Raw genomic sequence first — 144179 nt, forward strand, 5'->3', positions numbered from 1 at the left:
AGAATGATAAACTCAAGCAAGAACAAATCCCTTCTAATTTATTTCAGAGCCCCACAAACTATGGGATGGTGGAAAAAGTTGTTTTGAAAACCCTTTTACTGGGGCCGGCGCCATGGCTCACTTGGCTAATCCTCCGCCTGCAGCGCTGGCATCCCATATGGGTGCTGGGTTCTAGCCCCGATTGCTCCTCTTGGATTCCATCTCTCTGCTGTGGCCCAACTGCTCGGGCCCCTGCACCCCATGGGAGACCAGGAAGAAGCACCTGGCTCCTGGCTTCAGATTGGTGCAGTGCCAGCCATAGCAGCCATTTGGGGAGTGAACCAACGGAAGGAAGACCTTTCTCTCTGTCTCTCTTTCTCACTGTCTCTAACTCTACCTGTAAAAAAGAAAAGAAAAGAAAACCCTTTTACTAAGTGTCCAAACTTACTTTTTTTACTAAACAATCGGAGTCTAAGCATTAATTTCTGTTTACATGAGTCTCTATTAGCTTTGAGTCAAGCACAGTCCTCTGCATCTCAGCCCCATCATTGCACTGTGAGTTTTATGTTGATACCAATGGTTTACTTGTTTCCTAGAGCTAAGTAATAAGTCAGCAACAATTAGGTGATTTACAACACAGAAATTTATTTTGACATGATTCTGGAAGGTAGAAATCCAAAAATCAAGGAGTTGGAGGGGCCATGCTCTGTTTGAAAGCTTCTGGGAGGAACCCTTTCTTTCCTCTTCTAGCATTTGAAAGTTATCAGCAATCCATGCCACTTCTTGGTTTGTACATGCATACTCAAATTTCTGCTTCTATTTTCATGGCGACTACTACCCTGTTTAACTATCTCTCCTTGTCTAGATTTCCTTCTTTTTGTAAGAACATCAATCGTAATTTGGGGGGGGGGGGTTGTCCTAATCTAGTATGGCCTCATCTAATTTGATTGCAAAGCAATACCATCAATTTCCATGATGTCAAACTATAATTTATATATTAAAGAGTCTTTAATCTCCAATTATATCTGTCTTGGAAGCATCAGGGACCCATTTCAAATGATATACTGCGTCCTTTTACTTGGATGTCTTATTGTTGTAGCAAAGACAGTGTTGCAAGAGTGTCTCCTTGTTTCTACCAACAAACTAAGGTGTCTTTAAGTCATGCTAAGATCTCACCTGCTGTTTAAATCAGAAATCTTATACAAAGCTTTGTCATTTCTACATTTTAAATTCTACCTACTTTTTAAAAATATTTATTTGAGATATACAGATTTCACGTCTTTCATATATACAGATTCAGGAACATAGTGTTACTTCCCTCCCTACCTTCCTTCCCAACCATGCTCCCACACTTCTTCCTCCTCCCTCTCCTCTTCCAACTCTTAATGTTTACAATGTTCTATTTTCAGTTTACTTCATGCTCATAGGATTAACCCTACACTAAGTAAAGAGTTCAACAGATATTATGAAGAAAAAAAATACTGTTCCTCAACAGTCAAAACAAGGGCTGTAAACAACCATCAGATTTCAAAATGTCAATTTCACTCTTATACATTACCTTTTTTTGTACTAAGCACCTTACAGCATGTAATTCATGGTGCTAGACACTGGGTCAATCATATGGAGAAATAATAGGCATTTTTCTGTTCCTAATGGACCTCACATTTTATTATTGGAATCACAAATCTGAATCCCATAATCAAGCAAGAAGATAAAATGCTGTAAGTGTGATGTGTATCACGAATGAAGAGGCATAGCACTGAATAATAAAATGTAACGTGGGAGTGTCAGGGAAAGATACCCTGAGAAAATAAAGAGAGGGTGAGGTATAAAGTAAAGGTAAAGATTTACCAGGTAACAAAGATGAGTGGAAGAAAAGGCCATATATGGCAAGGGAAGCAGTAGTGGCCTGTCAGACAGCAGAGTGGTGTGTGATGAGTTTGGCAAGATACATAGAAGTCAGACTCAGAGGAACCTGATACATAGTCTTCAATGAATTTTATTTTGCTTCTAGAAGATAGAGACATTTTGAAGCATTTTAAGCATGGATGTGGCATGATTATATTCATACTTCAAATGATTAGCTCACTTGTGGTGAGGAGACAGGTTATAGCAGGGCCAAAGTTGGTCAGATAAGAGGCTGGATCAGGTGTCCTAAGGGAAAATGTTAACTTGAACCTGAAAGAATTCAGTGGGTGATGGAGCAAAAGCTGACACACTTAATAGTTATTTAGGAAACAAAATTGGCAAGATCTGTGGATACTGATGGCTCAGATAGGGATGGGGAGGTAGGAGAAGAAGCTGCAGGAAGAATCTGAGCTTTATGGTTTGCTTCATTGGGCACATAATGGACAGACTTCTTAAATTCTCAAAGTCAGTTTCCATCATGATCTCTCACTTATGCCTCTACTGCAGCTTTCTCACTGGTCTTTAAATCTTCTCATGGCATCCTAACCATTTCTTCCTCCCACAGTGCTCTATATGCCTATCTAAACCAAAAATACAACTGTTATGCTTCCACCCTCCAGGAAAAAGCCTCATTTTTCTTCTTACCTTCAGAGGAAATTCCGACTTTCCCAATCTTTTTGAAATGAATGTATTTCTTGCTTTATTTAAGTGTGATTTCAAGTAATAATTATGTTAAACTATTTTAAGTGTTATGAATGCTCCATGACTTTTATTGATCATTGAACATGTTATTCCATCAAATGAGAACACACTGTCACACTTTATCATGCCTTTATTGGCTTATTCTTATCCATTCTCAAAGGGTCAGTCTAGACTTCACAACTCTAAGAAACCTTCCCTGAAAGCACCTCCTCAAATTATGAATATGGTGCCCTATTCTTCATGACCTCCCAGTACCCTAAACTAATTTAGATTGCAATGTTTCCTATTCTTTAATATTTCCCTTTTGTAACATTTCATAATTTTTGTGATTATTTCTTTCTTATATATGGCATTCTGAAGTATAAACCATTTCAGCATGGGATCCATATCATGTTCATTGTGTCTCAAGAATCTACTGTCCTAAGCAAACAACACACTCTTTGGAAAAAAAAAAAAGGAATTCATGAATAAATGAATGAATAAAAGTTTAAATTGCATGATAAGGAATTTGAATGTAGCTTTCACACCCCAGTGCCTAATAGCACTAAACCAGGGGAATTCCTTTTCTTATTTTTATTTTTTTTTTAAGATTTATTTATTTATTTGAAAGTCAGAGTTACAGAGAGAGAGAGAGAGAGAGAGAGAGAGAGAGAGGTCCTCCATCTGTTGGTTCACTCCCCAACTGGCTACAATGGCTGGAGCTGCGCTGATCCAAAACCAGGAGCCAGAAGCTTCTTCAAAATCTCCCAAGTGGATCCGGGGGCCAAGGACATGGGTCATCTTCCACTGCTATCCCAGGTGATAGCAGAGAGCTGGATTGGAAGAGGAACAGTGGGGGCCGGCACTGTGCCTCACTTGGTTAATCCTCCATCTGCGGTGCTGGCATCCCTTATGGGCACCAGGTTCTAGTCCCGGTTGCTTCTCTTCCAGTCCAGCTCTCTGCTGTGGCCTGGGAAGGCAGTGGAGGATGGCTCAAGTGCTTGGGCCCCTGCACCTGCATGGGAGACCAGGAAGAGGCACATGTCTCCTGGCTTCAGATCGGCGCAGCACTGGCTATAGCAGCCATTTTGGGGGTGAACCAATGGAAGGAAGACCTTTATCTCTGTTTCTCTCTCTTTCACTGTCTAACTCTATCTGTCAAAAAAAAAAAAAAAAAGAAGTGGAGCAGCTGGGACTCGAACTGGTGCCCATATGGGATGCCAGCACTGCAGGCGGCAGCTTTACCCACTATACCACAGCACCAGCCCCAGAATTCCTTTTTTTAAAGATTTATTTTATTTATTAGAAAGTTTGAATTACACAGATAATGGTGAAGCATAGAGAGATGGAGGAGGGGAAGAGGGAGAGAGAGATCTCCCATCTGCTGCTTCATTCACCAAGTGGCCACAATGGCCAGGACTGAGCCAGGTGGAAGCCAGGAGTTAGGAGCTTCATCCAGGTTGCCCACATGGATGGCAGGGGCTGCAGCGCTTGGGCCATCCTTCATTGCTTTCTCATGGCAGTAACAGGGAGCTGGATGGGAAGTAGAGTAGCTAGTAACAGGTGCTGAAATGGATGCTTAAATTGAGATGGCAGCTTAATTCACTGTGCCACAATACAGGCCCTTGAACTTTTTTTTTAATAGCCTATATTACATCAACTTATTGACTACTTTCCCAAAGAATTTTTTTGTATTTTTCAATAGGCTGCATAATATAATGCTTCTTTTTGTGAATATATTGTTTTAGAAAGGAGATTTGTATTTCTTAATAAGATATACATAATTGTAATATGTATTATAAAAACTCATAAATAACGAATATTTCATCTATTAAAAGATATTACTGTATACACATCGTATGCACCATTACAGGTACCTTGCATGTATTAATTAGTGTAATTATCAAAACAAATCTATATAGGAGATAGTAGGACCAATTTTGTAAACAATACAAACAAAACATAGAAAATGATGTTAAATGAGTTGTCCAGGGTCATACACCAAGTAAGGGCCAGAGTCAGTATTTGAATTCAGGCACGCTGTCTCTTCAGTCTTGTCCCCCATCCTGCTTACTTCTGAGTATTTCATATCAGGGAATAACTAGACAATATTTTAAAGCAATGTTAGGCTCAGAAAATGGCACAGAAAAACTGCAGAGGATCAGATAACATCAGTGCATTCTTTCTCCAAGTTATACTTTGCATTTCCCTCTGTGATTCCATGTACCCCAAATATTTCCATAGCTTCTAAATATAACTAGAGTACAAGAACAAATATGCATTTTCTACAGGATCTAGTACAAGAATAAATGAGTAAAACTCATAGAGATAATGAAAGGCAGAGAAATATAAAAAGAAATTAAAAGGATATTTGGACCACATCCAGATTCCTTTATACTGCAGGCATCAGTGAATGTAGTGAGGATCTGTGTGACTCTGGCCTTTATTTGAAAAAGCACTTGATGGAGACTCATTTATGCTATTTGATAGGGTGATTATCATTTGCTGTATTTGTCAAGGCCTATGCTTGAGAGCTATTTTTTAGGCCATATAAAATGAGTAGAAGGAGTGGTTTGATGTCTTCTTTCTTTGGACTATAATTACCTGTTCACAATTATGGATGTCAATTATATGCAATTATTACATAGCAGTAATAGGTTTTGCAGTAAGAGGCCCTGACTAGTGCTAATCACTATTCCTATTACTTAGCTTGTCTGAAAATATTAGAAGGGTTAAAAAGGACTGTTTTCTACTTTCCTCCTCTATTTTTCTCTAAGGGAAATAAGCTTAATTTCACATTGTCTAGATAGGTGTATATTTTATTATATGATCTACAAGTAATTAAAAACACATAATAGCACAATTTTCAAGAATGGTTGATAAAAGTGTATTTATCTTGATTGATCACTTCTTTACCAAGCCCAATAGTCATTACAACATTAATATATATTTGTTATATATATAATTATATTATATATTTGTTATACATATATAATTTATATTAGATATTTGTTACATATATAATTTACAATATATTTGTTACATGTATATATAATTTGTTATAGTTAAGATCTGTATAGAAAAAAAAAAACAGGAAGAGAACAGGGTGACCATTCTTTTGGTGGATGGGGTAACCAATTTTAAAAGGGTAGTCAAGAGAGCCATCTGGATAAAGTCTTAATGGAGAGAGGCATGAACATGAATTTATGGGGAAATTAGCTCCCCCAGTAACAGAAAAAAAGCAAGCAGTATTTCTGTATTAATGCATCAAGTGTGTGGTATGTCTGTGTAGAAAGAGCAAGGAAAGAACAACAGGTGAAGAATTCATGTACACTTAGATAGAAGTACGGTATGAGATGGTATGGCATTGGAGGGTTTTGACCAATACAGTTACCTCATCCAATATATTGCAGCAAGTTCACTCTAGATTCTGTATTGGGAAATAGGCAAGGGAGAAAAAGGAGTATCTGCTGGGAAGCTAGAACACTAATACAGGCAAAAGATCATAGGACTTACACTTGGGTTGCTGAGAGATTGTTAGATTCTGGAATTAGTTTATAGGAAAAGCTAATAAGATTGAATGCGAATTGTAAAAGCAAAACCAAATCAAGAAAAACTTAAGTTTTGATTTGAATCTTGGCATTTGCTACAAACAGATTGGGAAGAATGGAAGATGGGTAGTGAATTGGGGGTTATGTATGTGTATAGAGAGTAGATTGGGAGTTTGCTTTTGAATGTGCTATATATAAAATAATTTTTAGGCATGCAAGTGGAAATACCAAGTTTTGTATACAACTATGGACTTTGGAAAGGAAATCTGGCCTTGCAATATAAATATGGTTGTTATTATCATACAGATGGTATTTAAGACCATGAAACAGGAACTAGAGGCCCAAGGGAGGGAGAATATAGAACTGCACTGTCCAGAGTGGTAAGCACTATCACATGTTTCTATTGAGCCCTGAAAATATAACTAATGCAAATTAAGCTGTGCTACTAACAGTAAGTATACAATGGAGGTAATGTGCAAAACATATAAATCATTTTACTAATACTTCTATATTCCTAATGTTGAGCTGATATGTAAGTGCATTAGATTAAATATACTATTAAAATTACTTTTGGGCCAGTGCCTTGGCCCACTGGCTCACTGGCTCACTTGGTTAATCCTCCGCCTGTGATGCTGGAATCCCATATGGGCACTGGGTTCTAGTCCTGGCTGCCCCTCTTCCAGTCCAGCTCTCTGCTATGGCCCGGGAAGGCAGTGAAGGATGGCCCAGGTGCTTGGGCTCCTGCACCCGCCTGGGAGACTAGGAGAAAGCACCTGGCTCCTGGCTTCGGATCGGTGTAGCTCTGGCCATAATGGCCATTTGGGGGGTGAACCAACGGATGGAATACCTTTCTCTCTGTTTCTCTCTCTCACTGTCTAATTCAATCTGTCAAATAAAAGATAAATTAAAAAATTACTTTCATTTGCTTCTTTCTACTTTTTAAGGTATCTATTAGAAAATTTAAAATTTAATGCATGTGCTCATATTTTTGGCTCATGTTTCAATTGGGTGGTGATGATATAGAGAAAAAAAGGCCAAATGTAGGGCCCTGGGGAATTCTTAGATTAAGATATTCAAAAGGTATGGAATACTAAAATTAGGTTGAAACAAAGAATCTAATGATGCATGAAAGATAGGAGATGGCCACACTCAGAAAAATCAACTAATAAAAAGATCAAGAAGGAACAAGTAATTCCCCGTGGCCAAATTTTAGTTAGCTGTGGTAGCTCAAATAAAGTTAGGTTTGAGGATTGGTAGTTACATTAGCCAAATCAAGATTATTTTTATTTTGGCAAGAGTAATTTCCCAATTATTCAAGAGACTAGAGGGTGAAAGCCTACAGAGTTAAAGAATGAGACTAGAGGAAATTAACATAGAAAACCCCTTTGAAGCACATCACCATAAAGGAGAGCAAAGAAATGATATGAGTCTTGGGGACAGCAAAGTGAGATTGCGATGTCCTGGCAAGCAGGGAGAAATAGTGGCATAGTTTTAAGTGGTATGGACACTCCAGAATGTTGGATATTCATGTTCAGGATGGACAATGGTTTTGGTGATTTCCTGGTCACTCTACAGGAGCTGAAATCTATAAAACATGAAGATTAATATGGTCTTCTAACTTGCTCATCAAACAAATAAAATCTACAGATGATTGGGACAAAGCAGTTGCATAGAGAAGTATTGTTACTTGTGAATAAACTCAGTATACAGGTGAGAGTTTGAGGGTATCCCTTTAAAAATATGCATGGATAAGATATGGAAGGGAGGCAGGTAAGTAGTCAATAAAATTCTTTAAATAATAAATAATACAAATAGGGGCCGGTGCTGTGGTGCAGTGGGTTAAAGCCCCAGCTGAGGCGCCGGCATCCCATATGGACATTGGTTCAAGTCCCAGCTGCTCCACTTCCAATCCAGCTCACTGCTAATGCACCTAGGAAAACTGAGTAGGATGGCCCAATTGCTCCTGCACCCACGTGGGAGGCCTGGAAGAAGCTCCTTGCTCCTGGCTTTGGATTGGCTCAGTTCTGGCCATTGCAGTCATTTGGGGAGTGAACCAGTGGATGGAAGACCTCTCTCTCTCTCTCTGTCTTTCAAATAAATGAAAATAATATATATATATGTATATATATATATTCTTGGAGGAATCACAATGTGTTCCATATATTATTTATTTTATTTGATCAAGAGATGACCTCAAAGGGTTTCATTTCAGCAATGTTGGATGATACTCTTGCTTTATTTTCATGAGCACATTTTGAAGGTTTTTTTTTAACTGTTGATAGGCATTATATGAAATAATTTATAATGAACATCTTTTGACATTGAACCAACATGAAAACCAAAGTTGCTTAATGTTTGCAACAAATCAATGAGTTCAGGTTTTGCTTCTGCCATTCTTATTAAACAACTAAGAAACAACATCACTGAGTCCCAGTGTTTGCTTTTAAGAGGAGTATTTGTAATGCATATTTTCCATTACTTAATTATGTAATTTTAAATTCACCATTTAAAAAGATCCATTCTTATAGTCAAATACTATAATGACAACACTGTTGAGCATCTCTTATTGATTAGACATGGTTTTTACCAAACCCTACAACATAGATATTACATTTATTCAGTAAGGAAGCTGATGTTATATTTTTACAAATCCATTCTGTTAACAACATGGCAGAAGCAGAAATAACTCTGATTCAGTTCCAAATCTCACATTCTTCTAATCCCCATTCCCCCTAATAAGCAGATGAAATAATAGAGCTATTTTAGGATAACTTTCCTTGATCATCTAACTCTGGTTTCTCCTAGTCCACATCATAGTAAATCTCAAGATTTATTTACTATGTTGGAAGGAAAGTCAGCTCTGGACCCACTCATGTGGTTGTTGATTTGATAGGATTCAGACTATTCTTGGGTTCTTGGATAGAGGAGTAAATTTTTCGTGGGCTGTTTGCCAGAAGCCACCTTAGTTCTTGGACTCATATGCCTTTCTTAAAGCATTTCGTAACATGGTAGCTTTCCTCATCAGAATGAGCAAATTCATGAGGGAGAGTTAGCAAGAAGCAAGCTACATTGTAACCTGATATTGGGTGTAACCTTCCATGTCTTTGGCTGTATTCCTTTTGTTGGAAACAAGTTATTAGGTTCAGTTCACACTCAAAGGGGAAGATTGTGTAATGGCAAGGATGTTGGGAATCAGTCATCATTTAGAAACATTTCAGAAACGTCCTACCACAAGGTGTGTACAAAACATAGTTATATTAGAGGAAATGTTATTAAACCTGTTGGATGGCAACAAGTGTTGAAAAGAAGCAAGGGGTATGTGAATTGTGGCTGAAGGTTATACTGTAGTTATGATGTTATTTTATGTATGTATGTAGGTGTAGAGGAAGCTATGATTAAAACATAATGGAAGAGGAAAAAGACATTCCTTGAAGCTGGAACAATATAGGAAAACATGCTATTACTAAAGCAGAGAGACAAGTGGGAGATGAAATTATAGAAAAAGTTGACCTTAAATTTTGGAGGAGCTGAGAGTCCAGCTGAATAATTGATGAAAAAATAATGATACAGTTCTCAGAAGAAAATTGTATGTAAATATAATATTTATTACTTTTCTTAAATTTTATCCAGAAAATTTTTATCCATTTTATACGAGGCAGTCTCTGAAGAAACAAACAAAAAGGAGCATATTGAGCAGTTCCAATATCACTAATTTATTAGGGAAAAGGAGCAGGTAATGAAGATATGATACTTTTGAACTAAGAAAGAAAAAAAATGACAATATATTATGTGGCCATATTAATAAATATGCTAAAATTTCTTAGAAATAAAATAATATATTTGGGGTCGGCACTGTGGTGCACTGGGTTAACACCCTGGCCTGAAGCACCGGCATCCCATATGGGCGCCGGTTCAAGACCCTGCTGCTCTGCTTCCTGTCCAGCTCTCTGTTATGGCAGTAGAAGGTGCCCAAGTCCTTGGGCCCCTGCACCCACATGGGAGACCTGGAAGAAGCTCCTGGCTCCTGGCTCCTGGCTTCGGATCGGTGCAGCTCCAGCCGTTGCGGCCATCTGGGGAGTGAACCATCACATGGAAGGCCTCTCTCTCTCTCTCTCTCTCTCTGCCTCTCCTCTCTCTGTGTAACTCTGACTTTCAAATAAATAAATAAATCTTTTTAAAAAAAGAAATAAAATAAAAAATTTAATATTTATGAAAAAGATATTCTTTCTTTGATTATTTGTAAATCACTTTTGCGTTTAAGACATGCCTGGAGAAATAAAACCAGAAACCAGGCTACACAATGGTATCTGGAAGAAATTAAAGTAGGCAATATCCATCTACAACAGAAATTAGATATTAAAATGCTGAGAAGTCCCATCGGTTCTATTAGGATATTATAAACTTTAAATTAATTAATGGCATTACAGTTCTTAACTTAATTAATAAAATTTATGCCAGGACATGCTTCTCTGTTATTACTCTGACAGTCGGTTGATTTATGTAGGCCAAAGAATATTTCAAATTACCTTAAACTCAGGGTCATTCTCCATATTTCATTCTTAGCTTTTTGTTCTTCCTCCTGTAACTCCCTTTGGACACCCTGACAAGGCTGTTAAGGACAAGAAGTATAGGAAGTGATAAAGGTATGTTTTGACTTCTTTCTCTGCTCTTTTAAGAAACATGGCTATGACTATGATCATTGGTCCGGACTTTCGAAGTCAGATCTTACCCTTCTGTCATTCCTTAATAATGGCAGGTTTAGAGAACCATACTTTGGTACTTCTCTAAGCTCGTCACCATGACAAAATGCCATATTAATTCTGTTGTTTTTTATTTGAGCTTTAGCCTGATGATGACTTCATTTAATTCACTAAGAATGTCAGGGCCCTTTGGCTGAACTATCGCCAATAAAACATATGTTTATCGAGTTCTTATGTTAGGAATACAGGAATGAATATAACATATTTATAAGAGATGAGCACTCTCTTCAAGGAATAAAAACCTTTGGAAAGTCATAAGAAGATAAAAATAATTGTGAAGGAAATAAAATTATAATATTATCAATATAAAATATAGGGAAGCCCAGAAAAAGGAGAAAGAATACCAATTTAGAAATCCAGAAATATTTAATTTAGTGGGTGGCACCCGAGATAGCCCAAGAGTGCTAAGCTGGATTTTTGAGATGTACAGAGAAAGCAAGATAAATGAGAGAAAACATAATCATAGAACTTGGGTTTTTGTTACTTTAGTAAAATTTACGTAGGGAATACTTGAAGATGAGATTGGAAAGGTGAAGTGCAAGTGGAAGTAATTGATCTTGGCTGTGTTGTCACTCAAAATGAAACAAAATATTTACAAATCTCCGGCTCAGAAAGTGGCTGGCTGGTTACCAGCTCAGTTGCTCTTCCTCCTGCACGTAGAGCGTCACTACATTTACCAGGATCCCTTGCAGTTACGTGTGGCCAGGTGACTGAGAGCTGATGACAATGTGGGGTGTCTTCAGACCTAGTCGACATAAGACAAAAGGTGCGATTTTCTATGTTACTTCCTCTCTGGACATATTTAGAGTACTCGTATTACCTTATTTCAAGACCTACTAGAAAGATGCAGTAATCAAAATATTGTGTTAATAGTTAAAATACAGAATCATGAATCAGTGGAACAGAATAATACAAAAGTAGACTTATTCAAATAATAAGTTGACATTTGATAAAGATGCAAAGGTAATTCAATAGAGAAAAATAGTCTTTTCCATAAATTATGTTGGAATAACTGGACAACCAAATTTTTAAAAAATGAAACTCAACACCTATCTACTATTACAAAAGTTAAGTCAAAATGGATGGCAATTCTAAATGTAAAATATGAAACCTGAAATTTTAGAATAAATCATAGTTGAGAATTTTTATTTTCTTAGATTATTCAGAGCTCTTAGGTAAGACACCAGAAACATACTACTGGGGCTCAAATAATGATTTCCCAAAATGAGGATCACAGAGGCGAAATGTCACTCTGACATTCTCCTGTACTCCCATCTCTTGCACCTTCTTGCTTCCCACCAAAGAAAGCAATGGAAATTAGAATTTCTCTTCCTCAAAGCAAATCATAGAAATCAGAATTATTTTTGTACAAAGCAAGCTTTAAAGACTAGGAAAATTATTCACTTGCCTTTCTGTCTTGAAGTTGGTCATGAAGACATCCTATAATCTGCCTTTCCTGACTGTAGATAATAAGACACCACACTCCACTCCAATCTCAGATCCTTCCATATACCTGGGAGGAAGAAATGCTACATGGAAAGGTTAAGAAAAATCTAAGCAGACAGTCCTTTTGGGTTTCCTCATACCTATCAGCATTAGATCACAATCATTTTATCTTACCAAATTCCTACATGGCTGTACATACTTCATCCAACTGAAACAAACAAAAAAATGGAAAGTTAACTCTAGATTTGGGGTTTCTCAACCTGAAGTCTTGTGTGTCACATAAAATTACTAGTACATAAATGTATTGTATTTTTTTCATATTTACCTGTCTCTTGGTGTAGGGAAATCAACCATAACCCTTTATATGGTGGACTGGAAAGGATCTAGCCACTTTTCTGCCACTATGATACAAAAAAGAATAACTGACAAATCAGGTCTTGTAAAATTGTGTTTGTTCTGTGAGAGAACTCTTAGAAGAATATAAGCAACCACTGAGCTGGAAAAAATGGTTGCAAGTCACATTTCTGGAAAGGGATATGTATCTTTAACACTAAAATTCTAAAAACCAAAAAAAAAGAATCCAGTATGAAAAATGAACAAAAATCTGAACATTGTGCTAAGATTTTGATGACACACAAGCACATAAAAATGTGCTCAATGCAAATAATTATTAGATAAATTCAACTCCAAGCTACATGAAAACTGTGTGCATACTTATTAGCATTGCTTAAAATAACTGGCAATAACAAATGCTGGGGAGGACATGGAGAAGCTACAATTCAGGGATGGTAAGAATATAAACAGAACAATGGCTTTGGGAAACAATTTGGTAATTTCTTGCAAACAAACTAATTTAAACATGTGCTTCCTATGAGCCACCAATTCATCACCCAGGTACTTTTCCCTAGAGTCATAAAAACCTATCATCAAACAAAACCTGTCTCTGAGTGTATAGCAGCTTTACTCATAATTATCAAGAAGTAGAATGAAATCATGTATATTTAAATTGTAGGATTGGGGGTAGATGTTGTGGCACAAAGGGTTAAGCCACCACTTAGGCCACCCACCTCCCATATCAGAGTGCAGGTTTGAGTCCTCAGTACTCCACTCTTCCCAGCTTCCTGTTCATGCTCCGTAGAGGCAGCAGATGATGGCTCAAGTACACGAATTCCTAACATCCACATCTGAGACCTGAATGGAGTTCCTGGTTTTTGGCTTCATCCTGGCTTTGCGTCCACTGTTGTGCATTCCGGGAGTCAACCAGCAGACTGGAGGTCTATCTCTTTCTGCCTCTCCCACTCTGTCTGTTTTAAATAAGCATTTAGAAAAATAATTTGTAGAATGGTTAGCAAATTATAGTGTGTAAATATTGTAAAATTTTACTCAGCCATACTTTTATAGACCTTGTCTATATTTCTGCTGAACAATGGTTTTTCTATTTGTTGAACTATTTAATGGAGCATTGAGCTTGTGATTACAAAGTAAATTAAAAATATGTTATCACAAAAGTTAAAAAAGAAAAAAAGGAAGGAAGGAGGAGGAGGGGAAGGAATTATTATATTCTCAGATTTGCATCTATGAACTACACGAAATCTTTTCTCTTTTATTAGTGAAAAAGGATGATATGAACATATTTCAAATACATTTTGCTAAAAGAAAGAACTTAAACTCCCAAATGTTAAATAATATATGATTCTATTTCAATAACATTCAAGGAAATGTAAAGCTATAGTGATGAGAATATATTGGTGTTTTACAGAGTCGTGGGACAATCTTTTGTCAGCTGATAGCTGAATCACTCCCCAGTGTCTGCAATAGCCAGGATTGAGCCAGGTTGAAGCCATGAGCCAGAAACTTTATCTGAGTCTCCAACTTTGGATGCAGATACCCAAGTATTTGAGCCATCATCTGCTGCCTCCTAGGGTATGCGTCAGCAGGAGCTGCACTGTAGTAGAGGCAGCACTGGGTCTCCCATCCCGGGATTCTGGTATGGGACGTGGTCATCCCGTGTGGTGGCTTAACCTGATGATCCGCAAATACCCAACCCAGATCATTTTTAAATTATAAAAACCTTTATTTCTCCTCATAAAACATTTATTGTTTACTGTTCTCTCTGTAGTAGTCAGCTCAAGCTATTTAAATTAAGTATAGCCTGGATGGATTAAATAGCAGGAATGTATTTCTTACTGTCTGGAGGCCCTGAAGTCCAAAATCAGGCACCAGTGGTAATGGTGCTCTTTTTCTGACATGTAAATGGCTGCTTTCTCTCTGTGTGAGCGCTTGTCTTTCCTCAGTGTGTGCATGGAGAGAGAAAAAGGGGGTGGTGGTGGGGAGAGAAACAGAGCTTGTGACCCTTACTCTTCTTTTAAGGGCACTTATCCCATTTTAAGGACACCACCCCCAGGATATCATGCCTACCTAATTATCTCCCAAACACCATCACTCAGCGAAGCAGAGCTTCTGCAGATGAGTTTTGGGGAAACACAAATATTTATCCATAATACCTCTTATGAGTTACTATGATCTCTGACTTCAAATACCCCCAGAAATAGTTCCAACATTTGTGACAAAATTTTGAGACAAAACAGGGATAGTATTGTGCAGAGAGGGTTTAATCACTGCTTGTGATGCTGGCACCCCATATCAGAGTGCTGGTTTGGATCTTAGTTTTACTACTTCTGATCCAGCTTCCTGTTAATGCAACTGAGAAGGCAGCAGAAAATGACCAAGTGCTTAAGCCCTTGCCACCCACGTGGGAGACCTGGATAGAGTTCTGACTCTTGGCTTTGGCCTAGCCTATCTCTGGTTGTTTCAAACATTTGGGGAGTGAATCAGTAGATGGAAGATCTCTGTCTCCATCTCTATCTCTGTGTCACTCTGCCTTTTCAATAAATAAATGAATGTATCATCTTTTAGGAAAAAGGAGACCAAAAAAAGAAACCAAAAAATAGCAGGAAAATGGCATTAACTTATAATATAACACCTCTGAGCTCTGTCATCACAGGTAAGAAAATTACATTAATTGATGTTAATTCCCTATGTGTAAAATAGACATAATAATATCTATACTGAAAATTTGCTCTGGGAATAAAATGTCAAATATCACCATTTTTATTTAACACGGTATTGGAAATCCCAGTCAGAGAAATTAGACAAAATAATCAGAGAAATAGATGACGTCCAAATTGGAAAACAGGAAATTGTCATAGACTCTACCAAAACGGTGTTAGAACTAATATACAAATTCAGCAAAACTTCAGAGTGTAAAGTCTGTAGACAAATGTTAGCAGCATTGTTGTACACCAACACTGAATCATCAGAAAAATAAATGAGAAAAAGACTCACATTTCCAATAATTACGTAAAAAATCTAGGAGTAGATCTAACCAAAGAGGTGAAAGATCTCTATAAAGAAAACTATAAATCACTGATGAAAAAAATTGAAGAGGACCCCAAAGTGGGAGTATACCTTATTTTCATGCACTCGGAGAATAAATATCATCAAATGTGCAACTACACAAAGTAATTTACAGATTTAACACATTCCTTGTCAAAACACCAATAATATTTTTTCAGAGAAGTGAGGAAAAAATAAAAAAAAAATTTTGTGGAACCACAAAAGATCCCAAATAGCCAGAACAAGTTTGAGCAAAAGTATAAAACAGGAGGCATTTCAATAATTGACTTTAAAACATATGATAAAGCTACAGTAATTAAAGCAGCATGATATTGGCAATAGCAATTTCTCTGTAATAATGGAACAGAACAGAGACCCTGTAAGTAACTGCACACATCTGTAGCCAATTGAGCTTTGACAGAGTTGTTAAGAATATCCACTGGAAAAAGTATAATCTTTTCAGTAAATGGGACTGGGAAAATTGATGTAGCAATCACACAGCTGGGTATACTTCCAAGGAAACTGAAATTAGTTTTCTAAATAAGCCAAGTACAGGTTGACAAAGTAACACATGATCTCACTCAAATGGGGAGTCTGAACAAGAAGGAAATATCATGGAAAATAAGAGTATAATGGTGTTTATGAGAAGATATGGAGGGAAAGTGAAGGGAAGGTTGATTAATGGGTGATAGGTTATAACTACATAAAACAAGAAGTTCAGGGTTCTGTTGCACAAAATAATGACTATATATATGAATGCACTGTAAAATGAACAAATGATGTTAGGATTTTGGATGTTTTCACCATTGAGTGTTTGAAGAAATGCATATATTTTGATCAGAGTCGGTGAACTCAAAAGGCTTCCATAGCCTTGGCAACTCATGACAAGAGCCTAGGGTGATTACTGAGGCCATAAACAAGAGTGTCAATTTGTTAAGTCAACAACAGGAGTCACTGTGCACTTACTCCTCATGTAGGATCTCTGTCCTTAGTGTGCTGTACATTCTGATTTAATGCTATAACTAGTACTCAAACAGTATTTTTCACTTTGTGTTTCTATGTGGGTGCAAACTGTTGAAATATTTACTTAATATATGCTAAACTGATCTTCTGTATATAAAGAGAATCGAAAATGAATCTTGATGTGAATGGAAGGGGAGAGGGAGAGGGAGATGGGAGGGTTGCGGGTGGGAGGGAAGTTATGGGGGGGGGAGCCATTGTAATCCATAAGCTGTACTTTGGAAATTTATATTCATTAAATAAAAGTTAAAAAAAGAAATGCATATATTTAACTTTATTGAACATTATACAATGTATACATGAACTGAAACATCATATAGTACTGAGTAGATATGTATATGCTACATTTTTGAAAAACTATAAATATTACATTCTTCTAAACTTTACAAAATTACTTAGGGAAACATTTTTAAAAGAATATTTGATTGGGCCTGCGCCGCGGCTCACTAGGCTAATCCTCCACCTGCAGCACCGGCACCCCGGGTTCTAATCCCGGTCAGGGCGCCGGATTCTGTCCCGGTTGCCCCTCTTCCAGGGCAGCTCTCTGTTGTGGCCCGGGAGTGCAGTGGAGGATGGCCCAGCTCTTTGGGCCCTGCACCCGCATGGGAGACCAGGAGGAAGCACCTGGCTCCTGGCTTCAGATTGGCGACGCGTGCTGGCTGCAATGTGCCGGCAGTGGTAGCCACTTGGGGGGTGAACCAATGGAAAGGAAGACCTTTCTCTCTGTCTCTCTCTCTCTCACTGTCTAACACTGCTTGTCAAAAATAAAAATTTTAAAAAAAGAATATTTGGAGTCAGGACTGAGGCATAGTGGGTAAAGCTGCTGTCTGTGACACCAGCATCCCTTATAGGCACCTGTTTATATTCTCCCTGCTCCATGTCCAATCCAGTTCCCTGCTTATGCATCTGATAAAGCAGTAGAAGGTAACTTAAATATTTGGGCCTCCTATGCCCACACGGGAAACCTGGGTGAAGCTTCTGACTCCTACCTTTGGCCTGGCCCAGCCCTGGCTGTTGCAGCCATTTAGGGAATGAAAACAAAGGCTGGAATATTTCTCTCTGTCTGTCTGTCTGTCTGTCTCTCTCTCTATGTGTATCTCCTCCTCTGTAACTTTGCTTTCAAATAAATAAATAGACCTTTTTGAAAAGAATATTTGTATATGTTTTTCTTTTTAATTATTAAAGCATTTCAAACATCTCTTTCATCCCAATGGTGAGAGATGTTTGCCAACAGGTAAAAAATTGATATCAGGAATGTTTATATTCATTTCCTAAGGGCAGTAACTTTTTCTTTGTGTATCAACCACAAGACAGGGAGTGTGGAATGTTGCATCCTTGATAATAATAGTGTTACTCTTACTTTAATATATGATTGTAGCTGGACTTTTACCAATACATTTGCTCGAGCATTGTGGCTAGTTATGTTTTTTAACAGTTTGGTTATAATGTATGTAGCACCAAATGTTATTATTCAAATGATATTCTGTTGAATTTATAAATACTAAACTAAACAAAGTAACAAGATCTAAGAGAACTAAGATCTAAGCTTTGTTAGTAGATGGCTCTGTGGTTCACATTTGTCTTTCTCTTCCTAAGATGACTTCTATGCCTTTTACATCTATTTCCTGGAAAAGCACTTTAGTATCTTTTTCCATGCATAATTCAGTGAGGTCAGTTCTGACATTTAAAAAATCTTACAGTAGTTGCTAAAAAAAGTTTTCAAGAAAGAATATTGCAAGATATAGGAAAACCACAGTCATCACTTACTATTAGAAATTTTTCATGTTTCACATTTCACTCGAGCACAAGATATACAAATGACCTGGAATTCATGTGTTTTCCAGTTTCTGAATTTGCAGCTCTCATTCATAAATTCATAGATGTTGTTTCACTCTATAGAAGCATTGACATTGAAGTTTTGAACAAAAATAATTATTTTAAAACTTGTCCTGCAAATCTGACTTCATAGAATAACAGAGAGGTGAGGAGGGCAGGGCAGGGAAGAATGAGAGGTAAAAGGAGAGGACAGAGGAAAAGAAAAGAAATCTAAATTAAAACTAACATTCAACTCTAAGCTGAGCTTCGATTTAACCTACTAACATCTTGATTGAAACTAAAATGCCCATCACAAATACGAATGTCTTTTGTTGCCAACAATTTACAGCATTTTATGGCCTATTTCATTGCATCATAAATGTCATAATGACCAAATGTTCCATGAAATGTCATAAAATGACATGAGTTACAGTGATCATCTAGGTCTACGTCTGGAAAACAGAGTTTCTGGCTCATACTCAGGTAACACTGAGCTTTTTTGTGTTTCAAAATCTGTGTGTACTGTGACACTGAGTTAATTAATTTTATGTTATTGTCCAAATGTACTATGGTTCTCTCTTAAAAAAGTAATTCATTAGCTTGGAGACTGCACACTTAACTGAATTAAATATCTCCCAATCATATTGCTGTTATTCCCCTAAATTTTAACTATTTAAAATTCTTAAAATTTCCCTTAACAATGCTCTCCAGTAGGATAATGGTTTACAACTAATGTTTCATTTTCAATACTAGGGCTTATGCTGTTCCTGGACATATTATTGTATATGAGGTTTTATTACACTGTTTAAATTCAGTAATGAACGCCATCATATTTGGCCACCCCACTACCCTATTATCTCGTGCATGCCAAAATGTAATTTGATAGTTTCCTAAATGAGAATAAGGAAAAAGGGAAAGGATCATTGTTTTGTAGTTCATACTATGTTGCTGTCTATCCTTGCATACCAAATCTTGTTCACAAGTTGGTTTTACTACTTATCTTTGAACTAGTGGGAAACTTAGCTAGCTAGCTAAGGAATGGATTTTAAAAACATTCATTTTCAATTTATATGAACATTTTTAAACATTTTGCTTTTCTTCTTGATTTAATCAAAAGAATGAAGCAGCTCTTTAATGCTACACACTTACACTTTTACTCAGCAAGTATTTATTGAGCCCCAACTGAACAGGAGTATAATGTCTTAGGGGAAGACGTAAACATGGCAATCGATGGCAATTTCTCCACCACACTTTTCCAGAACCTCAGAGAATTACCTGTATTGGTAAGTCCAGTTCTAATGTTTTGCTTGGGTAAGCTAGGGAATTTCTACAGAATAGCATTTCCCAAATTCACAGAGGAATGAAAATTTAAATATTAGAATCAAAGATTTCCATCCTGAAAACTATTCCTAATCCTCTCTATTTCTTGGTCAATTTCCCCTACTCTTTACCATCAAAAAATTCCAAGAAAATTCAACAATCCTTCCTTTCCAACTGGAGTGCATCCCTATAGACAATCAAAATAATTATTAACATGAATGCTTTGCCATTCTTGGTTTTCCAGGATCACTGGGTATATTTTTGCATACAGAGGAGAGTCAACCATAACTGAATAGAAATATACATCTTGTGCCTCTGTATCTATGTTCTTCTCACTCCTACCTCTGCCTCTCTACAACAAAACATTTGTCATTCATTTTGTTCAACACTTAGTGAATTATTTTCCATTTGGTTTTTCACCAATTCTTAGCCTGACACATAATGGACATTTGATGAATTAAATGGCACATTCTCCAAACTAAGCTATAGATATTTAAATAATAACAGAAATGTGATCCCTTCTATTTGGCATAATACTCTTATCTTTATGAATCATTTTTTCCTGAAATTACTGTTTGTTCTTGATGAGGTTGAGGGCGTGCTACCTTGAAACATGACATCTTAGCTTCTGAGACTATGGTAAAATTTCAAAGATTTGTCTAGCCTTCTGTCACTGTTCTCTCCTAAAGTAAGCCATAAAAGAATTCTGACTTTCCTTTAAAGTAGGTTACAAAGCCCACATTTTAGAGAGCTCCTACTTATACCTGGAGGAAAGGAATGAAGATGTAGAATCTGAACAAGCAGGCTTTGCTAAGTTTTCCCATTTATTACCACTAGATCATATCTTTTATCCTCCATTCATAGTTCTGCCCCAAAACACAATTTTCTCTGTTTCTTTGGATTTCATTTTTAAAGGCTCCCACGGCACATAAAATTTCAAGTCAGTAAATTTATGGAACTGGCGTTGTGACACAGTGAATTATGTTGCTGCTGTGTTGCCGGCATCCCATATGGAAGGGCCGGTTCCTGGCTCAGTTCTATCACTTTGATTCAGCTTCTTGCTAGCGTGCTTAGGAAGGTGACTGATAGTGGCCTGAGTGCTTGAGTCATTGCCAACCCTGTGAGAGATCAGGATGGAGTTTCCAGCTACTAGGGTTGGCCTGGCCCAGACCTGGCTGCCGTGGTCATCTAAGAAGCTGAACCAGAGGGCTTAGGGTACTTCATTTCTGTCTGCCCTGCCTTCTCTCTCTTCCCCCTTCCACAAACAGAAAATAAAAATAATCAGTTAAAAAAATAAATTTGTAGACTTCTCTTATTAATATTTTTCCTTTTTATTTTTAAAGGGATCTCAGTCATGAACTATATGATGAGTAGGGAAAGGATAATTTTACTCCCTTACACTGTTACATAGGAAAAATTGAAAACTTTTAAAAAGTTTTGTTAGGACTAGACAAAAAAAGTCCCAAAATAATAGAAATTGTCATATTGAAGGCTTATGTAGTTTTATAATGAATTTTAAGACAAATGTGGGTGCTGAGCTTATTATAATGCCCCAAGAGAAAATTCTAAAGCCCAACTCAGCAACAATAGTCAGAGTTTATATTAGGCACTTTATATATTCCGGGGGGAAAATTACTATAGTGCTTGGGGCACTTTATAATGTGGAAAAATACAGTGAAAAACTTGTCAACCCAATGTTTCAAAAATATCAAGTCTATATATGAATAATTCCCTTGATTCCAATCACAGTTAAATGGATCTAATCACCAAAGGAAAAAAAAATTTGAAGAAAAATATCTATTTAAAGATTTTGTAAAAATCTGCCTAAAATCTGTCTGTCACTTCAATGCAATTGTAATTTCCTTCTGAAGATTAATTTTTTTAAAGCTAAGTATATCATGGAAATTCCTACATTCAGGAAACCTATGCAAGCCTGAACTTTGGAATTTCAGTATTTTTTTAATTAGTAGATTCAATTGCAAGAAACCAAACAAAATAGAAACCAAAAACTTACAGAAATATTTGAGTGCTTGGAAAACATATCGAACAATGATAAATGATATATTTGGTCTTGCATTGACCAAGCCAATGAGGAATATTTACACTATAGAGGGAATAATACATGACTTACAGTTTCTAGTCAATCATGCTTTCTCTATGCTTTGTAAGGTTTTTATGTATCTTTTAACATTTCCATTTAAAAGATCTCTTGATGTTATCAATGTATACTGATGTGGTTTTGATAATTTTTAAAAAGAAAACTCAAATATACTTATAGAATGTTTTACTTGTGAATGACATTATGCTAAGCATATTAAAAGCTATAAGAATGAATGAAAGATTGTATATTCTATGAAGCAGTTTAAGTAGTCTATAAGGAGAAATGAGCTGTGTACATTTAATAAAAGAAAAATGCATAGTCGGATATGGTAGAGGAATGTTTAGAATATTAAATACTTTACTCATGTTTTATTTTCAAGAGTATGCTAAATATTTCGATTGTTAATAGCAGAGGGAAAACAATTAAGGGTTCATCTCTGAAACATGAATAACAAATATATGTGCATTCATTACAGTCTCACTCTTTTTTTATTCTTTTGTTTTTAAAAGATCAGAACAAGGGTAGAGATTTTCAGGCCTTTGAAAACATTTCACAGGTTTGTATATGCAGAATTTGTTTGTCTTTGCTATCTTAATGTTTCCTCTAGAACCTGTCATTTCTCAAAAAAACCAAATTAACATTTTAATGTTTAATGTATGGCTGTACCCTGTGATATTCAAGACTTGCAAAAACAAAACAAGAGTCAAATAGAAAAGGTTTCAGAAAAGTGCAAAATTTGAACTTCAAAACACTGTTGTGTATATGGTAGATTATAATGTTTTGTTATATCTTTAGCATAATGATAATGTTATGTTCTATCAGTCATTATTAGTTTCATCAAGTTAGTGATTTTGTCACCTTGCTATGATGATTCAACTTGAGGTGACCAGGGGTTGAATGCTTATATGGTACAACGGGATGACTTGCTATTTTAATTGAGGCAAGGCTTCTCTACTGTCTGAAATACACAAGATAATTATTTTGCATGGTAGAATAATAAACGCAACAAATTAGCTGGCATAGAAACAAAAAATTTCCATAAGAGTTAAATAAATATCATCCAGCTAACAATGGTATTATAAGAAAAATCTTTTTGTATGTTGATTCTGTCTTAAAGCAGATGGATCATTGATTGCTTTGGAGAAAATGTACATGGAGTTTAGAGAATTGTTCTGTTAAAATAAAATAAAATTAAATGAAAGAAAAATAGACCAGAACTGAGAATCTCCCAAAGGCAGTTGGGCCACATAAGCAAATGTTAATTTTGCTTCATTTGAGAATGTAAGAAAAACTAAACTAGGGCTGTTTCCTGTAAATATCTCTGCCTGATAATCAAAAACAAAACTTAAGTTGCCTCCCCAAAAATAGTAAGAACTAGCATTAATTGGTCCTATTTGAAGATCCCATTGTAAAAATTAATCATTATAAAGGTGAGACAATTTCTCCATTTTCAATAGATACATCAGCCTGTAGTAGCACATGTCTGAGTTTCTAACCATTTTATTTGATGCCTCTCAGATGACTCTTGGTATAATTTTATTTTATTTTCATTTTTGAAAGTTTGAGAAATATTTTCCTTTCATTGTTAGTGCTTAATCAGATCCAGAAATTCTCAACCTGTATCCCCATACATTCATGGATTATTTGCTACTTGGCAAAGTTGTGCTAAGTATTGAATGTGCAGAGATGTAGACCAGTCCCTAACCTGAAGGAATTTACAACAGCAGGCACACTTTATTAAGAGGGATTATCATGATAGGTACAAGGATCTGGGGATTTCGCAATACTATGAAGGGATTGGATTCAACTTCACATACAACAAGGAAAAGTGAGAATTTAATTCAAGGAGGAGAGGATGGGTCAGTGGATAGAAAGTTGCTAAGGTAAACTATTAGGGGCCAGGGGAAGCTATCACCAAAATTGACACAAGATGCTTGAAAAGGCAGACCAAAGTGATCAGATATGCTTGGGGTATAATAAAGGGTGAGGAACTTGATCAGATATTGAAACTGATATTCATACAGAAGTATTGTTGCTAAATTAACCTGGCAGAATTCTTGCCAAGACTGGGCTGTTAGGGCCTCAGTGGGTTCAGAAGAGCCTTGCTAATGTTTGGTCAAGGAGAGACTATTTACCAGAGAAACACAACTAAAATGCAACATAGAAGCTAAATCCACAGACTCTTCAAGGAAGCAAAACTCTTTTTCTATTTCAAAATTTTCAGACCTTCCAACTATTTATATGAGATTAAGACATGCTGATACCAACATAACAAAAATAGTGCCAAAAAAGCAGACCTGTTTTTCAAATAAACATAGATATCACTCAAAGTGTTAGCAAATATAACCCATAACCCAGTGCTATCCTTAAAAAGAGAAAAAGGAAACCTCATTAAATAGTTTCATGACTTCAAAGATTAATGTCAGATAATCTAACATGAGTGTGATAGTTTACCATATTAACAGGTTAAGGAAGAGATAAAATGGTTTCATCAAATTGATAGAGACCCAATGTCATTTTAATATCCATTATTTAAATATTTTGTAAATGGAGAATGATACATTCCAAACTTATCAAAAACGATTTAAAATAATTCATTTGTTGATGCATAAGAGATCTCTTATTGCAATCAGGAACAAAACATGCTTACCTACTTTCACAATTCTTCAATGTTCTTTAGATAATATGACTGAAGTTAAATAAACAAGGTTGATAAATTAACATCTCCCAAAGTTATTCTTACTTAAATCTATATTTTGGGGGTAGATATTGTAACACAGTAAATTAAGCTCCCTCTTGCAATGTCTGCATCCCAAATCACAGTGTCTAGAATCAAGTTCTCCCACTGCTTCTGACCCAGGTTCATGCTAATACACACCTTGGGTGGCAGCAAGTGATGACTCAAGTAAGCACTTGCATCATTGCCACCCATGTAGGTGGGTAACCTGGACAGCATTTCTGGCTCATGATTTTTTTTATCCACCCTTGGCTGTTGTAGGCATTTGGAAGTGAACTAGCTGATGGAAGAAATCTCTTTCTCTCTCACTTTTACTTTCTTGCTCTGCCCTGGAAATAAATAAAATTAAGTAAGTAAACTTTTAAAACTATTATTTGAATAATCTACTTTTCCTTTAATAATCCATTGTATTTATTAATCCTTGGATCTTTGGATGGATTCATGGTCACAAATGATCAGATTGAACTATTTCTAAAAAATCATCAAATTTGGAATGCATTTTGCTATAAAAAAGGTTTGCAACACATGTAGACTTAACAATATGCTCCTGAATGAACAGTGGGTCATAGAAGAAATCAAAAAGGAAATAAAAAATTCCTCAAAATCAATGAAAATGACAACACAACATATCAAAACATGGGATGCAGAAAAACTAATGTTAAGAGGAAAGCACATAGCAATTAGTACCAACATTAAGCAATTGAAAATGTGTCAAATAAACCACTCAATAATCATCTCCAGGACCCAGAAAAAGAAAAACAAAATTAACCCAAAATTAGTAGGGAAAAAAGAAATAATAAAATTAGAGAAGAAAAAAGAAAAATTGAAATTTTAAAAACCAATGAAATGAAGAGCTGATTTTTTGAAAATATAATTAAAATTGATAAACCATTAGTCCACCCAACTCAAGACAGAGAAAACACCGAAATTAATAAAATCAGAGACAAAAAATCAGATGTAACAATGAATATCACAAAAATAAAAAGAATTATCAGGAATTACTACAAACAACTATATGCCAACAAACTGGAAAATGCTGAAGAAACTGATAGATTTTTGAACACATACAATTTACCAAAATTGAGGCATGGAGACATAAAAAGCCTAATAGACCAATAACCAGGATGAAGACTGAATCAGTAATAAAGACCCTACCAACAAAAGAAGTCTGTATGGCTTCAATACTGAATTCCACCAAACTTTTAAAGAAGAACTAAAACCTAATTCCTTTTAACTAATATGGTTAAAGCAATATATAGGGAAGGAATCCTCCAAAACTCCTTCTATTAGGCCAGCATCATCTTAATTCCAAAACCAGAAAAAGATACAAGAAAGAGAACTACAGACCAATATACATGATGAACATAGATGCAAAAAATCCCCAAGAAAATACTAGCTAATCAAATCCAATAGCACATCAAAAAGTTCATATGCCCAGACAAAGTGGAATTTTTCCCTTGGATATGGGGATTGCTCAGCATATGCAAATCAATAAACATGATACATCACATTAGCAAAATGAAGAATAAACACCACATGATTATCTCAGTAGATGAATATGAAGCATTTGATAAAATACAGCATCCTTTCATGGTAAAAACTTTAAGCAAATTGGTTATAGAAGTTACATACCTCAACATGATGAAGGCAATATATGACAAATCCATAGCCAACATCATAAACTGGAAGTATTTCCACTAAGTTCTGGAACCAGGAAAGGATCCCTACTGTAATCATTACTATTCAATATAGCTTTGACAAGAGACATTAATCAAGAAAAAAGAAATCAAAGGGATACAAATATGAAAAGAAGAAAAGTAAAATTATCCCTGTTTGCAGATGACATGATTCTATACATAGGGAAACTAAAAGAGTCCACTAAGAGATTATTGCAACTCATAAGAAATCTTCTCTGATCAAGGAAAATATGACTCTAAAGTTCATATAGAAACACAAGAGACCCCAAATAGCTAAAGCAATCTGAAACAATAAAAACCAAGCTGGAGGCATCACAATACCAGATTTCAAGACATATTGCAAGCAACTATAATCCAAAAACCCTGGTACTGGCAGAAAAATAGGCATGTGGATCAATTAGAATAGATTAGAGACCTTAGAAATTAACTCACTTTTCAACAACCAACTAACCTTTGACAAAAGAGCTAAAATCACTCCCTGGAGAAAGGAGTCTTTTCACCAAATGGTGCTGGGGAAATTGGATCTCTACATGCACAAGTACAAAATAAGACCTCTACCTAGTATTGTATACAAAAATCAATTCAAAGATGTAAACCAACAAATCACTAGAAGAAAACTAGAGTAAACACTACAAGACATTGACCTAGCCAAAGGCATTTTAGATGAGTCCTTAGAAGCATAGACAATAAAAGCAAACACAGACAAATGCAATTATGTCAATGTAAGATACTTCTGCACAGCAAAGGAAACACTCAACAACAGAATGGGAAAAAAATATTTGCAAACTTTGCAATTGATAAAGTTTTTTTATGCTAAATTAAAACTTTATTGAATAAAGAACACTCTCCAGAACACATGATCTGATGGACCAGGACTGCATTGCATGCAATGAAGCTGAACATGACAGTAGTTTATCATGAAATATCAAACAAATTAGTATTTTTATTGTACAAAACTGTTCATGTAGCTGATGTGCAATAAAAGTATGATTCTCAACATTTTCACCAACTATCTATGATGACTTTAAAAAAGCCATTTGTAGAAACTGTAGATACCTTTAGCATATAGTTCAAATAAACTAGTTGCATGCATACTACTACTGAAACATCTTTCAACCCCCCTTGCATTCCAAATAAAATCTTAGTGCAAACATCAAAGTTGCTGGTCACTCCATAGACTGCCAAACTCATATAGTAGGCTACAAGTTCTGAATTAATGTGATTTTAGTAGGAAAAACCAAGAATACCAGTTACTGCAAAATTCATTTAAGAATACTTAATAGTTCACTCTAAGCATTTCTTCTAAGTCTGTCCCAATAATGACTTAAGCCTGTGTACAGTACTAAAATTATATCATTCAAGCGTCAATAATTACATTTCAGGAAAAGGAGTTCATTCATTTCAGTAATAGCATCACTGCTATATTCTAAAAATAGAGAAAAGAAAAAGAACCATAATTAACAAAAACCAGTAACCATAATAGGATATACGGGGGAAAACACCATAAAGTATTAATAAGCAGAATGTAAGGACATCAAGAAATTCAGCAATAACAAAACAAACAATCCATTTAAGAAATGTCCTAAGGACACAAACAGGTATTTTTTGAAGGATGAAATACAATGGCCAATAGACACATGAAAAGATGCTTAGAATCACTAACCATCAGGGAAATGCAAATCGAATCCACACTGTAGTTTCACCTCACCCCAGCTAGAATGGCTATCCAAAAATCAAAAATAACAAATGCTTCAAAGAATATGGGAAAAAAAAGGCACTCTAATCCACTGCGGATCAGAGTGTAAACTAGTACACCCATTATGGGAGACAGTATGGAGATTCCTTAGGAATCTGAAAATAGATCTATTTGAGCCAGCCATCCCATTCCTGGGAATTCACTCAAAGGAAAGGAAATCAGCATATGAAAGAGTTTTCTGGTCCTCCATGCCTATAGTAACTCAATTCTTATTACCAAAGATATGAAATCAACCCAGATGTCCATCAGCTGATGACATATATATATATATATATATCAGTACATATATATATATATATATCAGTACATACATAGTATTTTTTTTTTTTTAGATTTTTTTTTGACAGGCAGAGTGGTCAGTGAGAGAGAAAGACAGAGAGAAAGGTCTTCCTTTGTAGTTGGTTCACCCTCCAATGGCCGCCTCAGCCAGCACGCTGCAGCTGGCGCATTGCGCTGATCTGAAGGCAGGAGCCAGGTGCTTCTCCTGGTCTCCCATGGGGTGCAGGGCCCAAGCACTTGGGCCATCCTCCACTGCACTCCCAGGCCATAGCAGAGAGCTGGCCTGGAAGGGGGGCAACTGGGACAGAATCCGGCACCCCGACCAGGACTAGAACCCATCATACTACTCAGCCATAAAAATGAATGAAATTCTGTATTTGGCAACAAAATGATGCAATTGGAGACCATATGTGCAGTGAAATAAGCCAGCCCCCCCAAAAGACAAATATCATGTTTTCTCTGATAAGTAGTAACTAATATTTAGAGTACAAAAAAGTAACATTCATGAGTGAAATTGACATGTTGAAATTTATTTTTATAGCCCTTGTTTGTAGATTTTATTTATTGTTTATAGCCTTTGTCTATACTCCTGAGGAACAATAGTCTTTCTACTTTCTATTGGTTGAATTCTGTTTAATAGTAGATTAAGTGTGTGATTATAAAGTAAATTAAAAACTTGGTAACACAAAAATTAAAAGAAAAATAAGAAAGGAAGGAGGAGGGAAAGTGGAGGTGGGTAAAGGGTAGGAAGTATTATCATGTTCTTAAGCCTGTATACATAAAATACATGAAATCTGTTGACATAAATAAAGAAATAAAATTTTAAAAAGACAGCAATTGTAATGTATAGACATTTTTGGTCCTAACTTGGAAAATTTATTTTTGAAAATCAAACAATCATAGTTATATTAACAGTCTCTTAATGTTTCTTGTTTTTAAGAATTAGTGTTAGTGCTGGCGCTGTGGCACATTGGGTTAAAGCCCTGGCCTGAAGCTCCAGCAATCCCAGATGGGTGCCGGTTTTAGTCCCAGTTGCTCCTCTTCTAATCCAGCTCTCTGCTGTGGCCTAGGATAGCAGTGGAGGATGGCCCAAGTCCCTGGGCCCGTCACCCGTGTGGGTGACACAGAGGAAGATCCTGGCTCCTGGCTCCTGGATCCTGGCTCTGGCACAGCTCTGGCCATTGCAGCCATCTGGAGAGTGAGCCAGCAGATGGTTCTCTGTCTCTACCTCTCTCTGTAACTCTGTCTATCAAATAAATAAAATAAATCTTATAAAAGAAAAGAATTAGTGTTAAAATTTTTTAATGTGATAATGATATTGTAGTTGTTTATTTTTTATTTTTTTGCTTAGAGACACTGCATATGAATGAAATTATATTTTGTCAGAGATTTGCTTCGAAATAACATCAGGGATTGGGAAAGTGGAAAGAAGTAAAATTGAGCAACATTGATCACAATTGATAATTGTTGAAGTTGGGTGAAAAAAGAAAATAATGCTGGCAGATTGGCATTTTAATACTAGGGGATTCAGTTGAGAAAAAAAAGAAGTAAGATATATTCTATGTCATAAAAAACAGAAGTACCATGAAAGTGAATTAAAGTACTTGTGGTACCAATTATAAATATAAATTATATGAAAAATGTATATAATGGAAAGCTTTCAATAATCTTCGATACTTCTTTTTTATATTATTTATTCTTTTTGACAGGCAGAGTTAGGCAGTGAGAGAGTGAGAGACAGAGAGAAAGGTCTTCCTTTTTCTGTTGGTTCACCCCCCAAGTGGCTGCTATGGCTGGCGTGTTGTGGCCTGCGGACTGCACTGATCCGAATCCAGGAGCCAGGTGCTTCCTCCTGGTCTCCCATGCAAATGCAGGGCCCAAGCACTTGGGCCATCCTCCACTGCACTCCTGGGCCACAGCAGAGAGCTGGACTGGAAGAGGAGCAACCAGGACAGAATCCGGCGCCCCAACTGGGACTGGAACCCGGGGTGCCGGAGCAGCAGGCAGAGGGTTAGCCTAGTGAGCAGCGGCGCCAGCCTTTGATACTTCTTGAAGCAAATAGTATGAAGTCCTAGGTCCTCACATGAACATTAAAAAGCAACAGTACTTTTTTCCTCAAATGCTATTTTACCTCAACAGTGTATTTTTTGTTAACTGAAAAATACACTAATTCTTTTTAAATAGTCTGCATTTCATGGTTTACAATTAAAAAAAAGCCAATGAATTTACATAATAAAATGAAAATTGGAGGACAGAAGACAAAAAATTATGTGGGGACAAGTTGAAATGAGGTTATTTTCTAAAATAATGAACTGAGACACAGCGAGGGCAAGAGGGGAGCAGAAATTTGATTCTTTTGCTGGGCACTACGTCATGTTGGTTGAAACCCAGAAAAGGTGTGGAGAGCTTTAGGGTGTGCATGGAGATGGACAATAGTCATTTGAGATTACTGGACATTAACTGCACTGGAGACTTGCTGCAAAGTTTTGATAACTACATAAATAAATGGAGTAACAGCATCTCTCAGCTTCATAGGATCAGCATTCTGTTGCTAAATTTAGTGTTGTCTTAACCAGTTTTAGACTACTGTGTCAGCAAATGTTAGAACTCAATACTAATCGATTATTTTGGACTAAAAGCTAAAACCTCTAAAAACATATTCAACATACCACTTTTGAATATGTAGTATTGATATTTGGCAATACATACATAATTTCAGTTGTTGTGGAATGATATCATACCAGCAAGCAAAGATAAAAATCTATGGCTGAAAATTGTGAAAATTGCTATGAAGGAAAAGGACATAAGGACATTGACTCACAGGAAGGATGGTTTTTATAGGAGGTGATCATACAAGGTCTTGTTCAAAATTTAAACTGCCATTGCAGGGTCACTAGTAATTATCTATATGGAGAAAGAGGTTTTTCATACACACAGAATGTATAATGATTTAATTAATAATAATAATAAACCCTAACGAAGGAGGGACTTGTGTTCTAAGACAGTTAAAAATTCAAAGTTTGCTGGAGGGTATTTGAGCATGAACTGAGGTTGGATAAATCATGAAGTTTTTACAACATTCTGAAGATAATGAGGAGGTTAACACTAGTAACATTACAGCCATGGAAAATAAATAAATTTTTTCTTTTGACAGATCAAATAAGTGTATTGTAAGTTGAGAATAGGATTCTAAGTTCTGAGTTCAAGAAATGGGGCAAGAAAACCACAAGAGCTTAAAAGTGAAGTAGCCCATGTGCAAGGAAGCTAAAATAACAGATCTGACTTTGCAAATGATAGAAACACAGCAAAGGGGTTGTATAGGTATGTGAATTAGAAAAAAGACACAATTGGATACTGGTGTTCAAATGACTGCTGTGGAAACCTGTGTTTCACCGCCTCTTGCTCTACTTGTTGGTATAGGTGAGTTTATTTTCTGTATGGAGTGACACAGCAAATAGCACACCACAGGTCATATTTCTCCATAAAATTTGTATTTATTTATCTGGTATACAAAAAAACGGATACAGTAGAGAGAGCAAGAAACAGAGAAAAGAGAGAGAGTGATCCCATCTTCTGGTTCACTCCTCAAATGCCCTCAACAACCAGAGATTGAGGATAAGCTAGAAGCTGAGAAGTTAATCCAGTACTCTCACATGGGTGGATGGAACACCACTATTTGAGTCATCATTTCTGTCTCCCAGAGTCAGGAGCTAGAGCTGGAGATCAAACTCAATTACTGTAATGTAGGATGTGGTATCTTAACTGGTTTCTTAACCACTAGGCCAGATGCTCACTCCTCCAAGGACGTATTCTGCCAGTGAAGGAATCCCACTAAGATGCAGTTTTTTCTTCAGTAATTCTCATAATAAAAGCCTCCTCTAATACTAATCACCTATCCTTCCTTGAAGCAATCAGTAAATTTCTTTCAAGTTGACTTGGGCCAAGCTGTTCTGAATCAACATGTCTGAAGTTGCAGAGATGTTCACTAAAGCATAATTAGGATTACATTATTGGATGTTCTAGAAATGGATGGTAAGTAGGTAACAAAGAAGCTTGGGGTTACAGAGACAAGGGGGATGTGCAGAATCTGATATGGGTCAGAAGAACTTGAAAATCAGAAGATGGATTCCAATGGGATTTCTAAAATCTAGTCCAAGAATAGAGTAAAACACATATTCCATATTTCTCCCAAGACCTACTAATTCAGATGTTCTAGCAGTGTTCTTCACTATGCATTTTAAAATAAGAAAATACTGATTGATTGTTTAGCACTCTAAAGTTTGAAAACCACTGGAAAACAGTATCATTATGAAGAAAAAAAATGTAGACCATAAAATGGACATCTATAACATAATGCTGAAATTAAGGGAAAAAAAAAAAAACTATTGCCACTTTCAGTAGTCTATGTGTATGTGGAAGAAAACAATCCAAAATAGATTCAAGATCAATTAAGTCTGCTTGGGGATTTTGTTTTAACCCCTAGTATCACAGATTTTTTCCACATGGTAACAGCTTACAGCAGAAAATTGAAACTTGAAAATTCCATCTTCAAGTTTACAAGTTTGAAAACCTGAAAATATTCATGAGTATCTTTGAACATGGATCAGTGGCAAAAATTTTGCTGTGACTTTTGAATGCTTTACAATACTTACATAGATGTTAACTGTTTAGTGTTCCCTCAATGTCAAGTGGGTTTACAAATACAAGATGTTTGCTTGCAAAAACAGCTCAACTTGTGTTGAGATTTAGCCACCAGATGTCAGTAAGACTTGCAAAACAATAGGGTTTTACAAAGTCCAGTATCCTTGTTCATTCAGTTTCGGGAAGTGAATAGGTAAACTATTTGGTTATATCTTTTCTGTTGTTGACCCTGCAGGAAAAAGGTATAGTTAATTGATAAATTCATTGAGCACAGAAACCAAATTTGAATGTTTTTATGTTTCTTTTCCTCTGTGGCAAGGTCTTGCTTCACTATACTTACAGAATATGGGCTGGTTTTTATTTTCAACTGTGGGCCTCAAGATTCATAGAGAATGAGACAGATTATCCAACACAGAAGGGAAAGGGTATTCTCTAAGGTAGGTGATTTATGGGCAGGATACCTTTGTAATATCATGTAAACTAAAGTCAATTAACAAAAAGGAGTAGGAAAGATCATCACTCATGGACAATTTATAACATTACAAAAAAGCAGCATGCTTAGGTGATTGTGAAACACACAAACATTTTTTTGTTGTTGTTACTGGTCATCCAAGTCTGTGCATTGGTAATCTTATTTACCATCATCATCAACATCATTGCTATTATTTATTTATTTCCCCTTTGCTATTACTTTATAAGACTTGAACATTTACTCCTGCATCAAGCACCCAAATGCCTGAGTTCATTTTACCTGTTTCGTAAGAAAATTGAATTAAAGAAGCCGGCGCCGTGGCTCACTAGGCTAATCCTCCGCCGTGCGGTGCCGGCACACTGGGTTCTAGTACCGGTCGGGGTGCCGGATTCTGTCCTAGTTGCCCCCTTCCAGGCCAGCTCTCTGCTGTGGCCAGGGATTGCAGTGGAGGATGGCCCAAGTACTTGGGCCCTGTACCCACATGGGAGACCAGGGTAAGCACCTGGCTCCTTCCATCAGATCAGCGCGGTGCGCCGGCCAGCGGTGACCATTGGAGGGTGAACCATCGGCAAAGGAAGACCTTTCTCTCTGTCTCTCTCTCTCACTGTCCACTCTGCCTGTCAAAAAAAAATTGAATTAAAATTTGAAATTCTCACAAAAGAACTTTTTTGTGTTCATGTAAATCTTAGGCCTCTCTAAATTCCTTCCAAGGCAGCTATTTCAAGTGTGTACTGTACCAGTCTAGCTAGTCAAAGTCTGAACAAGGTCACAGAGTTTGTTGAGTCAGATGGCATTTCTTGTGTAGAACTCAAAATTCTACATCATCTTTGAATTGTATCCAATTGAGCAAGATCCCAGCTGTCCTAGTATCTGTTGAAAACATAAGACTGACCTACTTTAAATTGGTTCTCTACATTATTATGGAGAGCTTTTAGTTTTTCAAGACTGCAAGAAGAATGCAAGTTTATTTTAGAAAATTTGAAAAATACCAAGATTAAACAGAAACAGCAACTACTAATATTTTGACCTACAATTCTCAAGATTTTGTTTTGCTATTTTTCCTGTTTCACTGTTCATAGTGTTGGGAAAAAAAAGCAATGGGTGATTTTGAACCAGAAATTACCCATTTCTGAATAAACTGAAAGACTTTGTAGAGATGCTCTTACCACAGTAATAAAGGGTGAGCAACAGTAGCAGATTGCATTGTTCCTGTGCTTTGGCAAGGTTACGTCCCTTAGAGCTATTGCCAGAAAGAAAATACCAACATTTGTCGTTTTTTTCTCCTTCAAATACAACATGTTTCCAGAAATTGAAGTAGGAAAGAATTATTGCATAAAGAGAGGGAGGAAGGTTAAAACGGCTCTGAGTGCCTCAAGAACCAGTGCTAGTATTATAAGGGAGTGACTTATTTCCTTCTGACCACAAAGATGCCTGTGTCTGTGGTGGGGGTGGTGAATGATTGTAATCCTGGAGAGCGAACAGAAATGCATCGCAGGGTTGCTTTATGTGCACCTGCTCTTTTGCCTCAAGGCTTCATCAGAACTTTGGTTAGTCAACATTGTATTGGTATTTGCCAGATTAAAAACAATGTTCCAATTTCCAGTTTTGTTCAGTCTTTCCATATCACTTTTTGCTTAGAGTTCTCTTTCAATGGGAATGTGAGGAGGGGTCAACCAGACTTCTTAACTGCTCTTTAACTTGGAAAGCTATCATTATTGTCATTATGCATGTTCCTATTCTGAGTCATTAGTGGTTATTTAACTACCCAGATATTTTTCAGTGTTAGTCAGTGAGATGTATTTCCACTGCCTGAAACAATGCCTAGGATTGAATAGGTATTGAGAAAGTATGAAGAGTGTCAATAAGTTAATTTTCTAAGAGATAGCAATCTATGGCTAGGTATTAATTACACAAAACTAACCTAATTTTCATTTAGTCATATTTCATTAATTTAGTAGAGACATCTGATCAATGTGGTGCAAGTCAAAAATGCTAAAATGCATATGTGAGAAGCCGGGTATAAATGTTAGACAGAAATATGATAAAATAATGTTGACCATTTAGATTTTATGCAATATAAGACAGCTTCATTTTGGTCAATGAGTAATGAAAGAACTGGTGGAGTTCAATGTTTGGGATGAGTGGGTATGTGGAACCTCAGTTAGCTAAAAGTGATATCAAGAAGGAAACCACATTTTGATAATGTATAGGAGGGAAATTGGATCACAAACTGAACTTTGGCTATGCTCAAACTGTGAAGTTGGAACACGACCTGGGAATCTCACCAAATTTATCACTTTTGATGGTTTTCAGATTGCTTGGGCAGCCAGGATGCCCTTTTAAACTCTCCATCTGACTGACTGTCGGCATCCTTTCCTACAGAGCACAGGACTCTGCCGCAGTGATCCCTTCATTCATCATGCTCAGATGTGTCTATTTCAATGTGTTTTTCTGAAATGATAGCAGAAAACCATGTGGAGACTGCAGCTGGTACCAAATGCAGTAGCTCACCTCATGGTACAAGACCATCTCCAAGAGAACATTATTCAGACTCTCGTGTACACAAAGAGAAAACATCCCTCTGGGAAGATTATCTAGCTCACTGCGTGAATAATGGAGTAGAATATTTTTCCAAAGTGATATCGAACTTTCAGAAGGACTCTCAAACATATTCAAATCGCACACATCATGCACACGGAACTTTCAATAGAGCTTGGATTCTACCAGAATATTTTATTGTTAAAAATACTGAGAAATGAAATATCATTTAAGGAATATATTTCATATTAACATCTTTGAATATAAACATGAATCTTTCCTCTCCTAATGTGTTTTTGTTCTAATATCTGTTGGCGATTTAGGCTTCATAGGAGAAGGACATATACAATTTGACTTATCCCTTTCTCATTCATTCATTAAATATTAACCAAGTTCAGTATCCTCTGTGTGAGATACAAAAATGTTCAACACATAAAAATAAATAGACCTTCTAGAAGCTTACATGCCAGCACAGAAAACAAGAGAATCACAGAAATCTCTATAATACAAGATAACAAGCAATAAGCATCCTGAGAAAGATGTCAGTCACTCTCAATTGAGTCAGAGGAGGCAATAGAACTCTCTAAAGATATTTCTTGCAAAATCAGTTGTTGAATTCTTGAAAATGTGATGCATGTGAAATCAAACCAACAATTAATTGAAGTTGAAACTGGTAAGCACAGCAGCCCTGGGTAGTGAGGCGTATGCATTATATTTAATTGGCAAGAGTTACTTGATTGAGACTCTATCAATCATGGGGATGTGAATGGATGATTCTACATCCCTGATTGACCCATGCAGCATTCAATGAATTGTATTGTTTTTAAAGTACCTTGGAAATGTATCAGCTATAAATAAATCAGTTAGTTGGTAGAAACATTGTTTCAAACTTACACAGCAGGTGGGAATCTCTGTTTAATAAGTTTATATTCTATAACCCAAATGAATTTCTACCAGCATGACAAAAACATAATTTCTATCAATACATGAACAACTCATCATTTTTTTCTAATATAGTACTATGTTTGGGGAAATCTTTTTTTTTTTTAAGATTCATTTATTTATTTGAAAGGCAGAGTTACAGAGAGGCTGAGGCAGACAGAGAATTAGGTCTTCCACCCACTGGTTCACTCCCCAAAGGGAAGCAACAGCTAGAGCTGAGCTTATCTGAAGCTAGGAGCCAGGATTTGGGCCACCTTCTACTGCTTTCCCAAGCCATAGCAGAGAGCTGGATTGAAAATGGAGCAGCCAGGACTCAAATTGGTGCCCATATGAGATGCTGGCATTGCAGGCAGTGGCTTTACCTGCTTGCCACAGTGCCAGCCTCAAGTTTGGGGAAATCGTTCATAAGATAGGGCATTGAAGAGGCTCACAGGATTCTCAATGTTTTCTTTTTGTGTTAGCAAGATCCATTGTTTTGTCCTGACCACTCACACATCCACAAACCATTACGTTGGCAAATATGTGTCACTTATTTTATTTGTCCCGTGGTAATTCCTTGACTTCCGTGACACATGCATGCACACAATTATCATGCTGCTATTGCTATGCAAAGTTAGAGCTCAGAAATCCCTGAAAGGCTGAGGCTCTGCCTTATCTTTTCACTTTCATAGTGCTGATTGAAAGGAAGCTTTATTGGGGCCGGCACTGTGGAGCAGTGGGTTAACGCTCTGGCCTGAAGTGCTGGCATCCCATATGGGCGCTGGTTCGAGTCCTGGCTGTTCCACTTCCAATACAGCTCTCTGCTATGGCCTGGGAATGCAGTCCCTGGGTCCCTGCACCCATATGGGAGGCCCAGAAGAAGCTCCTGGCTCCTGGCTTTGAATCAATGCAGCTCTGGCTGTTGTGGCCAGTTGGGGAGTGAACCATAGGATGGAAGACCTCTCTCTCTCTCAGTCTCTCCTCTCTCTGTGTAACTCTGACTTTCAAATAAAATAAATAAATCCTAAAAAAAGAGAGAAGGAAGCCTTACACAATGCCTTAGGAATGAGCCATTATTTTTTTTAAATGTTTTTACTTTTTTATTTAGGAGACACAGACAAAGCGACGGAGCTCCCATCTGTTGGTTCACTCCCCAAATGTTCCCAAAAGCTAGGACTGGACTACAGTGAATCCAGGAGCTGGGAATGCAATACATAATATGTGCGTGAGCCATCACTACTGTCGCCATCACTGTCGTCTTCCAGGATCTGTATTAACAGGAAGCTGGAAGCTGGAACTAGAGTCAGGTATCAAACCCAGACATTCTGGTAGGGGACTTGAGTATCTTAACTGTTAGGCCCAACACTGCTCTCAGAAACTACTCATATTAACATTCTGTCTTCAGCATGTTCCATCTTCTAATTGTCTCTGTTCCAAAGGAAAATCTTCTATTTGGTGAGAGTAAAGATTTGCCTTTTTGTCTATCTCTCTGAAATATTTGTTGCACACATAGCATTTCTTTATCTACTGAGGGAATGTGATTTTTGGAAGTTAATAGATAATAAATAGGCAGAGAGTCTCTACTACCTCATTCCTTTTCTCCCAACAGGCATTGAGTTAGTAAAAGATCTAGTTACTAGAAATCGGGATGGAACAAAGTAAAATGTATTTTGATGATTATCATATGAGTTTTTGATCAAATAATTAAATATATAATAAATGAAGATCTGTAAGTGAAATAGGATATCAGGATATGCATTCATTAAGTTTTCAACATCACTCTTTGAATGGACATCTAAGGCACTGGCTCTAGGTGCTCAGATTACAAAGAGCCTCTGGCTCTCTCTTTTTTAGATGCATATGATCTAATTGAGATGAAAAAATATAAACAAATGAATAAAGTATTACAGATTATGAAAATGCATGTAATGCAGACTGTGGATTAAGGTCTAGAGTTGTTGACAATTCTATTTGTGTGGAGGGAGAATTAGGAAAGTCTCTATAGAATTAACAAATCTTGACATGAGTGTGGATAGATGAACAGATGTTCTTTAACTGGTCAGGGTGGTGAAGCTCTTACAGGAAGAGCAAACAAAAGAGAAAAGTTGTGCCAACATTGCATAAGCAGAGAGGATATAGACCATGGTGAGAGAGCCTGGTAAATACAGCAACACTAGCTGTTTGAAGAAAAAGCAATGGCAGAGGCTGGGCTATCTTAGGAGAAAAATGACTGGAGCTGGGAAAATCTGAGGGGTGCCATGTGTCAGGACATCATATGTCATATTGAAAGGTGTTTAGAAACAATGGATGGCTTTAGATATGAAGGGTCAATAAGACTGAATTTATTTTGGGGGATATCATGTTGATTTCAACTGTGGAGGAAAAACACAAGGGAGGAGCAGTAAGAGCAAGGAAACAATCATGGAGACTATTTCAGAAGTGTAGGTGGGCCATTTTTAGAGAGGAGTCTGCAGTAGCAATGGAAGAACAATGGAAGGAGGCTGAATCAACAAGACCTTGAAATCCAGTGCACACAATTTCTAAAACAGGATGTCTCTAGATTTTTGACTTGGGTCTCTGCTGTATAATAGAAAATAGAAGAGAAGAATTAAGCCTACTTAGGGATAAAATAATCCAGCATATGAATGAAATCTAGATTAATAATGCAAATTTTACTTGTTTGAATGCTGAAGATGTTTACTTTTTTCCTATCCTTGTAATAAATGAAGATTTTGAGACATTACATTTATAGCACATAATCCCAAACCGGCCATATATGCTTTTCTCAGTGATCCATTGTGTATAATTTCAGTATTTTATGTTACAATTCTAGCTTCCATTAGTGGCTGTAGATCTGGTGAGCCCTCAACATTCAGAATCATTATTCTCCTCTTAATTTATATCATAATACACCAATGAATGTTTTGTGTAAGTTGGAGGAAAAAACTCAAGTTCACCAGACCTTTTCTCTTCCTTTAAAGATTTATTGGCTTTATAAAAGGCTTTATTTCAGCTGGGGAATTGGCCTGTGTCATGTGCTGGATCATGTTCTTCATATAATGCCCCATTAACATTAAATTAAAGTGACCAACAACAGCAAAAATGAAAATCTTATGAGAAAAAGGCAGTAAAGTGTTTGGGGGATTAATTATGTTTATTTTATTTGCACTGCTCTTTATGATATTTTTAAATGGAAAGAATTCAATCTTAATTCACCAACAAACGGGTAAAATTTATCAATGAAATCTTTTTAGTGAATGGAATAATTTTTAAAATCTCAAAAAAAAAAAAAACAGGTCACAGGTTACTGAAATATGTTCTGGCTCTAAACTTATGAAAGAATGGAGGAGAGGATAGTGGCAGATAGAGTTTGTGTCAGTTTGCTTTAACTATCATTTTAAATGTTAGGGCACACTTTGTTTTCTTTTTTTTTAATTTTTTTTTTTATTTGACAGGTAGAGTTATAGACAGTGAGAGAGACAGAGAGAAAGGTCTTCGTTCCGTTGGTTCACTCCCCAAATGGCCGCTATGGCTGGCGCTGCGCCGATCCGAAGCCAGGAGCCAGGTGCTTCTTCCTAGTCTCCCTTGTGGGTGCAGGGGCCCAAGCACTTGGGCCATCCTTCACTGCCCTTCCAGGCCACAGTAGAGAGCTGGACTGGAAGAGGAGCAAGTGGGATTAGACCTCAGTGCCCATATGAGATACTGGCCCCACAGGCAGAGGATTAACCAAGTGAGCCATGGCGCAGGCCTCACTTTGTTTTCAGGTAATGAAAAACAAATACTGTTATTTTATTCTTTTTCTGTAACATTACCATTCCCTGCTGTGTTTTTCCTTTGTGATGTTAATCACCATCCAGCCAATTCTGCAATGAATTTAATCAGGTAATTGGCCCTTTTATTTATTTTATTCATTCCATAAGGATTCACTGAGTCAGCAAGTGAATGGTCAGAAAACAAGTATATGTTTGTTTAGGATCTATGATTTTGACAAGAGAACAAAAAATAACAATCTTGTATTGGCTATTATCATTTGACCATCATACTGGATTATCTTCTTATGAATTTTTGTCCTTTTAAGCAAAACAATGAAATGAGACTAATACTACCGTATTTCTAGTTTTCATGGATGTATCACATGTGTTTGGAAGGAAGAAGTAACTTCCTCCAATGGACAGTCTTAGGAGAAGTAAGAATAAAAAAATAGGTTCTGAAAAAGCCATGAGTGGTGACTGTACTTAAACATAGCATGGGGTTACAGCATGTGGGTCCAATGATTTCAGAAAAGAGGCCCAACCTTGTTGACTTTGCCTTTCAGGAAGAATCAGCTATAGTTCAAAAAGGGCACGATTCATCCAATTCCAGAAAGAATACTCAGGTCATGGGAATACCACAATTTTAAAAAGTATTAATTATCTTTAATTTAAAAGCAGAGAAAGAAACATAGACAGAAAAAAGCACACACACACACACACACAGACAGACAGATCTTCCATAGGCTAATTTATTTCACAAGCACCTGCAACAGCTAATGATGGGCCAAGCTAAAATCAGGAGCCCAGAACTCAATCCGGAACTTCCAGATGTGGGTAGCATGGTAGCAAGTACCAGAGCTATCACCTCTTACAGTGTGTATGAGCAGGAAGTTAGAATTGGAAACATAGCCACAGCTTGAACCCTGGCACTCTGACATGGGTTGTGGGCTTCCCAAGTTGCATCCTAACTTCTGTGCCAAAGGTCTGCTCCAAGAGTATCACAACATGAATCACAGATAGGAGGAAACTCGAGAAGTTTACTAGTGTTTGTATATCATCATTATACTGTCACCATAGTCATTTACACAATCTGTTACTATTTGTGTTCATTATCTACTGCTAAATTGAAAATTACCATAAAATTAGTGGTTAAAAATAACTCCTATTTTTCATTTCATACTTTCTGTGTGATAGGAATCCTTGGGTGAGGTGGGTTCTCTGCTTCAGAGGGCTTTTTTTATAGGGCTGTGATAAAATATTTGACCAGGGAAAGAAATTCATCTGAGATTCAGACTAGGTACATTCAACTTCAAATGGTTGTTGGAAGAATTCAGTTCCTCCTTGAGTATCAGATGAGTGGACTCTGATCCTTGACGGCCAGAGGCCATTCTTGGTTTCTTACTTCATGGAAATTTTCGGTGGCTGGCTTACTTGATGAAAACCAGCAAGGCAGAGAGCCAACAGTCTCCAACAAGATGGAATTTACAGTCTTGGGTAATGTGATTGTGGAAATGATGCACCAGCCTTTTCCTTTGTTATATTGGTTGGAAGTAAGTAACAGGCCCCTTCCACACGCAGGTGAAAGGGTTACACAAGGGCATGAATATGAAGAGGTAGAGATCATCTGAGGTCAGCTTAGAGTCTGCCACACTACTTTATTGTATTTCTATTTTTTTATTGCAAATGAGCCCATATGGTTAAGCACCAGAACAGTCCAACTAAAGGTTTGATGCGTTTTTAAATAAGATGGCAGAAACAGATATGTGCATCCCCCAGCCAGGACTTGGGATGCACTCAAATGCATGTTTGCATTTGGAGAGAAGAGACATATGTCCAGAGCCACAGCTTCACAGGGAACAGCAGACTTCCTTACCATCTGCCTCTAGGAAGCCTGGGGTCTGGCTTTCCTCTTGGAGGGCAGGGAATGGAGGAAAGTGTGTTAATCCTCAGAGCTCTTATGCCAAAACAAAGCTGTAGAAGAGACTGAGTTCCACTTCCTCTTGTATTTCTGTTAGGTGAAGGATCAAAGTCCTCACACTCTGTTTCCCTTATGGGAAATGAAATTCCATTTTCCATGTGAACCCCTCCTTGATATTTATCAGGACCTGAAGGATCTGCACAGGTCTGGCTTTAGCACTCTGTCATCCTCATTGTTGAATACCCCTCTTGCTTCCCAGCCACCTACCTCCCTTCTGTTTCCTGAAGAAGTGAGACTTTCTTCTCCTTTTTTTTTTTTTAAGATTTACTTATTTATTTGAAAGACAGAGCTACAGAGAAGCAGAGGGACAGAGAGAGAGAGAGAGAGAGAGGGAGAGAGAGAGGTCTTCCATCTGCTGGTTCACTCCTCAAATGGCTGCAACAGCTGGAGCTGAGCCAGTCCAAAGCCAGGAGCCAGGAGCTTCTTCTGGGTCTCCCACATGGATGCAGGGGCCCAAGGACTTGGACCATTATCTACTGCTTTCCCAGGCCACAGCAGAGAGCTGGATTGGAAGTGGAGCAGCTGGGTCTCAAACTGGCGCCCATATGGGATGCCTACACTGTAGGAAGCAGCTTTATTCACTATGCCACAGCTCCAACCCCGAGAATTGCTTCTTTATAAATAATATATATAAATATATATATATTGCCTGAAGGTCCTTTCCCAGCTCTTCATTTGACTGACATGCTTTTCTCTGCAACTCTTCTCACTATCATTAGTTGGTCTCAACTTGAATTTGTTACCCAATCAAGGAGGCCAATATCGAAATATGTTTGGCACCTTCCACAACACTTCCTAACATACAACTCTTTCTTCCCTAACTTGTTTATCTTTTTATTCCCTTATTAAAATGTTAGCCATATGAATTTCAAACTCTTCCCTATTATTTTCTACAAGTTTGGCAACATCTACCATAACCTCTAGCAATCAATATTTTTGGATGAATTCATGCATGTGTGAATAAAACAAGTCCATGGGTATTATTGCTGAATTCACTTACATCAGTAAAAAGATAAACTTTTAGACATTTTAAATCCTGATGCTTTTAAAATAGAATCAGTTGTTAACCAAATGGTCACATAAAGATTGGGGTCATTATTGTTTCCTCCATCAATGATCTAATACTGTATCTTATTCATCATATGGAGGGCATTTTATTAAGTGATAAGTTAGTTAAATTAATAGTTTTATTCAGGAGCTGAGAAGCCATAATTTTTTTGCTTTTTTATAGAAAAATTTTATTTAATAAATATAAATTTCCAAAGTACAACTTTTGGATTATAGTGGTTCTTCCCCCCATAATCACCCTCTCACCTGCAAAATATCCCATCTCCTACTCCCTCTCCCATCCCATTCTTCATTAAGATTAAGTTTTAATTCTTTATATACAGAAAATCAACTCTATATTAAGTAAATATTTCAACAGTTTGCACCCACACAGACACACAAAGTATAAAGTACTAGTTTTACCGTTAATTCTCATAGTACAACACATTAAGGACAGAGGTCCTACATGGGGAGCAAGTACACAGAGACTCCTTTTGTTGATTTAACAATTTACAGTCTTATTTATGATGACAGTAATCATCGAGGCTCTTGTCATGAGCTGCCAAGGCTATGGAAGCCTGTGGAGTTCAAAAATTCCGACATTATTTAGACAAGGCCATAATTAAAGTTGAAGTTCTCTCCTCCCTTCAGAGAAAGGTACCTCCTTCTTTGAGGGCCCCTTGAGAAACCATAAATTTGTCAATTCCTACAACCAGTTTATATCTTAACCAACAGGCTGAATTTAACAATTAGCAATTAATCATGTGCTGATTGGGTTTGAAATAGCTATTCGATCTGATTATTTTGATCTGGAACATCTATAGGAGTACTAAATTCTATAACTGAACAGCACTGGATTGACAGTAAAAATCTTGTTTCTAATATCATGGGAAATTTTTCACAATATACTATCAGATAAAAACAGTAGTATATAAATTCTATACATTGTGTGAACTTTTTTTGAAAGTTTCTTTAGTAATGTAATAATTAAAAGTGATCATTTCTAGAGGGTTGTAGTTTTAGTGGCTTGTAGTGGATTTTAATTTTGTTCAATCTGCTCCTAAATTTTTGCACAATCTTTTCACTTCAGATAAATCTTTAACAAGGGGATTTCCTAATATGACTACAAAAAAGTATCTTTCTGTGAATAACTTCATAGTTGAAAATCAATGAGTAGTTGAAACCAATGTGGCTTTAAGTATTAAACTCCTTTTAAAATGAAAAGGGGATATGAACATTAATCAATCCTCTAGGACAAGAACAAATGGGCTAAAAATGGTTAAACAAAGTTTGAACAGGAATCTCAAGGAAGTGTTTCAAGCAGTGGGTGGTGCCTGTGCAAAAAAACACCCTGCCAAGAGGAGCGGTGGAGCAGTCCCCTGATGCCACTTCAGGAGGACAGAAAAGCACTTACCCGGAGAGACCCCTGAGGACTGGCATTCTATTAATGGCTGCACTCGCCACTGAAGTCAGGTGGGAAGTTGTGAGGACTCTGCCAAGTCTCTGGTCTTTGATGTGGCTGTTTAGACAATGACACGTGTCTAGAGGATATGCAGACTGACTTCACAGAGTTGGGTGGATAATTTTCCTTTTAAGATTTTTTCCATTCTGAAGTTTTAGTTGCAAGCATCAAGTCAAAATTATTTCTGACCCTTGATCTTCGCTAATTAATTTTCTCATATGTAGCACAAAGGAAGGAACAAGCCCTTCTTTATTTTTAATCGCTCGTTCATATTCACATTTCTTTCAGTACCCTATCCCTTGTCTATTAACCCAAAGATTCCTCCTATTTTATATAGCTGTAAAAAGCAGCAGGCCTCTCTCTTAATCAGTGCTGTCTAGGTTCATTGCCTGGAGGCCCAGGTCGTTAGCAATAAAGGTCATTAGTTGATGCTGCCAGCACACAGAGACGTCAAACGATCCCCTCATTTAATCTCTCCTTGATTAGAAACAGGCTCAAACTTCTAGTATTTAGTCATTTTATTTTCTTGTTGTGGGAAAGGTAAAAGGCTACCTCTTGGAAACAAAAGCTTTTTAAAACTAATAGCTGCTTCACCATAGACTTGAAGGAATTATAGACTATATAAAGGCACTCAAAGGCAAAACAAGGGGGAAAATGCCAGGAATTGCTATCTATTGCACCCCAGGTTTCTTCAAGAAGCTGAATTAAACGTGAAAGGAATAGTCTTACAGAGCCCTAGGCAGCCCTAACTTGCCTGCCCTCGTTACCTTACATCTTCCACACTGTCTGATTTCCAGCATTCTAATTGAAAAGGCACTTTGTAGTAAAAAGCTCTGTTTGAGTCACTTTGAAATCATGATCCTCAGGTTTTCTTTCCAGCAATGTTTCTTAGAGATCACTGAGCTTATTAAACAGTTTTGTGTTCAGAGCTTCTGATGTTGGAGCAGGCACAATCTGGACGCCTTGGTATAGGAAATACAGCAATTACCTGTGGTCTCTTTGGAAAGGTTTTATGTGCTGGTCTCTCTCCCTTGGCATGTTCTTTGGTGACCTCAATGCCATGAACACAGGAAGCACCTGGTAAATATCTACAATGGCAGATCATAATTACACAGACTAATCTCTGCCCTTCAGTGGGTGTCATCTTGTTTTCTCTGTACACCTAAAGGAAGAATGGGAAATTATTAAAACCATTAGAAACTGTATAAAGGAGGAGAAATGATTGCATTTGTCTGGAATTTAAATAATCATTAGAAAGATATCATTTATGAAGTCTGGATATCTAACAAAATTCTTTGCAATTCAATTTCAAACGTTGAAAATAAAATTAATGAATGTAATTATAGGTTTGTTTTTCTATTATTCTATACTTTCCTCAGCATTATATTATACAATGTGTGGTATCACTTACTAGTTGTCCTAAGAAATTGATTTTTAATGAAATATATTTACTTTTACGGTTCTCTTTCAGCACAGATAAAATGCTTATTTAATTTTTTAGTTTCTTGAGACAGGACAATAGACAAGCCTATTCAAAAGAAAATGGCAAACCTGGAGGGTTTAAAGCACAAGCTAAGAAAACATATGCTCAATTTCACAGTAGGTGAAACTGAACAAACTCTAGGTAAATTAACTGCTCCGGAAAGTCTATGCCATTCTGTGTAGTCAGCATATTTTTGAGCAGTCAGGATTTCACTAAGGTAAAGAATTCCAAAGTCACCTGCTTAGAGATGCACATCCTCTGTGATGGCAATTTTATGTACAAGCCTGACTGGGTTAAGGGGTGCCAAGATAACCGAAAGGTATTATTTCTGGACGTGCTCATGAAGCCTCTTTCAGAAGTCCAGTGATTTAATCAGTAATTAAGTAAAGATCTACTTTCACCAATGTTGCCAGCACTATGCAATCCATGGAGGACTCAATACGAGAAAAAGGTGAAGGAAGAACAAATCTGCTCTCTGCTTGATCCCTTAAAACATGATTTCCCGTCCTTGGGCATCAGTGCTACTGGTCCTTTGGCTTTGGGACTAGGATCCAAACTTACTATCAGCTAACCCAAGCCTTCATTATCAGGCTGAATTGTACAACTGGTCACTGATTTTCTTGGCTCTTTAGCTTGTGGACAACTGGCCATCATGTAACTTCTCAACCTCCATAATCTTGTGAGCCATTCCCCATAATAATTTCATAGACAGACTGATACAAACACAGATAAACTGATCCTGTTTGTTCAGTTTCTCTGGATAACCCTAGTTACTAATAGACTAACTTTCTTAAAAATAGAAATTGTGGAAAAGGAAATGAAGGAGAAATAGCATGTTGAATTCCTGTGAACGAGGCACTTTTCCAGCTTTATCTCTTTGAATCTTCTTAAGAATATTACCCTGAGAAACTCATCATTATATCCATTTTATACAGGTAAAAATAGTGAGATATAGGGAACTATGACTTCCTTAGGGACATAAAGCTAGATAACTAGGAAATATATTTCAAACCCACAATTGTCTGATTACAAATCTTATGCTATTTTCTTTGTTAGTGAAAGATATTTGAAAATGTACATCTATCCAATTTACTCCTTTGCCCCTTCCTTAGAAATTGTCTTCATTATTTTTTAAATAATTTATATACTACATTCTTAATTCTAGTGTTGAAAAATAGATGATTTTCCTTTCAATACAAATTTTCTTTGTGTCTTACTTTATGTATTTTCTCAATTTATTTCCTATCTCTTTTTTTTCTTCCACTTTGCATCATTTTCTCTAATGAGAATGAGTCCATGCTACCCCAATTTGTGGCATCTTGGCATTTGTAAAAACAATAGAAAGAGGATGCCCTTCAAAGAAGGAGGTACCTTTCTCTGAAGGGAGGAGAGAACTTCCACTTTGACCATGGCCTTGTCTAAAAATGATCAAAGTCAGTGAACTCAGGGCACTTCCATAGCCTTGGCAGCTCATGACAAGAGCCTCGGGTGATTACTGATGCCATAAACAAGAGTGTCAATTTGTTAAGTCAACAACAGGAGTCACTGTGCACTTACTCCTCATGTAGGATCTTTGTCCTTAGTGTGCTGTACATTGAGATTTAATGCTATAACTAGTACTCAAACAGTATTTTTCACTTTATGTTTCTGTGTGGGAGCAAACTGTTGAAATCTTTACTTAATGTATGCTAAACTGATCTTCTGTATATAAAGAGAATCAAAAATGAATCTTGATGTGAATGGAAGGGGAGAGGTAGTGGGAAAGGGGAGGGTTGCGGGTTGGAGGGACGTTATGGAGGGAAGTCATTGTAATCAATATTCTGTACTTTGGAAATTTATATTCATTAAATAAAAGTTAAAAAAAAAGAAAGAGGATGCTTTCTCTCTTCTTCCACTCTTCCCCTGAAGCAGGCCATAAAGTAATTTTATAACCTTCCACTGATGTAGATAATAAGACCCTCAAGTGAGAGCTGTCATTATGTCCTTAGAAGAAAGGGATGTCCTAACCTCTGAAGACACAGGGTTACAGAGAAGAATCTATCGAAACATTCCATGGTAAGTTATACCTCCCCCATTGAGTTTATTACCATTGGACCATACTGGTTTATCCAATCATATGTTCCCAATTCATCAAAATTACCGTAAAATTACAAAGGTTTCCATTTTTTTGTATATTTATTTCTAAAGTCTTCCATGTCATATACAACTTATTAAATACTTTGGTATCCTTTTCTCTTGTTAATCTTTTATCATGGGTTGTTAAGCCATAAAACTAGCTGTTAATGAGAAAATATTTCCTTTTCAAGTATGCCTCTCTCCTTCTTATCATTTTCTTTTAGAAAAGCAATTTATCGCCGGCGCCGCGGCTCACTAGGCTAATCCTCCGCCTAGCGGCGCCGGCACACCGGGTTCTAGTCCCGGTCAGGGCGCCGGATTCTGTCCCGGTTGCCCCTCTTCCAGGCCAGCCCTCTGCTGTGGCCAGGGAGTGCAGTGGAGGTTGGCCCAGGTGCTTGGGCCCTGCACCCCATGGGAGACCAGGAAAAGCACCTGGCTCCTGGCTCCTGCCATCGGATCAGCGCGGTGTGCCGGCCGCAGCGCGCCGGCCGCGGCGGCCATTGGAGGGTGAACCAACGGCAATGGAAGACCTTTCTCTCTGTTTCTCTCTCTCTCACTGTCCACTCTGCCTGTCAAAAAAAAAAAAAAAAAAAAAAAAAAAAAAAAAAAAAGCAATTTATGGGAAGGAGATAAACAATAAAATTTCCATTGCTCTGAGTTAAGGAAAAAAGAAATATCTAGCACTTAGAAAGTAATGCCAGGGCCTTAACAAACAGGAAAGTGTGTTCAGGCCAATGACTGGCCATATCTGTGATCATTGAATCAATGCTTGTGTTGAGTATCTAATATATAACTTTTGTTGTATTAGCCAGCAGCCCAAGCACTAAGAAATATAGACTGTAATGGCATAAGGCTCAAAAATGAAGAAGATAGTGACAAAGAGGATTATATGGCCAAAGTCAGTCCAGAGTGCTGAGAAAACACATAGTAGGGTCCCAACCAAACATGGTCAGTACCAAAGATGGTAGAAAACACTAGATCCATAGAGTTCTGAAAGAAATTTGGGTCTGAGGTGCTCTATGGAATAGTTATCCGTTGTTTTAGACTAACACGTTGGCAGTAGCTAAAAATTATAATTTGTGAAAGTCTTGGTCTATGGAATAAAATATATTTGAAGCCTAATAGAGCCCCCTTTTGATTTTTCATTCTTTATTAGAAACACAGCCTTGCAGTTAAAAACCTGGAACACATTTTATTCTGCTAATTGTCCTGATCAAGATAAGGTTACACTCTTAATTTATTGATTAAGCTTTTATATTCATAGAGCAAAATTGCTGTAGTCTATGCTAACTTACTACTTTATATGTTGACTCTTCATGGATGTTGATATCATGCTAGGTTCCTGAACTGCGTAATCAATTCCATGGCTGTCCAATATGACTTTCCAATTAGAGTATCCCAATCTACTTTCCAATCTACAGTGTACACGCCATTTGCCACAATATCTAGAGGAACCTGAAAACATTATTCCAAATGAAGACACTTATGAGAAAATAAAAGAGTGGTTACTAGAGGTAAGAGTAGCGGAAGGAAATAAGTAGATGCATGTGAAAGGATACAAAGTAGCAGATACTGTGGGATTAATGTGTAGAGATCTAATGTACAACATAAATAATCTTGTTAATAAATTGTTTTGCAGCTGGGATGTTCTAAAAAAAAAGGATTGGAGGTGCTCTTGCCACACACACACACACACACGCACACACATACACATAAAGATAAGCATGTGAAATTAATAGATGAGTGAATTTGCTTGTCTGTCATAACCATTTCACTATCTTCATGTATAACAAAACATGCTATACACCTTATGAATATTATGAATATACAATATGAAAGGAAGTTTTTGTTTAATCTTTACAACATCTTATTCCTCTACCTTAGTGGAAATTTTTACTAGATCATTAATACTGCACAAAATATTTTATTCTAAATAAATTTACAATGGAAACATTGGCATTTTCCCTTTGTAAACCCAAGAAGTTGAAATTGCACCATGTGTAGATGAGATAGGCATAGCAGATTGACCAAATACTTTTGATTCTGGATCAATTCCACTACTGGATTACACATGTCTCCGCCTAGAGGTTGAATTGAGTGCTGGTTTGAGGGAAGCAGGCCTAATTAGGAAGCCAGAAATGAGAGAAGTTCTTGACAAAATTTGGGTCAAAAGTAAAAAACAGCAATACAATTTCTTCTTCATTCATGCTTTGTTGAATGAAGAAGAAATCCTGCTGGAAATATTTAGTTTCTATGATGCGCTAAATGAAACTAAATTTGGGCAGAGAAAGTGACTAAATCAATGCTGTCAGAACTTATCAACAATAAACATCTCTGTTCAGAATTTTATGCTTCATAGGTAAAAAATAGTTTGGGCAACCATATACTAACAAATAAGTTATTTTAAATTATGAAATAATTGATCAATATTTGTATCTGCTCTGCTTTTGAATTCTCATATAGAAATATAAAAAGTAGATAGACCCTCCTGGTTCCACTCCAAGCATGTATACTTATACAGAGATTAGAATGAGAATGATGTTTCTGGATTTATCCAGCATTATAGACATCTTGGATACATACAGGTATGCAGCTTTTATATATATATGTAATATTATGTATCTATTATACATATGTATATATAATTTCCCTATATGGGAACTCTGGGAAAGTGCTAATGTTAGAAAACTCTATTTAACTATATACAATCCAGATATTGATTATATAAAACTAATAATCAGATTTCTGGTTATACTCCTATGGAACTCTTTGAAACAATCAACAATTCATATGAATCTCTCTGTAGATTTAAAATCAATGTTAAATATAATTTAAAATGCATTATTTATGAATAATAATAAAATAGAAATAGATTACAAGTTCTATGAATATGTGGTGGCTAATATATATCTCAAAGTTAGTATGTTCACACCTAAGCTCTTGGTCATCTAACCCAAACTTGGTCTTTTTAGAAATTCCATCTAGGTTAAGAATACTGCATTATATTATATTATATTATATTATATTATATTATATATATACTGAATTATATCTTTGGCATATGAAATTTTGAATTGTCCTTGAGACCTAAATTTTTTTCAATTCTACTTTCAAATCAGTTCAAAATCTGACCTCTTCTTGCCACCTCAGCATTGCAGGTTTTGTAGTAATTATCAAAAAAGATTGAGGCATTCTATCAGCAATATATAGAAAGGTCAATCAGAAATATTATATGTAGTCATCAAGTTGCAGATTAACTTTGTCTATTCTACCATTTGAGTTTCTTAATTTTCATCAAATATAATAATTTATTATATTTCCATTTGCATTTGTTTTGCTTATGCAGATAATAGATGAGAATATTTTTGTAAGATGGATGGAGAGGGACCGGCACTGCGGGTTATCACCCTGGCCTGAAGTGCCAGCATCCCATATGGGTGCCGGTTCTAGTCCCAGTTGCTCCACTTCCCATCCAGCTCTCTGCTATGGCCTGAGAAAGCAGTAGAAAATGGCTCGAGTTCTTTGGCACCTGCACCCATGTGGGAGACACGGAAGAAGCTCCTGGCTCCTGGTTTCAGATTGGCACAGCTCCGGCCATTGCAGCCAGTTGGAGAGTGAACCATCAGATGGAAGACTCTCTCTCCCTCTCTCTCTCTCTCTGCCTCTCCTCTCTGTGTAACTCTGACTTTCAAATAAATAAATAAATCTTTGAAAAAAAAGATGGATGGAGAAATGTTTAGGGTAATGAGTTGCTTGGGAACCAAGTGGAGGTGAGACTTTCATTTGGAATGTACAACTTCTGGTACCTTTTGAATTTTATACCAAGTGACTGCATTATCAACTTTTTTAAATTTTCATTTTCTTTATTTGACAGAGTTAGACAATGAGACAGAGAGAAAGGTCTTCCTTCTGTTGTTTCACTCCCTAAATGGCCACTATGGCCAGCACTGTGCCAATCCAAAGCCAGGAGCTAGGTGCTTCTTCCTGGTCTCCCATGCGGGTGCAGGGGCCCAAGCACCTGGGCAATCCTCCACTGCCCTCACAGGCTACAGCAGAGAGCTGGACTGAAAGAGGAGCAGCCGGGACTAGAACTGGCGCCCATATGGACTGCTGGCGCCGCAGGTGGAGGATTAACCAAGTGAGCCATGGCGCCGGCCAGAATTATCAACTTTTAGAAATAAAATTTTAGAAAACTGTAATTATCCAAGAAAATATTTTGCTTGTTTTTGTCTCAGATATGTCTTTACTATATGGTACCTTTGAAACATAAGCATCTGAAGACAGCATCCCATTTTCACAAAAAAAAATTAAAAATACAATTTAACATTATGTATTAGAGATAAAACTACACAATGAACATTTTATATTGCTATCTTATGTAGTTGTTAGAAAATGAAGAGGAATTATTTAGGCCATTGTGGTAACTAATATACAGAGTACAGAAAATTTAATATATATGAGCAAAATAGCAAAAAGTCTTTTTAAAATGATTTATTTATTTGAAGGAGTCATAGAGAGGGACACACACACACTTGAGAATGGGGGGGGGGTGGAGAGAGAGGGAGAGAGAGAGAGATTTCCATCTGCTGGTTCACTCCCCTGGTGGCTTCAACATCCAGAGATGGGCCAGGTCAAAGCCAGAGCTGGGAGCTTCTTCCAGGTCTCCCACATGTATAGCAGGGATCCAAGCACTTGGGTCATCTTCTGCTGCCTTTCCCAGGCCCTTAGCAGGAAGCTGAATCTGAAGCAGAGCAGCTGAGACACAAACTACCACCCATACAGAATGCAAGCACTGCAAGCAGCAACTTTACCCTCTACACTACAACACCAGCCTGCAAAATTGACATTTTCAAACTTGATTATTGTTTATAGTGAAGGAGGGTAGAGTAGGAGATATCATTATGCATTTAACACAGTAGATATGAAATATATTAAATGTGTTCCCTTTATATAAGTAAAAATGTTTAAAGTGGAATGTATATTTCGTATATAAAAGGGAAACATCATAACACCCATTAAATTAATAATGGGTCAGATGATGTTTCAGGGAAAATAATAGAAATTATATCTCTAGAGGCAATTGTAATTGAAATGGACAAAGTGCTAGAAATATCCTTTAGGACATAATTCTACTATCTGCAGCAAAATACATTGCTTCAGAGAATGGCTTCTTTCTTCTTCCTCAATGATCCAGTACTATGATTATGAGCAGTAATTAACTTTAAAACAACAGGGCAATTGGATAGAAAGCACAAAACCTAACAATGTTGGATAATTAAAGAGAATGAAACAGGAAATATCCACTGGGGACATAAAATGTGCCACTCTAGCCAAGCTATTAACTACTGCATTAGAGCCCCTAAATCATATTCACTTTTTGCCTTCAATGGCTTAGGTCAAACTGGATCATTCCACTAACAGAGCCAAAAGAGCTTATGTTTGACTGGTTTATGCCAAAGACAAAGAGATCTTAAGACACACTACAAGGAAAATGTTACGATTAAGAAGGTGTATGCTTTTCTCCCTTAGTGTAACAGGACAAAATATAATTTAATTCTGGAATTTTTTTTTTTATTGTAAGAGATACAACTCATCATTTAGCTCAGTTCACTTTACATCATAGATTGCATTTCATTACAGTTAGAGGGAGAGAAAGGTGAGGCCTTCCAGGCATGATTAACAGCCATTTCAGAAAGGAGTAATATTGCATCAGAATTCTTAAAGTGTTTGAATGTAGAACATAGAGGTGCAGAAGTTGAGACTTTATGTTGCTGTTACTACATATTGTACAACAAATGTTTACAGAATCCACAGAAAACTTCTTTTTGAAACTCAGTGAAGAGATAGAAGATGTAATCAATGCTTGCATTGAATGCCAATGGGAGACAGTGAAAATAGCAGTAAATACTAATGTGTTACTACTGTGTATTTCAGGATTATTGAGCTATGTATACATTAAGGCCACCTTCTCATGGTAGAGATTTCCTGCATGAGAAAAATCAGTGATCTTGTTTTCATTCAGAAGAAAACAATGGTGAGTTCAGTTTTTCTGTTGTATCTTTTACATTTCAGTGTCATAGGTAATATAGATACTATGGTATCTTTCAGTCAGAAATGCTGCTTTGGAATACAGGTGAAACAAATAACATGCTTTAGTGTAATAAGGAGATAGAGTAGTTATATGCAAATGTAAAGGATAGATTAGGCATTGATGAACAATGACAAAGTGATGCATTAACATGGCAGTGATTGGATAACAATCAATATTTTTGTGATGGAGTTTATTGTAGCTATTAGGACATCTGGAATTAGAATCAAAATTTTAGGTTTGCATCATTTCTGAATTTGGAAATTAAGGAAATCATTAAACATCTGGGGATCTCTGTTTATGAGGCCATTAGGAATAATATTAGTGATAATTCTTATATAGATGCTATAGAAACTAAAGTAACGGACAGAATCTGGCATAAAATAAGTGCTCAATAAATCACAGCCAATCTTCTTTGTAAATTTTGGTAAGTTAAGCTTAATTTATAAATGTAATTGTTAATACACTCTGATTCTTTTGATGGTTAACAACTTAAACAAAGATTATTAATCAAGGATTAGCCCAGCAATGTATAAGGCCAGTGTAAGTTCGTCTTCCGGAGAGAGCTCATTGTGCTGCATAAAGAACAGCTCTATCTCTAGCTTGACAGTAAGTTGATTTACTTTTTCCCATCACACTTTTTGCATACCTTTGTGGTTCTACTTTGTAGGTTGCATCCTACAACCATCTGGAGCCCTTAGCTATTCCCTTGAGACAGTGGTTGGAGAAGGAACAGTGGTTATATCTCTGGCTATGACTGTTGCTGCTTTCATTTTTGAGCAAGTGGCTTTTTTATACCCTGATTTCAATACTCTAAAATGAGGATAGGAACAGTACCAAACTCAAGGGATACTTGAGAAGTAAGTGAGCTGTTGCTTGTAAAAGTAACTTAGAAATGGCTCATCACTTAAAGAACTCTGTATAAATGCTAGCTATCTTTCATAGTGTTTCCTAGGCAGGTGGCTTTTGTCAAATATTGAAAAATAAATTAGAATATTAGATGGCCAACAGACACATGAAAAAAAATGTTCAAGATCACTAGCCATCAGAGAAATGCAAATCAAAGCCACATTGAGGTTTCACCTCACCCCAGTTAGAATGGCTTTCATATAGAAATCAACAAACATCAAATGCTGGTGAGGGTATGGGCAAAAGGTACCCTAATCCACTGTTGGTGGTAATGTAAACTGGTAAAACCACTATGGAAATCAGTTTGGAGATACCTCAGAAATCTGAATATAGCCCTACCATAAGACCCAGCCATCCCACTCCTGGGAATTTCCCAAGGGAAATGCAATCAGCAAATAAAGAATTATCTGCACCCTAAGTTTATTGCAACTCAATTCACAATAACTAAGACATGAAATCAATCATCCAAGCAACTGAAGACTGTCTAAAAATATTATGGGTTTTGGTTGGCACCGCGGCTCAATAGGCTAATCCTCTGCCTAGCGGCGCCAGCACACTGGGTTCTAGTCCCAGGCCCTGCACCGGCATGGGAGACCAGGAGAAGCACCTGGCTCCTCGTTTGGGATCAGCACAATTTGCTGGCTGCAGCGCGCCGGCCACGGCAGCCATTGGAGGGTGAACCAATGGCAAAGGAAGACCTTTCTGTCTCTGTCTCTCTCTCACTGTCTACTCTGCCTGTCAAAAAAAAATTATAGGTTTTGTACTCTATCGAAAACTACACAGTGATTTAAAAAAATTAAATCCAGTCATTTTCAGCAAAATGGATGAATCTGGAAAATATCATATTTAGTGAAATAAACCAGTCCCCAAAGGACAAATACCATGTTCTCCCTGAGCTGTGATAACTAATAGAGCCCCTAACAGGAAATCTTTAGAAGTGAAATTGACACTTTCAAAAGCAATGACTTGAACAACCCTTGTCTTGACTGTCCAGGAACAGTTTTATTTATTTTTTTTCCTTTGTTAATGGAGAATGGGACTGGGAGTGGGAGAGGGAGGACGAAGTGGGGTGGAAGGGCAGGTATGATGGGAAGAATCATTATATTCTTAAAGTTGTACTTATGAAATTTGTACTCATTAAATAAATGGCTTCTTTGAGAAAAAAGAATATCTAAAAGAATCTTGAAACTCAGTTCAAGTTCTTAATATGCTGAATCAATATGATTAATGAATTCAATTCTTAATAATAAAATAGAGTACATTTCATTTAAAATATACTGTTAGATCAGTACCATGTAAACTCAACTATGGCTGCATAGTCTATTTGGTTTTAGAGTTTATGATGTGTATTTTCCACCACTCTGTAAACCCAAGTTGTAACCTTTCAATAATTGATCATTTACAAAGTAGCTGTTGAACTGAGCTATAACTTCTTTGTTTAAAAAATAAATTAAATACAATAAATACTATTATATATTTTTATATAACAAAGGTTCATTAAGATATAATTAATTTAGTTAGCATCTGAACTTTTTAATCAAGTCTTTTTAACCATTTATGATTGTGTTACATATAAGCAACTATTCTCTTAAAAAATTGAAAAAATCCATTTAATCTAAATAAATATGGTATGTTTTAAGAATAATTTTGGTTGCCTAGTCATTCTTTCTCTACACAGTTTTTTATATAATTATTGCATTCATCTTGCTAGTTCTTATATATTAATAATTCAAACATCCTAGAAAAACAGAAACAAAATTCCTCTGTATATTGCTCTATGAAATAACAATGTATAATTTTTAAAAGGACGTGCACATTTAAAGAAATCAACATCTTCAGAAGATTTAGCCCAAATTTGATATAAATTCATTTAGAGTTTTCACAGAAAATCATAACAAACAACAAAACTTATAGCCATCATAGCTAAAGAATTGGATTATTAACTTCTAGTTTAATGGGGCAGAATTAACTATCATAATGTACTGTAAATAATGAAAATAGACTCAACTTTACCTTAATAATTTTAACCGTGTATTTAAATATTTTTATTATCCTTCCAATATATTTTATCTTTCCTTATGACATTTTCAGAACATGGGAATCTATTTTAATAGAGAAAAAAATAAGAGTAGGAATAAGAGAGGGAGGAGGAAATTTGTAACTGTAGAGCTGTATATTTCTGCATACATTCCTGTAGACTTCTAAAGGTACAGTTTAAAAATTTGTCATGGGACTCCAAATCTCATTAAACTTGGTGATAAAAATGCCATCTTAGTTGTTAAATTGATTATATTAAGTGTTAAAGTGAACATATAGATAGAATTAAGTGTTAAAGAGATTATATAAATAGGATCAAGTGCCTGGTAATAATGATAGCTAGAATGAAAATGGAGAGAATGTCCAACATGGGAAGCAGTCCACACAGCAGACTCATAGAATGTCAATCACTTTAAGTAACACTCTAACCTCAAATCAGCCCTTAAGTTTTCCTGATCTGGCCGAAAAGCCCATGAGAACATTTCAGGCAAGGAAAGCCAAGACACTGTGGCACAAAAATGTTCTACATGAAGGATGTCTGCAAGTGAGACCCCAGTGGAAATAAGTGGCCATCAAAGAACGATGTACTTTTCTCTGAAGGGAGGAGAGAACTTCTATTTTGCTTATGGCCTTGTCCAAATACTGATGGAGTTTGTGGACTCAAAAGGCTTCCTTAGCCTAGGCAGCTCGTTTCAAGAGCCTTGGGTCACTGATGTAATATATAAGAGTGTTAATTGTTAAATTAACAATAGGAGTCATTGTGCACTAATTCCCCATGCAGGACCTTTGTCCTGAATGAGTTGTATTGAGAGTTAACTGTAAAACCAGTTCCCAAATAGTTTGTGTGTGTGTATGCGTGTATGTACTAAATTCGAAATCTTTACTTAGAATAGAGTTAGTCTTCTGTGTACAAAACTAATTGAATATGAATCTTAAAGGATAATGGAACTGGTAAGGGGAGAGGGAGGAAAGGATGTGGTGGGAGTGTGTGTGGGAGGGCTGATATGGTGAGAAGAATAACTATATTCCTAAAGTTGTACTTATGAAATTTATATTCCTTAAAAATAAATTAGAAAATTAAATTAAATGAGTAACTATAAATTTTGAAGCCAGACAGAACACTAAAACTTGGAGTATTTTTGTATTATAGAATTATAGGTGGCTTTCATTTGATTTTTATGTTCGATTAGTTTAACATTCTATAGTGAATGTAGAATGTGTTTGTTATATATTATAATATTGTTTCACTGAATCAGCATAAATATATGTTTATGGCATACCTATCTATGAATTTTAGAGTGTATGAAGTATTTTAATTATGTTACATTCAGATTATATATGATTTTAATTTAATTTAATTATATTTTTCTGTGCATTATGTTTTTAATTCTCTCCAGTGATAATTTATTAACTACTGACATCTTCTAATCTGATTATTTCTTATAGCCCTTGCCTATATGCTTGCTGAACTATAAGCATTTTACTTGTTGAATGCTTCATTTAGTAGATCATTAAGCCTTTGAACAAAGTGTCTATTAAAAATGTTACCTCAAAAATTATATCAGAAAGGAAGGAGGGCTAGAAGGTGGGAAGAAGTCTTATATTCTTAGAGTTTTATCTATGAACTCCATTGAATTTGTTCTCTTTCTATTAATATCACATTAACATGAGATTTGATGAGAAAAATATTGTGCTAAAATAACTGACATTTAGAATAGGTAACATCAAACCAAACACTTTTTCCATAAATGAGAGAGCTAGTGGGAGACAAAGAGAACAAATCAAAGAAACCACAGATCAAAATGCCTCATTAGAGGGGTCCGGCAAGATGGCGGAATAGGAAGGGAGCACACTGATAGTCTGGGGAGAGATAGTTTAATAAAAGTGGAGATACTGCAGGTTCAAGGAAGAGTAGGGGAGGAAACAGCAGAAGAAACTCTTCCGGAACGCGTGACTCACAGCGGACCTGCGTGGAGAGTGTGGGAGCCCACAGTTCGGGACATCAGCGGCAGACTCAACACACCAGCGCTGGAACGCGAGGTGAGCCGAACCTCAATAGCCCGAGACACCGGCAGGCAAGCGGAGAGAGGAGACTAGAGGGAACGACCCCCGGCGGGGGAAGTTCACAAGGCTAACTGGAAGAGAGAGAGAGAGAGAAAAAAGGGTGACTAGTACGGACACGGGTTTCTCTCTCTCCGCTCACCTCTCAAGGGCGAGCAAGACAAAGAGCAGGCGCCATCTTGGACATACGTCATAAGCAGAGCGACCTCAGGTCTGCACCGGCCCTGAGCCTAGCAGAAAAACCTGACTCTGGGCGGGGCGAATTAACAGGAGATTAGGAGCTAGTAAATTTGTGGTGCTACTGAACTGAGACTGTGAAAAAAGAGACGGTGGGGGAGAGAACTCATGGAATTCACGTGAGCACTCTCCAGAGACGCTACAATTCCGTAACTTTGGCAACCCAGTGGGAGGCTGAAGGAGAATTTGAGAATTTGAGCCCACTCTGAGGGCCGAACAGATTCCCTGTGGGGATCTTGGGAAAGAGCTTCCGATCTCTGGCTCCTGTGGGTATATCATTTGCCTGCTAACTACCTCCAACTTCGTTCAGCTGTGCGGAATTACTTCCCTTTTGAATCAAAAAAAAAAAAAAAAAAGAGAGAGAGAGAGAGATTTACCACGCCTAACCTGGGAGTGTCACCTTTGGCACACCAAACAGAGCTCTCAGGCCACACCCATCTCAAGCCCTAAGGCTCCATCAAAAACAGATAGTCCACTTAATCTAGAGTCATAGTATAACAAGAAAAAGCACCACAGTGAAGAAACCAAATATCTCCAATATGCCAAATAACAAACGCAAAAACCGAGGTAATAAAAACAAGGAAGTCACCATGACGGCCTCAAATGAAAAAGACACCCCAATTCAAGATTATGAAGATGATGACATAGAAGAAATGCAAGAAGCAGATCTCAAAAAATTGATAAGAACATTAAGAAGTTCTCAAAAACAAATTCTGGAACTACACAAATCCTTACTGGACAAGATAGAAAATCTCTCTCGTGAAAATGAAATATTAAGGAGGAATCAAAATGAAACGAAACAACTAGTACAACAGGAAACTGTGATAGTGACTGAAGTGAAGAATTCAATAGATCAAATGAAAAACACAATAGAGAGCCTTACAAACAGAATGGGTGAAGCAGAAGAGAGAATATCGGACTTAGAAGACAGAGAACAGGAAAGGATACAGTCAGACCAAAGAAAAGAAGAGGAAATTAGAAATCTGAAACATATTGTCGGGAATCTTCAGGATACTATTAAAAAACCCAACATTCGGGTTCTAGGAGTTCCTGAAGGCATGGAGAGGGAGAAAGGATTAGAAGGCCTCTTTAGTGAGATATTAGCAGAAAATTTCCCAGGTTTGGAGAAGGACAGAGAAATCCTAGTACAGGAAGCCCACAGAACCCCTAATAAACACGACCAAAAGAGATCCTCACCACGACACGTTGTAATTAAACTCTCCACAGTGAAACATAAAGAAAAGATCCTAAAATGTGCAAGAGAGAAACGTCAGATTACTCTCAGAGGATCTCCAATCAGACTCACAGCTGACTTCTCATCAGAAACTCTAAAAGCTAGGAGGGAATGGCGAGATATAGCCCAGGTACTAAGAGAGAACAACTGCCAGCCCAGAATATTATATCCTGCAAAGCTATCATTTGTGAATGAAGGTGAAATAAAGACTTTTCATTGCAAACAGAAATTGAAAGAATTTGTTGCCACTCGTCCAGCCCTCCAAAAGATGCTTAAAGATGTGTTACACACAGAAACACAGAAACACGGTCATCAATATGAAAGAAGGTAAAGGAAGGAAACCAAGGAAGGAAACCTCACAGCAAAAGATCACAGGGAATTCAAAGCATATATTAGAACTTATCTTTGGCAAATGGCAGGGCAAAGTTACCACTTATCATTAGTCACTTTGAACGTGAATGGCCTGAACTGTCCAGTTAAAAGACACCAATTGGCTGATTGGGTTAAGGAACAAAACCCATCTATTTGCTGCTTACAAGAAACACATCTTTCCAACAAAGATCCATACAGACTGAAAGTGAAAGGCTGGAAAAAGATATACCATGCCAACAGAAATGAAAAAAGAGCGGGCGTAGCCATCTTAATATCGGACAACATAAACTTTACCACAAAAACTGTTAAGAGAGACAAAGAGGGACACTATATCATGATTAAGGGATCAATTCAACAGGAAGATATAACAATTATCAATGTATATGCACCTAACTACAGGGCGCCAGTTTATCTAAAAGATTTATTAACGGACTTAAAGGGAGACTTAGACCCCAATACAGTAGTACTGGGGGACTTCAATACTCCACTCTCAGAAATAGATCATCCGGTCAGAAGATCAACAAGGATACAGTAGATTTAAACGACACTATAGCCCAAATGGATCTAACAGATATATACAGAACTTTCAATCCTACAGCTAAAGATTTTACATTCTTCTCAGCAGTACATGGAAGCTTCTCTAGGATTGACCACATACTAGGCCATAAAGCAAGCCTCAGCAAATTCAAAAGAATTAGAATCATACCATGCAGCTTCTCAGACCATAAAGGAATGAAGTTGGAAATTACCAACTCAGGAATCCCTAGAGCATACGCAAACACATGGAGATTGAACAACATGCTCCTGAATGAACAATGGGTCATAGAAGAAATCAAAAGAGAAATCAAAAACTTTCTGGAAGTAAATGAGGATAACAGCACAACATACCAAAACTTATGGGACACAGCAAAAGCAGTATTAAGAGGAAAGTTTATATCAATAGGTGCCTACATCAAGAAATTGGAAAGACACCAAATAGATGAGCTTTCAATTCACCTCAAGGATCTAGAAAACCTACAGCAAACCAGACCCAAATCTAGTAGGAGAAGAGAAATAATTAAAATCAGAGAAGAAATCAACAGGATTGAATCAAGAAAAACATTACAAAAAATCAGCCAAATGAAGAGCTGGTTTTTTGAAAAAATAAACAAAATTGACACCCCATTGGCCCAACTAACTAAAAAAAGAAGAGAAAAGACCCAAATCAATAAAATCAGAGATGAAAAAGGAAATGTAACAACAGACACCACAGAAATAAAAAGAATCATCAGAAATTACTACAGGGACTTGTATGCCAGCAAACAGGGAAACCTATCAGAAATGGATAGATTCCTGGACACATGCAACCTACCTAAATTGAACCAGGAAGACATCGAAAACCTAAACAGACCCATAACTGAGACAGAAATTGAAACAGTAATAAAGGCCCTCCCAACAAAGAAAAGCCCAGGACCAGATGGATTCACTGCTGAATTCTACCAGACGTTTAAAGAAGAACTAACTCCAATTCTTCTCAAACTATTCAGAACAATCGAAGAAGAGGGAGTCCTCCCAAATTCTTTCTATGAAGCCAGCATCACCTTAATTCCTAAGCCGGAAAAAGATGCAGCACTGAAAGAGAATTACAGACCAATATCCCTGATGAACATAGATGCAAAAATCCTCAATAAAATTCTCGCCAATAGAATGCAACAACACATCAGAAAGATCATCCACCCAGACCAAGTGGGATTTATCCCTGGTATGCAGGGATGGTTTAATGTGCGCAAGACAATCAATGTGATACACCACATTAACAGACTGCAGAAGAAAAACCATATGATTCTCTCAATAGATGCCGAGAAAGCATTTGATAAAATACAACACCCGTTCATGATGAAAACTCTAAGCAAACTGGGTTTGGAAGGAACATTCCTCAATACAATCAAAGCAATCTATGAAAAACCCACAGCCAACATCCTATTGAATGGGGAAAAGTTGGAAGCATTTCCACTGAGATCTGGAACCAGACAGGGATGCCCACTCTCACCACTGCTATTCAATATAGTTCTGGAGGTTCTAGCCAGAGCTATTAGGCAAGAAAAAGAAATTAAAGGGATACAAATTGGGAAGGAAGAACTCAAACTATCCCTCTTTGCAGATGACATGATTCTGTATTTAGGGGACCCAAAGAACTCTACTAAGAGACTATTGGAACTCATAGAAGAGTTTGGCAAAGTAGCAGGGTATAAAATCAATGCACAAAAATCAACAGCCTTTGTATACACAGACAATGCCATGGCTGAGGAAGAACTTCTAAGATCAATCCCATTCACAATAGCTACAAAAACAATCAAATACCTTGGAATAAACTTAACCAAAGACGTTAAAGATCTCTACGATGAAAATTACAAAACCTTAAAGAAAGAAATAGAAGAGGATACCAAGAAATGGAAAAATCTTCCATGCTCATGGATTGGAAGAATCAATATCATCAAAATGTCCATTCTCCCAAAAGCAATTTACAGATTCAATGCAATACCAATCAAGATACCGAAGACCTTCTTCTCAGATCTGGAAAAAATGGTGCTGAAATTTATATGGAGGCACAAGAGACCTCGAATAGCTAAAGCAATCTTGTACAACAAAAACAAAGCTGGAGGCATCACAATACCAGATTTCAGGACATACTACAGGGCAGTTGTAATTAAAACAACATGGTACTGGTACAGAAACAGATGGATAGACCAATGGAACAGAATTGAAACACCAGAAATCAACCCAAACATCTACAGCCAACTTATATTTGATCAAGGATCTAAAACTAATTCCTGGAGCAAGGACAGTCTATTCAATAAATGGTGCTGGGAAAATTGGATTTCCACGTGCAGAAGCATGAAGCAAGACCCCTACCTTACACCTTACACAAAAATCCACTCCACATGGATTAAAGACCTAAATCTACGACCTGACACCATCAAGTTACTAGAGAACATTGGAGAAACCCTTCAAGATATTGGCACAGGCAAAGAATTTCTGGAAAAGACCCGGGAGGCACAGGCAGTCAAAGCCAAAATCAACTATTGGGATTGCATCAAATTGAGAAGTTTCTGTACTGCAAAAGAAACAGTCAGGAGAGTGAAAAGACAACCGACAGAATGGGAAAAAATATTTGCAAACTATGCAACAGACAAAGGGTTAATAACCAGAATCTACAAAGAGATCAAGAAACTCCACAAAAACAAAACCAACAACCCACTTAAGAGATGGGCCAAGGACCTCAATAGACATTTTTCAAAAGAGGAAATCCAAATGGCCAACAGGCACATGAAAAAATGTTCAAGGTCATTGGCAATCAGGGAAATGCAAATCAAAACCACAATGAGGTTTCACCTCACCCCGGTTAGAATGGCTCACATGCAGAAATCTACCAACAACAGATGCTGGCGAGGATGTGGGGAAAAAGGGACACTAACCCACTGTTGGTTGGAATGCAAACTGGTCAAGCCACTATGGAAGTCAGTCTGGAGATTCCTCAGAAACCTGAAGATAACCCTACCGTTCGACCCAGCCATCGCACTCCTTGGAATTTACCCAAAGGAATTTAAATTGGCAAACAAAAAAGAGGTCTGCACCCTAATGTTTATTGCAGCTCAATTCACAATAGCTAAGACCTGGAACCAACCTAAATGCCCATCAACGATAGACTGGATAAAGAAATTATGGGATATGTACTCTTTAGAATACTATACCGCAGTAAGAAACAACGAAATCCAGTCATTTGCAACAAAATGGAGGAATCTGGAACACATCATGCTGAGTGAAATAAGCCAGTCCCAAAGGGACAAATACCATATGTTCTCCCTGATCGGTGACGACTGACTGAACACCAAGAGGGAAACCTGTTGGAGTGAGGTGGACACTATGGGAAATGGTGGCTTGATCAGCATAGCCCTGACTGTTAATGAACAACTAAATACATTATCCCTCTTAGTAGTTTTTTTATCTGTTCTACTTAATATGACTGGTTTAGATCTGTAATTGATGCACAGTTATTCTTAAGTGTTGAAAATTAACTGAAATGTGATCCCTGTTGAACATGGTGGTGGGAATGGGAGAGGGAAGAGATGTATAATTTGGGACATGCTCAGGCTGACTTGCCCCAAGTGGTGGAGTTGGAAGCATACCAGGGGATTCCAATTCAATCCCATCGAGGTGGCATGTACCAATGCCATCTCACTGTTCCAGGTGATCAGTTTCAGTTCACAGTTGGTCATGGTGAAGGGACTGGGAGTCAAAGGGAGCACATAGACAAGTCTAGTACCTGCTAACGCTAACTGATGGAGTAAATAAAGGGGAGAGTGATCCAACATGGGAAGTGAGATACTCAGCAGACTCATAGAATGGCAGATGTCCTAAATAGCACTCTGGCCTCAGAATCAGCCCTAAAGGCATTCGGAGCTGGCTGAAAAGCTCATGAGAGTATTTCAGGCATGGAAAGCCAAGACACTCTGGCAAAAGATCTCTGCGAGTGAGATCCCAGTGGAAAGAACAGGCCATCAAAGAAGGAGGTACCTTTCTCTGAAGGGAAGAGAGAACCTCCACTTTGACTATGACCTTGTCTAAACAAGATAAGAATCGGAGAACTCAGAGGGCTTCCATAGCCTTGGAAACTCATGACTGGAGCATAGGGAGATTACTGATGCCATAGACAGGAGTGTCAATTGGTAAAGCCAACAACAGGAGTCACTGTGCACTTACTCCTCATGTAGGATCTCTGTCCTTAATGTGCTGTACATTGAGATTTAATGCTATAACGAGTACTCAAACAATATATTTCACTTTGTGTTTCTATGGGGGTGCAAACTGTTGAAATCCTTACTTAATGCATACTAAACTGATCCTCTGTAAAAAAAAAAAAAAAAAAAAAAAAAAGAAATTATCAATTCCCAACTTGACTCTCACTGGGATTAAACATGACAATAGGTCTGCTCTGATTTCATCATCATTTAAAAAAAATCGTCTATTATTTTTCACTTTATGTTTCTGTGTGGGAGCAAACTGTTGAAATCCATACTTAATGTATACTAAGCTGATCTTCTGTATATTAAGATAATCAAAAATGAATCTTGATGTGAATGGAAGGGGAGAGGGAGTGGGAAAGGGGAGGGTTGTGGGTGCGAGGGACTGTATGGGGGGAAAGCCATTGTAATACATAAGTCGTACTTTGGAAATTTATATGCATTAAATAAAAGTTTAAAAAAAAAAAAACAAATTGACACTCCTGTTTATGGTATCAAAAAAAAAAAAAATGCCTCATTAGAACAGTTACCAGTTAAGTGAAATTATCCTATTTTTCTATCCTATTTTATTAAACTGTTACATTATTTTCTTAAATGCATGTGCACTACATTGTAAACTGGGTTTAATGAACCTTCATAAAATAAACAAAATATTTCCTTCAGGCCAGTAGAATCCTTTCTAGTGTGCACATAATTAGCCATATGTATTTTCTGAATCCAACTACATTCTAAGCAAGAATTCATTTTTCTTTTTCTCATAATAAATGACAACAACAAAAAAGCAGTGCTATGACAGGGAAATACACTTGTTTTAACGATTCTCAAGTCAGCTTTAGCTATTTTTATATGGGATGATATGTAGTTGGTATTCTAGTAAATAAACGATGAAATGAATTTCTTTCCTTTCCATTCTCACATAATTTACCTTGAGTGAAAGGGTTGTCTTCAGCACATCTGGTTGCAAGACAGAACAATGAGAAGCTGATAACAAAATAATGTCGCATAATGAAGTACTTCAGGTATGTGAAATGTGAATCTCCAAAGAGATTAGAGCTGTAATTTGTACTTGGTTCTGAAGATGAACACCTGTAGTAGTCACTTTCCCATGGTAATTGTCTTTATAAAATTAACAGTGATTCAGATTTATATTTGAGGATTAATCCATATTGAATTGGAGAGCTAAGGTAATTTCAAGTAAATACAGATGCTTTTTCTCTAGGTCAAAGGCAAGTTTTATAAGGTTACAAGACTGGTTTTATAAATGAAAAGCAAAGGTTAGGAAAGTGGCATTCATGTGTTTGGCTAATTAGTTTCTCTTTAAGCATGCAAATACCTACAAAGAAAGGAGAGAGCTGGCATATGGCTCATCTATCCCACCTTTGAGACTATATTCAAGGGAATGAAATTAATGTATGACAGAGATAGCTGCACTCTCATGTTTATTACAGCACTATTCACAATGGCTATGTAATCAACCTCAATATCCGTAGGTGGATGAGCAGATAAAAGAATGTGAGGCTCCAATACATTTACAATGGAGTATTATGTACTCCATATACATGTATAATGGAGTATAATTCTATCATAAAAAAGAACGATATTCTGACATTTGTTGCAAGGTGGATGGAATTGGAGATCATTATATTTAGTGAAATAAGCCACACACAGAAAGACAAATATTGCAGGTTCTCTTTGAAACATGGAAGTTAAACAAGTAGTTGATTTGATCATTGAATAGTGATTACTAGAGGCTGGGAAAAGAGGGTGGATAGAAGAGAGAGGAGGATGGAGAAGATGTACCAAAACAGAGGTAGAGTGACAAGCCCTAGCGTTCTGCAGCACAGCGGGGAGACTGTACTTCATACTAATATATAATATGCTGTATGAAGAACCAGAGAGAAGGGTCTCATAGGTTGCACACACAAAGCATAGTTAAGGGAATGGGTAGGCCAGGTACCTGTTTTGATTTGCTTACACTGGCTGCATGTGTTGAAAAGTCACACTGTTCCCCATAAATGTGTACAAATATTACATTAATCAATTTTTAAAAAAAACTAATTTTAAAAAAGAAAGACTGCTTATTTGCCATTAACAACTTATTGTGTCTTAGTTGAATCAGATTCTTTCTTCTGAGCATTTGGTTGAGATGATATGGAAGAATACTGGTGAAATATTGTTTCCTGTAACATTTCTCTTTAAGCTGATACTCCATGTGTAAATACATACTTAGTTCCTCCCTGCATTGAAATGTATTGGACCCTTGATTACCATAAAAATAAATATTCAGGATACTCCTAAATAAAAATAAGTGTGGTGACTACTGTCTTTGATAAATTTAAATTATTCCGAAACACAATTCATTATGGAGCCCAAGTTTGCACGATACTGTATAGGATCACTGACAAGTAGTTTGGCATGATGATTAGGGGCACTGGGCCCAGAGAATGTTAGCCTGTATTTAAATCCAGACTCATCTCATTACCAGCTCTGTGATCATTGTAGATGCTTAACTTCTGTGTGTCTTTGTTTCCCCCATTTTAAAGAAGAATCATGTTAGTTTCCATTTAATGGGGTTCTGGTTGGAATTTAAGCATTAATACAAGGTTAGAACAATGCCCACCTCTAAGACAGCAAAATGATAGTTTTGGTGATTCTTTTCAGGGCTCAAGAGTACCATACACTGGATTATGGCATACTGGCATACTGAATGTTTTAAACTGAGAGGAATTTGGGAAACTGCAGAAGCAGGAAGATTTCCCTGAACTTCTCTCACAATTCCTTTCCCCAATATAGGCCATAACGCTTAGGAAGGTTACTTTCTGAACCTCTGTCTTCTTTCTCTCCTAAAGACGCTCGTGTGACAGGTGTGACAGGTGTTCTGTCCAGTATCCAAAGGAAAGACATGTCACACGGGGATGTCAAAAGCAACCTGAAAAAAACAGGCCTTGCTAAGTTCCTACCAATTTAATGCCTTTAGGTCATACCCTTCTGTCCTCCAATCATTCTTCTGCATGATCATTCATAAAAATTCAGTTTCCCATGGTCTCCTGAAGATTCCTGTGAAATTTGTATTAAATAAATAAATGTGCTTTTCTGTTGTTAATCTGTGTTTTGTTTCAGGAATGCCAGTGGCAGAAGTTTCAGTGGGTGAGGAAAGAATTACTTTTTTATTTCCTACATTACTGCCTCAGTGACAGCATATAGAAAAACACAAGTGAAAAGTCATTTTTTTTAACACAACTAACAATTTTCAAGTAAGAACAATCAGGGCTTAATCTTTATATTGCCACACATAGTTAAGGTTCCAGACCTAGACTATGATGTAAGAGTCAACTCAGGGGCCAAGCTTATGGCGTAGAAACTTGGGCCTCCAGCTGCAGTGACTCAGTGCCAGCATCCCATAGGGACTCCAGTGCCAGTCCAACTGCTCTGCGTCTTCTCTAGCTCCTTGCTGGTGTGCCTGGAAAGGCAGCCGAGGATAGCCCATGTGCTTGGGCCCCTGTACTCATGGTGGGGACCTGGAGGAAGCTTCTGGCTCCTGGCTACAGCTTGGCCCAGTCCCAGGCTTTGTGGTCATTTGGCTGGTGAACCAGCAGATGGATGATCTTATCTCTCTTTCTCTCTCTCTCACTCTCTCTCTGTCTCTGTCTCTCTGTCTTTCTCTCTCTTCTCTCCTTCTCTCCTTAACTCTGCCTTTCAAATAGATAAAAAAATAAATCTTAGAAAAATAAGATTCAATGTCTACTTTGTAGTTTACAATATACTATATTTTTAAAAAGCAGTCATATTTTCATATTTATGTATTTATTTGTTGAAAATTATTTAAAAGAGTTACAGAGAGGCAGAGAGAGAGAGAAAAGTCTTCCAACCACTGATTCACTCCCAAAATAGCTGAAATGACAGGAGCTGGGCCCATCTGAAGCCAGGAGCCAGGAGCTTCTTTCAGGTCCCCCACGTTGGATGCAGGGGCCCAAGGACTTGGGACATCCTCCACTGCTTTCCCAGACCGTAGCAGAGAGATGGATAGAAAGTGAGGCAACCAGGATTCAAACCAGCACTCATATGGGATGCCAACACTGCAAACAGTGGCTATACCCGTTATGCCACCTTGCCAGCCACAGTCAAATTTAATTTTAAACTTTTTGGTTTGAGAGGCAGAGAAACAGTCAGAGAGAAATAGAGAGGGAGGAGAGATCTCTATCTGCTGATTCACGCCCCAAATGCCTGAAACAGCTGGAATTGGGCCAGTGTAAATCTAAGATCTGGAAACTAAATATAGGTCTGCCACATGGGAGGCAGAGACTCAGCTACTTGGGCATCAGTTTCTGCCTTCCAGTATGCCCATTAACAGCAAATTGGACTAGTGAGTGGACCTGGGACTTGAACCCAGGCATTCTGATGTTCAATGTGGGCATCTCAAGTGACATCTTAACTGCTGGGCCATGAATTTGCCCCTACGAATACTTTTCTAAGCGTTGTCTCTTAATTTTACTAATAGCTGAGGTTTTATTATAATCTATCTTTCAGAGATGAGAATAGGCCTGTAACTAATTAATTAAGATGTACTGAATGAAAGATTTATAATACTAGGTGAATACATAGGTGATCACATAATCTTGGAATTTATAATTGCCATAGAAACAAATTTATAGTCAGATATGCAATTTAGAATATTAGGGGTACTGGTCTCAAAAGCTTAAAGAAATTACAGGTATGATGTCATCTGGATGTGTACAAAGAGAATGGCCCAGGTACATGGAAATAATACAAAAGGTAAATTCTTATAACACAGTTAAAATAATTATAAAGATAAAGGAACATGACAATATTTCTTGAATTATGCTTGCTGAATTATATGCATGAGCATATGGGATGTTGCATAAAAAAGTGGAATCACATCTTACTAACTCAAGTTACCGGCAGCTGGGATCCACCTTGATACATTTCCTTAACAGCTACTAGATGATATTTATGTATGCAAAGCTTAGAAATCGGGGAAATGTGGAGTACTCTGGCCAAGTCATAGGTATGAACTGGTGGCAGGCAAAATGAAATACCTAACCTCTCTCAAATTTCCATACAAATAATCTTCAAGGTCAAAGAATAAGCAAGAAGTGATAAAGAAAAATGACCTTCCTGAATGAGTTATCAGACAGGGATTCTCCAGCCATTGTGGAAATTTTGGGAGTGAAACAGTGGATGGAAGATTCTCTCTCTCTCTCTCTCTCTCCCTTTCTCTTTCTCTTTCTTCCCCTCTCCTCTCCCTCTCTCTCTTTCATTCTACCTTTGAAATAAACAAAATTTGAAAAGTATATTATGTGATTAATCATTTAAGTTCAAATTTCTTGCCCAAAAAATTTTCATTCAAGAAGCAAGTAAGAACTTGAGATGCTTATTCCAGACCTACCCCTGGCGATAACTGAAGAATTACGAGTAATTTGAAGGATTGGTAGAAACTCATCCTCTCTCCCTCTCTCTCTCTTTCCCTCTCTCTCTTCCCTTCTCCCCCCTCTCTCTTTGGCTCTCTTCTCTATTTCTCCTTACTTTCTCTCACTTTTTCTTCTTTCCTTCATGGCTTTTCTCTCTCCCTTCCTTCCCCCTCTCTCTCCCTTCTTTCCTTCCCTTCACTAGCTTGGTCTCTAAAGACGTAATCACATGAGCTTGGCACTCATCTCAACATAATTAGATAAAGCCATGTGAAGACTTGGGAAAGAGTATTGGGAGTCTCTGTTTACTAAGAATTTTTTTTTATTTTTCTTAATTTTTTCTCTATTTGGACAGGATTATTTAACTGAGATAGTAAGTGGCAGCCTCAGATAAGCTGTTGTAAATACTTCTCATTATGTTTTTATGTCAACTAGCTTAATTGAATTTCAGGTAAGAATGAGCCATAGATTTTAATATACAGCAGTAAGCTATTATAAAACAGAAATATTTTTTTAGTCTGCTTCAGTAGAAGTACAATATTTCGAGCAAGGGAGGTAAAAGTTCTCTGTATAAGGAAATTTGGTCATCTGTTTGTTCTCACACCTACTACAGAGTACTTGGATAGAAAATTGACATTTTTATTAGACTCTGAGGTTTACAGCAACGTATGGTGATGTATTAAAAGTGATATAATGGTAATTTCTTCACAAATGTCATATTACCAAAAATTTAAACTCACCAGTCTATTTGTTTTAAACAAATTTAGTAACATATTCCTGTATATCATTAAGTATATATTTGACATTCTATGAACTGTTTCATGCATGAGAATGCCTCCTTAGGAAGAAGTATACTTCAGGGACTGACACACAATAAAAGCATGTATTCATTATGAGAATAATAATAAATGAGAACACCTGGTAAGCTGTAGTTCACTGTGCTAGAAATTGTTAGTTATTACTTAGTATCTTTTTCTTCTTTCTTAGGCAGAAATCTGCCGTGTTCAATTACATTGAAGAGCTCCTGAGGGATGGTTGAAAGACATCATTGACAACTCATTCTCTGCTGGTTTTGACCATGTGAGTATGTCCTATCTGGAGAGATAGATGTACGTGATATTCATGAAACTTCTGAAAAGGTCCTGAATATGACTAGAGGAGCTGGCCAGTGGTGCCCTCTTGCCCTTAACCCTTCCCTTCCCCTTGACCTGCTTTCTGTAGTCACCAGCATGTGGCATTTGGAAATCCGGGACACCTTCTCACATTGTGGGAAGACATAGATTGATGTGGAGCAGAATAAGGGAAGGCGACTGCATGCATGATGGCTCTATGAAATCACCTCAGCAATCCCATGATGCCCAAGACAATACTTACTCTTTTGGTAGATGATAATTGATTTTAGCTGCTGGAATCTAGCCTTGCTTATGAGTAACCAAGCACGACTCCTAACCTATATAGACATTTGGTGACATAACATGTGGTTGTATACAATTTTCATGTCTGCTGCAATGGTGAAATTTGACAGAAGTTTGCTCTTGAAACATAAGGCAGATAGGTTGGGGAAGTTGAGTTTTGTATTTGTAATCTTTTTGGTGTGATCCAACAGGTAAATCATCATGTTGTTTTTACATATGATTTGATATATATTTGTAATTTAATAACTATTTTCCTTAAGTAAAATACCTGAAATAAGTCCAATTAAAAACAGCTGGATCAGAAATAGTGTTCTAAGGTGCTCATTCATGAAACTGTTCTTATACATTTCTGTCAATAAAAAATATGACATGGAGGGATTCGCCATATTGTAGAGATGATCATAGATTAGCCCACAGAAACATGGAACTAGCATTGGGAAATTACATATAACACTTCTCAAAGGAGGTACTACTCTCCCTAATGGATTCTCTGTTGCTTTTTGGCATAAGAGTGAGCTAGACTTAGACAGTTATTGTAAATACTCAATGAAAATGTGAGGTCACTGGAGAACAAATGCGTCTAATTGAGTATTTGGCATAGCAAAAGTGTCTTGTTGATATTCAACTAAAGATACACTTATCATAATTCAGCAATTTTCACTATCCTGCTCAGAATCTTCTGTTCCCACTTTTCTTCCAGAGAAAGAAAACTGACAATAAATACACCAATTTTTAAATATCTACTATGTTATGTTTGTCCCCTTTCAGCAGTAATTCTTAGACTTGTAATTTTTGGATACATCAATATGCATTTTGGAATTTCTCTTTCTTCTTTTTCCAGCTTCTGGGTGGTTCACTATTAAAGAAACGAAGCTGAGAAAGGTTATGTCTTATCTGATGCCAATTGCGTTTGCTGACAGAGAGAACAGAAGCCTACCAGTGGTGAGCCTCCAGGTTCCTCTGATCTGCATGTTTCATCTCTACAGGGGACATGTGAGGCCGTGGCTGTGATGCCTGCACGGGTGCTGTGGTGAGGGCATTTTCCTGGCTGCTGTGTGGACTGCCGGACCCTGTGCACAAGCTGAAGAATGTGAGAGGTGGAAGGAGGCAGCCCATTCTCTAGACTCCTCAGAGTCTACAGAAAACAAGCATTCCATACAGATTAGGAGTGGAAATATTATTTGCTGCAGTAAACTTTTCAAAGAAAAGCGTATTATCAAATTCTGGTATTTAAAATTGTTAACAGCCAATAAAAATAGCTGTCCTCTGTTTTTAAGTTTGAGAGGAGTAACAAAGTCTCATCCTTTTCAATCTTGCCCACTTCCTGCTAAGCAAATAACTGGGTTCTTTTTGAAAACTCAGAGCTGCGTGGGAGTTTTAAAACGGAAAGGACACAGTTTGAAAACTTGGTACGTATTTCACTTCCTCCTGTCTCTTTCCACCATTTTATAACTTGTGTGTTTGATGAAGAAATTAAGACCAGAAAGATTCAGTCATTTCTCTATGGCTACACTATTAGCCAAAGAAGTGAAATTAGACTTCTTGTTTACTGTATATTTCTTGTTTGCTGTTTTACAACACTGAAACCATACAGAATGATGCTTAATCTCATTTGAAACTGATTTTCAAATCATTTTCATCTGAATGGGCTAATCCATAAAAAGAGTGGGATTTGACAGATACTTGTGAATTACTTCAGAAACTGAAAACAACCATGGCTAATTGCTGGGGGAGTAACTCAAGGAAATGGTCCTAATTGCATGAAAATTCGAAGTTACCAAAGACGATCAATCATAATTTTTTATTCATTTTCAACTGTGTTCTGGACGTTAAGGATACAAAAGAAACACAAAGCATGGTATCTGACTTTAAGAAATAGACTATTTTGTTAGGTAAACAGTGTATGTGTTTACAAGAGATAGATATCAATTGAACTATGTAGAATTTCATGAAATCTTCATTGCAGCTTATTGAAAGGAGATAGGCAGTAATATTCTCTAACTTATAAATTAAAAATGGGGGAGAGAGATAGAGAGAGAGGGAGAAAGAGAGAGGGAAAGGAAAAGAGGAAGGGGAAGAGGAAAAGCATGAAGTGGAGCAAGATAAAGTGAAATGGTGAAATGGAACCTCTATAACATAAAAGCAGGACACAGCTTGTCTATCTCCCTTAGCCCAAGGAGTCCTTGGCTGCCCTTTTCCAAAAGAATTTACTGACTTAAGCAAGGTTCTAATCACTCTAATTACCGGAGTCATTTGCTACTTCAATAGATATTAACCTTGATGGCCAATATTGCCCAGAGTGTTGATGTAAGAAAATTCTAGATTTGGGCAGAATGTAACTGCCACGTGCAATCCCAGACCAACTGGAGCCCACCTTGCCATCATAAATTCACTAAAGAGCATGATGTCACTGACCTATAAAAGGAAAATCAGAAGCACAGGTGACTAACCAAGAATTTGAGCATCAGCTGATCACACATCTCTCAGCCCTAATTTTAATCCATAAGAATCTTCACTCCTAACTCATCTGGGGACCTGGAAATTAAGCAGAAATGGCCTGTGTCTTGCTCCATGCTTTGCACCACCACCTCAATGTCAGTGATTGACTTTCTGTGTGTTGGCCAAGTGGACCCCGGTATGGGAGTCCTACAGCAACACCTCCAACTAGTCTGGGATGTGGTTTAGCAACACAGGTTGTTCAGGAATGTGTTTTTTGGTCTTTGGAGTTATCAATATGTTGTGGGTCTATGGCTTTTCATGATGTCCTGGCCAAATATCTGAAAGAAGAAGCTAAAACGTTGGCAAAGAGAAATGAATAGCATGGGGCAACATAAGTTTTGTCACCAGAGAAAAGAGCCGTCGAAAGCTGTGGGGTCCTTGTCTTCGTGCAAGAAAGAATTCAGGCAGGTGTGAGACAGAGTGAAGTGATAGGGTTTTATTGGGGATAGAGCATCCATCAGAATGGAAAACCAGATAGAGTACCCAGTCACTCAGAATAGGAAAGAGTGAGGTTGCTTGGTTGAAAGGAGAAAATACACCTGGGCAGGCCAGGCAGGAAGCTCAACAGAGAGCAGAGGTGCTAGGTGTGCCCATTCTTTGATTAAACAGGGGCTTATAAAGGAAAAGGGGGCCATGTTCCTCCTACCCATCCTCCTCCTCTATGACAAAGGGTTTGTGGAGGGTAAATTAGCAAAGTCCTCCGCAGGTTTGTTGGCACAGCTGAGGTGGGCAGAAGGGACATCTTGTGGAGGTTTTATTGCACTGTGTCATCATGTCAGGTAACCCATTTGGTCCTGGGGAGAGAGAATTCTCCTGGGAGCTTTCCTTGTGGGGGAAAGGCTGGGACCACCCGGAAGGTTATCAGGGTCTGGACAGGACTTTGAAGTGCAAAATGCTGGACTTCTGGGGCTTCCACAGTAGGTGCTGGTGTTTAGGCCCTTCTCACACACATATAGGCTAATTTCTAACTTCCTGCCTAACATTTTGATATGAAAAGAAAAAAAATTAGGAACATAAAAATGGAATTGACATTTAGAATACTCTTTCTACTCTAATGAAATTAGATTCTGAAATTTCCCTGGAAATTTTAGGCTTATGAGTCACTTTCTGAGCTTGTGTTCAGTATTTGTTTTAAATAGCCAAATTTCTTAAATTAGTGATAATAATTGTATACAAATTACCTATCAAGTATATATTACATAGAAAGCAAAACATAATGTATATATATATATATATATATATATGTGTGTGTGTGTGTGTTTATAAAATGCTGAAATGTTATAATTTCTAGTACTCAGATTCACATGGTTAAAAAATGCAAAATGTCTGCACTTTTCAACATGTTGTATAAAAACAAAAAATCACACAGAGTGGAATTTGGAAGAGAAGAGCTTTGGTCCTGCTTCTGCTACTAAGTTTCCAGTTGCCTTTGGATAAGATTGGGGGAAGCAAGTCTGTTTTTCTTAATCTGATGACCAGGGAGCTCATGATCACTCAAAGATTTCAAAGATGTCATCTATCTTTAAATTTATGTAAAGTGGGGTTGAATCAAAGACTGAATATAATCTGCAAGTATCTTTTATAGCTGTCCTTTGCAATCTTCCATGCTTAAATTTAAATAACTTTGAAATAAAAGTCATTTTATTAATTTATTTATTTTAGAAGAAAAGATTTTTCTTGATGTGAACATTTCTCACCTTAACTTTCCAGCCTTATACTGTATGTGCAAACTCCTTTCAGAGACTTTCAAATAATTAGTGCTGATCAGGGGACAAGGGAAATTTAGTTTGCAAATCATAAATAGAGGAAGTGTGTGCTTGTTTTCCCTGACATTAACAGGCTCTTAATTCCATCTGAAAAGCTGACTTAACACAGATTTAATCTTGTATATGTGTTATTATTGAGAATGAATCTGCCTTTACATTCGATAGGAAATATGATTGTGTTCTGATTAGAGTGACATTTAATATTGGTTTCCCAGACCCAGCGTGCCCATGGAAACCTCACAGATGGAAAAGGAGAAAAGGTGGAAGCAACTGGTGCACTGGGACTCTGTTACTGCTGCCTACACATTTCTCCTCGTACCTGCTTCTGGGCATTGGCTCTAGTGCGTCTAAAGGGAACCATGTTGCAAAATGATACTCAAGCATTGTACAATATTTTAATACCTTTTTAAAAGGAAACAATTTCCTCTGCTCTCCTGTCACTGACCTCTCCACCCCCATATTCATCTTCCTCCCTTCACTTGATGCTCAGGACATTTTTGTGTTTTCCTCAGGGACAAAAGCAAAAAAGAAACTTGGTGCTTTTAACAAGGCTTTGATACTGCTGGGAATGCCCATTTCTCACACTGCCCCTTTCAATAGCATTTCAAGGACTCGGTTGTAAAGACCGATATCTGTATTTCAAGCAAAAACAACAAGGTAAAACAAGAAGCTAAGTTATCTTTTATATGTCACAATGTTTTTAAAATTACCCATCACCAGTGACCATGTCCCCTCTCTAAGGCAAAGCTAGAGACTCATTTTCTAATACAGACTATGACAAATGACCTCTGTGACTTCAGTGTTTGGCATTGCCACATTCTGCAAGTCACATAACATGAAAAAAAAATCTGACCCAGCAATAGAAGATTAGTCTATTTATTAGATAAATTTTATTTGTAAGAAATAAGTGAAAAATGAAAAAATGGATTTAATGTGGCAGAATTATGGTGTGTCTTAGATTCATGTATTGCTCAATAATGACTTTGGTCATCCTTTTATATTCGTCAACCTCCTCCTCTCTTCTGCATCTTGGATATGAAGCCCATGTGTGTTTGTCCATTTTTCATGATATTCCTTTAAAAAGGAATCTTTTATGTGGGACACTGATCTCATCCGACTTCATCAAAAACTCAATGGCCAACATTAAAATTCTTTAAAAAATTCTTAAAATTAAAATAGAAAAGTGTTATTATTGTTGTGAATTAAATTCATTAAAAATGCAAATGTGCCCTTCCAAGTCATTTTTCCGAAGAATTCTTACAATTCTTACAATTTAAACTTAGCCAAGCAATTTAAAACTATGTGGGTTTTATTAGCAGTCTGTGAGCTAAATGCCATAGGAAAAATAATCCAAAGAAATGACACTGTAGTGACACCATCCCTGGACAAAGCAGTGATCCTCAACATGAGGAAGCTGTGGTGTGGCTACAGAGATTGAAGAACAAGTGCCATGTTAGGACTGTGGAGCGGCAGGAGCCATTCACAGTTAAATGAGACTGTTCCTTCCAGAACTAAAAAGCAAGTTAACCCAAATGACAAATTGGATGGACTTTCTCATAAAATGTAGACTCCCCACTACTGGAAGTGTTCCGACAGCAGACGGACACTAATCTATGAGAATTTTGCACCAGGCAAAAGTTGCAGCACGTGAGCGTTAAGCCTTGTATAATGCTGAGATCTGTTGTTCTAGAAACCATATGGTAAAGGACGGAGAGAAAAGAGACACTGTTAATCCCTCAGCTTTCTTTCAATTTCTCACTACTTGCTGGCTCCTTGGATAAGCAGCCTGCCTTTAAAACAGAGATACTAAATTTAAACGATATTCTTTTCTGTATTCTGCTAATTTATTTCCTAAGTGTATTTCTACACTATTATAAGGCATCATCAGATATCACTTATAACTGTGTCTACTGGTTATATTTTCAAATGTCCTGAAGCATAGTCTCAAAGATGAGTCATTTGAGCAGGCAGGAATTTGGAATGAAGAATATGAATGGTACTCAATGTGTGGCAGAAGGGAAGAGCATGGGAGACTATTCCCCAGTTCACTTGATTTCTACCTGATGATTTACAAGGTATGTAAATTAGGAGACAACCACAGAAGGTACATTTAATGACATCTTAATGCATCATGGAATTTACGACAAGGCATGAATAGCTTGTGCACTCAACCATTGGAAGCAGATGCTGCAATAATTCTACTTAATACTTAGAAGCAAAGTAAAGCATATTGTTTTTGGACAAATGTTTATGAAACATTAATAAGAGTAATATGCACCATTCAATGCTGAACATATAATCTGGAACCCTTCCCTATAAATATTGATAAAGAAGACATTTTTGTTCTTGACATAAACTGATTTCAAGCCCAGATTCTAAGAAGCTGCATGGCTTTCTTTTTTTCTTGGTATATATTTAACAAGAGTAAGACTAACTGACTCCTAGGGCAGCGTCAGTTTTTCTGGACCTCCTTAGTACATCCTTTTAGCCTAAAGGAATGCTTTGAATCAATTCATAAAATATACCCTCAACTACTATAGCTCAGTTAATGGCTTAGAAATGGAACTTTTACTATTTTATTAGCTAGTGAGTTCAGTGTTTGGAAGAATTAATGAGCTTTGTTAGGTTTAAGGAAGTACAAGTTTTCTAAATTATGTGGTAAAACTTGTTATTTGTAATACAAATAATTTTAAGACGTTTTCCCCATCAGTGCTTGAAGCACTGGTTTGATTCTTCTCAATGACCTGTAATGGGCATAAAAGAAGATAGAATATAGTTAAGAAAAAACTGCATTTTTGTATCTTGGTAAATTTGATTTGCTCTTCAAAACCCTGTAGTTCTTTTCTGTTAACTTCAGTCACAGAGCTCTTAGTCACCCCCTCTTCTTCCTGGCAGTTTTTGTGGTTATATTCTGTTTCTCTTAATGACTTTTACTAGCCAATGCCATTTTTTTTTCTTTTCCCTCTCTGTTTAATGGGAAAACCATTTAAGAGAAATAAGATACTCTAACCATGTTTTCTTACAGTTAAAATGAACTTAATTGCTAATTTCTCTGCAGTATTGCAGCGTTGTCTATCCTTAGCTTCCTGAGTTTGGTCAAAAATGTCAAGATTATAAAATGAGTCATTTTTATAACTTTATTTGTGTAAGTATTTAAATATGGACTAAGTTTAATATGGCAAGTTCAGCCACCTCAAGCAATACAGTGGATTTATTGAAAAGTATCAGACGAAATGTGAGCCTTGGGAAATGTGAAAAGGACTTTATGGTCTAGAGACTATTCCAGAGCAACTAAGTAGAGAAAGGACAGATTAAAGGTGGTTAAAAGTTAAACAAAGAGTGGTTTTGAAAGTTAAGTACAAAGCACTATTAAAAAAAAAAAAACTACTTATTTTCTTCTATTTGAAAGGCTCAGAGAGAGAAAGAAAGATTGTGAGTGGGAGAGGGAGAGGGAGAGGGAGAAAAAGAGATTGTGAGAGGGAGAGTGTGTGTGTGTGAGAGAGAGATCTTCCACCTGCTAGTTCATTCTTCAAATACCTGCAGCAGCAGGAGCTAGGAGCCCTGATCTCAAACTAGGTCTTCCATGTGGGAGTCAGGAACCCAAGTACTAGAGCAGTTACCATTGCCTCCCAGGGTGCACATTAGCAGGAAAGTGGAATGAAGAGTCAGGACTTGAATCCATGTTATGAAATGCAGGCATTCTAAGTGGCATCTTAACTGTTGTGCCCAATGCCCACCTCTCAATGTGTGTTATGAATATCACCTAAATCTACCCAAACCACTAGAATGTAGTGTGACTAATTATTGAAACTGATGCTGAGACATTTGTTACTAGCATACAGATGTCTACACTCTCTAAACCATCAGTTCGTGTCCTAGCATTTAAAGAAGCTGAGATTCATAACATCTCTAAGCCTCATGCGTGCATTGGGCTTTCTAATACTTCTGCTATTGAATGCTAAAGAGATCTGTATTATGTATAAAAGGTTATTCTTACAACATTTAAAAATCAGTTGGTATCCCATTCTTTTAAACTTTCAGAAATTGAGAAATTGTAAACAAGAATTGGTAATAAATTTCTTCTTTTCTATTTTTACATATGTACTGTATATTACAAACTTTGTCAACATATTAAAAGCTTTTAGAAAAAATTATCTCAATTGTGTCTAGAATGTCTGTGAAATTTTGTCACCAAAGTAAATTTTTAATAAGAATGTATTACTAACAATAATCTGGTTATTTGGTGTTTATAAGTTATTTGTTCTAGTTGGATTAAAGTAGGATAAATTGAATTTGTATTAAAAGATACAAACAGTTATTTTTTTAAAGTACCATCTGTTATTGTAAAGTCAAGTTTTCACAAATGTCTGAATTTTTTCAGTATCAAAAACTTCATTTTATAGTATAAAGAGAAATGAAGGAAATAATGTATATATTCCACAGCCCATGTGAAGTGGGGAACGACATAGATTATAGTTTGGATAAGCTACAGAGTAAACCTTGGGAAGCAATATTCCAGACCCTAATTATGGTCTAGGTCTACTGAAATGTTTCTCTTTCGAGATCACGCTGTTGGTTTTCTTGTTAGACTCCACATTAACAGCATTTTGGGAGATTGGTTTATTGCTTGGGCTCAATCAAACTGCTCACCAGTCCCTATTTATTCACATAGATGAGATTCTGTGGCTCTAGCAGTCCCTAAAATACCATCCTCCTCTTCTTTATCATCATTTGTATCTGAGGTGAAGGAAAACTCCTGTCCTCCAGTTCTTATCCCCAATCCTTCCCGAGAATTCTTCTATCTGGAGCTCTAATCTGGAGTCTGGCAGAGACCTAGATGGCAAGGGAAGCCAGGCCAGGGAATGAGCAATCTTGTCTCTTTAATTACATTTATTCATCACCACAACCCCACTTGACGAGATGAGAAAAAAGTGGAGGGAGTTTAGGGTCCTTGCTGAAAGTAAGAACTGCAATGTGGATGGCTGGCATTGGGATCACTTTCTGCTTCCAAAGCCTCCTTTGCCCCACTGGGTCACAGTGGGGTGGTGGTGAATAAGTGACCCATGAATGTGTTCTCTTCCATGCAAACCCCTGAGAGTGTGCCCATTGCCAGTACCATGTCTACCACAATTTTTTGTTCCATCTAGGATGGGTTGAAGGTGATCAGGTCATTCCACAATTTAATCTGCCAATAGATTACCAACAAAGTCTGAAATATTCAGTTAGATTGGAAAATGGAACTAAAAATATTTTTCAAAGACAGTTTTAATTGAATATTTTTGAAATATAATCTAATAATCTGGGTTCTATGAGCAGAAGTTTATAATCAATTATGTCTCTTAGACATTATTTCCTCTGAAAACTTAGCTATATCTTTGACATTTGCCATGTGAATAGCAGTTTGAAAGAGAGCATGAGCTGGGGGTAATAAAGGAAGAAATGATTGTGGGAAGCAGCTTGAGGAAATGTCAAGCTGAGATTATAGATTGCTCAGTCTACTATTTGTGTGATTTATTTTCCTAGATATAACTTTTGACATGCTTTCATAAATATCTTCTTTTGTCTTTCCAAACAAATTTCAAAATCCTGAAGCTTGTAGGGCAGATGAAGTGTTTTATTAACATTATATTTGTATATCAAATGTCTCATATAATTTGCTATTTAATAAACATTCAATGAAAAATGAATATGAATGGAGAAGTAAACATTAGTATATGGTATGTTATAACATAATTGTGTGATGAAGATCTGTCCTTTGGACCATAAGGAAAGATAATAAAGTTTATTGAGCAAAGATATGTTAATCAGTACAGCACTCTTTAAATTATGTTTGCAAATTTGTGGATATGTGTGCAATGATCTGTATGTCACAAATTTGTGTGTATATTTAGCATTTGTTGGAATGTTTCCTAAAAGTGGATTTCCTAATGTACATTTTTATAGCTGATTTGATTGAATAACACATTGTGCTTCTACCATCAGCTATAATATACAGACAATCTAGCACTAGCTCTTTACCTTAGGGACTTAGGAAGAAAGCTCCTGAGTGCTATTTCATCACCAATGGCTGACAGCAGTGATTAAGGTGATGAGAGGGTGTCGGAGCCCTGAGCTCTGATATTGCTGATGGTGCTAAGCGAAGCCTGGCATTACTCTTGGGCATAAGCTGGAAGCCTAAAAGCTGGCTTTGACCAAGGATAACTCAAATGTATTCTTCACTTGTATCATAATTAAACAACTTTGTTATTGGAATTCTAACCACTAATAGCTGTTTTATACTGGAAAAAAACACTTAAAAATTTTTGATAAAACAGCATTTATTAGAAAAGCATGATTCTTTCAAAATCAAATCAGGCTAGGGACTTCTGAGTGTCCCTAGAGAGGGAAAAAGAGAATCGATTCACTTCTACTTATTGTTCCTGGTAAGCAGAGCCAAGAAATCCTGAAGATTATTTATAAAAGCAATTATGAATGGAGAAGAGGAGAGACCAACTACAGATGTTAGCATCTGAGGAATGGCAGTTTGAAAATTCACTTTTTTTTTCTTCACCTTATATAGCCTGGACCAGAAACAGAAGAGACCTGCAACTTGCCAACAGCAGAGGAAGCGTAGCATACCAAAGAGCAAACAAACAAAAGCAATTTTTTAAAAAGTCTGTTCATTTTATTCAAATGACCAGAAAAGGCTCAAAGTGCCAGAAGGAAGACTTTTGGACAATTACTCTCACCATCTGAATCAATCAACATGGGATAAAGCCATGCCCTGACCTAACCCTGACAGCAAAAGCTGAATGGAGAGCCTGGACTTCAGCAACATTCTCTATAATGAGCACCACTTCCCACCGCCCCTGATCAGGATGGCATCAGTGAAGACTGAGTGGCAAGCTGGGCCCTGTCCTTTCCTGATAGCCACGAGCCTCTGGCACAGCGGGGGTCAGTACAGGCCACCTGGGGAAACAACATCTGCACCCATGCCAGGAGCAGCCTCTTCCTCCACTAGCACAACGGCAGAGGAGGCCTGCTGAAAAAGAAGAGTTAAATAAGATACAGAGTCTAACAACATACTTCAGATTTCCAGGATACAATCAAGACTCACTTGTCATACAGAGTCCAAGTAATATCAATGTAAATGAGAAGATGCCAATACGAAGATGATGCCAATGCTGGAATTATCTGATGAGGATTTTAAAGCAGCTCCCATAAAAAAATGCTTCAAAGAGCAATTATGATCTTTATTTAAACATGTTGGAACAGAAAAATCTCAGGAAAGAAATGTAATAAATAACAATGAAATGGAAATTTTAGACTAAAAGATAATAAATAAAAACAAAGTAAGTTGACCATCATAATGTAAAGGATGAAAGAAAGAATCAGTTAAACTGGAAGATTGAAACAATTAGAATTATCTATTGTGAATAAAAGAGAGAGATAGAGAGAGGGAAGGGAGAGAAAGAGAGATAAGACTGAAAAACAAATGAAAAGAACTTTGGGTATTTTTGGACTATAACAAAGATTGGACATTAGCATCATCGGATGTGCAAAAGGAGAAGAGTATCCTGAAAAGTTATTCAAACAAATAATGCCAGAAAATTTCCGAAGTTTGGCAGAAGACTTACACCTACAAATCCAATAAGCAGAGTGAACCCCGCACACCATTAACCCAAAGAAAGCTATGCCAAAAAGGAAAATCATAATTTAACTTCTGAAAAATAAAGACAAAGATATAGTGATCCTGAAAGAAGCTGCAGAGAAATGACACTGTACATAAGAGAGAAATGATTTGAATGAGATATCCTCTAGGAATGAAAGTGTAATGGAAACCATCGCAAGTAAAGGAAAAACTATGAGAATTTGTCATTAAAGCATTTGCTGTAAAACGAGTGACTAATAGAAAATTTTTAAGCAAAATAGGTACGATAAAAATAAATAATCTTAGAAGAAGAAAAAAGAGAACTGAAAAAAGTAAAAATGTGGGCAAATATGATAAACTTCCCTTCTCATCAGCTTCTAAATTTTTTGATGATTGTTTGATTTTTGGAATATATCTTGTTTTATTTTTGATGTTTATTTGTTCAACTACTTGAAAGGTGGGGAGTAGGGAGAGAGAGAAAGAGAGAGAGAGAGAGAGAGAGGGAGGGAGGGAGATTTTGCTTTTGCTGACTCACTTACCAAATACCTACAAAGCCAAGGCAAATGCCAGAAGTCCAGAACTCCATTAGAGCCTTCTGCTTTGGTGGTAGCACCCCAAGTAATTGAGTCATTATATGCTACCTCCCAGGATGGGATAGCAAGAAACCAGAGCGGAAATGGAATAACTGGAACTTGTCTGTCATTCTGATATGGGATACAGGTGTCCCAAGCAGCTGCTTAACACCCGTGTGACAATGCTTACCCCTTGTTTTAAGCAACTAATTTTCTTTTTTTTTTTTAGCTTTTACTTATTTGATACATAAAAATGGCTGATATTTGCAGTGTACCCCGTGATATTTTGAGACACAATTACATTGTGTAATGTTCAATTAAGGGTAAACCTATCTAACTACTCAAAAAATCCTTTTTTCTAAAAAATGTACTGTACATTATCATTGTCTGTAGTCACTTTGCTGTGCAAGAGAACACGAGAGCTGCTTTCTCCCACCTCACTGTGACTTAGCATCCATAAATGTGTTTCCCTCCCCAGTCTCTGCTTTCTCTGCAGCCTCTGGCAGCCACCTCTCCACTCTCCACGTCTAGATCAGCATTTTCATACTCCACATATGAGACAGAACACGCAGGATCCATCTTTCTGTGCCTGACTTATTTCCCTTAACATGACGACTTCCAGTCCCATCCACGTAGTTGCGAGTGACAGGATTTCACCCTTTTTATGGCTGGGTAGTGTTCCAATTGTGTCTATGTACCACATTGTCTTTATCCACTCGTAGGTGGATGGCCACTGAGGTGGTGTCCCTTTCTTGGATATTGTGAGCAAGGCTAAAAGAAGCACGGGAATGCCGATGCCTCTTCCACAGACTGATTTAATTTCCTTTGGATATACACCCAGGAGTGGGTCTACTGCATCATAAAGTGATTCTCTTGTTAACTTTTTGAAGAACTTCCATATTCTGCAATTAATTTCTGAAGTAAAACATTATAGCAGTGGTTGCATGTGATCATCCATGTACGTGGAGGAAATATTTAAACAATTCTGCTATAAACTGAAAAGGGTAAAGAAATTTGAAGGCCGAGAAAGTGTCATATCAATGAAACAGTTGATTTGGGTAGTAGTTATACAAATGTGATAAAATGATATATACAATATACCAATGCTAGTTTTCCAGTTTTCATATTGTATTATAGTTACCTAAATCAAAACTGTTGGGAGGAATCTGGTGCAGGCGAGTCACATGCCTACTTTTGCAACTTCCTCCAAATCTACAGTTATTACAAAAAGAAAGTAAAAACAAAAAAGAAATGTGTTGTGATTATGATATTTGTTATATATTTTTCTTTTGAAAATGCATCTATTCTATATGTGCACCATACATTACCTATTTAGAACCTCTCACTCCAAGCTGTATTCATATTTGTTCCTGAGTCATCCGTGGATCTTTGAATATCACAGCCTGGAGAACTAGTGCAGGATATTTTAAGCATATATTCAACCTGCTCTGTATGAACTTAAGATGTCAGAGTAAAATGCAATTATCAAATAAAATTTCAAAATGACAGCCAGTATTTAATCAAGTAAACTATCTCTGTTGCATCACACAAAGTATTCATCCAGTTAACTTTATTACTTTATATATATTATCATATAATAGCATAGTTTTCTTAAAGATTTATTTGAAAGTCAGAGTTACACAGAGAGAGGAGAGGCAGAGAGAGAGAGAGAAAGAGAGAGAGAGGTTGGTCTTCCATCTGAAGGTTCACCCCCCAGCTGGCCGCAACAGCCCGAGCTGCACTGAAGCCAGGAACCAAAAGCTTCTTCTGGGTCTCCCACGTGGGTGCAGAAGTCCAAGCACCTGGGCCATTCTCCGCTGCTTTCACAGGCCACAGCAGAGAGCTGGATTGGAAGTGGAGCATCTGGGTCTCGAACCGGTGCCCATATGGGATGCCAGCACTTCAGGCCAGGGCGTTAACCCACTGTGCCGCAGCAATGGCCCCAGTAGCATAGTTTTAAGACAGCACTGTGGCGTAGTGGGTAAAGCTGCTGTCTGCAGTGCTGGCATCCCATATGGACCAGTTCAAGTTCCTGCTGCTCTACTTCCTACCCAGTTCTCTGCTGTGGCCTGGGAAAGCAGAAAAAGATGGCCCAAGTCCTTGGGCCTCTGCATCCAAGTGGGAGACCTGGAAGAAGCTCCTGGTTCCTGGTTTCAGATAGGCCCACCTCTTGCTGTTGAGGCCATTTGGGGAGTGAAGCAGTGGATGGAAGACCTCTCTTTCTCTCTGCCTCTGTCACTCTGTAAATCTGGCTTTCAAATAAATAAATCTTTTTTTAAAAAAATAAACTGCAGCTTGTTAAAAAAAAAGACAGAAACTTAAGAAAGAAATCAGTATTTTTAAAGCCATAAAATTTAAACTGTAATGTGCCACCTCCACACTAAACACTGTGCTAGATTCTAATAGCTATAAAACTATGACATATATACATTTATGTGTATTCTTTTTTCCTCTACTTTCTCATCAGCTTTGCTAAAATGCATAGGTATGTGATTTTACTTTTCTTTTCAAGCGATTGTGTAGAAATCTTTAACATTAAGAAATAATTTTAACCTTTGACATGATCTAAGAGACAGAAACTGCTGAACTGTTTCAGTTTCTTTTCATAGACCTCTGGTTAGCACTCACAGTGCTAACGAAGCCAGGTTCTCAGATATATATATATATATATATATATATGTGTGTGTGTGTGTGTGTGTATTTCTAAAACGTATACATATATATATCTTCATGCCCACAGCTGAATTTCCTAAACTGAGTTATATAAGTTAACAGATGCCACTGTCCACTTGAAATACTTGAGTGGATGAGGGGCCAGTGCAAAACTCACCCATAGCATTGGAAGAGTGGTTAGGTCAGTACATTAGTAAACATCTGAACCTGCAGGAAGTCTATTCTGCTGTAATGTAATGGAATTTTATAGGAAAGATAGAATTCTATAGGAAAGTGGTGAAGTATTATAAAGAAGGAACAATCGGATCTTATACCTGGAAAGTATACTCCCATTATTTATATCCAGAATTAAAAAGCAGAAATTAAATAATCAAAAATGAAGTTGCAGCTTCAGTGACTGAAAAGAAAAAGATGGATGAGAAGTCCATCTAGCATCCTAACAGGAACATATTATTAATTGAGCTAAATATGGAGTGTGTAATCAATAAAGATCATTTGGTAGAATAAAGTTTGCCTCTTCTTTATGCTTTTAAACCATCTTACATAGGTGTCCATGGTGACCACAGTAACAGCAGATCTGTTCTGATTATGTCTCTCTAGACTCTGATTCAATCCTGTGGATGTGATTAGTGTAGAGAACCCGAGCAACATCTGACTGGCAACTCTGAGGGGGTGAGTGGCTTCCAGACAGACAGTTGATATCAATTAGTGAGGCATGAAATCAATTGAATGATTTAGTGGGTTTGGACCCTCACTTATGAAAATGAAAAAGAATGTAAGATAGAAAACAGACTAGGATAGAATCAGAATAGATCTATGGTGAGTAATGTTTTGTGAAGTGTGTGTGTGTGTGTGTGTGTGTGTGTGTGTGTGTGACTCACTGAAAAACAAAACAAAACATTGGAACTTTAAAAAGCAATGAAGAGACCTACCTGAAACCGCAGTGTACTTATTTGCTATCTAAGTCGAAGCACTCTGGCTAATTTTCTTCTAATAACTGAAGGGAAAAGAGGAGCAAACTCGACAGCTTAAAATGCTAAGCCTTGGTGAAAACATACACTTTGGACTTGGCCAAATTGTTCTATCCTCATTTTGCTGTGGATAAAAGTAAGAATTTGAAACTGTTTTGAAACCAACATTTTTTTTTCTCTGTAGGATTACTTCTATTCCCATCATTAAATTGCATTTTGAAATTCCCATCATATAAACTAATTTGAAGATCTGAAGCTTCTTTAAATTGGTAGTTGGTTCTCCATATTGTCTTTATAACCTAATTATACAGAAGTAGTGGACTGTAAATGTGGCTTGCTTTTAAAGCTAATTTTAGGGTAGTTTGTTAAAAACTATTGTTAATAAATACATCAGTGTAAACTCTAGTTCTCAAACAGGAGACGTTTGGCAGTTTGAGAATTTTTTTTTTTTATTTTCACAAGTTAAGGGGAGCTGATTCATTGGGTAGAAGGCATAGATGCTATTAAACATTCTACGATACTCAGGACAGCCCTTTGACAGCAAATAATTTTATGAACCAAAATGTCAGGAGTACCAAGGTTGAGAAGCCAAGGTCTATATATTAAAGTAGATTTCAGTACAGTTAGACAATAGATCTTAAATCCCACATGTTCCCCACAATTTCTAATGTCTACTAGTGAAAGGGAATTATTTGTAAATACAATACTGGAGCTCCTCTTATAGAATCAATGACATTTCATTCATTTTTGAAGGATCACATTTTTTTTCTTTAGAAATGTATTGGGAAGAAGTGTGAATTATATCTCCATTAAAATAAAGCTATTAATTCTAGAGATATGTCCATTCCAAAATACATGGGCAAGCTGGAAGCGGATAACAAAACTCCAAAATGAGCTGGAGAACTTTTCCATATTAATCTCTCTATGGCAGCACCTGGGCAGCCAAATTTATCCTTCGCTATATTTGGCAAATTATGCTCCCCCTCAGGCTGAGACTCATTATGCCAAGTTATATCTTACAGAGAAATGGCTGACATGCAACAAAAGGAGCCCCTCACATCCTTGTGGGTGTGTCTATAGCTTTTCACACTCAGACCAAAATGCTTCATGAATAAATCAATGGAGTTGTCACAGAGAGAAGGCGTACATTTTTCCACAAATAGAACTGTAAGCAACCAGGGCACATTGTGAAGTCAGTATGTTTCATTTATGACCTGTCCTGTCGGAGAAACAGCATAATTTGTATTGCACACAAATTGATATATTTCTAGTACATAAAACCCACCTGAGTGGTAAGAAAATACTGATGTTCCTATGCCTTCTGTCTTATTCAGGGAAGCATTATGATTACCAATATTGTTTATTTTTTAAGGGGACAAGAGTGGTAGTTGATATGATATGGAATAGTTCCTCATGCTAAAGGTAAGAATTGTCATAGTCATAGTTTTCTTTTTCTTTTCTTTTCTTTCTGTTTTTTTTTTTTTTTTTTTTTTTTTTTCAGGCAGAGTTAGACAGCGAGAGACAGAGAGAAAGGTCTTCCTTCCGTTGATTCAATCCCCTCACGACCAGGAGCCAGGTGCTTCTTCCTGGTCTCCCATGCAGGTGCAGGGCCCAAACACTTGAGCCATCCTCCACTGCCTTCCCGGGCCACAGCAAAGAGCTGGACTGGAAGAGGAGCAACCGGGACAGAATCCGGCACCCCAACCAGGACTAGAACCTGGGGTGCTGGCGCTGCAGGTGGAGGATTAGCCTAGTGAGCCACGGCACCAGCCCCATAGTCATAGTTTTCATAAGTGCAGAGTCTCAGCAAAGCTGTGCTCTAGTCACCTTAACCAAATAAGTTTGAGATCCCCTTGATCTTGCCTGTATTTGTAGCATCTCACTTTTGCTCATGTAGACCAGGGAATACTGGCTAAAGAGAGAAAACTGTTACCCTGTAAGTACATTTTGGACCTAAAGTTTGGTATCTAAACTAGAATGTTGAAAGGTTGCCTTGAGTCCACATTGTGGCTTTTTTTGGCTGTGACCACAAGAAATGAAGATTGGTTGGCACAGACCTCAAAATAGGTTAAAGTGAACAATGTACAAAGCTAAAATATATTTGTTCAATATCTTCCCTTTTATTCACCACTCAAAAACTCCATTAGTTCTCTATTCCCTTCCAAAATTTTAGCCTCTGTATGGTATTAATGATTTTATTTCAATTGTTTTTTAAAGAAAATATGTCTTACTACTTCTTATTGTGAGTTCTTTACTTCAGTGAAATTCAACCAGATTCTTTCCTCCTTCTCAAGTCTGTGTCATAGCTCATGAAGTTCCCTATATGTGGACTAACATTTTCTCTTCCTGCACAATTCTTAACCATCTTCAAAAGCCCAGTTAATATGTTTTTCCTTCAGTGACACCTCCTTAATTCTCCAATGGGAAAATAGTTCTCTTCTTCCTGTAAAGTTGCAAAATGCTGTTTATTTGTATGTGTTTTGTGCTGCTTTCTATGCATATATGAAATGTCTGTTTCCCCAGTGCACAATGTTGCCTAGACCCTAAAAAAGTACGAAACACTTAGCTAACTTTGAAAAAGTAGAATTTCATTGCCTGATCATGAAATCTATATTTCTTGTTTGAGTAATTTGAATACACTATCATAGAATATACCATTCACTTTATTGAAAACCCATAGAGAGCTGACAGAAAGCAACACTTACAGGATAATTAACTAATTAGAAGCACCTTAGACTATGTATAGTCTATATTTATAGACTCTTGGTCTGACACCTTCAAAATAATGTGCTGATATTTCTTATGCCTTTACTTCATCTAATTCATTTCAAAGATACATATGGCTTTGAAAGTCTAAACTGTTGACTTGCTTAGAAATGAAGCTTTCTTTTGTAGGACGGGAAAGGCAATGTGGTTAGTGTGCAATTGCTATAATGTGGGGGGAAAGCACAATTAAATTTAATTAAGCAGGTTTAATGACCAGCATGCTAATGCCATTCTAGTTTATAATATCCGGCCTTAATGTGTATTTTGTCTGATGAATTCCTAGTGCCTCTCAACATTCATTTGACTTAAATCTGCTGTTTTTCACAAAAGAGAGTTGAATGGTTCAAAGAGAAAAATAAACATTTCTCTTTTCTGTATAACATATATATTTATGACATATTTAGTTTATAAAAAATAGGAGAATTAGTAGAATAGAATTTATCCTGAAAAACAAGACATGAAGAAGCTAAAAATGAAATGAGAGAAAGTGAATATAAACATGCATCTGATAATTATGCTTCCTCGTTAACTCACATTGCAGTAGTACAAGTGGAACTAAATAGTCTGGCATTTGTAGAAAATGAATATATTCCATTCTCAAAATTTACCTGCTAATAAAATAAAAACATCCTGCTTTGTGGATAGAAATTAGAGCTAAATTAATTTATTGTCTTACAACCTTACACTAATGATCCACGTAACTAGTACTTCTTTTCACAGTTATCTCCAGAGAATAAGCATACCATGAAACCTTCCGAAATTGCAGCATCAAGTGTTTTGTACGTATTTCTTTTGTGAATTTTCCTCTTTCAATGAATAGTTTAAATACGTGACGTTTAAAGGTATTTTTTTAAGTTTATTTATTTATTCGAAAGTCAGAGAGAAAAGGAGAGGCGGAGAGAGAGGGAGAGGTCTTCCATCCACTGGTTCACTCCCTAGTTGGCCACAGTGGCCAAAGCCTGGAGCCAGTAGCTTCTACCAGGTCTCCCACGTGGGTGCAGGGACCCAAGGACTTGGGCCATCTTCTGTTGCTTCCCCAGGCCATAGCAGAGAGATGGATCAGAAGTGAATCAGCCGGAACTCAAACCTGCGCCCATTTGGGATGCCAGAACTGCAGGCCGCGGCTTTACCTGCTACACCACAGTGCTGGCCCCTTAAAGATAATTTCTAAAAGTTATTTTCTATCTTCAGTAGAAGTATCTAATGCAGACAGTTTAATTTTTTTTGTTTGTTTTTGGAAGACACAGTTTTTGAAATCATAGCCCTCTTGGGGCTGCCGCTGTGATGCACTAGGTTAATCCTCCGCCTGTCGCACTGGCATCCCATAAGGGGGTCGGTTCTAGTCCTGGCTGCTCCTCTTCCACTCCAGCTCTCTGCTATGGCCCGGGAAAGCAGTAGATGTTGCAAGTGCTTGGGCCCCTGCACCTGTGTGGGAACCCGGAAGAAGCTCCTGGCCCCTTTCTTCAGATCAGCACAGTTCCAGCTGTTGTGGTCAATTGGGGAGTGAACCAATGGAAGGAAGACCTTTCTCTCTGTCTTGTCTCCATCTCTCTGTAACTCTACCTCTCAAATAAATAAATAAAATCTTAAAAAAATAAATCATAGACCTCTACTTATATATATGTTCAATTTAAATAAAATCCACTGTATTACTTTCTTTTTTGAAAATTTAAATATACTGAAATGGTTGATAAGTGACTAGATAGATGAAAATCAGAGAGATAAGTTTGCACTTCTTCCCACAATATTATATGAACTCAATGTATATAGTAGTTATAAAGGACATTTGGTTTTTGAGAAGTAGTAAGGGGATAATGAATGGGAAAGGAAGTCTGGGAAAAGGGAATTTCAAAGTAGAACTCCACCGGGAACATCACATGAGGCAGCAGTCTCCAAATAGCATTCCTCATACCACCCATGCTGCAGTTAACTGGAGCACTTAATAAATATGCAAATTCAGGGGTCACTGGAAACACATGGGGTCCTTCCTTCTTAGGGTTGGACAGAGGAATCTGAATTTTTAACAGACCTGGTTGGTGAATCTGAGGTCCACTAGACCTATAGATAGGAAAATAGTATATTTTTTACTTTTCTGATAAGGATGATAAAAATAGTTTTCTTTTAAAGATTTATTTATTTATTTGAAAGACAGAAATACACACACACACACACACTCACAGAGAGAGAGAGAGAGACAGTCAGACAGACAGAATATTTTATTACCTTATTTACTCCCCAAGTATCTGCAACTGCCCTGGCTGGGCAAATCCAGGGGTCTGGAACTCCTGCTGTGTCTCCTACATTGGGTGACGGTACCCAGATACTTGAGCCTTCATTCATTGCTTCCTAGGAGCGTTAACAGGGAGCAGATTGGAACGGCTCAGCACTATGGTGTGGGGTGTGGGAATCCAAAGCAGGCTTCATCTGCTGCACCACCAATGCCTGCCCCCAAAGCTATATCTATATGGCTTCATTTCAAAATTCCTAGGGAAGGGATTCGCATTGGCTCAGCTTGGACGAAGTGCTCACCCTGTTCCAATGATTTATGACCAGCAACACAGGGCCACTATATCAGACATCTTTAAATGGTGCCTCACCAACTTCCAATGAATTCTTTCATGAAAATATTGAACATATACATTTACTAAGACATGATATTCCATAAGAAATAAAATAGAGAACGATTAGGTGTGAGTTAGGAATGTTATCAAGGGCAGTTAACTTACACATGTCAACCAGATGTAGCAAAATAATGGTAAAAATCTAAGTGTTCAAACTTAAAACTTAGTTCAAGGATGAGACACATCTGTGAAATAGAAGGGTAAAAAAAAACCTTTGTTGGGGCCAGTACTGTGGCATAGCCAGTAAAGCTGCCGCTTGCAGTGCCGGCATCCCACATGGGCGCCACTTTGGAGTCCCTGCTGCTTCACTTCCGATCCAGCTCTCTGCTGTGGCCTGGAAAGAGGTAGAAGATGGTCCAAGTCCCTGGGCCCCTGCACCCTCATGGGAGACCCTGGAAGAAGCTCCTGGCCCCTGGCTTTGGATCGGCACAGCAATGGTCATTGCGGCCATTTGGGGAGTGAACCAGTGGATGGAAAATCTCTCTCTCTTTCTCTGTCTCTGTCTCTGGCACTACCTCTCTGTAACTCTGCCTTTCAAATAAAGAAATAAGTCTTTAAAAATAAACTATGTCTCAGAAGAATATATAGAAAGAAGGGAAATTGTTTAAGATATATTGTTATTCCAAACTCACACACAGAAATCATAAAATGTCTATAATATAGCCCTATTCAATATAAACATAAAAATTGAGAAGACATAGGGAGATATACAAAAATTCCATACAGAATGCCCTGAATTTCAGATTATTCCATTTTTTCTTCAAAAATTTCTTATTTTTATAAATTTATGTAATAAATACATTTTACTTTTATAGTTAGCAGAAAGCAAAAGAGAAAGAAGTCACATTTTGTAAAGTTTGCTGCTTATTAGGCAAAATGGATATTAAATGTGCCACTTTTAAGTCTGACAACAATGACCACAAAAGGTGGTGTCTGTTTTCGGTGTTTATGTACTAACAAAGAACTGACTTACTGAATACTTCGCTTAACAGAAGTCCAACATAAGCAGAGAACATAGTTGTGTATTCTATGAGCATAGGCTGGCTGTTGAGGTTGTGACAGAATAAATACTCTCCAGGATTCCATCTCCAAGACTTTATGAATCTACACGTGCTTTCTTCCACATATATATGACTTGACATCAGTATGAAAAATCTCTACTTAACTGAGCTCACAAAAATATTAACTAGAGTGTAATGATTATTTATGGTTTTCTGGCCTATTTATCACTTGAATATTCTTATTTGGGGAAAATTTCAAGATAGGTAGGAGGTATTATCCTTCCTCCCACTACAAAAGTGAAATAGAATGCATGTTTTTAGCCCTGCTCTGGAGACAGCTATAATATGGACTTAGGTACTTAATGTGAGCACTGGCTGTTCCTATCCAGGATTTTGACTTCTGAGATCATTGCATAAAAGTACAAGGAGAGGCCAGCGTTTTGCCATTGACTGAGAGGCCAGCAGACTATGTGTGTGCCAATTCAAGTCCCGGCTGCTCAACTTCTGATCCAGAAGCAGTGGAAGATCGTCCAAGTGCTTGGGTTGGGACTACTCATGTGGGAGACTTGGATGAAGCTCCTGGTTCCTGGCTCTTGCTTGCCCGGCCCTGGCCATTTTGGCCATCTGTAGAGTGAACCAGCAGATGGAAGGTCTCTCTCTTTCCCTTTCTCCCTCTCTTCCTCTCCCCACCTCCCCTGTCCCTCTCTGTAACTCTGACTTTCAAATAAATATAAATAAGTCTTAAACAAATAGCAAGGAGGATCAGGAATTTTCAGCTACTGAATTTTCTGCTTCTAGATGCCAGTGACATTTTAAGTGTCGAATGGTGACAACATAAACTCTGCTAACCACACTATGATTGTGGCCTGGCCTCAGCTCTGACTTGCTTCTCTTCATGTGTTCCATTAACCAATATTTCTGAAGATTCTGTAAGGTAGTCATTTTTATTCTACTAACCATTATTGATACACAAGGACATTTAGTACTGTATTGGATATTTAATTCAATTATGGCCACATTTATTTTTGTATTTTATACCTTAGCTTTCAATAAAGCTTTGTTAATAATTTTCTATATTCATCTTAGAGTCTTAACAAGAAAGACAAAGCTATTTTTAATTTTGGTCTTGAAAACTATATTTGTAGTGAAACAAATTTTAATTGAAGTTGATATTTTAGTTAGAAATCCATGGAATAAAGATGCATGATATATTTGAGAAAAACATACAGAGTTACAGAAAGACATAAAGAAAACCTCAGCTAAAGAAATTTAACTTTTTAAGGATGAGAAGATATAGTATTATATCAACTATTTATAAATTCAAAACAAATTAAATGAAAACATGACAATTAATAATGAAATTTGGTCAAGTGATTTTAATATTCAGTAGAAAAAGGCAGCTTAATTTAGTTAACACAGTTATGAAACAGAACAATAAGGACATGAACCATGTGAGAAAAATAGCTTGCTAAAAATTATAGCAATTTAAAGTATGGTATTATGACAAAGAAACAGAATATGAAACCTACATATAGAACTATTGGTAAAGAGAAACTTTACTAAAGGCAACTGCTAAAATTTTATAAACTAGTTCTCAATTTTGTTGAAATATTTTATGAAGAAATCAAAAAAATATCATATGCCTATCTCACATTATAGTCTAAATATGTCTAGTCAAATTAAATACCTAAAACTTAAAATAATTTAAATTTTAGGAAACTATATAGAATAGGTTCCCAAAGAATCATAAATTTAAGAAATGACTTGAATTGTATCAAAATGTTAAGAAATATAATTTCTATACTAGAAAAGTTATTGTATAATTAAAGGAGAGGGACATATTAAAATAATAGATTCACAAATTATACACTTGACAAACAAATTGGGGCTGGCGCTGTGGTGTAGCGAATAAAGCCATCACCTGCAGTGCTGGCATCCCATATGGACACCAGTAAAGTCCCAGCTGCTCCACTTCTGATCCAACTCTCTGCTTTGGCCTAGGAAAGCAGTAGAAGATGGCCCAAGTGCTTGGGTCCCTGCACCTGTGTGGGAGATCTGGAAAAAGCTTCTGGTTCCTGACTTCAGATTAGCACAGCTTGAGCCATTGTGGCCAACTGCGGAGTGAACCAGAGGATGGAAGACCTTTTTCTCTCTCTGCCTGTCCTCTCTCTGTGTAACTCTGATTTTCAAATAAATAAACATATCTTTGAAAAAAAAAATCAAATTAAAACTAATTTAATAGAAACATAGACAAGAAAATAATAAAGATAATTCCCAAAAATGAAAAATCAAATTGCTAGTGAACATAAGAAATGTTCTCAAACATGGGAAAATGCATGAAATATCATTCCATTCCCATCAATTAAAACAAAAGTGAATGCAAGTAGCAAGTGTTGATTGTGATGTATGAAAATGAGAACTCTCATATACTGTTATTGTAAGTATCAATTAGAAAAATCAATTTGAAGGTCAATTTGTCAATATCAAATGAAATCGAAGATACCAGTTCTATATATTCTAGGAAATGAATCTCTAGAATAATGTTTCTTAAAAGTTCATAATCCCAACCTATGGAACCAAAGCAGTTTATATTGGTATTTAGGATATGTGTATGTATAAGTATATTTGCAATAGGTAACTTTGTTCCATGTGATACCCTTTGATACTTTGATATTTTAGGATATTTCTTTTTTTTCTGTTTTTTTTTTATTTTTTTAATTTTTTTTTTTATTTGAAAGTCAGAGTTACACAGAGAGAGGAGATGCAGAGGCAGAGAGAGAGGTCTTCCATCCAATGGTTCATTCCCCAGGTGGCTGCAATGGCCGGAGCTGTGCCGATCCAAAGCCAGGAGCCAGGAGCTTCTTCTAGGTCTCCCATGTGGGTACAGGGGCACAAAGACTTGGGCCATCTTCTATTGCTTTCCCAGGCCATAGCAGAGAGCTAGACAGGAAGTGGAGCAGCCAGGTCTTTCTAACCTGCGCCCATATGGGATGCCGGCACTGCAGGCCAGGGCATTAACCCAATGCGCCACAGTGCCTGCCCCTAGTATATTTCTTAATATCTATAATTACATATTTATATACACAGAACATGAGGTGGAATGATTAAAACAATTTAATCAATAAAAATTACTTTCTGTACTATTTATTAATGTATTTATTGAAACTTGAGGCACTATACATTGTTTGAGGAGCTTTCAATAAAATTAATGGAAAATTCATATTATGAAAAACTATGCTTATGTTTCAAATTTTGCACCAAAACAATCACATCAGCTTGTTATACATAGATGAGCAGGATCTAGTTTGAGGTACTAAAAAAGATAAGACATCAGTTTCAAAAAAGCCTTTCTCAGAGCAACAAGAAAACTACTAAAAATTGAAGCAGGAACACACATCAAATGTATGGGGCACCTTGGTTGAAAGAATGGATAAATAACTCATGCAATGTAAAAAGATTGTTCAGACAATGCCCTAAGGAAATCAGCAGTTTACAAGTAGATAACTTCTTTTAAGATGGTGCAAGATGATGAAGATCAAACCTGCCACAGTAGACTATCTACATCAGAGAAAAGCTAATCTTGTTTGTGCCTTAATTGAAGAGAAATGAAGATCTATAGCAGAAAATAGCCAATACCACAGACATGTCAATTGGTTCACTGTATAAATTTTTTATTAAAAAATTAAAATTGAGCAAACCTTCTGTTAAGTGAGTGTCCAAACGTTGCATCCAACTTAGCTGCAAACAAGAGGAGAGCTTTCAATGGAAATTTTCAACAAGTCAGATAAAGGTATGTCTCCCTGTCAGAAAAAGGTGCAGAAAAAATGGAGTCTGAAACTAATTCAAGGACTTGATAATCTCACTGTCAAAGGCATCTGATAACTGAATTTTATTTTAGCTCTATAACAGTAATTTCAAGAGGGTACTCTGTCAAACTTTGTAAATTTTGTAAACTTTGTAAGGAGAGTGAGATAAAGGATGAGGAATTTATTTAATTCCATCTGTTCCGTGTACATTACCTTAACAATCAAAGTGCATATGTCATTATAGATGAGAGATGCCTGGCCCAGGTATTGGGGTCCCCATTATGGATCTAGGAAAGTCTGCATCCTGAAATTTTTATCTATATTTGATCTTAAGGAGGACAATTGAAATTCCAAATTCTGATCTTTATTCTCTCAGCTTTATTCATAAATACAGGTACAAATTCTTTCTACTGAATGCACAATTATAGAATGTTGATGAACTCTGCTATATATCCTATCTAGTACTGGACAGAAAATCACTTTCCTAATGATGATCAAGGATATAGGAAATTATTGTAATGGAGAAAAAAATGGAGCCCAGACCACTAATCTTTTATTTATTTGATGTTCCAATGTCTCTAGTCTCTAAAATCATCTTTTTTTTTTTTTTTTTTTTTTTTTTGGCTATACTGGTTATCAGAGATGGCGAGATAAACTCCAGGAATATTGAGATGTCAGTTGGAGTTTTAGAAGAGAAAACCCTTTTCCATTGTACTTTATATGGAAGAATAAGTCCATGACATTCATGTTAGTGAGCTGGCTTCTAAGAGGAATTTGTAACTAAACCAATATAAAGGGGAAACGAGGCAACATGGCAATAGACCTGGTCTAAACACCAATAGTTTTCCAGATTCGTCAGAGCTTTTTCTGAAATTTTAGGCATGTAAGAAAATAAATTATCTTTTTCCCTTTAGACAGCCTTGATGGGGATTTCTATAACTTTGAAATGAAAATGGGATTTTTTACTTCCTTATGAAATACGGCAATCAAAGAAGTTAACCTGGTAGATGGATGCCTTTTTGCTGTCATAACAGAATGTACGACATATTTTACTTACAGTTATGGAGACTGGGAAGTCCAATGTCAGCGCATCTGGTGAGGGCCTTTCTATCGTATCATGATACGGTGTGAGACATCACCAGGTGAGCAAGTGAATCTTTGAGCTTGGGCCTCTTCTTCTATTCCTGTTATGGGGACCACTCTCTTGTGACTTTATCTAAACTACTTATTTCCCAAAGGTCCCACCTGGAAATACCATTAATGTATAAATTTAAGGATTAAATTCCTAACACATGGGGTGATACATTCAACCATAACACTGTAGCTCAAAAAGAATATCTGATGCAGCTTATGGGTGCTTCCCAATAGTACTGAAAGATGTCTGATTAATACTTGAGCTCTCTTTTTTAACATAAGTCCCATCTTGGCTCATCTCATTCATCTTATTCCTTGTTCCTTCTCTTGGGCTGAATCTTGCTTCCTTTAATCCTCAGGTCCTGGAGAAAGCGGAGGTTTACTGACTATAGACTATTTTCTTTCCAAAGCAAGTTTAAGTAGCATTCCTGAGTCATACCGTGCTTGACATATTGACCTCTGTGGTACCTCTGATTGCCCGAAGCTTTCCTAAACTTGCATCATCCTGAGACCAATGTTCTTGAACCATTTGCTTATTAATCACCAAGTAACAAACTGGCTTGTGGTAAACTCTGGACAAGGCTGGATTGTAAGATTGAGGGTATGAATGCAGGAAGAAGCAGATACTCAATTAAAAAAAAAAAAAAAAACTGAAAGCAAGCTACGAAGGAGGGCAAAACTAGTACCCTGAAACTGCACACAAAATAAAGCAATATTTGAATAATTATAGAAATAGTTGAATCTAGATGGGAGGGCCATAAAATACAAGTTTGTCAAAGCTGATGGGATATCTATAGGGAAACAATGACACAAGCAAATTTAGGCAGGAATATCAGGCAACATTATAAGAAATAAAATAAACACTTGTTTCTACTTCAAATATTTCTTTTGCAACTTCTTTTATGTCTAGAAACTTAATCTACACCATATGTACTTCTCTTCTGTATTCCAGTCAGTGTATGAGTTTTATGTCCTCACAATACTCAAAGTACATTTGCTGATCACTGATTTATTTACATTTGGAGCTCCTACCCTAGGCACTGCCCAACACACATTGGTTTCAGAGAAACCAGAGACTAAATGTTTTGTCACTTTCTTTGTCCAGAGCTATGTCTTTTATCAACAACTCTCTGACAGCAAGTGGCAGTCCAACAATTCCATTCAATGCCAACACTAACTACTTGGAATTAGCACAGAAGCCCTCAGGTTCAGGGGTTCAGTCCCAGATGATTGCTCCCACTTCAGGTGGCACTCTCAGACTATAAGCACTTCTTCCCAGCTGACTACAAATTTGAGGGTTCCTACAATCTCCTCCTCATGTTCAATAACTTGCTATAATACAGAACCCTGGAAACCAGCACTGCGGCTCACTAGGCTAATCCTTTGCCTGCGGCGCTGGCACCCGGGGTTCTAATCCCTGTTGGGGCGCCGGATTCTGTCCCAACTGCTCCTCTTCCAGCCCAGCTCTCTGGACTGGAAGTGTCCAGGAGTGCAGTGGAGGATGGCCCAGGTCCTTGGGCCCTGCACCTGCATGGGAGACCAGGAGGAAGCACCTGCTCCTGGCTTCGGATCGGCACAGCGTGTTGGCCGCAACGCGCTGGCCGTAGCAGCCATTTGGGGGGTGAACCAACGAAAAAAGGAAGACCTTTCTCTGTCTCTCTCTCTCTCACTGTCTAACTCTGCCTGGAAAAAAAAGAACCCTGGAAATCACATGATTGTGATTACAATTTTATTCTAAAGGGTACAACTTAGGAAAAGCCAAAAGGAAAGATTCATAAGATATGTACAGCGTACCATGCTCTCAGATCCTAAGCGTGGTCACCAACATACAAGGCTCTCAGAACCTTGTCATTCAGAGGTTTTAAATTACCAAAGCATGACTGATCAAGTCACGGGTTATTGGTACTTGAATTCCAATCCCTTTATGTTGAGGCTGAGGGAGCTGGAGCTGGAAGTTCCAGTGTAATCATGTGGTTGTTTCCTCTGGTGGCAGCCCCTCTACTGAAGCTGTCAGTAGCCTGCCATAAGTCAACCCAATAGTACACACTTAGTGATGGCTCACAATGGTTCCTTACAAACAACAAAAGATTCTATCATTCAGGGAAAATAAGGGCTGCAGGGGCTCTGTGTCTGTAACTTGGAACAAATCCAACTTCTATTATTCCACATAATATTTCTCTGCAGTTCTAGAAGTGATATGTAGACCAATCAGAAGTCCCAAATCATCTTCATGAACTCTTGTTCTTCATGATCAAGTCTTCATTATTTTGTGGACAGATCAAAACATTGTATCTGAAAAGTATTTAATATTGCTTGAGCTGACTGATATTTTCAGATGGAAAAAAGTATGTTCATCTACATTTCACAAAATTAAAAATTGTGATTTTACAGTAATTCTCATTTGTGCTAAATAACCTTTATACTCTGAAAAGCTACAGATGAGGCTGGATGATGGCACTAGTCACTTAATCTTGGCAGTAGATGTTCATGACTCTCATGTTTGCGTTATCGTTTGCCTGTTGTGGTTTCACTTGTTCAGTCAGTTTCCATAGTTACTGCTAAAATGCATAGCACCTTCAATTCCAAAAGTTGATTAGTGACTTGTATTTTTCAAGATGTTAGGTGATAATAAATAACCACAAAACTTGGCTTTATGATACAATACAATCTCTCTACTTCTTGCTTTGTGTCTAAAAGACCAGCAGGGGGCTCTCCTCACTATAGTCATTTGGAGCATAGCCCTTATAAAGTTTCTTCCTGCACTTGATTTGCAGATCATCATGGCAGAGGGGAGAGAATTTGGCAATTCATGCATTGGCTCTAAGCGTTTTGCTCAGAATGAATGGGTCTCATATCCTCACATTTTATTGGCTAAGTCTCATGGATTTCTCTCTCAACATAATTGTAGATACCATGACTTTATCATGGGTCAAAATAAGGAATTTTTAAATATATTTTCCTGGGGAAATTTTGAATAATCAAATATTTTTCCCTTGTGTAGTCACAAACCTTTGAGAGGCTTAAATAATTAACTCAATGGCCATATCTTTGGTTTGATGCTTGACAAGAATCTGAATTTTATTTGACCATTTTATGCAAAATATTCTCCTTTTATTTTTTACTATTTGGAACTGAGAAGTAGTTCTGCTTCCAACTCAGCAAATCCCTAAGTTTTTGGATGCTTCCTATTTTCTTGAAAGTCTGTTTTCTTGAGCTCATCTTTTCCCTCTGACATTTGCCAAATACAGTCAGTAACAATCACCACATACTAATAATATTCTATTTTTCCCATTAGTTCTCCTAGGACTAAATGAGTTAACTTCCAAGCAAAGGTGAAAATATTCCCAAATGTTTAACCCTGAATAATATTCTCTTAATTTCTTCTATTAGCTAACACCCTACTTACCACAGCTTGTTAGCTCTTGTCATAGTGTTAATTCTACATTAATCAGGACAGGTCACATTGATGGATATTTCTGTTAGCCCTGCTATATTTGTTCCTTACATTTCTCTTCACCCCTTTGTATCCTGGACTGGGAGCAACAGGCTTGTTGTCATTATCTGCATCAATGAATTCCCTTTTCCCCCTGCTTCCAAGAATATTCATCAATAGAAGTCGCTGGAAGGAGATTACAGGGTAAAAGGAAAGTAGGGCCAGGGTACTTCTGGCTTCTTTCCCTAAAGGCAACTTTAAGTTAGCTGGATTCCTTTCCTCAAGTCTTTAGCGCCTGTATGGCCCTCTCCATACAACTGTTCCATCTAGGCTTTGGTTGCTAACTCTCCTTCTTTCCTCTTAAGATGCAGTGGACATAATAGCTCCCCAGTAATATAACTTCAGGACATTGTACCACTCCTGGTCAGTTTCCCTGATGTCTACCATTTTGGGACTGCTCCCTTCGCTCTCATCTCCTGAAGTTTGTAGAGCTTCCTTTTAGGTGTCCGTTTGTTAGGTAATGCTTCAGTACTACAGAATCTTCACATCTTTGTGAGTTACTGTAATAAAAGTTTATTTCTTTTCTAGGCAGCCTATTCTGTATGCGTGTGCAGGGAGCTCTATCCACCTAGTTGTACAGCAGCATGGACTTCAGCTTAGCTTCTGCGTTTGTGGTCAGCCAACAGGAGGAAGGGTACAAGACTACTTATATGTGGATCCTTCTATTTCTGCCTGGATATGACATACAACACTATTATTTACATTTCTGACCTCAAAGAAACAGAAATGCTACCTGACTATGCAATCAAAAGGAGAACACCGTAATAATTAATAATTTAAAATGGTTTAAAAGTGATTTTTGAAGCATGGAGTTATGAACTAAAGCAAACAATTTAACTCATATTAACTTTATGTATGTAAATAGCATGAATGATGGCAGTGCATAGAATATTATTCTGTTTGTGCTCATGTGAGTAAATCTATTAGCCAAAAATGAAAGTATAAGGGGTCTTAGACAAATAGCTAAAAGGTGAATTATTTTCAGCAAGTTTCTGAGCTTTCCAGATGTGCTCTAGTCTACCCCAGCTGAGGGCTGGGTAATTGGCTATGTACCTCGCATCCCGTACAGAGCTCTCACTCTTCCCACAGACTTATGGCCAAGTGCTTCTCACCACTGCATTTTCTAACATTTTAAATTATCTGACTTCCTGAATGGTGAAAGGGAGGCTTCTGTATGAAATCTCTTTTACCTTTATGGTATGCAAGGAACCATCTCTGCCTCCTCGATGTGACCCAACTGGTCTCTCAGAAGTGCCAGTTTCTCCAGAAGCTACCTGAAGGGACCAATTAACAAAATGCAGATGAATGGGAGAGACACACCAGTAAGTAAATTGATGGGCCAGAAATGACCAAACTCACATCTCAGAATACAATAATAAAAATGTGTATGTCCATTTATTTATAGCTGTTTTTGTTTTTTATTTGCTGTGTCATAATAGCAAATAAACTTTGTATTTCTTAAAACATACTGGGCATTTATCTAAGGGGTTTCCACATTCTTATTTATTCCTAACAATAATTAATCTCTCATTCTACAGAGGAAGAAAGCCACACACTGAAAAATTCAGTGATTTGCTCAGGGTCATAGACCTATTAAAAGGGAAAGCTGAGATTTGAGTCCAGCCAATCCAGTTCTGAATTTCAAGCTCTTTAACCACCCTGACAATGGGATTTCACTCATTATACCCTGCCTCTGATATTTGTTTCAAGTAGTATTAAGAATGTATTCAGACTAAAACCATAATCCTTTTTGATGTCTGAGTTTTTATCTCTAGCAATTACCTGCTAGTGCAGTACTTAGAAAAGAAAATGTAAATACTTTCAAGTAAGAACATGTAGGAATCATTTTCTACTGAAATGGCAAACGTGGGTGAAACTGTATAAATTCCATCAGCACTTAAAATGCCTTAGTTTTCCTAAGGCTGGTCATTTTCTCCACTCATAATTTCTCCTTCTTTGGAATAGGCAATAAACTGAATATTGTTAATTTGGTTTCACATAACATGGATACTAGATAAAAAAAAAATTTGGTTCTTTCTGGGAAAATGAAGCAGAGATTTTATTTTTATGTAGCATCTATCTTCCTTCTTGTTTTGTCTTTTGGTTAAAAGTTACTGTTTTGCATTTCTTTTATCCAAGCTTGACATGATATCTGCTTAGTCCTTTGTTATAGGATATAATTAAAGGAACTATATTCACTAACTGTACTACAGCTTTTACTTCAGTTCTTCAGTGACATACATTTCAGAGTTAGTAAAGCTTCAATTTTAATTTACTTTATTTTGTTTGGGAGAGAAGCCTGCCAGTGTGCTGGGTGTAAAAATTGGGATCTGAAGAACACATTGGAGAAAACAGAAAATGGTTTTCATGCCTAGCATCATGTACTGAATGTCTAAGTAACTGGCAGTTTTCAGGATCAAACTCTGTGCTTTCTGAAGCCAGAAAATCCACAAACTGAAAATGTTGGTTACTTTTACACAAATGTGTATGGTGTATAAGCAATGGGGACTCAAATAACAGTGAATTTACTGTTGCAACCAAAGACATTTATCAAGTTTTTAATTCTAAATTTTAGAGCTTGCTGTCACAAGCTACTCATTTTTCCCACAATATGGGTATTTTGCAAAACTGCATTTGTTTTTATTTTCAAATGAAATACAAAGCTTTTGAGACTCTCTTACCATTAATAGAAATTTTGTGAAATGAATGAAATTGGAAAACGTGTCAAGAATTATTAAAGTTCCTGGTAACTCCCCAGGATATGCCCTTTTATTTATTTATTTTGTTACAATGTTATTATTTCCAGATTACCTTTAATCACAAGCAGGTAGTTCTTATGATGCCTGTGATGAAGAATGATTTCTATTAAAATTAAAATTGATTCTGCATTTTGAAATAGGCCTTCTCAGCCTTATATTCATTTAAAATATAAATGACTACTTATATTTAAGAGCCTACATGGACTTAGCATCTGAAGTCAATTCAGTTTTATTACATTTTAATTTCTCCAATACTGTGATGATGTAAATTAACTAACCCCCAAGTTCTTTTAGCCTTGCCATTCATATGCAATCAGCAAAAGAATTTTGTTGTATTTACAATGGTTATGAAATTCTAGCTCTAGTTGGGTCCACAAATGGAAACTTGTATTGTGGTTAAGGGAGTCTCATGGTCAGTCTAAGCTTTAGCTGTCTCACTGATAAAATGGCAGTAGCTGTTGGCATAGCTTTCACTGGAGGACTGTGCAGATCAAGTCAGATAAGGCAAGATTGGACTTTTTGAAATGAATAGCAAGGAGTCTCATGAAGATGAGGTGGCAATCTAGAGGCAGAGAATTCTTAAAAGATGCAGCAAAAGGTATATAGCTTTCATATATTATATATGTATATATAACTGTTCATCACCATGTTCTTATTTATTTATTTATTTATTTTATTTTTTGATAGGCAGAGTGGACAGTGAGAGAGAGAGAGACAGAGAGAAACGTCTTCCTTTTGCCGTTGGTTCACCCTCCAATGGCCGCCGTGGCCGGCGCACCGCGCTGATCCGATGGCAGGAGCCAGGTGCTTCTCCTGGTCTCCCATGGGGTGCAGGGCCCAAGCACTTGGGCCATCCTCCACTGCACTCCCTGGCCACAGCAGTTCTTATTTATAAAATTCCCAATATTAATAAGCCTGTGTGGGTTCTAGCCTAATATGCAGAGAAGAATTCTGAACACCAGCATAAATGAACGAGGCAGCATGATAGGTTTTTAAGCTTTTAATTTAGTGAGAGAAGTGCGCAGGAGAGTGAGGGCTTTATCTAAGAGAGAGAGAGGGAAATCTGGATTCATACCCAGTACCAGGAGCCAGCCACATGGAGGAGCAGGTAGGCCAGGAAGCATGGGGTGGGTGGCCCAAAGCCAGGAGCTCTGGAGGCTCAGGCCAGCACTGGCCCACAATGGCAAAAGGCCAAAAAGAAGGAAGATGGCCAGGCATACTGTTTCCCAGGCTTCTAATCCACTTCCAAAGGGGAGTGGTTAATTAACCTGATTGGCCAGTGGGCATACAGGTATGGTCAGGTAGAGGCATGATGAAGGCGTGTTCTTCCAGCTTACAAACTTGATCAATTTTACCTTGTGTGCCTGCCTACATCAACAGCAAGAATGCTACTGAAATATTTAGGGTATTCAAGTAAAATCATTTTATATCAAAACAAAACATAATGTGAGGAAGTGTCTCTCCTGGAGCTAACAATGTCTTTTGTCTCTCTCCAGTTTTTCTTTCCACACCGCCCTCCTACCAAGCTTGTAAATTTATTTTTCTCAAGTGCTAAGGGGACTTGAATTGAAAAACAAGAATATAAAGGTATCTAAATATGCATAAAATGGCATCTCAATATGACATATTAATACCACCTTTGGTCGTTCTGACATTGGGTGCAATATCTTGAAGAGTCCTCCGGATGCCTGCAGTTTACTTCATGCTGTCCTCTATTGTCCTGTGGGTCTCTGCACTTCCGCCTTGTGACAGACCTACTATGCAAGCTGGGCTCTTTCACTCATCGGCTGAAATTCTGTTTGTGAAGCTCTAATCCTGCTGTGACACCATCCTGCTGAAAATTTTGTGGCTTTCCGGATTTCTGGGGATAATGACTAAAGTTTTTGCCTTGTTTTTCTGAGTTCTCCACAGCTTCCGCCCCACTACTTCCCCCAGTCTCCTAGCTCCCACTGCTCTCATCTTTCAGCTCCTGGAAATGTTCAAGCTTTAAGCTGCCACAGGGATTTGTACATATTACCCTCTCGCTGAAGTGGTTTTCCTTTCTCTCTTAACTTACTGATACTTCTCTTGCTTGAGATCTGCCATGAGAAAGCGAATTTCCTAGAAAAACATTTCCTTGTCCTCTTTAGGGGAATTCTTGATTGCAAGACTCTATTAGCACCTCTAATTGTATTTTTATGATACTTGGTGTCATTAACTCACAATTATCAGAGGCCACTGTTTTGGGCTAAACTCTTGCATTAGGCCCCAAGACTAAAAATCAAAATGGAGTCACTTAAACCAGGTCATCAAAGTGAAACCAAGTTGTTATCTGATTTTCCAACTCCAGAGAGATTTAAAAACAACCAAATTTCCCTAACAGGACAGTTTCATTGACCATGATAATGAAGTTCCCTTTGTTTTAATCCTTATACAAAAACTAACCAGAAGCAATCTTTCCCCAATTTACAAGGGAAATAAGCAAACTGCTTTGTTTCTCATTTGTGTTTTCTTTAGCCTTTCTCTACTAAGCTCTGCAGCTTAACTCAGCTCATTGGAACACTTACTCCAGTTTATGAAAAGAAGCCTTGCCCAATAAAGAGCCATCAAATAATATCTGTGCAAGCATTTCAGAAAAAATTTTCTTTACCACTTCCCTGGTTAAACTCGTCAATCTACTTGGTTCCATGATAGCACATAATAAATCATCCAAGTATATTTCATGAATAAATGAGTGAGTGAATGCAACTATACTTTACATAGAAATTTTCACTACTGTCATCTAAATATTATCACCCAACTGGTAATATTACCTTTTTTCTTCTCTCATTTACATATGGCTTGATTCCTTCCATATTGTTGGGTACAAAGCAGAATGTAAATTGATTAATTTTTATTAAAATGAATTGAATGATACAACTTATAGAGAAATGGAGAGTAGCTGTATTTTGATTTCAATTTGCTTATTGAGGTAGTTTCTGATTGACAAAGAAATATGGAGATATCACTTAGAAAGACAATATTCTATTATCAACCTCTACACACTATCATGGAGAAAGGAGGAATGACACTAGACAAAATGAATTAGTAAAGTATGAAAATACAGAAAAAATGATAGCATTTAATGCTTTTTCTAATAAATTAGATGTCAAAAAAGCTGAATTTTCAATTAAATAATTTAGTTTTTTATGTGTTAAATATCTTTTATGGGCAAGAAGTAGTATTTTGTGGGTATTACAAGATCAATAAGACAGTGTCTCTGTTCTCAAGGTTAGGATTCTGTAAGAGAAAATAAACTCAAAATAAAGTCAGATGGCAGTGATAAATGAGAGTAATGTTGGCATGGATGTAATGTACCCCTTCTAAATTCATATGTTGGAATTCTAACTGCCCCCTGATATCTCAGAATGTGACTAAATGTAGGGATAGGGCTGTTGAAGTGCTAAATATGGTAAACTTAAGTCATCTAGGTGGGCCGTAATCTGATATTATTGGGTGATCTTGTCTGAAAAGATTGGGACACAGACATACACAAGGGGAAGACCAGGTGAACATACAGAAAGATGATCATCTAACGTACAAGTCAAGATGAGAGGCCCTCAGAAGAGACTGACCCTGCCAGCACCTTGATCTTGGACTTTGAAGCCTACAGAAGTATAAGAAAATCAATATCTACCATTCAGTCCACTCCTTTATGGTACTTTGTTTCAGCAACCCCAGGATACTAATATATATGGCTATAATCCAAATGCTCAGAGGGCACAGGGAAGATGTTACCAGAGCTTTATAGCATCTCCACTTATTTCCTGAACTTTTTGTTAGACTTTCTTGCAAGATCACATTCTCCTATGCTTGGTTCAATCAGTAAACCTCTCAAAAGCATGTCCTGTATTCATCGCCAATTGTGGTCACCCCTACTCTACGAATCCTTGTGACCTATAAGTCCTCTGTAGTATTTTCCTGGGGCTGTTATAATAAATTACCCCACACTTAGTGACTTAAAGCAATACAGATTTCCTCTCTTAAGGCCCTGAAGACCAAAAGTCCAAAATGAATTTTATGGTACTAATTTGAGGTGCTGGCAAGGCTTGTTTCTGTTGCAGGCTCCAGGGTAAAATCTGTTCCTTCTCTTTTCAGTGTCTGGAGGCAGCCTGCATTTCTTGGTCCTTGGCCTCTTCCTCACACCACACCACTGACTACTTCTTTGGTCACATCTCCTACTCCTAAATTTGACCTTTACTCTTATCTTAGGAGGCCCGTTCCTCTTTTGAGATATTGATCTCAAACCCTCCATCTCAAGACCTTTCACACAATTGTATTAATAGATTTCTTTTTGCCATAGATCATATCTACAGATTCTGGGGACTAGGAGATAAATAAGTATATGTCCATAAGAGCCACTATTCCGCCTACCACATCTCCTACATTTCAGTATCCTACTTTCCAAATACAGTTTTTATATGTTCCATCTCCATATTTTCATTAAAACTGTTCATTGGACTCCAAGCAATACCATGACTAGGTCTTTTCCTTTTCTCCCTGGTTTTGCTTCTGTCATTATTTTGTGCCTGTCATAATTTGATTGTCTGAACAACTCCTTCCCCTGATCTCTCAACTCCTTTGTTTACCAGGGTATCATTGCCCAGGTAATGGGCACACTGATAAACCACAGGCCGTTATCAGTCCATCAGTCCTACCTACACTCTTTTCTACACACTGCTGCTCCTGCCCAGTAGAGGAACAAAATACAATGGTTTCCATTCTAACTCTCTCTGTATTAGGAAGGATGCTTTTTTTTCATTTGTTCATTTCCAGTCTCATTGTCTACTGAAAGAGAACAAAATAAACTAAATACAAGAACATTCTTTACCTACCACATCAAACATCTTTCTTATCCCTCCTCATGTCTCAATGATCCAATTTCCTCTTTTTCTGTGAAGCAATTGAGCCCATCAGCACACAATACCTTAGTTAATTACTCCCCATCCACAAAATTCTGAGAGAGTATATAGTACCTTTATTTTATTTTATTTTATTTTATTTTTGAATTTGTAGAAAGCTGTATTGGAAGCTCATGGTAACCAGGCACTCTGTTATGGGATGCACATGTCCCAAGTAGTAGCTTAACTTACTGCACAGCAATGTCCTCCCTTAGTAGTTCATGTTTTGACCAACTGAGTGGATTGACTCTAGATTAGAAAGAAATATTTTTAAGATTTATTTATTTGAAAGAATTACAGAGATAGAGGGAGAGGCACAGAGAGATAGTTTCCATCCACTGGTTTACTCCCCAAATTGTTGCAATGGCCAGGGCTGGGCTATGATAAAGCCAGAAACCATGAGCTTCCTCTGGGTCTTCCATAAGGGTGCAGGGACCAAAGGACTTGGGCCATCTTCCAATGCTTTCCCAGACACATTAGCAGGGAGCTGGATTGGAAGTGGAGCAGCCATGACTCTAACCAGTGCTATATGAGATGCAAGAACTGCAGATGGCAGCTTTAGCCTCTATGCTATAGTGCAAAACAAAAAACAATTATTGAATTGGAGTGGACTGCATCTTACCATAGAATGTTACAGACAAAGTTGTGAAGGTAGTAAATAATCAATCTCTACTCCTCTGATAAGATGCAAGGAAGCATATAGATTTGATTGTATTATGATGTTGCTTAAAAATTTGCACTGGCCCTTAGTTATTCATAGAGCAACTTTCACCTTCTCAATCCTACAAGGAAAGGCATCCCACAGCTTCCATATTACACATTAGCATTTTGTTACTCCATCTCATACCTTCCTGCTCTGTATTACTGCTGTCTAGACAGACAGCTCCACACTTCGGTGCAGGCATGCCCAACTTCTCTCTGTCCCTGCAGTGCTACTATCCTACATTCCAACCTACTAAACTTCTGCTTATGAGTTATCTAAATCCTATCCTTTTGGGGAAACTTTTCTCAACTTTTCTAGAAAAACCTTGTGGATTCTTCTTGTAACTCTTGAATTAATTGCTGCTTAGTACTAATGATAATGCTATTTTTTTTTTTTTTTTGACAGGCAGAGTGGACAGTGACAGAGAGAGAGAGAGAGAGAAAGGTCTTCCTTTGCTGTTGGTTCACCCTCCAATGGCTGCTGCACCCAGCGCGCTGCGGCCGGCGCACCGCGCTGATCCGATGGCAGGAGCCAGGTACTTCTCCTGGTCTCCCATGGGGTGCAGGGCCCAAGCACTTGGGCCATCCTCCACTGCACTCCCTGGCCACAGCAGAGAGCTGGCCTGGAAGAGGGGTAACCGGGACAGAATCCGGCGCCCCAACCGGGACTAGAACCCCGTGTGCCGGCGCCGCAAGGCAGAGGATTAGTCTAGTGAGCCGCGGCGCCAGCCTGATAATGCTATTAATACTGCTATTTATACCATCAGTATTATTATAAATAAGACAATAATTAGCTAGCATTTACTACACAGACTGCTAAATCCTAGCACACATATTATTGCTTTTAAACCCCCAATCATCTCTGAGTTTAAGTACAATTACTTTCCCTAACTGTTGCAGACACTGAGGCATAAGTATGTTTCGGAGACTATGCTGACCTTGAATTTATGCTTAGATATGTCTGACTCAAAGCTTTGATTAAATGCTATGCGCTATTGAATTTTTTTGCAAATTTATTAACTGGAAGGGTATATACATTAGAATACAAACTCCATACTCTATAGATGTTAGCAATTCCATGAAGCATTTTGCATGATATTGATGTCAATTTTTTTTTATCTTTGCTTGAATGTTAAACTAGTATCTTACTAGAAAGAAGTACAAGAGTACAGGAAAAGGAGTTGCTGTTATCTGAACTATAGGCTTTATTATGTAAATAGAGGTGCTTTAAAATTCACAATCTTACTTATATCTTTCAAATTTCTTATGAGCAGACAAATGTTTCCCTAAGTATTTATATTATCACCTACTTTGTTTTCTATAATCTATACAAATGTTATTATAAATAACTAAGACTAGTAATATTTAACTGGCTCATTTTAAAAAGGAACTTGGGAAAATTACAATACTTGAAATAAGGGTTATTTTTTCCTTCTTTATCTTTTATTTTTAAACTCATTGAACATCTGCATTTTAACATACAATATGCAGTACCACTTTGGGAGGCTTTCTCTGTGTAAAAATATTTCTAGACAGTTCACAGAACATCAGACTTAAGATTGGAAATCCTCCATCTGTGGTATGTTAGTCTGATGCTAATCCTGTATTTTCCATTACATTGCATTTTTTAAAGCCATCACCTTACAAATTGTCTTTTCATTTGCAACCCACAGAGGGACAACAGAAGATGGACTGCCAGCTTCTAAGGGACCCCTCTCCCCAGATATGCAGTCTGCCAATCCATAGTCTTGCAGAAGAGCAGGGCATTTCATCTCTGCCAACAGACACTGCCACTCAGCAATTCCCAGTGCAATTGGCTTTTTATGGATAACATTTCCCGAAAGAGCTGGAGTTAAAAATTTCCCAAAGCCAAGCCCACTCTATATCTATTTCAATATATGACAGTTTCAGCTGAGGATCTAACCAATAAAGCCTAAACCAACTGACATTCTATTGGAAGCCATGTATCAGATGCATGATTAACTAAAGTTCTTTTATCCTGAAAGTGATTCAGAATGAAAACACAGTGCTGAGGGGTTGTCTAGCTAAATAAAACCTCTGGTGGTTTTAACTATTGCTGCCTTATTCATGCCTGCAATTAAATTCTGAGAGTTTATGTACCAGCAACCTTGAAATATCTCTTAATGACCTCTTGAAAGGAAGTCTTTGTAACTAAATGTGCTGCTGTACCATGGGTGGCCCTAAATCTAAGCCAAAAGTTTCCATGGTTTATCTTGAGTGTGAAACTTACAAATGGCTTGTCCTGATTCCTAAAGATGTGTCTTTTATGTTTTTTTGCTGAATATATTATGGCTCATTTTCATTAGGAGAAAGCATAGAGTTCTAGGCAGAACATTCTACTGAGACATTGCAGAAAATTCCTATGACACACACACTAGAGTATATAGTAAAAACACATTTAAGCAGACTCATAGAATGGCAGATGTTCTAAACAGCACTCTGGCCTCAGAATCAGCCCTTAAGGCATTCTAATCCAGCTAAAAAGCCCATGAGAGTGTTTCAAGCATAGAAAGCCAAGACACTCTGGCAAAACAACAACAACAACAACAACAACAACAAACACCTAAGCAGAAAGAACAGGCCATCAAAGAAGGAGGTACCTTTCTCTGAAGGGAAGAGAGAACTTCCACTTTGACTATGGCCTTGCTTAAATAAGATCAGAGTTGGCGAACTCAAGAGGCTTCCATAGCCTTAGCAGCTCAGGACAAGAGCCTCAGGTGATTACTGATGTCATAAATAAGAGTGTCAATTGTTAAATCAACAACAGGAGTCACTGTGCACTTACTTCCCATGTAGGATCTCTGTCCTAAATGTGTTGTACTATATGAATTAACGATATAACTAGTAATCAAACTACTTTATACTTTGTGTTTCTGTGTGGGTGCAAACTGTTGAAATCTTTACTTAGTAAATACTAAATTGATCTCCTGTATATAAAGATAATTGAAAATGAATCTTGGCCGGCGCCATGGCTCACTAGGCTAATCCTCCTCCAGTGGCACTGGCACCCCAGGTTCTAGTCCTGGTTGGGGTGCAGGATTCTGTTTTGGTTGCTCATCTTCCAGTCCAGCTGTCTACTGTTTCCTGGGAAGGCAGTGGAGGATGGCCCAAGTCCTTGGGCCCTGTACCTGCATGGGAGACCAGCAGGAAGCACCTGGTTCCTGGCTTAGAATTGGCACAGTGCGCTGGCTGTAGCAGCCACTGGAGATGAACCAATGGAAGGAAGACCTTTCTCCCTGTCTCTCTCTCTAACTCTGCCTGTCAGGAAAAAAAAAAAAAAAAGAAAATGAAATTGATGTGAATGGGATGGGAGAGGGAGTGGGAGATGGGATGGTTGTGGGTGGGAAGAAGGTTATGGGTTGGGGGGAAGCTGCTATAATCCAAAAGTTGTACTTTGCAAATTTATATTTATTAAGTAAAAGTTACAAGAAAACATTTAATATGAATGTCCTTTCCTACAAATCAAGGGATTAGAAACCCCGAAGATCAGCATTAATTTTGCTCCTTCAGAACACTATAGAGCAGAGACACATGTTATATGTGTAACTAAAGGAAATGGAAAGTTTGGCAGCCTTAATAATGTGAGCAATTCATTCTTTCATAAATTTAGAGGTATTATCTGAGTTAATCCCCAATAGCATTCCATTTACTTTAAAGTCATTTCCCTTGCTGATAATCCCAGATTGTGTTGTATAATTGCAAAGGTGTTTCTATGTATACAATCCAAACTTAGTGGTTACTTGGACTCTGCAGAGGACTTTATCAGAACATTAAGAGAGGCATGAAAAATCCTGATTGCTAAGAATAAAAAGAGAGTAGGCATAAAATGGAAAAAGGTTATGAATTTTTATTACCCACTTCTCTGAGCTCCATTTTTCAAACATATGTGGAGTCAGCATGGCTCAGTAGAAGAAGCGCAAGACCAGGAAGCATCAAGTGAAATACTCCTCTGCCAGTTCTGACACCACCTCAAGGCTCTTCTACAAACACTTAACACCTTAGAGTTTGAATTCGTGATCTTTCTTATTCTGTTTGGATATAACATTTTCTGTTTTGCAGTTCAATTCCCAGCATGTCATCTCTCTCTCTCTCTTTTCTCTGTCTCTTTTATCTAACATCTGTCAATCTAGCTACATATTCATCTATCAATCATCTATCTAATCTATGATGTATTGAATATGTATCTATCTTGTACCCTATTTTTCTGAAATACTTATAAAATTGAATTTATTTTGCTTTTTCTTCACATTCTTAACTTCCAAAATATGTGTTAAGTATTCTGGAAATATGTGGTTTTGAAAAAAGAGTCAATTATTGTCAAAGATATGTCTAAGCTTATAATATACTGTGAGATAAAAAAAAAATCTGTGTAAATCAGTTATTTAAACATAACAAGTCTGATACATACAGAGTAGAACAACTGTTTATAAATTTAATGAGCTTATCAAAGAGCAAAGAGGAAGGATTTATACCGTATATACAGAGAGGTCAGGGACTGAATAGATTAACTTAAGAAATGATGGCACATTAAGTAAAAAATATTTCTTTTGGAGCTTATGGGTTTATCTGCTTAAAAATAAATCTCTTATTATCCTTTCTCTTTTTTCTGAAGAGTTAGTGTGCTGTGATTTGTTTATATTGATATGAGAAGAAAAGTATTTTATTTTTATCTATAGTATTCACTACATTAAACATTCTGATTCCATTATCCTACATATCAAGTTCTTCTCTCTCTCTAAAAAAAGCTCCAAAAACCTATTGATAGAATAATCAGAGACAATATACAGTTGAATTCAGGGGATTGTTTCAAAGTAGTTTTTTTCTTTAGTTTCCCCTGCTTAATCACATTTTTGACATAACCATTCAAATAATTATCTTTCAAACTTTTTACATTTTTTGTTAGAAAACTAGAATAAATGCTGAGGAAAATGACCAGTGGTGTGAATGCTAGGTTTGTTTTTTTTTTTTTTTTTTTTTTTTTTGACAGGCAGAGTGGACAGTGAGAGAGAGAGACAGAGAGAAAGGTCTTCCTTTGCCGTTGGTTCACCTTCCAATGGCCACTGCGGCCAGCGTGCTGTGGTGAGCGCATCGCGCTGATCGGATGGTAGGAGCCAGGTACTTCTCCTGGTCTCCCATGGGGTGCAGGGCCCAAGCACTTGGGCCATCCTCCACTGCACTCCCTGGCCACAGCAGAGAGCTAGCCTGGAAGAGGGGCAACCTGGACAGAATCCGGCGCCCCGACCGGGACTAGAACCCAGTGTGCCAGCGTCGCAAGGCGGAGGATTAGCCTAGTGAGCCGCGGCGCCAGCCACTAGTTTTTTAAAATGTGAACAGAGGGGATGTATTCATCACAGCTTGCAGTCTACATGGGAGACTATCCTAATAGGAACCCCAAGCAATAGGGGCTGCTCCTGTAGTGCACAGAATAGTCTGTGTTCCCTTTTGCTTATGGAAACACTTCTTATGTGTTCTTTTGGATGTCTTTGCTTTTATTTTCCCTGTATGTTTCCATAATCTTCATCCCCAAATTGAAATAATCCTTCAATAAAACACAGCTAAAAGAGTTCATTCCTTCATCTTGTTGTTCCATATTCTAAAATCAAGTCATCTTTAAAGACTAAAAATGAAAAGCATATTTGTTTAAATTACAATGGCTTTAATAATATTTATTGAAAGGTTACCAGGAAGTAGTCTCTGTGTTAAGCTCTGGAGATATATTCCTTCAGTAAAAATGTGAACTTTATTTTTGGATATTAAGGCACAAAATTAGAAATTTGAAGACATGTTATTAAAACTAGCACATGTGGTTCTCATTACTTTGTCTTTTGAGGATTTTGTTAGTTGATGGTGCTTATAAAATAGCTTCTACATGCCAGGATTTTATATATGTTACCCATCCAAAGATAAAAAAGTCAGGAAATCATAATGCTAACTAATTTGTCTAAGATCACACCTTGGCTAATAGAGTCTAGGATGCCTTCCAATGATCATCAGCTCATCATATGCGTACCCTATTGTAATTACTTTAGTTTGAGAATGATCATTGTGATGTTGGTCCTTTCAGTTTCCTCTTTTGAAAAATGTCTGTTCAAGTACTTTGCTCTTTTCTTAACTAGATTTTTTTGTTGTGCTGTTGTTGAGTTTCTTGAGTTCTTTATATTCTGGATATGAATCCTTTATCAGTTTCATAGTTTGCAAATGTTTCTCCCATTATATAATTTGCTTTTCAATTTTCTAATTTTTTTTTATTTTGTAGTGCAGAAGCTCCTTAGCTTGCTAAAACCCTATTTTGCTATTTTTATTTTGATTGCCTCTGCTTCTGGGGCCTTTTCCAAGAAGTCTTTGTGCCAATGTCTTACAGAGGTCCCCCAATGATCTCCTCTAGTAATTTGATGGTATAAAGTCATTGATTTGGATCCTTGATCCATTTTGGGTTGATTTGTATAAGATTTATGGTAGGACAGTGGTACAAAAAAAGGAAATCCAGCCATTTGCAACAAAATGGATGAACTTGAAAAACATCATACTTAGTGAAATAAGTCAATCCCAAAAAGACAAATACCATATAATTTCACCGATCTGTGATAACTAATGAAGCATCTAAAAGGAAACATGTGGAGTTAAATTGACACTATAAGAAGCAATGACGTGAATAGCCCTTGTCTTGACTGTTGAGGAACAGTTTATTATTTTATTTTATTATTTTATTGTTTTTTTTCTTCTTAACACCATTGGTTGAACTCTTTACTTAACATAGAATTAATCATAGGTGTATAAAGTCAATTGGAAAAATTAGATCCCAGTAAAAAATAATAGTGGGAATGAGAGGGAAGTGTTGTATAGTTCTGCACACATTCTCACAGATTTACCCCTAAGGGTAAAGCTAACAACTTGCCATGGGACTCCCAATCTCATTAAGCTGGGTGGTAATAATGCCATCTTATGTGTTAAAGTGATCATGTTATGTGTGTAATTTATCATATAGATGGGATTAAGTGTCAAAGGGATCACATAAATAAGACCAAGTGTTTGGTAATAACAATAGATAGAATTAAGAAGGAGAGAATATTCCAACATGGAAAACAGTCCACACAGCAGACTCATAGAATGACAAACACCCTAACAGCACTTCCTGATCTCATAATCAGCCCTTAAGGCATTTAGATCAGACTGAAAAGCCCATGAGAGCATTTCAGGCATGGAAATCCAAGTCACTGTGGCAAAAAATGTTTTACATGAAGGATCTCTGTGAGTGAGACCCCAGTGTAAAGAAGTGGCCATCAAAAAAGAATGTACTTTTCTCTGAAGGGAGGAGAGAATTTCCACTTTGCTTATGGCCCTGCCTAAATACTGACAGAGTTCGTGGACTCAAAAAGCTTCCATAGTCTTTGCAGCTCAAGTCAAGAGCCTTAGGTGATCACTGATGTCATCAATATGAGTGTTACTTGTTAAATAAACAAGAGTCACTGTGCATTTACTCCCCTTGTAGGACCTCTGCCCTTAATGAGTTGTACTATGAGAATTAACTGTAAAATTTGTTCTCACACAGTACTTTATATTTTGAGTGTGTATGTGGGTGCAAATTGTTGAAATCTTGACTTAGTGTAGAGTTGATCTTCTATATATAAAGTTAATTAAAGATGAAGCTTACTGAAGAATGGAATGGGAGATGAAGGAGGAGGTGAGATGAGAGTTGGGGTGGGAGGGCAGGCATGGAGGGGAAAACCACTATATTCCTAAAGTTGTACCTGTGAAATATGTATTCATTAAATAAAAGCTTTTTTGAAAAAAAAAAAGATCTGTGGTAGGGGTCTTCTTTTATTTTTATGCATACAGAGATCCAATTTTCCCAGTACCATTTGTTAAAGAGACTGTCCTTCCTTCAGGGATTGATTTTAGCTCTTTTGTCAAAGATGTAGATGTGTTGATTGATTTCTAGAGTTTCTATTGTATTTCATGGATCTACACATGTCTAGTTCCGGGATGTGCCAGTTCCAGGTTTTTTGATAATAACTGCTCTGTAGTATGCCTTGGAATCTGGTATTGTGATGCCTCAGACTTTGTTTTGTTGTTTAAGATTGCTTTAACTATTTACTTTAACTATTCACAATAGTTTAACTTTCACATTGATGAAAGTGGGCATCCTTAAACCCTTGTCTGATTCTGGATTTTAGTGGAAATGCTTCCAACTTTTCTCCATTCAATGTGATAATGGCTGTGTGTTTGTCATAAATTGTTTGAAATTGTTGAGATATGGGCCTTTTTTTTTTAATATAGGCAGAGTGGACAGTGAGAGAGAGAGACAGAGAGAAAGGTCTTCCTTTGCTGTTGGTTCACCCTCCAATGGCCACCGCAGCCAACGCGCTGCGTCCGGCGCACAAAGCTGATCTGAAGCCAGGAGCCAGGTGCTTATCCTGGTCTCCCATGCGGGTGCAGGGCCCAAGAACTTGGGCCATCCTCTGCTGCACTCCTGGGCCACAGCAGAGAGCTAGCCTGGAAGAGGGGCAACCGGGACAGAATCCGGAGCCCTGACTGGGACTAGAACCTGGTGTGCTGGCACCGCAGGTGGAGGATTAGCCTATTGAGCCGTGGCACCATTCAAGATATGGGCCTTCTTAACTCAATTTGCTAAAAATTTTTATCATGAAAGGATGCTGTATTTTATCAAGTGCTTATCTACATGTATTCAAAAAATCATGTTTATTCTTTAATTTGTTAATGTAATGTATCACATTTATTGATTTGCAAATGTTGAACCATCCTGGCATTCTAGGGATAACTCCCACTTGGTCTGAGTGAATGGTCTTTCAGATGTGTTATCGGATTTGATTTGCTAGTGTTTTGTTGATGATATTTACATCATTGATATTGGTCTATTATTCTCCATATTTGTTGTATACTTTTCTTGTTTTGGAATTAAAGTGGTGCTGACCTCTTGAAGGAATTTGGGAGGAATCCCTCACTTTAATTAATTGGAATTTTTTAAGAATTGGAATTAATTTTTCTTTCAAAGTTTGGTAGAATTCATCAGTGAAACCATCCACTCCTGGGCCTATCTTTGTTGGGAGGGTCTCTATTACTTACTCGATCTCCACCATGGTTATCAGTCTGTTTAGGCTTTCTATATCTTCAGGATTCAATTTTGATAGATTGTAATATCCAAGAATCTATCCATTTCTTCAATATTTTCCAATTTCTTGGCATTAGCACTTTTTAGTAATTCATGATTGTTGAGGTTGAATTCTTTTTTTTTTACTTTTATTTAATGAATATAAATTTCCAAAGTACAGCTTATGGATTACAATGGCTTCCCCCCCCCCACAACGTCCTTCCCACCCATAACCCTCCCCTTTCCCACTCCCTCTCCCCTTCCATTCACATCAAGATTCATTTTCAATTCTCTTTATATATAGAAGATCAGTTTAGCATACATTAAGTAAAGATTTCAACAGTTTGCTCCCACACAGAAACACAAAGTGAAAAATACTGTTTGAGTACTAGTTATAGCATTAAATCTCAATGTACAGCACACTATGGACAGAGATCCTACATGAGGAGTAAGTGCACAGTGACTCCTCTTGTTGACTTAACAAATTGACACTCTTGTTGATGGCCTCAGTAATCACCCTAGGCTCTTGTCATGAGCTGCCAAGGCTATGGAAGCCCCCTGAGTTCACTGACTCTGATCATATTTAGACAAGGCCATGGTCAAAGTGGAAGTTCTCTCCTCCCTTCAGAGAAAGGTACCTCCTTCTTTGATGGCCCATTCTTTCCACTGGGATCTCACTCATGGAGATCTTTCATTTAGGTCATTTTTTTTTTTTTTTTTTGCCAGAGTGTCTTGGCTTTCCATGCCTGAAATACTCTCATGGGCTTTTTAGCCAGATCCGCGTGCCTTAAGGGCTGATTCTGAGGCCAGAGTGCTCTTTAGGACATTTGCCATTCTATGGGTCTGCTGTGTATCTCACTTCCCATGTAGGATCGTTCTTACCCTTTTTTATTCTATCAGCTAGTATTAGCAGACACTATTCTTGTTTATGTGATCCCTTTCTGAGAGGAGGAACATGGTGGGGGCAAGAGGCGCAAAGTCACCACACAGATCCCGGGAGTAAGGTGAAAGCAGACCAGAGGCGAGCAGCCTGTAAGGTCCTTTATTTCAGTTGCTACAGCTGCTTATATAGCCAAGGCAGCCAATCCGGTCAAGGGGCGGTCTATGCCCTAAATAATTGCAGCCTGTTGCCAGGCAGTTACCAAAGCCATCCAATCACAGCCTGTTGTCAGTCAGGCTCTGTTGTCATGTGGTTTCCAAAGCTATCCAATCACGACCTGTTGTCAGTCAGGCTCTATTGTCATGTGGTTTCTGAAACCTTCCAATCATTGCCTTTTGCCAGGCAGTTTCTGTTGTCAGCGGCCATCTTGGCATGACCTTGTCACCTACTCATGACCTTCTCACCTTCTCATTCCACCACACGTGATGATTCCTTTTATCTTTTATTTTTAATTTATCCATTGTTGCATCTACTGTTTGATCTTTAATTTAATTAATATGGATTACCCCCCCATATTTTTTTTTTTTTTTTGGTTAGATGGGCCATTGGTGTATTAGTTTTCTTTATTTTTTCAAAAAAAACCCAGCTCTTTATTTCACTGATCTTTTGTGTTGTTTCTTGGCTTTACGTTCATTTGTTTCTTCTCTAATTTTAATTATTTCCTTCCTTCTACTATTTTTGGGTCTGACTTGTTGTTTTTCTAGGTATTTGAATTGCACTTATAGCTCATTTATTTGTCCAATTTCTAAATGCAGTCACTGTGATAAATTTCTCTCTTAACACTGCTTTTGATGAACCCTTATGATTTGATTTGTGTATTGTCCTCTCATTATTTACCTAGACTTTTTTTTACTTCCCTTTTGATTATTTCTGTAACCCATTCTTTATCAGGAAAATGTTGTTAAATCTGCATGTGTTTACATATTTTCTAGAAATTCATAAGCTGTTAATTTACAATTTCATTCCAATGTGGTCAGAAAAGATGCATGGTAGGATTTATATATTTTTTTACCTTGCTGAGTTTTGCTTTGTGGCCTAACACATGTTCTAGCCTAGAGAAATTTCCATGTACTGATGAAAAGATATATATTTCATTGCCATGGAATGAAATATTCTATAGGTATCAATTATGTTCATTTGATCCATAGTTTTGATTAGCTGTTATTTATTTCTTGATTGATTTTCTGTCTAGTTGATCTGTTCATTGATGAAAGTAAGATGTTGAAGCTCCCCCAATATTGTTGTATTGGAGTTTATGTCTCTCTTTAGATACATTAAAATTTGTTTTACATAGTCAGGTACACTAGCATTAGGTATATATATATTTTTATAGTCACATTTTCTTGTTGAACTGACCCTTCAGTCATTCCATATGCCCTTTCTTGTCTCTTTCAACAGTTTTTGTGGTAAAGTCTATTTTGTCTGATACTACGATGGCAACAGCTCCTCATTTTTACTTTCCATTAGCATGCAATAACTTTTGCCATTCTTCCATTTTCAGTCTGCTTGTATCTTTGATAGTGAGATGTGTTTCATGTAGGGAATAAATAGACAGGTCTTATTTTTTAATCCATTCAGCGAGTCTGCACTTTTTAATGGGAGAATTTAGGACATTTACATTCAATGTTAGTATTGAAAAGCAACAATTTTTCCCTACCATGTTTCTCTGAATATTCCTACTTTTTTTTTTGACAGGCAGAGTTAGAGAGAGAGAGAGACAGAGAGAAAGGTCTTCCTTTTTCCATTAGTTCACCCCACAAATGACTGCTATAGCCAACACGCTGCGCTGATCTGAAGCCAGGAGCCAGGTGCTTCCTCCTGGTCTCCCATGCGGGGGAGGGCCCAAGCACTTGGGACATCCTCCACTGCCTTCCCGGGCCACAGTAGAGAGCTGGACTGGAAGAAGAGCAACTGGGACAGAACCGGCGCCCCAACTGGGACTAAAACGCAAGGTGCCAGTGCTGCAGGCAGAGGATTAGCCTAGGGACCCATGGCACCAGCCTAAATATTCCTACTTTTGCTTTGGATTTCCTTTGTAATTTTACTAGGAGGTTTTTTGCCTTTGCATTCTTTAATAATAATGACTACTTTTTGTGTTTCTGTGTGTAACGCATCCTTAAGTATCATTTGTAATGCTGAATGAAGGATGAAAAATTCTTTCAATTTCTTTTTGTAATGGAAAATTTTTATTTTTTTTACTTTTTTTTTAATTTAGTAAATATAAATTTCCAAAGTACAGTTTATGGATTGCAATGGCTCCCCCCCCCCCATAATTTCCCTCCCACTCGCACCCCTCCCATCTCCCATTCCCTCTCCCATTCCATTCACATCAAGATTCATTTTCAATTCTCTTTATATATAGAAGATCGATTTAGTATATATTAAGTAAAGATTCCATCAATTTGCACCCACACAGAAACACAAAGTGTAAAAAACTGCTTCAGTACTAGTTATAGCATTACTTCACATTGGACAACACATTAAGGACAGATCCCACATGAGAAGTAAGTACACAGTGACTCCTGTTGTTGACTTAACCATTTGACACTTTTGTTTATGGAGTCAGTAATCTCCCTAGGCTCTAGTCATGAGTTGCCAAGGCTATAGAAGCCTTTTGAGTTCGCCGACTTCAATCTTATTCTGACAGGGTCATAGTCAAAGTGGAAGTTCTCTCCTCCCTTCAGAGAAAGGTACCTCCTTCTTTGATGGCCTCGTTCTTTCCACTGGATCTCACCTGCAGAGATCTTTCATTTAGGTGGTTTGTTTTTTTTTTTTTTTTTTTTTTTTTTTTTTTTTTTTGCCAGAGTGTCTTGGCTTTCCATGCCTAAAATACTCTCATGGGCTCTTCAGCGATATCTGAATGCCTTAAGGACTGATTCTGATGCTAGAGTGCTATTCAGGACATCTGCCATTCTGAGTCTGCTGTGTATCCCCCTTCCCAGGACGGCCATTCTCTCCTTTTTTGATTCTATCAGTTAGTATTAGCAGACACTAGTCTTGTTTGTGTGATCCCTTTGACTCTTAGACCTATTAGTGTGATCAATTGTGAACTGAAAATGATCACTTGGACTGGTGAGGTGGCATTGGTACATGTCACTTTGATGGAATTGTATTGGAATCCCCTGGTATGTTTCTAACTCCACCATTTGGGGCAAGTCCAATTGAACATGTCCCACATTGTACATCTCTTCCCTCTCTTATTCCCACTCTTACATATTAACAGGGATCACTTTTCAGTTAAAATTTAAACACCTAAGAATAATTGTGTGTTAATCACAGAGTTCAACCAATAGTACTAGAACAAAACAAAACAAAAAGGTACTAAAATGGATAAAGTATTAATCAATAATTTTTATTTCGTTTTCATTCATAAATGAGAACTTTTCAGGGTACAATATTCTGGGTTGACAATTTTTTCTTTTAGTATTTGGGCAATGTCTCTCCTTTCTCTTCTCACCTGTAGAGTTTCTGATGAGAAATCTGCTGGGAATCTATTTGGAGATTCTCTGAAAGTAATCTGGCATTTTTCTCATGCACATTTTAGGACCTTTTCTTTAGGTTTATTTGTTTTATTTTATTATTTTATTTTATTTGAAAGGCAGAGTTACAGAGTAGCAGAGGCAGGAGAGAGAGGTCTTCTATCTGCTGTTTCAGTGCCCAAATGACTGCCATGGCCAGAGCTGGTCTGATCTGAAAACAAGAGCCAGGAGCTTCTTCCAGGTCTCCCACATGGGTACAGGGGCCCAAGGAGTTGTTTCATCTTCTATTGCTTTCCCAGTCCATAGCAGAGAGCTGGATCAGAAGTGGAGCAGCCAGGACTCAAACTAGTGCCCATATGAAATTCCAGCATTGCAGGCAGCAGCTTTACCCACTAGGCCACAGAATTGGCCCCTTTTCTTTAAGTTTTACTGTTAAAAGTTTGACAATAATGTCGTGGTGAAGATCTTTTCTGTTCATGCCTATTAGTAGTTTTATGGACCTCATGTACTTGGAAGTCTCTTTTTACTCCATATTATGGCTTTTTTCTTTTGTTGTATCACTGAATAGGCCTTCTAATTTATTCTCTATTTCCACATCTTTAGGAACTCCTTTGACCTGTATGTTGTGTCATTTGATTGTATCTCATAAGTCTTGAACATTGTTTTCTAATTTCTTCTTCTTTTTTATTTGGTCTGACTAAGATATTTCTAAAGATTTGTCTTGTAGCTCAGATATTCTTTCTTCTGCTTTACCACATCTGTTGTTAAGACTTTCCACTGTATTTTTATTTGATGTGTTGAATTCTTCATTTCTAATATTTCAGTTTGATTTCTCTTCATTGTATCTATCTCATGGAAAATTTTCTCATGCATGTCATGTATGCATTTCTTTAACTCATGAATTTGCTTTACATTGCTTTTGAGTAATCTCATGTTCATCCTTTTGAATTCCTTTTCAAATATTTAATCAATCTCTTCATCTTCACATGCTAATACTAAAACTTTATCATGTTCCTTTTGAGGAGTAGTATTATACTTTTCATGTTTCGGTGTTTATTTCTTAGGTATTTGTTGAACTGCTTGTTCCATTTCATCTCTTATATTTCTTCATTTTTTAAGCATTTGTGGAAATATTTGCTGGTTTTATCCTCTGATGGGTTTTATCTTTAAACTGTGCCCTTTTGGCTTAAGAGAGTGAATACTCTTTGAGGGAATACAAGAAACATGTGCTGGATGTGGATAGGGAGCTCTGGTCAGTGTTCTAGGGTAGGGCAAGAATCCAGGGTAACACCCAATTTTAACATAGTAGATCTCCTCTATTGTCAACAGGGGAGGAGGGTATGATCACACCTGCTTGCATGTTACGACCTCACCTCCTCTCTTCCAAGGTGATCAATGATCAGGGTTAGCCACAGGGGGTACAACCCCAACATATACCAGTGGATGAATTGCACAAAGGATCTGTGTGCTTCTCAGTTTGAGAAGGAACCTTCTGCAATGACTGACCCTAGGTAGTCAGGGAGCTCCAAGCCTCCAATGCCAGACAGCGACTGCCCAGAGACCCGGCTATACTCCAAACCCTATCGTTCAGTCACAGAATTCCTACAGTCACAACATGCAAAACTCCAACAGTTATGGGGTGCAGAGGATCTCCTCACAGCCCTGTAAGACCGCCCCATCCACAGAGAACAGACATTTTCAGAGCCAGCTGCCTTGGCTGTTTGAGACCCAAAGCTTGTAATATGTTGAGTCGCTGGGGCATCCCACAGTTCTATCCAGCCCTGTGTCAACCTTCCTAGACAGACTCAAAGTCATTGAAGAATGTGGCTTTTTTGCCTCTGGTAAAATTCCTTGGTCATATGTGCATACAAGAGTTGCCAAAGCCCCTACTGCTGTCAAAATGGCTCCTTTCCCAGCCAGTTGCCAGTCACCTTGTGGGGCATGGAGAGAAAGGAATGTGCTTTCCTTTTGCTGGATTAGATGGGTACACTGACCCCTACTAGGGCTCCAGGCTGGATTCAAAGGTAGTGTGGTCCACAAAGCTCTCCCTCAGGCAGTATCACCAGTGGCACAGGATGCCACAATCTGCTCCTACCTCACTCTCCAAAGCTGGTTTCTCCTCCAGCTCCCAGCTGTGGGGATTCTGTGTGGTGTATGCATCTGTTGCTGCATGTCCACATCTTCCACAATGCTCACATTGTCCCTCTTCCATCTGTAGAATTTCCACTGCAAACTTCTCTCCAACTCTCCCCTGTGAATGCACTTTCTGTGCTTTTTTTCTGCTATTTTACTCTGTTGAAAAGCAGCACATTGTTTTCCCTATTCTGCCATCTTGGGGTCCTCCTTGCTTATCTTTGAAATTGGAAAATACAATTCAATTGCTATGGACCAGTCATTTCAATGTACCTTTTTGTCTTCCTTTCTTCAGGTGGCACTGGTTCTTAGGGTTATCCATGTATCTGTCCCTTCTTTGTAAGTTGTATGTTTGAAGGTCAGACAACTTATCTTTTTAGTTGTTGGGTCTCCTATCAAGAGCTAAGATTATAAGAGCTGTAGGGTAAGAGCCATTTTAAAATGTAGACTTTATGTAAATCATGAGATCCTATATTTTGAGCATGATTCCATAACAGGTGCAAAATTTAATGTTATCTAAAGTGGATGGACACAACAAATTGTGGTAGTGTAATGAGATATGGAATAGGGTTTACAAAGATATTTGCAATGAATCTCTTTCCTTTGCTTGCTCATACATTTGAGGTCTATTCCCAGGTTGACTCATGGCTGGATCGTCTGACTGCCTCACTCATGAATTTGAAAGTGAGCTATCAGTGAGAGACATGGAAAACATTGATCACATGATTTCTCCTCAGCTATCATATCAGAAGATCTTTTTCAGATGACAGTCTCCAAGTTCCAAGAGCAGGAGAGCAGAGGCAAGAAAGGCTTACAATTCACACAACTATGATTTCTATGGCACTGTATTAGTCAACACAAATCAAGAAAGACAGCCCACATGTAAGGTATAGAGAAATAGATGCCACTGCTTAATGTATGATCTGAAATGTTACATTGCTATAGCTAATGATTATAGGAAAGAGATTCATTGCAAATATAATGTACAGACTTATGAATAATAAGAAAAGGTTGTTTTTAATCCACTCAACCTTGGGAATGTGTGTTATACAATACTAGCTAAATTATATTATTTAAGGATAATTAAAATTGTTTTCAACATGAATAAATATTGAGTGTTTGTGTAAATAGATACATCTACCCTAGTTGGACATCATACAATGTGTATATGTATGAAAATTTCACAGGTGGCCCATAAATACATGAATTTTTTGTGTGTTACTTAAAATAAAAAAAAATTAAAAATCACCAGGCTGGAGAATGATAAAATTGGTAATAAAGAAAAAATTATGTTGGTGTCCCAACAATTGTTGATGCTAGAAGCAATAGACAAGTCATAACAAACAAAAAATGAATTCACTGACAAAATGGTGATGCTTAGCAAATGATTCAAGACTTTATCTTTACTCAGCTTTTTTTTTTTCTTGTATGTAATATAATTTTAGAATCATAACAGGACCATAAATTATTATGTGTATTATAAACACTGTACAAGTAAATCTCTAAAAAATTAGTTAAGTAATGCTTCTGTCTTGCTTTCCTTACTTCTCATACCTGTCTTCCTGCTCCTGAGTGTGGCCTTTGATTAATAGGACTAAAAATAATAATTGAATTTACCATAGACTCTTTTCTCTATAATATGTACTTTTATCTCAATTATGAATTAACATTTGCAATTAGATATAGAAAACTTGTCATTTTTGTTTATGTGATATGAAATAGAAAATTGGAGTGTCTTGAATATAGAATTGCTATATAACATTGTTCTCTCTATATAGGTATAAACCACACAAGCCAGTGAACACATTTTGCTGAATAAATAGAAATATACTAATAGAAAAGGAAAAGGAAAGACAAATTCTGCAGAAATTCAAGTATGCTGTATATAAATGAAGAAAAATAGAGCAGAATAGATAAGAGGTGTTTTCTATTCAGAACTGTATAATGCCTAAATAGGTCCCTCGGCATCATCATGGTCAAATTATCTATAGTGAGTTAAAGGTTATACAAACAGAAATGACAGTATTTCAAAAAGTATCAACAATACAAGGAAATGCTAGATTTGCATCATAAAGGACGCACACCTTGCTGAGCTTTGAGCAGTACAGAAGAAATACATTTACATAAAATATTGAGAGACACTTTCAATATGAGCAAAGTGATGTGGAAAATTGGAATAATTACCTAGATAATTCAGACCAAAAATGCTAATGAGGTAAAAGAATTCTTTACAACTTGATTTATCTAGGTCAGCTGTCTACATTTATTAAATTATCTGAACAATTATTCAAGTCTTCATTTTCTCAAGCCTAAGTAGATTTTAGTATTGATTCCTTGTTTGCAGACTGAAGCAGGAGAACCTTGGTTCATTATTGGAATTCCATATTGGTTTCAGATAATACTCATTTTATTCCAACCATGCACTTCATTACAGAGTAAGAAATTGGTGCCTTACACTTAAATACTTATGCCATTCCTAAAATAAGTTTGTTAAACACCAATTTCCAATTCAGAGTCACATTACATTGTTGTCCCTATCACAATACACTTAAATAGCCACAAATCACCATGATCAGTCTTGTAAATGCTTCACAAAATCACCTGAGTGATAATTTGACTATAGCATTTTTATTTAATTAGTTAAAGTGGTATTAATTCAGTGTTCATATATTTCTCTATAATCCAAATATTGAAATCTTTCTTTTGAAAATGAGTATCTGAGGGGAAATGGAATATAATGGTATGTAGTTTTTCCAGGAACATGTAAGAAAACAATAAATCAGAAAACAATGATAGTGGTTTAAAATAGTCCTTTAGTATGTTAGAATTTAAAGCATTTATATCACAAATAACTATAAGGCATATATTTTGTTTTAAATTCTTGCGTGTTGAAACTGGAACATGGCAGATATACCTTAAGCTCAAATTTATAAAGATACATTGACTTGGAGAGATCAACCACACTGCAAAAACCTTCTTCTAAGCCTGTTCAGGCAATTAGGAAAGTAACATCAATATATCCCAAGATGTTATAGCTCAAGACATATTGCAAAACAAATGCAAGCTTAAAAAAATATCTCTAAAGGGCTTTTATCCAAGGAATGGTTCTCATAAGTTATTATTATAAGATTGGTACATTGGAAAAATCCATCTAACGCTTATGAAGAGGAAAGAGCCCTTAGAGCTGGGTTTTGCAACTTTGGCACTAGATATTTCAGCCAGATAATTCTTTGTTGTTAGAGCTTGTTCTTGGAACTATAGAGTATTTAACCATTGCATGGGCCCCAATTACGTGTTAGTACCCTTCCCACAAATGTGACTAGTAAAAATTTTTACAAAAATTGAAATATAACAACTATAAATGTTTCTAGGAATTGGCAAACATCCTCTAAGAGACAAAATCACCCTGACTGATAAGCATCGCCGCAGTGCCATTGATCTCAGTACTACTCTACTTGCACAACTACCCTCTCCCCTTTCCAATCAAGTACCAGCAATTCCCATCAAACCAGAGCACATTGCCCTCAGGGATTGCAGCATTTCAACTTTGTCCCAGTTAGAGGATACATCTGAGGACGGAAAGGGAAAATGTGGTTAACAGTGATTTTGCTATGAAGAATCTAACTTGAACACCCTTTAGGCAAAACATAGTCAATTATCCCTTTAATAGTCTTAAGTCCTCAAGAGACCTCATAAAGAAAACATTGAAATAAACCCTGGGTATTAGGGTTTATAACTATTCTGTGTGAAAGAAACACTCCTGCTGGGAAATCTCTGGTCAGATAGGGAATGTTACACTCATTAGAGCTCTCCAAATAGAGTGGCTTCCCACCCATACTTGGATTTTCCCATCAAGATCAAAAGCCTGAGCTTCCAGAATCCTTGAAAAGAAATTATACCAGAGACCTGGGCTAAATCGGATGCCTGATTTCCTTGAGTTTCTGTCATCCCTTGCTTTTTCTAATAACAAAAGTCCATAAAAAAGAAAGTGTTTAACTGAAGCAGTGACAGCAACTGACCTGAAAGTTATCATTTGTTTCCTTGTAATCCTTTAAGTAAATACTGTGTCTCAACATACCTGGCAGGAAAGCAAGGATTTTCTATTTTAAGTAATTTATGCTTTCACAGTTGGAATCCTGGCTGAAATGTCTGTTGTAAAAACTATTTTGCAACTTAAACTGTCCATATCAAACAACATTAATAAAGATATCTTTCACTTTAGTTTAGATAAATTGAAAATGAGTTTTAAAGTGTCTGGCATACAGAGAGGGGGAAAGTAGCTAGAATAGGGTTTCTCAACCTCAGCATTATTGACATTTTTAAAAAGATGTATACTTATTAATTTGAAAGGCAAAGTTATAGAGACGGAGAGAGAGGGAGAGGGAGAGAAGGTACTTACAGCTCTGTTTCACTCTCCAAATGGCTGAAATGGCAACTACTGGGCCAGGTCAAACCAGGGGCCTGGAACTCTATCCAGGTTTCCTACATGGGTGGCAAGGGCCCAATTCCACCACTTTCCCAGGTGCATAAACAGGGAGCTGGATCCAAAGTGGATCAGAGGGGACTCAAACTGGCACTTATAAGAGTTGCAGGCTTTGCAGGCAATAGTTAAACCAGCTGTACCACAATGCCAGCACCACTATTGAGATTTTGGATCAGATAATCATTTGTTGTGAGGAAGCTGTCCTGTGCATTGCAGGATATTTGATAATATTCTTGACCTCTACCTACTACATGCCAGTAGTACCACCACTAATTCATTCTCAATTTCCCCTATTATTAACAACCTTTACAGTGTAAATACATTTTTTAAAGTTAATAAGTTGATATTTATAAATATTATTAACTATAATCTATAGTTTTTTATCATTTCAATAGTGTGTTGTACATTCTATGGGTTCTGGTAATCATTAATGCTAGCTATCCACCATGACCACGTAGGACAGCAGTTTCACTGCCCTAACAAGCCCCTGGGTTCTGACAATTCACCTCCTCTCTCCACTCCAAAACTCAGGCAATCACTGATATTTCTGGTGTCTCCATATTTTTTTTTTTTTTCTGAATGTCATAGAATGAATCAGAGAATCTAGCTTTATAAGATTGATTTCTTCTACTTGGAACAAGGCACTTAAGGTTTCTCGTTTTGTATGTTTGGCTTGGTAGCATTTCTTTTTATCACAGAAATATATTTCTTTCTATGGTTGCACTGCTTTGTTTATTCATTCACTTATTGAAGGACATTTTGGTTGATTCAAAGCTTTTAAAATTATCAATAAAGCTACTGTACACATTCATGTATAGGCTTTCAATTCATCTAGATAAGAACCAAGAAGAATTTATGAGTATATTTAGTTTGCAGAATTGTCAGTCTTCTGAAGTAACTATACTATACCATTTTGCATTTTCACCTGCAACAAATGAAACTGCCCTATTACTAAATTACTAAATTTATCTATTAAAAAAAAAAAAAAAAAAAAAAAAAAAGAGCAGCCAGGTCTCACTAGCACCCATTTGGGATGCTGGCATTGCAGTTTTGCCGGCGCCGTGGCTCAATAGGCTAATCCTCCACCTTGCGGCGCCGGCACACCGGGTTCTAGTCCCGGTTGGGGCGCCGGATTCTGTCCCGGTTGCCCCTCTTCCAGGCCAGCTCTCTGCTATGGCCAGGGAGTGCAGTGGAGGATGGCCCAGGTGCTTGGGCCCTGCACCCCATGGGAGACCAGGAAAAGCACCTGGCTCCTGGCTCCTGCCAGGATCAGCGCGGTGCGCCGGCTGCAGCGGCGGCCATTGGAGGGTGAACCAACGGCAAAAGGAAGACCTTTCTCTCTCTGTCTCTCTCTCTCTCTCACTGTCCACTCTGCCTGTCAAAAAAAAAAAAAAATTTATCTATTATTTAGCTGCCTTTTTCTTAGTAAATGCCTTCACTATAAGATTCTGTTAAACAGCCCATTCATCATAGCACACATACTTTTTTTGTGGTCAGGAAAACCTCATTTCTACCTCACCTTTAATTAGATCAGAAAATCTACTTGTAATTCAACTCTTAGATAAAACGGGTTTGTTGAGGCAGGTCACAGTGATATAGGATAATGTATTTATGAAGAATACTTCTGTCTAGGAACACCTGTGTGTACGGAAACCTTTGGAAACATTAGAATGCAAATATCAACCAAATTTGGAGGAGACAAATTAAATAATAATCTGTTTAGGTGTTTAAGAGAGAAGTAGACTTGGAAAATTGTTCCACAGTAATGATGAAATAAATATGATTAGTTTGTTTTCATTTAAGATTTTCAAATGTCAAATATCTCTTTCATGACATTATTTCAAAAAGCTCCAGAATTAATCTACTCTTCAAAATTAAAGATCCCTTTTGTCAAGAATCAGTAATAAATCCTCTTTCTAAGTTTTTGACTCATATGTTTTTTATTTTTTTATTTATACAAAGAGAAAATTTTCTGTAATTCAAGTATTTCATATATATATATATTTTTTTTTTCTTCTTGAGATTTATTTATTATTTGAAAGGTAGAGTTACAGAGAGGCAGAGGCAGAGAGAGCAAGAGAAAAAGAGAGAGAGAGAGAAAGGTCTTCCATCCAGTGGTTCACTCCCCAAATGGCTGCAACAGCCAGAGCTGAGCCTATCTGAAGCCAGGAGACAATAGCTTCTTCCGGGTCTCCCCTGCAGGTGCAGGGGCCCAAGCACTTGGGCCATCCTCTACTGCTTTCCCAGGCCATAGCAGAGAGCTGGATCAGAAGAGGAACAGGTGGGACCCCATATGGGATGCCAGCACTGCAGGCGGTGGCTTTACCAGCCCATGTCTCTGTGCTGGCCCCCATATATACAGATTTAAGAGCATATCTCCTCACTCTTCACCATTCCTTTGCCTCCTTTTCTTATTTTGCTTTTGATTTTTACAATAACATACTTTCATTTTACTTTATAATCCCAAGCTTACCACTCCTCTAAATAAAGAATTCAATAAATAGCAAGTACAAAAGCAGTAATAAATCTTTGTGTTGGTGAGTGCCCATGTAATGTTTACATTCTAGGAAACCTAATAATATTATTAAACCCAACATACAAAATCAAAACTTATATTTCATGAAATCTATAGTTCAAAGAGATATAAATTTGGAATTAATAGTTGCTTGACTTGATATCAGTGGAGGTGGATTTCTCTAGATAGGACAAAATGCAACTGTGATGCAGAATTTCAAGTGGTGGAGGTGGTAGTAAGTTTATAGCTTCTTTATAAGAAGGGGCATAGACTAGTTAATGTCAGGCATAATTGCTAGCACAAGATTATAGCCCTAGAATGAGCTGATTATCTATTAACTGTACCCTCACTGATTCTTTGCTCATGTGCCTTTTCAAAGTTTACATCATTAAATATCAGCCTTTGAACACTTGATTTCTGCAGGCTAAATTTACTAGTATACAAAAGTTTCTTGTCTTGCTGAAATCTCTAGAGCCATGTTTTCTCTGTCAATTCATTCTCTCTGTGGATATTACCATGTTTATTGTTTATTTTATGGAAGGTGAATATTATGAACTGGCTTTCAAGTTGGAAATCTTGTGGAGGTAGACTCTCCGGTTTGCCTCATGATGGCATTTCTCGATGCATAAGAATACCACCTGTGACCTCAAGAGTAGCAGTCCTTTGGGTCAAACTGCATCTAATGATTCTTAAACTATAATAGCCACTTGCCCAAAATTTAGTTTGGGCATAACTAAACTGGATTTTATCACTGTGATTAAATAAGGCAGTTTAGGGGAGGAATCTGTGATCTGGGGTTAGATAATTATTGTGCAATTGCATGTTGCAAGAGAAAGACTAAATGTTACATAGCAATGCAGGGGCCACCCACAGAGGTGTGGGACCAAAAGGTTCTGTACCAAGCAAGCACTGAGTGTGAGGCATGGAGTGAGGCAGAAGATGCATGGAACATCCAAAAGCAGAGACTAGGAAGGCATAGAGAACTAAGCAGCTGGCCTTGAAGAATTAAGCCTTAGAAAATGACCTTGGTTCATTATTCACTACTTGTTCACTGCTGAATATCTACTGCATACTAGACTCTGCTCGTGACTCAAAATATAGCCAGGAAGGTAGGCATGAGACTTGCCTTCATAGAGTCAGTGTTCAGTGAGGAATAAACAAATATAAATTATCACAAATATAATTATAGAAGAATAATTGGTATGAGGGTATTTTGAACAAGTGCCATACTGTGCTATGAGACCATATGGCAAAAAAATATAACCTAGTCAACAGAATTGCAGAAGGTTTCCCAGAGGAAGTGATATTTAAGCAGCTTCCAATCTGTAGGAAAGGAGCTGACAAGACTAAGACATGGACAATTCCATAGAGACAGGGCCACTAGGTCATTGCTAAGACACAGATTCAGGAACGGGATACAAGGAAACCAAGATTAAAAAAATTGAAGCAGAAAGACAAAGTTAATACAACTGTAAGAATGATTTGATGCCAAGCCAAAGAGCAAGGTTAGTACAGTTTAAATCCATATATCCTTGGTCTCCTACCTTTGTATAATTGTTCCAAGTTCCATCATTAACAGCTTAAGCTGATGATCGATTTTAGCACTGGAAGAATGAGTGAATTAAGCTGCTTTCAGCCATGGGAACAGGAGAGGAGGGAGGGTCTTGGGACTTCTGAGATCCTAGGAAGAGGTTTATTTATTTACTTACATATTTATTTTTTATGTGAAAGACATTCTGTCTCTACAGACTGTAAAATAAGAATCAAGAGATAGTAAGTGTGTCCCACTATTTCAGTGTTTTAAAAGACATGAAATGTTTACTGGGCGACTAGTTCATGTCTGCTCCATACTAATTTTTCAGGGTGCAAGTGAGCGTGATTAGTTTTCAAGTTAAGATGTTGGGAGTATAGTGTGGGAGACAATACTTGTAGCAGACTTTGACACATGATCTATAAACATGAGTTCTAAAAGATCACACAGGAAGACAAATAGTCTAGATTTACATAGTCAAAAAATATTGCAGAAATTAGTACTTAAACTTTGATTAATGAGTAAGAAACAGATGATTATAGAAACTATAGGATCATCCATGAGATTTTGTGAAGTGAATCAGAAACAGTGATAAGGAGAATTAGCCACAGGAAGGAAAACAGATTGTATGAAATTGGTAGAGGGAGGAAAGCTAAAATGTTGCCTGTGAAGGATTATCATAAGACAAGAAGGGTACACACATGACAGAAAGTAAAACAAAAGAGCATTTCAAGAAGAAAAGAACTATACACCATATCAAAAATAGGAAAATAAAAAAAAAATCCCTGGATGGTGAGTGTCCTTTGTGTTTAGCAACAAAGGATTTGCTGGCCATCTTGGCTGAATAATGAAAGGCTGAAGTAAAAAACCAAAATGTGGTTTACTGAGGATTGTTTAGTAGGAGAGAAAGTAAAGGTAAAACAACAAACAAACATACAAACAAAAACCAAAAGTGAAGAAACTCAGAAACTCTCTCGGCCTTTGAGACATTTGGGGAGGGACTTTGTGCTTCTCAGTTTTCATTGGCCATAGTGGTTGTGCTCAGCGTCCAAACCACCTTAATCTCAAACTTTCAGATGCTGAGCTCAGGTGTTGCTGACTGGTCACATGGTGGTGCTTGCTTTCACTTGTCCAGCTACTTTAAGGGCCTTATGTATGCATTTTCTAACGACATCATTAAATTTTCTGGATGCAACAGATCTCAGGAAACCCTCGCACTCTCCATGGTTTGGGGAGGGAGTTCCTTCCTACCTTCTCCATTTAGTAACTTGCTTTCCCCACTGTTCACCCTCCAATGGCCATTGCAGCCGGTGCGCTGCAGCCGGCGCATTGCGCTGATCAGAAGCCAGGAACCAGGTGCTTCCTCCTGGTCTCCCATGCGGGTGCAGGGCTCAAGGACTTGGGCCATCCTCCACTGCACTCCCTGGCCACAGCAGAGAGCTGGCCTGGAAGAGGGGCAACCAGGACAGAATCCAGTGCCCCAACTGGGACTAGAACACGGTGTGCCAGTGCCGCCGGCGGAGGATTAGCCTATTGAGACGTGGTGCTGGCCTTTCCCCACTGTTTTTGCTGTAAGACAATTTTATAGAATTCTCTAACTCTTACAAACAAAATCTAGGAGAAGACTTAACTTTTGCAGCTCCTGTATTTATCCTCTTTGCATCTAACTACTGTGAAGTTCCCAAGTAAAGAAAATATTACACGGAGCATCTTCTTAGGGTCAGAAAGGAAAAATGCTTATAGCAATATCACCAAAATCTAAGTTAATGTCTCAGTAATTTGTCTGCCACATCAGCCCTCCTTTGTGCAAATTTTCTCTCTATGGATTACACTGCTGAATTTTTATTTATCTGTGAAGTTTAGACACCATTTATTACTTTTATTAAATGACATTAAAGATATGTTAAAGAACAGTTGCCCATTTTATCCTTATATTTTCAAATTTCAATCCTTTTAAGGTTTAGATTTCTAAACTTTTGTTTTGTGAAATTCCTCTAAAATTTTCTTCTCTAATAAATAATATACACAATTCTAAAGTACTGGGAACACCAAAAGTTCAAAGAATTAATGCCTGGATTCAGCATAGTTTTATCTTCACCTAAATTGATTAACTATATAAACATTTCAAATAAAAGGAATATAAAGATCTAATATTTTTAACTATAATGGAAGAAGCAACTTCCACCAACACAAGAAATTACTTTAAATGCAATCTTTGAGAGAGTTAGATATACTCATTATCATAAAGGAGATTTTTTTCTTATATGTAAGAAGTCATTTTTTAAGATTTATTTACTTATTTGAAAGCCAGAGTTATACAGAGAGAGAAGGAGAGGAAGAGGGAGAGAGAGAGGTTTCCCATCTGCTGGTTTGCACCCCAATTGGCCACAATGGCTGGAGCTGTGCTGATCCAAAGCCAAGAGCCAGGAGCTTCTTTTGGGTGTCCCATGTGGGTGCAGGGGCCCAAGGACTTGAGCCATCTTCTATTGCTTTCCTAGGCAATATCAGAAAGCTGGATCGGAAGTGGAGCTACTGGGACTCAAACTTGCGCCCATATGGGATGCCGGCACTGCAGGCGGCAGCTATACCTGCTATGCCACAGCGCCAGTCCTGTAAGAAGTCTTCAAAGAACAGTCATATCTGATGATCCTCTTTACCCTTTAGGGTACTTGCCTATACAGTTTTTCTCACCAATAGCTCCCCTTATGGTAGATGAGATTTTTTAGGAGAATGATGTGCCTTTTTCTTTTCAGATCCTCAACATGACTAGAAGTCAATGAAGTCGACTGGGATTTTTATTAATTTTTTAATGTATTATCCAATTTCTCCTTGTTTATAAGATAATAATAATAGTGGAGACCCAACATTTGCATATTTGTGTTTGAACAAACACATGGCAGTAATTTGGAAAACAGCTACAATTTAGAGAAACTAGAGGGTGATTCCATGTGTCTAACAGACTTGTTCAATTCGCTCTGCATGATCATTTTGTGGTATGAAAAACTCAAGACTTCATATACAACCTCTGAAATTTTAAATAATTGAAAGATTAAATTTGGCATAGTGTTTTGGTAAATATTGATTTAAGTAAGATGAATGTGAGTGTGAGCTGCCTAACTCCATTCAAGCAACTTCCACTCTCTGTTCTCTGTGATTGGCGGGCATTGGTATTCACCAAAGTAATTTTTCTATATTTGAATTCTGATAAAGAGTATTTATTTCTAAACTACTTTTAGCAGCAGACTAATACTCTTTTAAGAAATGGAAACAGCAACAACAACAAAAGTAAACACTAGATCTCCAATGGGGTTTGGCTATCAATAATTACAACTTTCATCTCTTCATAATAATCCTTGGTAAACCTGTGAGAAATCCCCCAATGCACCCTCTGTGTCGAATGAGTATACTGCATACCTCACTCTTGGTAAACATGCAGATAAAAATGAAATCACCGCCTTTTATAAAATGTATGGACAAGTATTCCGGCATCCTTAAAGCGTAGTTCTGTGCTGGATTACTTATATACTTATATACTTCACAAAGTTCAGGGAAAGAGGCAGGCATTTGAGCTAATGATTAAGATTTCAGAATAGCACACCCATGTCCTACAGCAGAGTGGCTAGATTCACTCTTTGGCTTCTGCCCGCAGCTCAGCTTCCTGCTAATGTTTCAAGTATCTGGCTTCCTGTCATGAAAATGGGAAACCTAGATCATATTTTCGGCTCCTAGCTTCAGGTCAACAGCTATTGCAGGCATCTGGGGGAAGTGACCTAGTGGATGAGTCCTCCCTCTCTCTCTGCCTCTCAAATAAATAAATAGAAAATGTTAATGCTTGTAAAAAAAAAAAACTAAAATTAAACTATAAGTTTATTTTGGTGTAAAAAATTTAAATCCATGCATAATTTTTGTAATATATATTTTATGACATATTTCCATAAACATTTTAACATTCCCTCATATGCAAAACACTATAGTCCTAATATCCTATAGGTCTTAGTACATTTGTAATGACTTTCTCTTTCGGCCAAGTTGTAGGTCAGATCATTTTCTCACTCCCTTATCTCTTTATCTTTTTATTTGGTTTTATATTTCAATACTTGCATCTTTGACTTTTGTATAAAATATTGAGCTAAGCTATTTCTAACAAGGAGAAAATATCATTTGTTTGAGTCATTTGTCTCCTACTGTCTAACATTCTGTTTTTTTTATCTGAGAGTGTGGTTCTATAATTCAAGATGAATGCTTGTATCTAGCGTGTGCAAGACAAACATACTCCATCCAAAGTCAATATGGTGAATTTACATTGAAAATATGGACTCATGAGAAATGGAAACCAATATGCTTGATCATCCTGTGTTTGTCATTTCTTTTCTACTTTTTGTGGTAATTTAAATATATTTAAATTGTATACCAGGATAACAGTGTTAGAGCTCTGATACCCAAAGCTTTCATATTTTTCACCATTTCTTCCTTTTACAATTCTTTCCCTTTATCTTTGAGATTTTTCTAGGAAAGCATTGTTTTCTATGTGTGCTGCCTGGGAATTCCGAACAGGCATCAGGAATCTGGTAAATCTATGTAAAATGCAAAAGAATGTGGAATCATGAGGTTTTGGCCTTTTTGTAACCTTGCAGTATCCAAAATCCCCTTTTCCCTCTGCCTTTGGCCAGGAGAGCAGATGGATAATTACACTCCTCAAAAGACAAATTAAAGAAAGAATTTGGACCAACTGGGTGATTGAAATACACTGCTAATGGAAGGTTGTGGAGAAATGGCCAAATAAGAGTCACGAATGACCTTATTTTCCTCCTGGTGACAGTGCTTTCCAGATTAAAAGCTGTTTTCTTTTATTGAAATAGAATAGTGCCAAACATTGGACCTGCTTTGTAAGACATACATCAAGAGAGAAAATATTTCACCACAATGACATGGCCTGACATTTTAAAGCAGATAACAAATGACATCTTGTCAATGGCACCAATTTATTATTCCCTCTCTTGTACCTTGGTGCCCCAGTAGGATACACATTCCTTTTAATCATGAGACTGTGTTAAACAAATTTTTACCAGCAGAGACTATAAAATGCCCCTCATCTTTCCAAGTATCCTGACCTCTCAGCTGTCCCCACTGTAGCATATAAAGACAAAGGCCATGCTAAATTTTTCATCATTTTACTCAATTTCAGATCCAATTATGTGAGGGTCTTCCATCATTTACATGGGTGCCTATGCTGTAGCATGAAGTGCCACACATTAATCAGACTCTTTTTATCCAGCAGACATCAGTGCTAAATCTCACATTACTCCCCAACAGGAACATGAAATAGATGCAAATGTGTGAGGAGGATGCTCCCTTCTGTGCAGTTACAATTGGCGGTGACTCACAGGGGTGGCCTTCCCATCAAGGCCAAGAGAGGTTCAAAGTCCATTTTATTTTTTCATGTTTTCTGCCACATTCCTCACCAAAAGGAACCTCTTCTTCCACTTGCTTTAATATCCTCTGCCAGTTTATATCATAGAGTCTACTACTTTGAACACTGCCCTGGGCAATGACTTTCTAGTTGAACTATTGTAACTAATCGGCCTGGAAGCTGAAAAATGGCCAGTTTGACATTCACTCAGCCTTTTCAGCAGGAAAACTCTCCCTTTATTTCGTCTCCTGCGAGCACACAGGACTAAGACCTCTGATGCTGACTCTTTCCAGCTGATTACATTAACATTGTGGGTCTATGGAAAGCTTAAAGATTTAGATTACTAAGTTATATTAATGTTTTTCAGAATTTAAACACTTCTGAATATTTTAAATGCTATTTAAGTTGAGTTTCAGGCGCCATCATAAAGATGAGCTGCTGATAGTTTCAGAAGAAATGTATAAAAAGTACAAAAAAGAAATTAAAAAAATGTAATATAAAAACGTGATGGAGAATACTAGAAAGTATTTCTTTACACATCTTAGGATAAAATTTACAGTTTAAGAGATAGAAATAGATTTAAATAACATGACAGCATTATTATACATGTTATTTACATAATTATGTGTGGTATCTAACTTTGCTCTTCTACAACTTTCACCTCACAGAATTTGAGAGGATTAAATATTCTGTTAGGTATAAAACGCTATGTCTGGTAGATAACAGTGTTAAGCACTCAATAAATATTAATTTGTATTATCATTAGGAAAATCTAAGGCATGCCTGAAATAAAACAAAACAAAGCAAAGCAAAACAAAACGTGGTTGTTAATTTTGACTTTGGGAAGAATAATTTCCCTTACTCTAAATTTGAATCAAACATTTATAACTTGTTGCTGAAAAGATCTTATTTTGTCTTGAACCAAGTCAACTGTAGGAAAGTCTCAATAGATAATCAGCCTACAGAGCAAAAAGTTAAAACCAAAAGTTAAACCAAAAATTAAAAAAATTTTAACTACAAAATAGTGGTTATAGAAGGATAGTTCCACAGTATCAACACATGACACTTTTTCTCCAAGTAGAAGACATGAAAATGTTTGAGCGTTGTGTAATTTTTGGAGCACTTTATCAATCTTTTGGTTTTTACCCTAAAAATGTGGAAGACAACACATGGACTACATCTCACACTGAAATGTACAGTAGGCAGGCTCCAGATATACATAATAATTTGGATCCTTTTTGATTTCTTTTTTGTACATTATAATACTTTGTTGTGCAATGAATAGATTTGAGGGAGGAATTCATGAAAAGTAAAATAAGCAATTATTTCAATGATGTATGGGAAAGTCATTTTTAAAATTACGTCGATATCCCTTACAGCTCAAAAGAAATGAAGGTATTAAGTTTCACATTACTCATTCTCTTGTGAATTCAACATACACTTCTATCTTATACCTCCAGCTTTCATAACAAAAAGGAAGTTACTTAAAACAATAACTGAACAAGAATAATTTCTGATTTTAAGCTGCATAATTCAGTCAAGTGACTATGCATTAATTTTTTAACTCTCGCTTTCATTTTTTCTATAAAATATTAGTATAGTGGGGATTTTTCAAAGTATTCTAAGTTATACATTGGCATTCCTACTGCATTCTGGATTCTACTGATCTTTTCACTAGAAATGTGTATCTAGGTATATATGTATTTGAAATATTATAGAGTATTTTTTACTTATTCTTATCAACTCTTGCTTTAAAGAGTATGTAGATGATGTGGCAAGATAGACAAAGACTTAAGGAAAAAATGATCCTGTTGATTTTCAGTAGAGGTGC

General features: G+C 37.3%; 2 long non-coding RNA genes across 6 annotated transcripts; one reads left to right on the plus strand and one right to left on the minus strand.

Moving 5' to 3' along the window:
• Nucleotides 1–11242: 11242 nt before the first annotated feature.
• Nucleotides 11243–18890, minus strand: LOC103350749 (uncharacterized). Of its 2 annotated transcripts, none has more exons than XR_007909440.2 (3): nucleotides 18804–18890; nucleotides 18509–18634; nucleotides 11243–11624 (listed from the first exon to the last, which is right to left on the minus strand). It is a non-coding gene; the product is annotated as an uncharacterized lncRNA (long non-coding RNA). The 2 variants fall into 2 exon arrangements; XR_001794754.3 differs by lacking the exon at nucleotides 11243–11624 and adding an exon at nucleotides 12287–12408.
• A 99-nt stretch (nucleotides 18891–18989) lies between these two features.
• LOC103350750 (uncharacterized) lies at nucleotides 18990–75417 on the plus strand. Of its 4 annotated transcripts, XR_011378050.1 has the most exons (13): nucleotides 18990–19039; nucleotides 19763–19839; nucleotides 22487–22533; nucleotides 24976–25063; nucleotides 38127–38325; nucleotides 48688–48795; nucleotides 50277–50369; nucleotides 51319–51440; nucleotides 54790–54889; nucleotides 67512–67593; nucleotides 69695–69828; nucleotides 72988–73080; nucleotides 74257–75417. It is a non-coding gene; the product is annotated as an uncharacterized lncRNA (long non-coding RNA). The 4 variants fall into 4 exon arrangements; XR_011378051.1 differs by lacking the exon at nucleotides 18990–19039 and having other exon boundaries at nucleotides 19050–19839; nucleotides 50194–50369; XR_011378049.1 differs by lacking the exon at nucleotides 18990–19039 and having other exon boundaries at nucleotides 19050–19839.
• Nucleotides 75418–144179: the final 68762 nt, after the last annotated feature.

The sequence above is a fragment of the Oryctolagus cuniculus genome, chromosome 8 (assembly GCF_964237555.1).
Source record: "Oryctolagus cuniculus chromosome 8, mOryCun1.1, whole genome shotgun sequence".
NCBI classification, from domain to species: Eukaryota; Metazoa; Chordata; class Mammalia; order Lagomorpha; family Leporidae; genus Oryctolagus; species Oryctolagus cuniculus.